Source organism: Pelmatolapia mariae, linkage group LG4 (assembly GCF_036321145.2).
Source record: "Pelmatolapia mariae isolate MD_Pm_ZW linkage group LG4, Pm_UMD_F_2, whole genome shotgun sequence".
In the NCBI taxonomy this organism is placed as follows: Eukaryota; Metazoa; Chordata; class Actinopteri; order Cichliformes; family Cichlidae; genus Pelmatolapia; species Pelmatolapia mariae.
Genome location: NC_086230.1, coordinates 21,895,591 through 22,039,118, shown reverse-complemented (window position 1 = coordinate 22,039,118; position 143,528 = coordinate 21,895,591). Strand labels below are relative to the sequence as shown.

At 39.7% G+C, this 143,528-nt stretch overlaps 8 protein-coding genes across 9 annotated transcripts; 7 read left to right on the top strand and 1 right to left on the bottom strand.

Annotated features, from left to right (window-relative positions):
• The first annotated feature begins 29,166 nt into the window (after window positions 1-29,166).
• Window positions 29,167-35,030, top strand: notum1a (notum, palmitoleoyl-protein carboxylesterase a). Its single transcript, XM_063470656.1, has 11 exons — window positions 29,167-29,495; window positions 31,923-31,975; window positions 32,099-32,194; window positions 32,517-32,577; window positions 32,655-32,713; window positions 32,805-32,907; window positions 33,018-33,209; window positions 33,621-33,718; window positions 33,818-33,965; window positions 34,063-34,110; window positions 34,200-35,030. The coding sequence occupies exons 1-11, from the start codon at window positions 29,167-29,169 to the stop codon at window positions 34,501-34,503; spliced, it is 1,491 nt and encodes a 496-aa protein (XP_063326726.1). The 3' UTR covers window positions 34,504-35,030.
• A 3,828-nt stretch (window positions 35,031-38,858) lies between these two features.
• Window positions 38,859-39,770, top strand: LOC134625437 (myeloid-associated differentiation marker-like protein 2). Its single transcript, XM_063470655.1, has one exon. The coding sequence runs from the start codon at window positions 38,859-38,861 to the stop codon at window positions 39,768-39,770; it is 912 nt and encodes a 303-aa protein (XP_063326725.1).
• A 2,020-nt stretch (window positions 39,771-41,790) lies between these two features.
• On the top strand, window positions 41,791-44,997 carry LOC134625436 (pyrroline-5-carboxylate reductase 1, mitochondrial). The gene is made up of 8 exons (XM_063470654.2): window positions 41,791-41,848; window positions 42,123-42,194; window positions 42,317-42,387; window positions 42,495-42,674; window positions 43,186-43,407; window positions 43,545-43,637; window positions 43,878-44,041; window positions 44,350-44,997. The coding sequence occupies exons 2-8, from the start codon at window positions 42,128-42,130 to the stop codon at window positions 44,519-44,521; spliced, it is 969 nt and encodes a 322-aa protein (XP_063326724.1). The 5' UTR covers window positions 41,791-41,848; window positions 42,123-42,127; the 3' UTR covers window positions 44,522-44,997.
• Window positions 44,998-45,216: 219 nt separating this feature from the next.
• Window positions 45,217-60,489, top strand: LOC134626255 (transcription factor MafG). 2 transcript variants are annotated; one of them, XM_063471896.1, is made up of 3 exons: window positions 45,217-45,376; window positions 56,079-56,151; window positions 56,239-60,489. In XM_063471896.1, the coding sequence occupies exons 2-3, from the start codon at window positions 56,116-56,118 to the stop codon at window positions 56,689-56,691; spliced, it is 489 nt and encodes a 162-aa protein (XP_063327966.1). In that variant the 5' UTR covers window positions 45,217-45,376; window positions 56,079-56,115; the 3' UTR covers window positions 56,692-60,489. The 2 variants fall into 2 exon arrangements, with proteins under 2 accessions (XP_063327966.1, XP_063327967.1); XM_063471897.1 differs by lacking the exon at window positions 45,217-45,376 and adding an exon at window positions 45,416-46,185.
• A 2,145-nt stretch (window positions 60,490-62,634) lies between these two features.
• Window positions 62,635-73,053, top strand: LOC134625434 (ethanolamine-phosphate cytidylyltransferase-like). Its single transcript, XM_063470653.1, has 13 exons — window positions 62,635-62,973; window positions 68,403-68,491; window positions 68,879-69,040; window positions 69,149-69,215; window positions 69,311-69,395; window positions 69,472-69,513; window positions 70,668-70,800; window positions 70,929-71,011; window positions 71,093-71,170; window positions 71,267-71,332; window positions 71,421-71,486; window positions 71,570-71,658; window positions 71,861-73,053. Exons 1-13 carry the CDS (start codon window positions 62,837-62,839, stop codon window positions 71,973-71,975), a joined length of 1,212 nt encoding a protein of 403 aa, XP_063326723.1. The 5' UTR covers window positions 62,635-62,836; the 3' UTR covers window positions 71,976-73,053.
• An 838-nt stretch (window positions 73,054-73,891) lies between these two features.
• On the top strand, window positions 73,892-85,670 carry LOC134625433 (guanine nucleotide-binding protein G(o) subunit alpha-like). Its single transcript, XM_063470652.1, has 10 exons — window positions 73,892-73,930; window positions 75,192-75,327; window positions 75,417-75,508; window positions 75,600-75,692; window positions 76,175-76,335; window positions 80,656-80,784; window positions 83,299-83,428; window positions 83,515-83,586; window positions 84,292-84,379; window positions 85,480-85,670. The coding sequence occupies exons 1-10, from the start codon at window positions 73,892-73,894 to the stop codon at window positions 85,668-85,670; spliced, it is 1,131 nt and encodes a 376-aa protein (XP_063326722.1).
• Window positions 85,671-86,188: 518 nt separating this feature from the next.
• Window positions 86,189-87,252, bottom strand: LOC134625432 (neuropeptide B-like). Its single transcript, XM_063470651.1, has 2 exons — window positions 86,995-87,252; window positions 86,189-86,421 (listed from the first exon to the last, which is right to left on the bottom strand). Exons 1-2 carry the CDS (start codon window positions 87,250-87,252, stop codon window positions 86,293-86,295), a joined length of 387 nt encoding a protein of 128 aa, XP_063326721.1. The 3' UTR covers window positions 86,189-86,292.
• Window positions 87,253-99,300: 12,048 nt separating this feature from the next.
• Window positions 99,301-132,042, top strand: rnf213a (ring finger protein 213a). Its single transcript, XM_063471894.1, has 67 exons — window positions 99,301-99,409; window positions 101,241-101,359; window positions 103,411-103,568; window positions 104,768-105,454; window positions 105,576-105,742; window positions 105,834-106,001; window positions 107,383-107,582; window positions 107,707-107,996; window positions 108,092-108,348; window positions 108,471-108,683; window positions 108,799-108,991; window positions 109,176-109,231; window positions 109,528-109,702; window positions 109,786-109,947; window positions 110,063-110,161; window positions 110,247-110,369; window positions 110,564-110,747; window positions 110,978-111,151; window positions 111,273-111,425; window positions 111,506-112,122; window positions 112,369-112,528; window positions 113,141-113,358; window positions 113,522-113,659; window positions 113,787-113,951; window positions 114,437-115,709; window positions 115,798-115,979; window positions 116,085-116,240; window positions 116,334-119,942; window positions 120,016-120,140; window positions 120,445-120,549; window positions 120,629-120,753; window positions 120,839-120,961; window positions 121,064-121,125; window positions 121,242-121,395; window positions 121,484-121,625; window positions 121,731-121,922; window positions 122,050-122,180; window positions 122,281-122,438; window positions 122,524-122,730; window positions 122,871-123,058; window positions 123,176-123,296; window positions 123,427-123,527; window positions 124,153-124,335; window positions 124,544-124,710; window positions 124,812-124,914; window positions 125,023-125,137; window positions 125,218-125,425; window positions 125,525-125,721; window positions 125,814-125,936; window positions 126,029-126,139; window positions 126,261-126,503; window positions 126,587-126,662; window positions 126,758-126,792; window positions 126,891-126,991; window positions 127,080-127,236; window positions 127,391-127,565; window positions 127,829-127,923; window positions 128,040-128,291; window positions 128,664-128,796; window positions 129,142-129,225; window positions 129,305-129,485; window positions 129,739-129,940; window positions 130,038-130,115; window positions 130,232-130,429; window positions 130,640-130,729; window positions 130,847-131,025; window positions 131,116-132,042. The coding sequence occupies exons 2-67, from the start codon at window positions 101,260-101,262 to the stop codon at window positions 131,270-131,272; spliced, it is 15,654 nt and encodes a 5,217-aa protein (XP_063327964.1). The 5' UTR covers window positions 99,301-99,409; window positions 101,241-101,259; the 3' UTR covers window positions 131,273-132,042.
• Window positions 132,043-143,528: the final 11,486 nt, after the last annotated feature.

Below are 143,528 nucleotides of genomic sequence, written 5' to 3'. Positions count from 1 at the left end.
TGCGTGAAGAAGTATAGGGAAAAAAATCTGAAGTGAATGCAATAGATCATCTTTATCTTACAGTTGGCCTTAATGCAGCCCTTCAGTGTGTCCTGCATGTACAACAAATCATTTTAGCTCTTCAATCTCTCTTTAAGCTAGCTTCTGATTGGCAGCCCCATCACAAACAGAAGTTATAAACCTTCTGTTTAAACCTGATTTGACCACCAAGAGCATATACTGACCTCACTGTCTGAGATTTTGGCCACGTTTAATATGAACATTTTTAACAGTATGGAGTACAGTATACCCTCTTTCAATTCTAAGGTCTTATGTATCAAAACATAATAAAAATCATCTGGTCCTTAGCAGGTCGTAAAATTCTTTCAATTTAACCTTGAATGAAAAATAACATATTGCCCTGTGTCATATTTATTTAGCAAACACTGAACTAAAATTCCGAAGCAGTGTGTGAAAATCTAAGTACACCCTCACTGCTTCTACACTGTAAAATGTAATATTGTGTTTAATTAAAAATATTAAATAGGCTGAACTCAATTTTTATCAATTTGTTATTAGAACTCAATTTAAATAACTTACCAGTACTTTTTATGCAAAAACGCTGATAAACTCGATTAATTTGAGTTGTCCTAACTTAGAAAAACTAAGTAAGCTGGAAGTTTTGCTTCTCTGGGCGGAAGGATGAAAGATGTGTTTTGAAAATGCCACGTGACTACCGTCCTCCTCCCTCGCGGATCAGTCCGCATGTTCACGGTGCATTTGTTATGGAATATGTTGAGCAAACCTGGAGAAGGGTCAGCTCAAGAGACTATTGTTGTCATTGCTGTGGATCTTTACTGACTTGGTGAGTAAATGTTTACTCTTATTCAAACTGATTTTGTGGCTTCTCTTAGTTTAGCACCAGGTTTAAAATCTTGCTAGCTAGTTAGTGTTAGCCTAGCATTGCTGCTGCCGCTGGGCTCATGTTACTTAAAAATTAACACCACAGCCTTAAAAACCTTACATAAAACTATGTCGGTGAAATTTTCTGTTGATCGTTTGAAATAAATAAGTGAGATAAGAGCCCAGACAAAATTCTTTGGGAGATGCAGCCGTTAGGGGTGGGATAGGTGTGGGGGGTGGATAACAGAGCTCTCCGAAAACGTGGAAGCACTTTTGCAAATATGTGATATTTTGATAAATTAAGTAGATATTTGAGCATTACACAGCTACATTCTCGCCTGAAAATATCTTAAAAGGTTATTTTGTGATCCAGAAAGGGTAGTCTGGGGAAAAGGAGGATCGCATTTGTCGGCCATGGTTGTCGGAGCCTGTGTACTTGTAAGCGCGGCAATGGCGGAGGAGCGCGGCTAAAAAACTTATTACTTTTTCTGGGTCACAAAATAAACTTTTAAGATATTTTCAGGCGAGAATGTAGCTGTGTAAAGTTCAAATATCTGCTCGATTTATCAAGACATCACATATTTGCAAAAATGCTCGGAGACGTCCATTTGTTGTTCATGCTTTGTGGCAGCTTTAGAACATCTGTGGCATCTATTAATGCCAAATCTAGCCTTTATTTAACAAAATAAGCAAACTCTATGTTACAGTGATTGCACAGCCATTAAGGATCAAATCAGTTTCTGAAAAATGTTCTGTTTTTTCTCCCTCTGCTTGCTTCTTACTGTCTTTGAGGCTCGGGACCAGCACTCCTGTTGTTGGACAGAAAGACATCAACTCAGTGGTAAGTATTTTGGTTTTCCAATATATTAGCAACTGTCAGTGACATTTATATTAATCAGGCTGAACTTTAATCATACTTTAGATCAGCCTGTTTTACTTATTGTTTTATTTGTGCTTTGGTTTGGGGAAGTTGTTTCTTTACTGATCTTTTCCTGTCTTCTGTTATTAGACTTGAGATATGACTGCACTGTGCTGTTGCTGTGACTCCAGTTAATTCTACAAGACATGCTGTGTAAGTAAACAAACAACAACAGTTTGGTCTGCATTTCTTCAAACTTAGTTTAGAGGGTCTACACTGTATATAGTGAAGTCTGCAAGTTTTCGAACAGCAAAATTTGTTTTGTGCCCAAATCATTTTGCACATCATTAGAATGAAAGTTATTGCCCATGTTTGCATAGCCCTTTTTAAAATGATGCTTTCATGACATTATTGTGTGTTGCGTGGTGGTCACGGCTATCCAGACTGACAATTGGGACATTGAATGTCACCTCTCCGGTGGGGAGGGAGCCTGAGATTGTCTAAATTGGAGTCTGTTTTATACCAAATGCAGAAAAAAATGTTTTAAGAAAGCAATTAAGTTCATGTTCCAAAAATATGATTGTTTGCTTGCAGGACAACAGGAGAGATGAGTCCTCCATCACAGATGGTGTGGTCAGTGAAGATGGTCGCCTGCAGGTTCAAGCTCATTGCATCTCCAACCCACATCCACTGCCACTGTACTTAAGGGAAGTTAAAGACTTTCTTCTGCACCTACATTTGGATCACCTCGATCCATGACAGTCATTCAGGCAGTAATGCCTGGACTGGAAACAAGCCATCCTTAAAATATTACAACATTCCAGCTCATGTGTTGGAATGAAAAACAAATGTGTTGTTTAAATTAGAGACTGCACTTGTGACAGAACAACAAATATTTTATTTTGATTATATAAGTAATGTAAGTACAAAACAAACTTGTGGTAGGCCTAAACTTATTTTCAGAATAATTACATCTGAGACTTTGTTTCATTGTAAGATTATAACAGTGATGGCAATATAATTGTTTGTTGTTCAGCAGAACAGTGTCCAGTATGTTGGCTGTTATACTTTGTTGTGTTTGAAAATAAAAGTTGGGCTCATTTTAACATCATTACAAAAATTGTTGTTAATTATTTTTAATCATATTCAGGTTACCACAAATTGTTTTTTCATTTAGTTGAACTTGAAATGTTTGTCAGTAGGTAAACAATTAGTATTGTACGGTCAGAAATATCAAGTTATTGTTAATACTGCAGACTTGCAATGTATAAGTTGTCCTAACAGTCATCTTAAGTAAGCTTTACTTAGTTTTTTTGAGGCAACGAGTTTCCATAATTTTTTTGAGTTCTGGGAACTAACACGGCTGTACAGTGTACTCAAAATGAGTAAGTTGCCCTAACTTGGTCATCTTACGTAAACTTGATCCAATTTTTTTGAGTTCTGGGAACAAATGAGCTTGTACAGAGTACTCAAAATAAATAAGTTGTCCTAACTTAGTCATTTTTAGCTAAGCTTTACTCAATTTTTTTGAGGCAACGAGTTTCCATAATTTTTTTGAGTTCTGGGAACTAATTAGATTTTACAGTGTATGGGAATTGAGCCACGTGCTAAAAATCACCCGAATCACTGATGCAAGTGTGACCACCTTTTTGCAATTTGCTGGTCTGGAGAATTCACATTTGTGTTAACACCATGCCAAGAAGGAAACACACCAGAAATGATCTTAAAGTGAATCAGTTTGAGATGGGATATAAGGCCATTTCCATACAATTTGAAGTCCATCATTCAACAACGTAAGACATCCAAAGTGTCATATATTCAAAACAGCTGCCAATCCTCTCAGGAGTGGAAGTCCCAGAAAATTCCCCCCCAAGGTCAGAGCTGCAAGAGCTGCATCTCTACAGAGCTACAGGGCTCAGTTAGCATGATAGCAATTATTTAAAGATATTACTGCTAAAAGTGATTCTACAACCTACTGAAACTTTTAGTTTAATGATTTTAAGACCTAGTAAGAACCAGGTGATTTTTGTATAATGCCCTCATATGTAAAACCCCCTGCTTTATTTTACCATGACAAGCATGGCGAGTCCCCTTTAACTTTTCGCTGGCTTACTTACAAAGCTATGGTGTTTTCAAAAATTACCCAGGTGCTTCTTTACAAACTGCTCTAAGTTCCTGACTGCCAATGCAAGTATTGCAATCATCCATCAACTATTTACTCTGCACAAACATGTGGGAAGTCATAAAACCGTGCTTAAATAAAACAACTTCAAAGGTGAAGTGTAATACCATGATGTAATAACCCAAAAATGAAAAACAGACTTTTCCATTTTGTTTGACAAGAAAACTGTTGTATGTGAATGTCTCGTACAAGTTAAAGATTTCCTCTTCATTAGCTCACTAGTTTCTAGCATTAAAGATAAAGCAGAAGGCCCTGTGGTTGGATAGGAACAGCAGATCTGGCATTAAAACTCCACTTAAAGCCATTGTAGTAAACTGCCAGAACGTGAAAGAGACATGCCGGGGGTTGTGTGTGTTTCACTCTCATCTTTCTCTCAGGCAGCTGTAGGTGATGCTCTGCCAGGTATAAGCTGAGGTGTTGGGTTCACCAGTAAATCAGCATGGTCTACGGTGATCAAACGCTTGTTGTATTTCCCACACTTTCATGTAATCTCATAAAAGGCCGAGAGAGCTCTGATGGACACAACCTGCCTGCCAAGCCAGCTGGGCCTCCCATACTCAGCACCAAAGTGGGTATAGTTCAGATGGTTTGGTACTCGTGTTAGACTCATGTTAAGGAGGAGGTGTCCTAAGTAAAATCAGATAGACCATTGTCCATGATTTTCCATTATTACAAAAAGTTTGAAAACCCCTGACTTACTGTTTGGTTTAACCTCCACTAATTGAAGTCACTGTACTTCCGCACCATTTTTAATGGAATTAACTGACAAATAATATGGCCTTCCTTGTGGTAAAGCCCATCCATAAAGTTTGTGCTACTGTTCTACTTAGTAGAGTTGTAGCACAAAGTAGCAGGTAATTGTGCCTGGGCATGGTATCTATATAATTTGTAGATGCTATCCAGGCTAAGCTACCTTAGCACCCCACCCTAATGATTAATTTAGGGCACTGCGATCGTGGCAAATGTTCTACACGGAGTTTTCCAAAATCCAGTGTGATCACTGTAGGTTTTACTGTTTGTTTGGTGAATGCTGATTGGTTAACAGGTTGGCTGAAACAGGAAATTAACCAACAGTGGTATTGGGAGAGATGCAAAAAAAAGAGAAGTACAGATAGTATTTAACGCTCAGTTTCACTTTGTAGTCTTTAACTTTGCCGTTCATGGCTAGCTGATGGAGCAACAACAACTGCTAACACACTACCATTGTGTAACCATAATTTTTCCATAATATGGTAAGTTTTGGCTCCGAAAAACATGGCAGTGGCTAAAACGCTGACATTGAAGCTTCAAAATGTGAAGTCCAGAAACCAATGGGTGACATCACGTGCAGCAATATACGGGTAAAGGTTAGGGAAGACCGTGAGCATTCGTGCCAGTAAAACATGAAAAATAGGTGGCAGAGAGAAGATGTGCAGCGTCTGTGAAAGACTAATAAAAAGTCTGAAACTACTGCAACTCACAACGAAAGACGTGAACATCAAAGTCAAATGACTGACTGTTTGATCTCAAGTTTTTCCTCTCTTTTTAACTTCACTCTGGCCTGTTTACGCTCTGGTCTTCATTATCCTCATTTGCCCTTAAAAATCATTTAAAATCTATCTGGGTCTGACATATGGTGTAATGGGTAATCACAGCTTTTCAGATATAGAATAAGAGAGAACTGTACAGAGTACAAAGCATTTAGCAGCCATCTCCCACCAAACTGGATATCTTATCTAAGGTACGGTGTCACTTTTAATAGAGCAGTTAGGTAGCTTCTCTGTTCTGTTCTCCGCCTCCAGGGACGTTTATGGCTTGCTTTTTGACAAATGGTCAGGAGGGAGATAAAATGCTTACACACAGACTCCATCCTCAAATAAAATAAATCAATAACCATAAAAAGGCAGCTATTAAAGTGTTGGACAGCATCGCATTGGGAATAAAACTAAGATGTTGGCTGCTGTGCAAAGTCAGAAACGGTGCGGGCCGCACACATCACCAATAAATGAATGTTGGGTGCTATTGTGGTCAGAATGTATCAAACATGCTGTTAGGCCAATAAAAAATAAATATACAGCACTGGCAGCTGCGAGACAACTCAATCATAGCTTTCTGAGATTTGGCCAGGTTGGCTTCCTCTCGTGAAACATTTCCCTGCATTCAGTATTACTGAAATTTTATCTGGATATCTGCCTGACTTCATAGCTAGACCGGCTTCATGTTTGTTTATCTGTGCCGTAGTGTGTTTTTAGGCTGTAGGTACTTGTCAGATGTGCGTGTATATGAAGCCTCAAAGAGACAAGGCCACTTGTGCCCATGGCGTGCGGTAGAGCTCGTGACTGTGCCTGTTTAACTCCACTAACAGAGCACCATTCCACAAAGCCCATCACGCAACCCACAGATGTCCCACAGAACAGACAGGACTGTGCCGCAACCAACAAGAAGCAGTAATAACACCCCCCCGCCTCCAATCGGAGCACACATACACACACAAGCATGCACACAAGCAAACAAACACATACTCCGAAACACGGGGGTCTACTGGGCTGAATTTCATCTGCTCTAAGATGAAATGCAGCTTTAAATTTGGTAAAAAACAAAACAAAAACAAAAGCAAATAAGTAAAAACATTTCTTTATAAAACTGTTGTGGTATTTATCTATAAGAACAGTTTGGTGTTCATAATAAAGTCACTTTAATACAATAAAGGTGACTGAAACTTGAGCAGCAGATGACACACCCCCATTACATCATGTAATCTGCAGAACAGGTTTTCACAGCGACTACCTCGTCTGCAGAAAGCCATTAAAACTAACAGCCAAATATCAAGGGTGTGAATATCAACAGAAATGGGTAAAAGGAAATTAAGGAATTATTTATTTATTCAATAATAAATAAATATAACTAAATAAATGTTGAAGAGATCATTAAACAGCAATGTTGAAATTTGAAATAAAGGAGAATATCTCAAAGTTAAGCTAAAAACTGTGCAAAAGTCCTGAAGCACCCTTCATTTCTTTACGAACCCGGAAACCTTGGAAGAAGTTTGCTTCCAAGGATGCAGACTTTCTTTTTTTTAAAGTGGATTTGACCAACAGTTCTTCAGACCTGAAGGTCTTTCAAAGTTTTTTGCTGGACACTGACTAATTTTTCCCCTCACCTAACTCAAGGGATGTGTTGAAGAATAAAGGTGCTAATACAAACTTTTTTAGAATTGTACGAACTATATTTTTGCCTTTTTGACTGTACATAGGATCTATTTAAATCCATTATATTTTGCTTTTCTGTATACTTTGAATAACAATTAGTTGTAATAAACCTACAAACTTAAAACTGTGCTACATATAATACATAAAAACTTTAGTGACTTGCTCAGGCTAATTTATAGATTTAGTGTTCTCCCACCTTATGTTCTTTGGATTAAACACACATGTACCCATTATAAAAGCCAGATATGTGAGCTGTAAAATAAAGTCAGGCCTTTATTTTACTACGTAAGAGCAAATCACTTTAGAGATAGATAGAGATAGAGTTTTCGCATGGGTGGTTTTGGAGAGAACGTTTGTCAGTGATGTATCTCTACAAAGTTCGCCTTTTTATTTGATCCTTATGGGACATTTAGAGCAACACCTCTAAAATGAACAAATCTAGAATCTATAGAACTTGATACTCTGAGGAAAGAAATACATGAATATAAAAATGTTTTTGTTTGTGAAATCACTAAGTCCACCGAGTCAGAGGTTGAAATCAAGCTATTTTTTGTTTTCTTTGCATGCATGCATAGGCTACTTTTCCGAGTTGCCCGGGGCTGACATGCAACTTGGGCCGTGACTTCAAAGCCTCCAAAGAAAATATATAAATACAAAACCATTAGCCGGCTTGTTTTCTTTAGTTCACATTTCAAACACACTGTGGAGTGGATCATGTTTTCAGTCCCCCTCCCAGTAACTTGAATGTTGATGTTGTTTTTGTGATGGTCCTAGGGCAAACTGCGGTGCCACAGCTGGAAAGTCCTCAGCATCCTTGAAAAATGGCTGCACAAACACCCGAGCTTCCCTGCCAGCTGCCCTCTAGGATACAATTTGCATTTGGCCCTCGGCACAGTAGAGCCACAAACATAGGGTTCAGTATCAGTAACAGGTCAAACGCACATGCACGCGAACCCATCGCCGAGGTACCATCACGGAGGAGAGAGAACAGTCGATGCAGCTGAAACACATCACATTGTTTGACACACAATTCCTAAACATGGGCATAGTAGAAGCTGTTTTTATTAGAGATACAAAGGAGATTATAAACTGAGCCACTTGACACAGTGAACTTCACATTTGAGGGTGAACCTCTGTGTAGACAGATTACCACTTCATTAAACAAACGAAGACCTCAAAGAGTAACAAGCCCCTTGGACATGCATACCACAGAGAGAGAGAGAGCGAGAGCGAGAGCGAGAGAGAGCGCAACCCGGATCCTGTAGCCACATGAGACAGCAACAGGCTGTCTGTCCCAGAAGTTATTACAATTCCAAACATTTATTGGAAGGAAATCAAAAAATGTGTGTCTTTTTTGTCTTCCCTTCTTATTTCTGCCCACAAAATTACAATTGAGCAATAAAAATGTTTATATGTTAGGTACATAAATGCTTGGGAATAGGGCTTTGGTATATTTTTAAACCAGCTTGGAGCTGAAATAACATCATAAAAAAGACACATGAATCAGTAAAAATAATGCTCAGAAGGAAAATAAAAACCTTCCTCCTTTTCAAGTAGCTATTATAAAGGCGCAGACAGCTGTCAGGAGAACAATTTGAAATGTGTGACCACAGTGCAAGTTTGACCGGAATAGGCCATAAAAACATAATGAAGCACTGGCTAGAGCAGCATGAAGGCATGCATGACAAAAATCAGTAAAAGTGAAGAAAGATACAACGATTATGGTCTGGTCAGTGACTTTGAAGAGGGGGCAGTTTTGTTAGTGCGAGGCTTCGGACGTCTTAGGCATAATTTAGCTGTACTCTCAGTTAAAAGAAAGAAAGAAAGAGAAAGTATATATGATGTCTCCTTCTTCAAGTCTTTGGAAATGTAAGACCAATGAATGAATTTATTAATTCAATTCAATTCAACTTTATTTAGAGAGCATCAAATCACAACAACAGTCGCCTCAAAGCGCTTTATATTGAAAGGTAGACCCTACAATAATACATACAGAGAAAACCCACCAATCATATGACCCCCTATGAGCCAGCACTTGGGAAGCAGTGGGAAGGAAAAACTCCCTTTTAATAGGAAGAAACCTCCGGCAGAACCAGGCTCAGGGAGGGGGGTGACTGGTTAGGGTGAGAGAAGGAAGACAGGATAAAAGACATGCTGTGGAAGAGAGCCAGAAATTAATAATAGGAATGATTCAATGCACAGAGGTCTATTAACACATAGTGAGTGAGAAAGGTGACTGAAGAAGAAATACTCAATGCATCATGGGAATTCAACATCCAACAATCCAATTATCTAACTTGAAGTGCCCATCATAGTCTCATAATATAAAGACTTGGTTGCAGACACAGACATGGGCATTGTAAGGCCTGTGGGTCACATCTGGCCCTTTGGTTTTCCCTGACCAGTGCAGTTGGGGTCAATGACAAATTAGGATTCAAATGCATCATGCAGTTCATCCCACTTCAGCCACCAAACACTATTACATAAACTCCTCATCAGGGAATAGCTTACTGTTTGCCATTTTGTGGAAAATCATAATACAGTTTCTGTGTTTAAGGATTAGTTTCTATCACCATTAACTAAACACACGAAGAAAAACAGTACTTGACTGGTGCCAAGCAGCAATAGACATCTGAACCATTAAAGTCAATCTCTGATTGACTCGTTAGCAGAGATGCGACCACATCTGAGAAGTCTGAGAAATAATTTCACAGAGCCGACTGACCCAGGGCAGCCTCTGATGGGGAGTTTAACAATGAGTGTTTGATGGACTCTGCTGTACTATTATGCCCTGAGAAAAAAAAAGTATTTGAGAATGTGCCCCTCTTCAGGTGAACAGCAACAAGATGTATTGAGTGCACTGTGGGAAATTTGGACCTTCAGTATAAAAACAAAGGGGATCATTTTGAGTTTTTCTCCTTGGCTCTGGGCAACAGCTGTGATGTCTTTGACACAGCCCAGTTACTCATCTGTGTAAGTAACAAAAGAGTTTGAAATTACGCAGGACATAGCAGTAATACACTCAGTGAAAGGGCCTATGACAGAGAGTGATTTGTTCATGGAGGTAAGTGCATGCTTTGATAGACTGGGGCTGAAATGGAACAGACTGGAATTGTTGATTAAATAGTGATAAAATGTTAGTGTTTCTACAGTGTCTGTTTCACTGTTTTAGTTCAGTTCAGTTTATTTTTGCAACCTTCCACAACAGTCCCAGTTTCTCATATGGCCCCCCTGGAAAAATGAATTTCCTACCCCTGCTCTAAAACCATTTTCACCATACACAGTCATTGAATCAGGAGTAGGGTTGTCAAAAAAAAGGATACTCAGATACAAATCGGTGCTAAGAATTCATGTTGGCTTAGATAACCATCTTCAAAAGTGTTGTCTTCACTTCCTCCAGCTGAGATACAACTTCACACAGCACAGCTGCACACAGGCAGCCCCCCCCTTAGTAGCAGCTGAAGTAGCTGACTTTCACAACACTGAAAAGAAGTTGATAATAAATGGATGGACAGATTATTTATATAGCGCTGAATCACAACAACTGTCGTCTCAACGTGCTTTATATTGTAGGGTAAAGATGCTATAATAATAGAGAGAAAAAACAACAATCAAGTGACCTGCTTTGAACAAGCACTTGGCAACAGTGGGAAGGAAAAAACCCCTTTTAACAGGAATAAACCTCCATCAGAACCAGGCTCAGCGAGGGGCAGATATCTGCTGGGACCAGTTGGGGCTGAGGGAAGGAAAGACGACAGTAAAACTCTATTCATTGATCATTTATTAACTCTTTCATCAACGATGGCACGCCCATTACTGTTAGCCGTTTAACTATTAGCAAGTACCCGAAAGCCACATTAGCCGTTAAATTAGTGGCTAGCAGCTGTCGGTAAAGGCCATTACTAGGGGTGCAACAATACTCATATCGATATTGAACCGTTCGATACAGTGCTTTCGGTTCGGTATGCATATGTATCGAACAATACAAAATTTTTTATTTATTTTATCAACTTTTCTTCTGACGATGCTGTCTGTGTTGAGCGCTCAGTGGATCTGCGTTCGACTACTCCGCCTAGGCTGCACTGTCGAGTGCAGATCCACTGAGCACAGCACAAGCTAGCAAGACAGAAGCTAAGCTCGTTGCAACATGGCAACTGCCTCAACGCTACCCGAAATTGAACCTCCCCCACCCTCATTCAGATCTGGCGTTTGGAACGATCTTGGTTTTCATGTGAAGTATGACCCTGAAGGTAAGCGCGTCATGGACAAAAGTAAAACAGTATGTCGGATGTGCCACGCAATGCTCAATTGGTGGGAACTAGTGCGTTAGCGCAGTTAGCTTGTTAACGTGTTGACGCCGTCCAGCCCCACGCACGGGGCGATCCGCGGTAACTCGTTAACAGAGATTTGCCGCGTTATGGCGTTAATATCATTTTAACGAGATTAACGCTGACAGCACTAGTGGGAACACAACGAATATGACTGCACATTTACACCGACATCATCCTAGTGCAAAGACAAGTGGAAGCAGACAAAAACAACAAGCACGCATGCTACAAACTTTACCCGAGTCATTTAGACAGCCGTTAGCACATGATTCTCCTTATGGGGACCTGATATGTTTAATATGCTGCTGAGAATATACCCCAGAAGAAGCGTATAGTATAGCTTTTATTTTGGAAAGAGCCATTTCTCTGTAATAAACTCTGTTTTCCAAAGATGAGTGATTTCTCCATCAGATTTATTTTTTTTATTATTTTGTTGTTTCAGCAACATTAAATTTAAAAACTGTACTTTTGAGTTAAAATATCTATTTATAATTTTAATAAATGACAAATTAAAAAGGCATGAACATTTTTTTGTATCGAAAAAATATCGAACCGTGACACCAAAGTATCGAACCAAACCGAACCGTGAATTTTGTGTATCGTTGCACTTCTAGCCATTACACACTGAGTGTATTTCTGGGTTTCATCCAGGAGTTAATGCTGTATTACAAATGCTTTCGTGCATGCATTTCAGCATGTCGTGTGGGGCAGTTTGAGTTCTCGTTAGCAGAGATGGGAACACATCTGAGAAGTCTGAGAAATAATTTCACAGAGCCGACTGACCCAGGGCAGCCTCTAGCTGTGTGTCTGAGGTAAAACAGTGTTAGTTTACTATTTCTATATGCAGTAAAGGTGTGCATTATGAGCTATGGTGTATTTGTTGCTAAATCCCGTGGTTTGATTGGTCAGATCTGTTCATTCGCATCCGAAAAATCTGAAAAATTCTAACTTGGTTCCAAAAAAATAAATGCTGCAAATTCATCCAACGAACTGGATGAATTAAGTATTTTCTGAGTTTTAAATTCTAGTCTGGAGCAGCTTAACAGTCCTTTTAGATTATGTCATTAGGCAACAGGAGGTTAGCCAGTTAAAATATCTGATGCTCATGCTAAATTAGAAAACAACTCTAACATGAATATTCTATGCCAAAAAACAGGGAAGGCTTAAAGTCAACACATTTTTCACATACACAAGACAACTAGTGTTCAAGCGTTGCAAGCATTCAGAACAGAGACACTGTTACGTGAATGCGTCTGTATGCACATAGATTTATTCATTAACTATTCCTTTAAAGGTCCTCTAAGGATAAAATATACTTTACAGTAAGTGTCAAACATATCTCTTGTAATCTTCTTCTTGTCATCTGGGATAAGTCAACAGATTTGTTCAAACACCTGTTAGACAGAACTGCATTTTCAAGTGTAATTCTCCTGTTCTGCTGTAGACAAACCTGACCAGACATTTGGACACTGAAAGGGGATTCCATTTGATCCAATAACAGACAAGAAACAGGCAGGCAGTGACACCATTGCAGAGGAAAAACAGACCCATTCTCACTTCAAAGAGCTGGGGGGGGAGGGTGCTTTTAAAAATCACACCGGCAATAAATTACAACAGAAGTTCATCGCTTGTCCACAACATGAAAGGAGTTTTCAAAGTTATGTCTCCTCGAGCAGTCCCCTCTCTCTGACCCGATTCTACCCCTAAAATAAGTTCATATCAGCAAAGAGCTGGTGGCGCTGATGCTGTTAGCGTGGAGATGTTACCATGGGAGCGGTCAAATTATTTACATTTCAAAGGCATAGGATAACATCATATTCTTTTAAAGGCAGTGCTTATAAATCACTAATCTTATTTCTTTGTATGAAGGGTGTTCACACCCTTTACCTTAGATTCAAATGGCTACTTGACTGACTACTTGCAACAATGACATGGGAGTAAATTATAATCCCAGAGACAGCAGCTGAAACCCCTCCCTCCTCACATGACTAATTGAAGTAATTACAGAAAGGAGATGAAAGAGCTGCCCTGCCCTGCCAAATAAACAAGCGCATTACATCAACTCTTCATTTACTCTGACAGGATAAATATAATAACGAACACAATACCAGAGAGGGGTGAAATTACACGCAATGTGCACAGAACCAATATGAGAATGAAAATAAATGAAATAAAAAGAAGGTGAAAGGAAGTCACCATCCAAATCATCATCTGACTGTCAGCAGAGGAAATAGTGAACAGATGAGAAAACAGCACACTCACTGTCATGTCATCTTCAGTGAGTGCAGTAGTAGTCACATGACTCATTTACGTGTTTCTCATGTGTCATGAAGGGATAGGGTGCAGAAGCATGTAGTGGAGGTGAGGTGACAAAGTCTGCAGTTGGTGGTTGCGGCTGAAATTAGCAGAATCATGAGCAGTTGCAGCTCCCTCCTGAGGTAGATGCTTGAAACAGCATAAGCTTCTGGGGACACCTCAAATTGCTGAGGCTCATATCTAGTGTTGAGATCATATGAAAGATTGGGAAATTAGCACAAACTTTGAAAAAAGGGGGAGGGCTTGCAGAAGTGTTTATTAAGGCATTATTTTGTGTATTTTAGGATATGGAGAATTCCCAAGCTTTGTTCCACATGCCTGATTTGCATCTACCCGACACAAATTATTTCTTGAAGTAGGCAATAAAAGAGTCTGTTTCAGTGATTTTTAAGATTAGTTTGCTTTTTAGAGAAAAAGCAGGTCATACATATATATATATATATATATATATATATATATATACATATATATATATATATATATATATATATATATATATATATATATATATATATATGTATATATATATATATATATATATATATACGGTATATATGAATATATATTGCATGGATTTAATGGTGGTGTGATTCCACCTAAGCATTATTAGGTACTTTTACTCTACATCTTTATTTTCTTTTAAAACTATTCTGATTTCCTTTTCCTACATCTTGTACTGCTCGGCTTATTTTGTCCTCTGTGAGAATGATATTCCAAGATATGTGAACTGAATATGATTTGGGTGTGAAATGACATATATAGTAACAACTGCTGTCCATTTTTTTCGTTCCTTTTTATCCCGACACATTCCACAGCTTCTTTTGATTCCCCGCGTCTCATATGTGGCATTCATTCTGCGCTGAAAAAAAAAATAGAGGTAAAGATGACAAAAGCATTCTGCAAATTACAAGGTTTTGTCTTTACTATTTTCAGCTTGAACATGACATTTAGTCCAACAGCATGCTAGTCTTTCAGCTTTTTTCTTCTCTTCTGAACAACAAAAAAAAAGAGTAGAAAAAAATACCACAGCCGACTAGAAGCACTAAGTGAAAAAAAAGAAAGGCTATAATCATAGCTGAAGATGAAGAGCGAGTTAGTTCCCATCAGGAGCTCTCATCTGCTCATCTTCTATTGTCCCTCACATGAGAGTGCGGTTAACTCTGGTCTTGTTTAGCAGAGTATGTCAACAGTCGTTCCAGTAATGACTATATATGCCTTTGTAAGAGTGTTGGGCTTAAAATGGCATTCTCTGAGTTAAACCCCCTCACTCACTCAGGTTGATTTAAATAATACGTGATTATAACAGCTTTGCAACACTATTCTGAAACACTTAAGCATCTACGACGGTGGCTGTTGCGGCACAGCATGTGAGAACGGATATTATCCGTGCATTTTTTCCCCTTTTTTTTCTGTGGTTGTAACTTTTAGTCTGCCATCTGGACACAGATGAAAATGGACTGTCAAACTGACTAAATACTCATCTCAAACATAAAAGGACATCCTAGAAAAAAGGGGGAATCTGCAAAAGGGGGGAAAAAACTGCAGAATACTAAGAAATTCTTTGTGCTCTAACAATTACTGATATATGTGCTGAGTGATGGTGGTTAAATTCTTCATTTGTATTCTTTCATGCATCACATGCTTTGTAAAATATTTCTGTATATGTGGTTCCTGCTAGAAAAGTAGTTAATAGCAGGAGCCACCATCAGATAATAGGAGGATTTACTGACATCAGGATCAAAAATGAATAGAAGAAGACAAAACTCATTAATTCAGTTGCAACAAAACATTTCTGATGGCAGGTCTGAATATTGATACCTCTCTCGTGTCTATGCTACAAACAGAACCCGTCATTTTTTCATGTTTTGGTGGAGAAATTGGAAATTGGTGCAGCAATTTATTAAAATGTGCATACATAAATGAAAATACAGTATAAAAGGCAAAAACAGAGTTTATACAGTCCTATCAAGCTTGAAAGTCAATATTTGATATGATCATCTTTATTATTCAACATAGCCTAAACTCTCTTGAGCAAGCTTTCTTGAAATTTCTTTAAGTAGTCTTCAGGAATTATTCTCGAGGCTTCTTGAAGGACATTCTAAAAGGATGATTGGATTGGATGATTCACGGGTCAGTGCTAAGTGGGTCAACAAAAAAACAACAACAAAACATTCCTGTGAAAATAGTCAGGTATGAAGATTGGACTGGAAATTTCCGAAGATTTTTTTTTAAAATCAGAAGAAAGTCTGCATCCTTGGAAGCAAACTTCGGGCTCATAACATATGCACATTATATTGCGTATTCTTAAATTATCACCTAAGATTGGTACCATAGGAAGGCTTGGGTGCTACATTTTAGTCCAGCTCTTCACAAAGCTTCTCTGATTCAGATTCAAAGAGCTTCAAATATCGTTGTGGTACAGCTTTGATCAGGACGTCATTCCCATGTTTTCTTGGCCTCTGCCATATGGTGCCTTGTCTGTCTATCTTTGTGAGCATGTGCACACACACATGCTAAGATGCCAGAGCATCGTTGTGTTTCCCTTCAGGCTCAGCCTCCTGTTCTCAAGTAGATATCAAAGGAGTGCATTTACAGTTATCTCTGCTTGGCTGCGCCACGGAAGTAATCACTGCAGGTCAGGGGTCAGTGCTCTGGCCCAAGACAGAAACGCAACTTACTGACGCTGACTTCAAAGGAAAGTGATCCTCTGACAGACTGTTGTTTTAGCCGGGGACTCAGGATATCATAATCACAAGGCTGGAAAAGGACAGTAAGGAGAGAGAGAGAGAGCAGAAGAGTGTGTGGAGGGATGAGTGAGGGGGGACTCGCGTCTCTGAAGAGAAGTCGAAGAGAGAAAGGCTCCTTTTGAATACTCAGACCCAACAACATCAAAGTGCAGGTTCAAGTTTGGCCTGCTTAACCTTTGTAAAGCAGAAATGGAGCACAACAAAAAAGAGGAATTTTATTCTGTCCTGTTGTTATTCCTCTGGTTGGCGAAACCCAAAACCATGTTAAACATAATGGAAAATATTTGAGGTCTTCTTTTATTAACCAAGAATGGCTTTGATGTTTGACGTCTTTATTTGTTTTACAAGAAGAAAGGGAAGGGGCAATATGGCATGCAAGCGATCTTCTTTTGGAGGAACACACGAAAAGGAGGAAGAATGAATAATATGGGAGCAAACCAAGCTAGTTCATTCTACATAATCAATTAAACATCATTATCGGCCCTTTCAAGAGCACTGACATCAAAGACCAGTAGGAAATGATCAAAGTGACAGCATTTTGTTTGAGCACTAACCCCTTCCTGCTGATGCTGCTTTGCTACAGTATTGATGATATGACAAAAGTCTGGTTTGCTGAAAGTGTGTGTTTAACATCTTATACCAGTGCTGCAAAGAAGATAGGCTTATAGATGGCGCTGAACTTCCTGCACATAATCAGCATTGTGTTATTTCTTCAAAAACGATCAGGTTACAGGGGGTGCATAACAGAGCTAGGTTGTTGAGCTAGGTTGTTTGTCTCTTGTGCGTCTGTGAGTTCCTCAGCTCACTGCTGAGTATAGCACATTCCAAAGTAATGCATTACTGCAATCACATTACATTTTTCACGTTACTCTACTGAATTTAGTAATCACATTATAATTACAATTAGGTTATTACTTTTGTTACAAAGGTTCTTCGGTAATCTGCATGACAGGAAGACAGAATGAAAAATAAAACATGAAACATGCTGTTTTCTTCCAGAGAACTTCTTGCCGTACAATCAGCTGATTTCAGTTTGTGTGCAGGGAGGAGAAAAAATTGAAAAACAGTCTACAGCTTTTAAGGAGTGTGGATATGGATGTTACCGTGTCCACTGCTAACATGACATCAGCACTTTGCAAGCATCTGCACAGACAACACGTTAGCACAAAGCTAGTAAACGGTGATAGGATCATAGAGAACCGGTTCGCAATGGTTCAGTTTCTTGCAATTGTTAGTACGCTTGCCTATCGAGGTGGTTTTTTGCACTTGTGCTGCAGTCAACTGGTTTTCAACTTTGCGTTATGTTGTTGGCTTTGTGATTTTGCTAAAATACTAAGATAAAGATGGTATGTGTCTCCTCATTAGGATAGGGATTTCCAATCCATAAGACAGCAGCAAGGGCAGCTCTCTCACACTACAGCACCATGCACCATATATATACACACTTCTACACATATATATATATATACACACACACACACATGGACTTGCTTTCAGTAACGACAGCAACAATAAAAACAAAATACAAAAACCAAAAGAGCATGAGTACAAATTACGTATGCTCTTTATGCCCACTGCAACACAAGTCACTGAAGAACATGTCTTTTGCACACACATTGCACAAGTGGTTCTTTTCTCTCCTTCTCTACTGCAGGTACAGTATGTCTGAATGAACTCAACATACAAGAGCCCTCTGTCTGAATGACAAAAATGCCATCACTTTAACACACTGATGATTTTTTTATGTGCGTCATGTGTGGAAAAAGGTTTGGGAACAGGAATTATCATGATGAAAATCGTCTCTGACAGTTCTGACAACAAATGGTTATTTGCAGTTATTTTAGAAACATTAACAGTCAAAGGAAAAGATAAACAACCATATAAAGCCACTCTTATGTCTACTTGTCTGCAAAGCTGGAAAATAAATTGGCTTACGGTTGTTGCCTTTTCACCCGTAACTGTGTAAGTATGTCCAAAACAGCATTCCAGTTATCAAAGGCGCAAACCACAGACCATCTTAAGTGTACGTTTTAAGCAAATCAACACTTGAAAGGCATAGCAGTGGCATGAAAAGCAGCCAGAAAACAGGTAGCAGGGGCAGGAGGGAGTCTTTCCTATACAGAGGGAAGGCAGAGGATGGAGGAGCATTGGAGTGACCTTAAGAAAAGTCAGCAATTCAGGGTGGTCAGCCAAAGAGGTCAGGGAAACAGTGTTGGAACTATTCCACAAAACCCACATCGTCCTTGTCTTATCACTGCATTCTTGGTGGCTTCATTCTTCCTACCAGTAACAACTTTCATGACCAGTGTAAACCATTGTCATTTAGACTGTCATAGGTCCTCCCCCTCTCCTGCAGATTGGAGGTGAAAGAAGAACCCAACAACAACATAATTTGGCTTTTTTGTTTAACCAACAAACTACTGTTGATCTGAATCACTTTCTTTGGTCTTCATCAAAAGATCCTAAGAACAAAAGTTGGATAATATTCTTTTAGAGGACTATGAGGAGAAAGTGGTGTGGGCTAGCTGCCTTTTAACTGTGCTTTTGGAGAAGCTCAAGCTACACTCTTTTTCCACTGGGATGTATGTCCAAAAAGGATCGATCACAATGATAACATGAAGGTGTTTGTAGAAATATTGTTGCCTAAAAAAATATAATCTCTGAAGTATTCTATACAGCAGAACTGAGTGATGCTTTATGGGAGCTGATAATATGGCAGCAAGTCAGATCAGATCGTCCGCTGCGTAAACCTGTCCAAATAACTTTGGTTGGACATGACTTTTCGGGGCCCCTGTGTAAAAAATCTTACACACTGCATTACCGGACCACAGAGGAGACATTTGATCTTAAACCCAAGTGGGGCAGTGTTTTGTTTGAAGCAATTCGCACACATACACATTCACTGACACGCATGCACATACTGCTGAATCATGCCAAAAAGGCTATTTGATCAGCGTCGAGCCCGTGAGCGGTGACGTCCACTGTGACAGTATTCACACGCTCCCCTCTCTTCAGCACAAAAGGGCAGAACAACAATATTATGGTGTCCACCGAGCGCCCACCCCCCAGTAAAAACAGTTCTGTGAGAGGAGGCTTGACCTACCTCTTCTCTCGTACATAAACACAAAGCCGAGTGTATTCTGACAGCTGCTGCCCGCGTGCCCTGTGGAGAACAGAAGGAGAGCTTTGAAGATCTTGACCTTCTGAAACAATAAAACGGCATCATCAAACACTCTCCTGAGACAGGCTGCTGACCCACGGATCCAAATGTCTGCTTGAGGTAATTCATATTAAACTGTAGGGATCACTTTGTGTTTGATTCTTGCAGGGGCACAGACATTGTTGATTTGAAGTGGTCCAATGCCCCTGACTGACAACATGTGGAGTTTACCACTGCTATTTGAATTATAATGCCTTCAATACTTTTATACTATGCTGATACGCTCTCAGACATGAATGGGTTACAGTGTATCCATCTGGACAAGAAGTTAGCTGGTCCCAAGTTGGAATTTCTCATTTTTGAATAATTAAAAACAAATCAGTAACAATAAAAAATGTAATTTCATTTAAATAAAGGTCAGTTAAATAGCATCAGAAAACTTTAAAATGTCATATTAATCTACCTTAATTAAATATTGTATTTATCAGCTGGTTATCCCCATCCTGTCTACAGGGAGCACACCAGTGAGCCCCTACAGTTTGAAACCCACTGGGTTTTACCATCTCAACTCTTAGGACCACTTCCAAAGGGGTGAGCACCCCACTATGGGTTAAATACTTGGACTCTCTGCCATTTGTTTTAGAACTTAAGCCTCTTGGATGAGAGGCAAAGTCTTCTCAAACAAAAAGGAATCCAGTTGTCTTCTTTCTTAGAGTGCTCAATTCCATCTCCATCATAATGCGGACTTTGTATGTAATCCCTTTAGCAACAGAAAAGACATTTTGAAAGACATTAACTCAAACCAGATACTTCCGCACAGCGACAGGTGTATCTGCAGAGTATCTGGAGGATCAACAACCAATTTTCTAGCCAGTTCCATCCATTTGATCAGTTCCACCAGCACTGACTGTGACGCCAGTGCTACATAACTAGATAGCTAACAGCATCTATAAACAGATATATCAAGAATCTGTAAAAAAGAAATAAGACTTTGTACCGGTGGTTTTAATCTCTTTGTAGCTCGAGTTCAAGTGACTAATCGTGAATAATCATCAATTACAAAACCATGTGAGCAGGAGTTGGCTGCATACGGTCCTTGTTGAGAACAAAAGAGCGACTGTGTTTGCTGAAATGTGGTCTCAAAACCAACTATCATCTGATAACACTTTACCTTTGACTGGCTTTTTTAAATTCATCTACATTTTTATTAAATGACTGGCACACAAAAATAGGAAGTCTTGATCTGGACAACTAAATAAAGCCTTAAAAAGTATAACATTACATCCACGGGGTAAGTCAGTAGGCTAGCCAATGGGTTCCCAGACTGCACAAGTTATTATATTATTTGGTGTTTATGCAAGTTAACCTGCAGTTTTAATGTAGGATATTTTAGTACAATGTGTGGGCAAAGTCTTGACCAGTTATAGCCTAAATGTTTGCAAAATGTGGCAGCCAGCAGTGACGATCACTGGCAATACTGTAACTCTGGTGAACTGCACAGTTGTAAACCAACTTGCTACACTTTAAAGTGCAAAATCAATCAAGTGTGATCCATGAAAGTGTTATAATGAATGTCTTGATGCATTCTTAATCATCCAGGAAAGTAAATATCCAAAAGTTGAAGTTGAATCCCACAAAACGCTACGTCCAGATGAACAGATTCAACTTTTGGATATGTTATATGTTTTAATGAATGTTATAATGAATGTATGCAATATGAAAAGCAATGACTATAAACTTAATGGCAAATAATCCTTTTTGCACTGGAAACTAATTGGATGCAAATGCAATTAATAATGTGTTAATTAGTGAAGTGCCGATGAGGGGTATTTGGTTACGTGTGAAAAAGACCAATCAAACTGTTCCCCTTTGGTTCCAGTTTTATTTGAGCTTGTTTAATACGTTGCATTCATATGAACTGTCAATCTTCTCATTTGACTATTAGCAATAAAATGAATAAGAGATATTTCCCATAATCTAACATGTCCTTTAAAGTTCATTAAATGAAGCAGAATTTTTTACAGATTAATATTTTGGTAACAGATTACTAAAAAATATGTTTTTATGATGATACTTGTGGTATCTGTACTGGTAGACAAATCAGATACCATAAAGGGAAACGTGACTTATCTTCAAGGTCAAGAGAAGACTTTTATTTCTCTATGATGGCATCAGAGGAAGCAAAGCTATTTACCACCTCAAGAGACAAGTCAGGTGGTGTTTTTGTAGCACAGCATGAGTCACAAGCTGAAATCATTGAAACACATCAGAAAAAAGATCTGTTTGTGATGAAAAACATCAAGAAATGCATTACTGATCCCAGCTCAAATGTTCCACACACTAATGTTGTAGTTTAATTCTTAAGTCTTACCAAAAAAAGAAACCCCAACCGAAACAAGCCTTTGATCTTCTAACCCTACATTAGCATAACTGGCAAAAGGTGTTGCAGGGCAAAGATGCCAGCTGAGTCCCCTTGCTCATTGTGCGAAGGTCCGAAGGCCTTCTGTCTCTGACCACATGTTAATCTTTACAGGGCACTCAAGGAAGTGGTGTTGACAGGCTAGATTTGAGGTCAAGAGGGGGCCAAGGGTCAAGCACTTCCTGCTGACATGAAAGCACATCCAAGCACACCTTGCTCTCGGTATCTGTCGTCTGCCCCCTCACCATCTGTACCGACATAATCTGGGGCTCATCGTCCAAAACAAAAGCCATGTGTTAATTACCTTTGAAGGTGTAATGACTTCGGGGCCACAGCCGATCTTCATCTGGTTTCAAAGTGAGAGCCGGCGAACAGGTTACGCTTCAGACGAGTTGCAGTTGTCCTTTGCCTACCTGCCCTGCCGTGTTTTCATTTGCTATGGTTTCCCATATCAAATCCAGAGGTGCATAACTGCTTCACTCTCACTTTGGTGCGCTCTTAAACAAGTAAATTAAGGAGAAATTTCTGAAACACGAGAAACAGGACTACACCTGTCCTCCAGATGTGACGGCATTCGCTTTGATGGAATTTCTTCTTGTTTTCCCGATGTTCGCACGCCGCACTTGAGGATTATTACTACTTTTTATGTACTTCCATTATTTTCCAGGTCTGAAGACCTACAGTGAAGAAAAAGGGAATAGTTTTAGAGGAATCACTGAAAGTCTTCACATTTACTGGCTTCCCAAATGTTTTTTTCAGAGAGAGTCCATCTCCTAATTCCAGGAATTTGAATTATGAAAAGATCAAAAATGGACAGAGGCAGTGAATGGTGCTGGTAGCAATCTTCTTGTTAGTCATCACGAAAACAACATGAGTTTTTGTGATGACTGCGTGAGTAGAGCTTGAGTAACACTTTCTTCTTCCCACAAATGACCAACTTGTTTCTGAGAGGGAAGTGGGTGTTGTCTATTCCTGAACAGATACATCACCACGTTCTGAATAAAGGAAGGTGATGTTTTTCTACTATCCAACCCCAGGTGACCTCGAGACCAGAGATGAAATCATTTGCGGGATGACGCACGTATTGCTTTTACAGGAAGTGGTTCTTGACCTCATTCAAATCGTACAATGATACTTACACCTACCAGAGTTTGTAAGAGGATACATGCTCCTGCATCTGAATACATCAAAGGGTAATGGGGACTTGGCAGCCTCATTAGTTATGTTCTGTCTGTGCCACTTCAGCCCCTTGAAGATATGCACCCGTTTTCTCTATTTTCTCTCTGCTGAGAATAAACAAACTCTCTCTCTTTCTAATCCTTTGAAATGCTTTTTTCCCCCTTTCCTTTTGAAAATCCTAAACTCCAGTTTCCAGTCTCAGGATGGTCAGAGGAGCTCGCACACCTTGATCTTCACGACATCTACAGGAGAGTTCCTGTGATGTGGGGAGTAAAGCCAGTCTGCTCCACAGGCCTACAGGTGAACACAGACAGTGGTCCTGTGAAGCTGACGCTGGGCAGAGAGGCAATGCTGCTGGTTTGCCGGCGGAGAAAGAGGGTATAAATATCCACCTCACGCAGCAGTTTCCTCGGTTTCCTCCAAAAGCAAACACTTCAGATTCTACCTTGTAATTTATCACTGCACTCTCTCGCTCTCTCTGCCACCGAGGGAAAATCTCGGTCAGGAAAACGTTGACTTGAATGATCGCGTTGTGAAGCGTTGTTTTTGTTTTTCACGTTTCATTTTGTCTCTTTGCGCTGTCTGCGTGTATAAACTGCACTGGTTTTGCGAGAATCACAAAGTAGTAGTACTACTTCACATTCTTTTTTTTTCTGCCAGGTTGGGAAAAATCTTAAGGGAAGTGCCTCACAGTACAAACAGCGTACTGTTAGCTTGGATTTTAAATACTCGATGTATGCCACACTCAGTAATGTGTGCCTCAGATGTGTGTTTCTTTCATTCTAAAAGTAAGGGTGTAAAGGCGGGGATGATGATTTCAGATTCCTGGGAGAACATTCCCAGGCCTGGAAGAGTCCATGGAAAGTAATCAAGTAGCAGAGTGATGTCATTCTGATGAAAGGCAGCTTGTCAGACAGTTGGCGACTAGGGGTGCTCTTTGGCATCGGCCGCAACCCGCTTTACACCGAAATATGACATCAAAGCAGGTACCAGTCCAGGCCAAGAGGCTGGCACTGATCATTGTCTTCTTTGATTACAGTAGCCTCATCTTCGTGGCGAGAGGATAAAAGAAAACGGCTGCTTGGTGTTAAAAGAGTGTCAGAAATAATGAGCCACGTATCATGTGCTAGTGGTGTCCCAGTGGTTCAGTGGACTGTGTAGCCAGAAGATGGGCTGATTGTCTCAGACACAAAAATCTGGTCCAAAATTACCCTTAAGACTGTTTTTTTTTTTTTTAATCAATGCCCTCCAAACTGGCATTACCGGTTTTTCACAAATCAGATTTATGTTGCATGTCAACAGCTCTTTCTCTTTGATATTTTTAATTCTTCATAAAACCAAGATTAAACAAATAATTATGGGGATTCTCAAGTCTTCCTGCCCGGCTGCTTTAAAGTCTGCATCTTAAAAAAAAACAGCTACAAATGCAGCTCTCACATAACTGAATAACGACCATGTTTTACAACAGGGTGTGGACTTCAAAAGAATTTCCCCATAGAGAATACCAGGTTAAGGGACGGAAAGTGAATAATGTGTTGTGGCTCTACTGTCATGACCTGTAATAAGGGCTTTTCCATGTCCTTTGGCACAACTGTGGCATAAATAAACATTTCCGAGACTAAAGGGACTGATTCTCCTTCTGTCTCGCTCGAGAGGAGAATAGGCGCAGGGGCAGGAGGGCTGCCGCCTCTCTGATGATAATAATAGCAGGTCTCAAATGGTAATTGGTCTGCGTTCCCTCCTTTGTCACTACCAGGTAGCAGGCATTGAAAAGGGTGATTCAGGCACGAGGCATGAGTGGAAAACTCCTGGAGGAAGGCCGCACGCTCGCGCACCGGTACCTCCGACACAACCTGGTCCACCTCAGTCATCCTCCAGCACACATTCCTACACACATGCAGACGCCGAGACGTGGAACACGCATGTGCACCCGCCCTGACAAACGCAAACATCCATCTTGCTTAGTATGAATGAAGTGACAGAAATGTATAGAGGCAACAGCAGCTACTTTGTGACCGTCACTCAGATGAAAGATGAATAACAAGCAGCTGACCTGTCAGTTGAACTATTTGATTACCCCTCGGTGCCAGAGAGACCCCAAACGCAAGCTGTCCTATCTTGAAAGAGTTCATTTTTATCAAACAGGGCATCATCTGTAACCAATAGACCGCCTCCTCTTACAAAATGAGAGCCTGCTCGACAGATGTCTCCTGCCTCTCTTACTCTCTTACTCCCCATTTACATTCACATCTTAGATGGCACCTCTTGACTTAAGTCGAGATCAAGGTTGTTTACCGATTGTCTGGGTAATATCAGGAACATGTGGTGGGGGTACATGAAAGGAACTCCACAGTGTGTTAACACCCAAAAAACCTCTGTACATGTTTGTTTTGGGTTTTAAACAATAGCTTCAACATGAAATTAAGGGGGCCTGCTTCCGGAGGTTTGCCTCAAGGTGACACAGAACAGAAGCCGAGGCTGAAAGCGTTTTCGCAGGGGCGCGATGTCAAAGCCCTCTAGCATTACAGTCATATCAACTTATAAGTGAAGCTGTCGTTAAATCTATATATTTGCATAAAAAAACATCCAATATTAGTCTTCTTTTTAAGTGCATGTCTCTTCAATGACAAGCACCTAAAGGAAATTTCCATATCTGGTGTTATATTACTGGCAGGATGAAAAATTAAGAGTCATTACTACAATATATACAGATCTGCTGAAGGGTCCGTCAGCTTTTCAGCTAATTCGTAACACATGAACAAATTTCTAGTTCTCCTTCTGTCATCTTTTATTAGCAGATTTCTGCACATAAACACATTGTGGCTTAATAGCACTAAGTCATAAGCTTTGCTGTTGTGACCTTGGTGGAATTTAGTACTTTGGTTCAGTCCCACAATGCCCGACCTGCCATCATGTGTTTTATACTGGTGTTGTGTAGTTTGTGTGTGGGAATTTAAAGAAACTCTTCTATGAAATATAAAAGTTTTATAGATGGCGATCTCTCCTTTGTTCTCCTGATGAGGACCTCCACCTGTTTCTGATGATGTGAGCCAGAGCATGTCGCTTTCAAAAGGCTGATCCCTCCTGATCTCTTTGATGTAACCTGACCTAACAGTTCCAACTAGCAGGATTTGATGATCGCGGATGGATCCTCGACAACAGCATGTGCGAATCAAAACTACCCGGCAAGGCGAGATGGACGACGGGAATGTGTGAGCAGAACTGGCAGGCTGTGTAGACAGACGGGGCTATGATGTGTATAAACACTAGGCAGGCAATGGTCACATGATCAATGCTGCCAGCCCAGACTTAAGCAGTAAAACCTGTGGATCTGTGAGGGCACATGCAACTGATCGGAGATGAAAGACAGGCTTTGACTTTCACAGGAGGCCTCGGGTTGGGGTGGGGGCTAAGGGGGCACTTCTGAGGGACTGCCATCAGAACAGCTGGGTCATTTTCAAATGACCTAATTCTAGGATTAATCCATTCAAAATTTGTGTCTATGCTACGCAAAGAGAATGGGAGGCAAGGAAGAAGGGAGAGAGAGAATTACAAGTGAAAGACAGAAGAGCTTAATACTTGGAGTTCAAACAAGGTACTTAGCAGAGAACAAGCCACCGTGCACCAACAGTAGCAGGACTGCCAGGTGTTTTACAGTTTGTCTCCGGCACTCGAGTTTTGTTCAAATTAAATGAGAAAGCCTTTACGTTTGCTCTTTGAATCTACAGATTTCTACCCTCAAAGTGAGAGCATCTGTAGCTCTCACTTCTTCAGTCAGACGATGCTTCACCACCAGGGCATCTCCTCACGTTAGAGAGTGTGTCAGGGGCCGACTTCCATCTGCGAGTGATTTAAGGGTTACATTTTTGAGAATGACGTGTGATAAAACAGGGCGGTATGGGTCAAAGTGACTGGTCTCAGTCTGTGACAGAGCCTCTTCTCCTGGGCCCTACCACATGTTCTAATCTATACAAGCCTCTGTTTGAAGTTCCCAATTAATACCATCCGTCCTGGTGGTGACTTCATATCCATCTTACCTGGCTCAAAACAGTTTGACATTCTTTCGGCACGCTGATTAACCATGGGGCTACAGTGAGCGGGAGGCTCTCTCTGAGAGGATGTCAAGCTGTTTTAGACTGATGGTGTTCTGTGTTTTACGTCTACCTGATCCATCTAACTTGTCCATTTTATTTTAACTTTATTTCAGCAGGGTTTTTTTTTATTTTTAATTGTTCAGAGAGTACTTTCTTACAAGTTACACAAATGAAACTATCTATTGCAAAGTCTATAATGTGAAAAAAGAACTATTTGGCAACACGGAGGTTAAAGTGTGACCACAGTTTGACCAGCCAGTTTCCAAGCAGTTACAGCCCTCTCTCGGCAATGCGTCGTAATAAGTCTTGGAGTTCTGTTTTCTATTTCAGAGCTCTTGCTTTCGTGGATTGTTATGAAAATTGTGATGAGTTGATATGAGGAGATTCTATTAAAAACACAGGCTTATCCTAATCCTGCTCCCACAAAGCTGATACAGCACTAATCAATAAGCTATCTAAGGCTAGAGTTCACATCAGAACTCTTGTGGGCATGACAAAAAGTGGTGTAGCGTCACAAAAATACTATCGGTGAAAATAAATATAAAAGTGTGCATAAGTGTTGTTAAAAATTTTCGCTTGACTTTAGAAATCCCTGTAATGTCCTGTCCTGTAAAACTAAACTGAATTTCCAATGAGCTCAAGTCAAAAAGACAAACGTCACCAAAACACCATCATGAAGTCTCACTTTGATGAATGATCCCTTTTGCCCTGTGGGCTACACTTTAACTTAAATGTGTCCTTAAAATGAGAGGTTGTTCAAGGGAAGCCTACCTCAACTGTAACGAGGCATTCCTGTGTTAAAAAGCTGGCTTCCCATCAGGATGCTCTGCTCGACTTAAAATATACAGTAGAGCAGGAAAGTTTGGAAGAGACTGAAGTGGGAGGGAGGAGGTGAAAAGAGGGGGAGAAAGAGTGATGGTTGCTTTGATCTTTTGGAGGCCCCATCTGGATAAAAAAAGGGGGGGGGGCGGGGGGGGTCTAAGTCCCTTTTTCTAAACCTAAAGCAAAACGTGAGCAACTCAACTCGTCAGAACTGCAATTGATTTTTTTATTTTTTTTATTTTTTAAGAGGTCTGCAGTTTTCTTTCCCAGGTGGGGTGTGGAGTAGCGATAACAGACGGTGCTCTGTGAAAAATGATCAACTTTTACTTTTAAGTTACATTTAAAAGTGTTGAAAAATAATAATAAAAAAATTATAATAGGTAAACTCTTAAAAATAACCTGGCTAAATACTGATGCGACTCTGCCAGTTTATGTTTTGTTTTTTTCAAGCAAGTGTGTAACAAGATGCATATTCTCACTTCATAAATTTGTGGTGGAATGGGAAATGGGCATTTCAAGGCCAATAAAAGCCACCACATCAAATAAAACATTGCGGATCAAAAGAACCAACGCATGGACATTTTTTTCCCTCTATAAATTAAAAGGGGGGGGGGGGGGGAGTCTGCCAGGCTTGATCATGCCCTGAGTCCTGCCCCGCTCCTGTGATTGGCTGGACGCTCACACAAGGGGGGAAAGTTTGAATAAAAAACAAGCGCATGGCACCAGTGTTGTCGTTCAAGCTTGTGCGCTTGGTCCAGAAGGGCTTGAGTTGTACCAGACAGACGAGGAAAGAGTTGTAGGCGCACTCGTGAAAGAAAACAAAAATTAAGCCTGAAAGTATTTCCAGTTATTTCAGCGGGTGGCTACAAGTAGTCTCAGAGGACTTTTGATTTTACCTGACATTTAATTTGTCTCTTTTGGAAGCTGACAAGTGTTTTTTGTTTGTTTGTTTTGTTTTAAATGAGAATTTGGAGAAAGGACGTCAAAAAGATGACACTGATCAGAGTGGTTTCATCAGTGCTGCTGCTGGTACTGATGCAGTCCGGAGCTCTTTGCGCACGGAGGTTTCGGGGTGGCCGCAACCCACAACCGCGACGCTCACCGCCTCCTCCCACATACCGGGCAGACAGGGGTGATACCACCGAGAGCTTCCCTCTGGATTTCACCGCGGTGGAGGAGAACATGGATAACTTCATGACACAAGTGAAGAACCTTGCGCAGTCCCTTTACCCCTGTTCGGCGCAAAAGCTTGACTACGACATGAGGCTGAACTTTTTGGAGAACACATCAGTCACCTGCAACGACGGCAGTCCTGCGGGGTACGTAACAACTGACTATAAACATGTATGAGGTTACTGTCAAGTCAAAAAGAGGCCAGCTGGCCTAGTAGGAGCTGTTATTTTGCCTTAAGAGTGCTTCAGCAGGACTCATCCGTCCTGCTGGTCATTAAAGTAACCCACATGTATCTGGCCTGAGGAGAAAGTGCATCTCCGTTGATTTTCTCAGTATTTGGAGTGCTGAATCGCGTATTTTATTTTCATTTTCGATCAAGAACCATATAAATGTTTTTTAAACATATTAAAAGAATATATACAAATAAAAAGAGAATAAATGATTAAAACAATGTCCTGATGCCTCAGTCAGAGTAAAAGATAGACAGCTGCTTTGCGTCAGTGAAGCGTGAAATTTGCGGAGAGCCACATGGCCTATGCTTCATTTCCTTTGCTTCAAATTAGAATGCAGGTTTTGCGCTGCAGAGTTTCGATTTAACTTTTTAGACCCCCGCCCATCTCTGTCCGTCTTTCTCTGATGAGTACTCGGATGGTTGACCTGTTCGACTTTCAGGGTGAATGCTGTAAAATATCCATAAAAATATAGTAGATTTTTAACTACATTTTTATAGAAGGTTAGATTAGATCTTTTTCAGTTGTTTATATTGTTAATAATATTGTGAAGCAAAAAAATTCATTGTGAAAAAAAACCAGAACTCTACTAAAGAGGAATAAATCGTGCTGCTAAAACAGTAAACGCCAAATATAGTCCCTCCTAGAAAAGGCATACAGACTCTGTTTTCAATGTAGTTACAAGAAGACAAATTGTGGGTTTAAGTTCAGCGGCACAGATCGGTGTATAGCTGTAGAAGGTTTAATGTCTCATGTCTGTCCGCACATTATGCTGCATCACAAGAGAATGCTGAAACGTTATACACAACTACACGCATACTCATTATTCACTGCTGTAAAGCATGTTGTGCAGTCGTGAATAATTTGGTTGTCGTTCTGATTTGTTTGCCGCAGTGCTTGGGAACTGATCAGAGAGGACGTTGGTGACTGAAAGGTGTTTGTGATATATGTGACTGAGCAGAGTGAGCTGTGCATTACACGGCGGCTCCTGGCTGTGTAAAGCGTGGGGACGAGCGCACGCAGGGAACAGTTACAGGCACAAGGCATTTCATTCACTGTGGCTGTTATCAGCTGGGATGCTAATCCATCAATTGTTATAGCTACACGGATATTCATAAGTATGTAACGTAAAAGGGAAAAAAGTTACTAGAGCAAGTTACTAGGAAGTGAGTGGGTTTTTCATCTCTTGGAAACTTGTTTAAATAGGTGGATTGACACAACACCTCCCCTTTGTTTGTTCAGCTTGTCAATTCTGGCTTCAGTATGTTTGATGGAAATAAGAGTGAGCTGACTACATCGCTGAATAATAATAGTTAAAACATTAAGCGCAGCCAAAGTGTGATTCAGTGTCTGAGTTAGCAGCTCAGAGCTTCAGCCAAGTCTGTTTGCCTTAAAGTCACTGAAATGTGTTTGGCAATCTTTTGAGTTGAGTCACTGGTAAAATAAAGCAGATATTCAGTGAAATGGGGGGAAAAAGGCATCAACATCACAGAAGCACATTCAGAAGCCTCTTGTTTCTGCAGCGAAAGCTACTTTACACACCCAAAATATTTAATTTTCCTTGTGTTTCTGTGTTTTTGTTGAATAAAAGATGAGGATGTTTTGGTTAAGACTGCACCCTAAACCATGGGTGCATTGCCCTCTTCTGGACTGACAACAGACAGCACATATCTCCAATATTCCAAGATAGGTTTCCTACAATCTTAGAGCAGCTATAGCTCAGAGTCACGTTGTCTAAGTGCATTCTAAGGGCGTTAAATTGGGCTTATGCGGGTTTGTTGGCACCTACTGCACCTGAGCAAAAGAGTTTTACTTCCTATCATGCCATTACTTTGGATGGCAGCCTTGGTTTTATCAACATTTTATGACATTGTGCTCAGAGTGAAGAGATGATGGTACATTGCTTATTATGGAAAAATACCATCTACTGGAATCTACAGTGGAACCAGGATATGGGAGAGGATGATGTTTATCTCCTTTTCGATCACTGTATCAGTGTTTGAAGTGCAGCGTGTACACACAGCATCATTGCTTTCATCCGTGGCACCTTTATGAGATTAGCATCAAGTTCGGGGCATCCTTGTTTGTATTACTGATGATGCGATGTGTGTATTTTACGCTTGGGTGCAAGCACTGATGTAGAAACAATGGCCACATTATCTTTCAGTGTCTATTTCTTTCTCCATAAGAACGTCTCAAACTTGTGGGCCAAGACGTTCATGCAGGCAGCCTAAAACAAAACTTGAGGAATTTAGAATCATATACACACATTGTTTAAACTCAACCATGCCTATTATCGTGTGCTCAGTTTGTTTTTTTTACTTCATTCTTTGGTTCTTGTAGGTACTACCTAAAAGAATCTCGAGGCAGCAGGCGGTGGTTGATATTTTTAGAAGGTTGGTATTTTGGACTAAACTGATTCACCTCAACACATTTCTCATTTCACGTCCAGTTATACCAAAAAAAATCACATGTGAAATGATCATTCCTATTTTTTTTATTGGTATATCTGCCTGCAGGTGGCTGGTACTGCTTCAACAAGGAAAACTGTGACAGCCGATATGAGACAATGAGAAGGTTAATGAGCTCCTCCAAGTGGCCCCAGACTAAAACAGGTGAGCCTTTCCATCAGCCCCACTGTTGCTCCACCTGTGGCTCCTGACCACAAGGTGAAAAGCATACCTGCTTTTAATGCCTCAGCAATTAAAAGGATGGGATGCATCTGTGCTCATTTACAGTGTTATTGAAACTGACACCCGGTCATAATGTTGCTGTGGTGTAGGGCTACCTGGCGCCCACCACTAAAGGAAGAGAGACGCCTCTCTCTCTTGTTGCACTGTAATAACTGTAATCCATGTGGTAATGATGATGAGTAAGAAGAGGATGTGTCTCAGGGAGCCAGAATGGCTAATGATACACGTCGGTCTGTCTCTGCAGGCACAGGGATCCTGTCTCCACTCCCTGAGGAAAACCCTCATTGGTGGAATGCCAACATGGTGTAAGTTGCCTTTTGTGCTCATTGATGCCCAATTTTTAAACACAAGTGGCATTTTAAATGTTATGTTTGTTGTGTAGGTTTGTGCCCTACTGCTCCAGTGATGTTTGGAGCGGTGCTACAGCCAAAACAGATCAAAGTAAGAGACACCACTAAAGTCTCAAAATCTTGACATGTATTTGCCCTGAAAGAAGAGTAGTTCAGTTTCCTTGTCTCTCTGTTGTACACAGGTGGTTATGCCTTCATGGGCTCACTCATTATTCAGGAGGTTGTGAAGGACCTGCTGAAAAAAGGTCTGGAAAATGCCAAAGTCCTCCTTTTAGCAGGAAGCAGGTGTGTTTACATATAAACCTTTTTCCCAGGGTTTTATATTGAAAACTTCTGCACGTCATTCTTACTGATGTATGTGTACTGATGAAAATATATATTGTTTTTGTGTGAAGTGCGGGAGGTACCGGCGTTCTTCTGAATGTTGACCGTGTGGCAGAGCTGCTGGAGGGACTGGGCCACACTGCGATACAAGTGCGAGGCCTTTCTGATTCTGGCTGGTTCCTGGACAATAAGCAGTACCACTGCACTGACTGTGTGGACACTACCAGCTGTGCCCCCACTGAGACCATCAAGAGAGGCATCAAGTATGGGATTTCTTTCAGTTTAGTTTTATTTATGTCATACCAATATTTATCTCAAGATACAGATTCCTATGAAATTATAGATAGAAGTCCCAACAAGACAATAATAGCAAGCACTGCTGGCTGTGGCTGGCTTGGGGGAACAAACAAAGAATGCAACAAAGCACAATCTCTAGGAAAGAGACGATGACATGCATTAGTCACATATAAAGGCGCTGGGAGTGAAAAAGCACATCATGCACGAGCCCAAGCAGTCTGAGCCTCAAGCAGCCGAGCTAAGGAATATTTCAGTGTCACCTCATGCATTTAACTACAAGCATTATTAAAAAGAAAAGCATTAAGTCTAGTCATTAAACTGAGATCACCAGGTTGCTACTATGACAATCATATCCTATCTGTGTCTGTTTCTATTAGGTACTGGGGAGGGATGGTACCAGAGCGGTGCAAACAAGCCCATGAAGGAGAAGAGTGGAACTGCTTTTTTGGATACAGAGTCTTCCCATCTATAAAAAGTGGGTTTATGATCTATGTGGATACAAGTAAATGTGCATTGTGATGTGATCTACACATAATCACATTGTCTGGCTGATTTTTTCATTTTCCCTGAGCAGGCCCTGTCTTTGTGGTCCAGTGGCTGTTTGATGAGGCTCAGTTGACAGTAGACAACATTCAGCTGACAGGTCAGCCTGTGCAGGAGGGCCAGTGGCGCTACATCCAAAACTTGGGCACTGAGCTGAGGAACACACTCAAAGATGTCCCGTAAGGCCATGCATCTGGATTTCAGGTGGAAAATTTACAAAGAATTACTGCAAAGACTTTTACTGATTACTTTTTTTTCTGTTGTTTTTTTCTTTAGGGCTATGTTTGCTCCAGCATGTTTATCGCATGAAGTTATCACCAGAAAGTGGGTATTATTCATTTTCAAAAGGCCTCGTCCTCGCTGTACGATTTTCTACCTGTGTGCTGACAGCGCCCTCTTGTGTTGTGTTCTAGCTATTGGATTGATGTGCAGGTTAAAGGCACCTCCTTGCCCAGAGCGCTGCACTGCTGGGACCGCAGCCTCCACGACAACAGGAACAACAAGGCTCCGCCTAAAGGCTGTCCTGTGCATCTGATTGACAGCTGCCCGTGGCCACACTGCAACCCCACCTGCCCCACCATCCGAGATCAGTTCACAGGGCAGGAGATGAATGTCATTCAGTTCCTCATGCACATGGGCTTTGATGTGCAGAAGATGGCCCAGCAGCAGGGAATGGACCCCAGCAAGCTACTGGGCATGCTCAGCAGCGGCAGCTAAAGGGACACAAACAAACAGGCATTATCTCAACGTTAAACTAAGCAGAGTTGGCTGGCTGGTCTCTCTGGCCAGTCTCCCAAGCCTGATACCTCCAACTACCCCTCCATCTTCACAACCCATTCTACCTATAATGAATTTCCTCTGACCTCCTGTTTACTTTACTCCAAACCTCAGTCAGTGCAGGGACTTTGACCTTGTCCCACAATCCCTTTTCTCCCATCTGGTGACAAGTACTGTGGCAACATACCACAATGACAAGGCACAACTCTTTGCGACTCACCATTTAAATTATATTTTGTTTGTACAAGAAAATATCATGAATGTAATCCAGTTTTAAGGATGCTCACTGATGTTTTGTTTTTATGTTTGTCCTTCCATATAGTTTAAATTTAGTCATTGCCACAGTGACATAGGGATGCTGTTTTTGTTAAGTAGCCAATATGAGACTGTTATCAGTGCAATTGGGCCCTAGCATTTTTCTGTAATTGGAACTCTCATTGCAAAAATAACTGACATCAAGGCAGATATAGGAAAATATGATAAGTGCGCTAAGTGCTGAATCAGAAAGGAGATATTTTTTTAATTTACCTCTAAAAAAAATAAAAGCATAAACAATAGCGAGAGAAAGACAACTGACACTGATGCTCTAATAAACTCATAGCAAAAGACTGTCAGTTAGAATTACCCTGTTTGAACTAAACAGGCACAGGTTATTACCGCTAATGAAAGTAATGCAATAAGACATAATGTTCCTATAGCTGTAACTCCCTTGATAGCGTCTAAACCAAACTGGTATATTTTAAGATGTCAGAATGTCCCCTTTAGTCGTTTTACAATGCTAACTGTGGTGCTAAAGTGGATCTGGTTTAATGTCTATACATAGTTATACAAAAACCACAGTGCCATCACATCTAAGCTATACCTCTTACGCACAGGCCACATCATCATGACAAGACAGTTCAAAAACTCATGTTAGGTCACCTCAGTAGATCAGCAATCCTCAAATCAATGCAATGAACATTTAAAGGGAGACGAATATTGTATATTGTATTTTTTGAGTATATGTATAGGCTCTATCAAGTGTTCACTATTGTAACTCCCTTCTTATTATTATCTCATAGAGATCACTTTTTAATATAATGACAATGTTGTATGTAATGATGTCTTTATAAATGATGTTTTTAAAGGGCCTCTATTTCGCATCACACCAGAAAAGGAAAAGTATTACTAATTGTAATTTTATTCTGTAACATATTTTTTAACAGGAAAAAAAAACTCAAGCTACATTGGTAATTTACATATTTATTTTGTTATGTAAATCATATTTATAAGTGCTATTTTCACAGAGAAGTGATTCTTTGTAAATTGTAAATACATTGCTGTTTTTCTCTTTGTGTTGACTGCATGTCTTTGTATCAGACCAGAAGAAAAGACACATAACATAATATACTACAAGATAAATATTTTTTGCAGTCTTGTGATTATTACTTCTATAAGGTCTACTAAAACGGTATTATTAATGTGTAGAAGATGTGGCATTACTATACTAAAGTATACTTAAAGTCAGTGACTGGTCACCTTCAAGAAATGTGGTTATCACCTAAAATAAGAGAAATATTTCAGAGTAAGTGAAGTGATCTGGTGGATAAACAAGAAAATTTCATTATAAGTTCTGCAGACCAAAAGGTCCTACAAGCTAACCAAGTCTCTTTTGAGACACCTGAATAAAAGGTGTGCAAATGATGCAAAACTAAGCCGCCTTGCATAATAAACTCTGCACCATGTGGCTCTTCTCTTGCTGTGTATTTGAGCCTAGTGCAGTGTGTTTATGCTACCTGCACTGCACACATCACAATTTAGCTTTTGTTCACACATACACTCACAGTGTGATGGTATCTACCACGCAAGGGCCTGACTTAAACATCAGGAGTAGTCTGGAGCCTTACTTACAGTTCAGCAGTTCATGGGCAGGACAACCTGGGCATCAAACCACTAATTCACTTTTGCTCCTGAGCCACAGCTATCTTTACACATGCTTATCAGCATCTAAATGTTCTCTCCAAATTATTTAAGCATAAAACCCTTCCTCAGAATAACCCCAACTTGTCCTCCCATGGCACGTCCATCACAGACAAAAAACTTATTTTGAGAAAAATAAATCCACACCCTACTGGAAGTAATTAAAGCTAGCAATCTTAGAAAGGCGTACCGCTTTGATCTTTCAGAATGAAGACCAACAGAGAACTTTGTATAACTCACATCCTAAATGGAAGAAAAATTTGACAATTAAATAATACGTTAAATAATATATTCACAAACACAGTAACACATGTAGGTTTTAAAGTAGATAGGTAAAAATGAACATTATTGTACAGGACTTAATATACACTATTGCAAAATACCAGTATAATACTGTACTTTAGAAAGTTTATTGATAAAAAAAAGCATAATAATGATGCTTTTTGTTTTACTGTTTTACATTGCTGCTAAAAATTTGGTAGTTTTACCGTATTAATACAGAAATACATAGTAACTGCTGCCAGTACAGAACTTTAATTTGAAATTTGTGCTGATAACCCAGAGATGGGTTTGTTTGTTTGTTTTGGGCTAAGAAGTATTACTGTTCTTAGCCCTGTGATAGATAGGTAACCCTCTTGCCTTATGATGGCGGGAACAGGCCCGACCCCCTGTCACCCTGAATTAGATAAGATAAAATGGATAGATAGTACTGTTCTCTATATTATCTGTATAACAGCTCATTCCCTAACAGTTCAACTGCTGTAAACTGCCCAAACAAAGATGATAAAGCCTCTTTAAAATTCCACACCAAATGACATATTCATTTTTAAAATGCAGTGTTTAAGGCAATTTTGAGTAACTTCCTCCAGAGCTAAAAAAATGCTGCTTTGAACTTGAAACTGAAAATAACTCATTTTATAAGTAGTTTGCAGTTATATATGCAGTAAGCAGTTATGAGCATTTAAGTTTGCTTTTGTTTTTTGCAATATTCTAATTAAAGAAATGCATATACATGCATATACATTTCTAAAATTGTTTTTAATAGTGATTTTATGTAAGAATATCCTTGCAATGTTTAAGTTTTAAAAAATTAGGATACTTATATAAGAAGGTTAAAATATTTTAAGTAATTGCCACTTCATTTCTACCTCCCTTTCATATGCATAGGTCAAATCTGCCATCGCTTGTGTATAATCATCCCTCTGAACCTGTGTGTAATTTATGCCTCTAATGGGAGTCTTAGCCCTCCTCCCTGTCATTACACAGTGTGTAAATGCCAGTTTCTGACTGTGGGAGCTCTGACTCAGCCACTCTGGGTGCTCCCTAGAAATAAGATTCCCAAACTGCCTGCCACATGCAGCCTCCCACCCCTCTGTGGAATATAGACCCCCTATTTATAGCGCTGGCGAGGCCTGTAACTCTGGGCTCGGCACAAACTTTCATTTAAACAACCACCGCTAGCAATCCACCAAGTGCACACTGACAGAGACAGGAGGAGCAGGGTGTGCTTGCGTGAATAAGAAAGAGTGGGAGATCAAGTCTGAGAGGCAAGAGAAGACAGAAAGCAGCGAGACAAAGAGCAAGAGACATAGCCGACAGTTTGAGTGATTCTGGTGGACAGTTTAGGGAAGAAAAAGAGAAAAGAGAAGAATTTATAAGGACTGAGTTCATGAGGAGTTGAAGTTGACTGACAGGACAACAAATTTGTCCACCTGTTTGGCACTGAGGGATTTTGCTGGAAGATTGATCTTTGGATATCAATTTTCAGAGAGGGCTGATTGGAGAAGACGTTACTTCACTTTGATCTTTTGATAAACTGGAAAAAGTAGTGAGGGAAGAAGCCAGCAAGCAAGGCAAGCAGGAGAAAACCAAGATTTCAAAGGACATACACTGCAGCTTTTGAGTAAGACTCGATCATATTATTATTATTACATGAAACACATTTTGAAATCATTAGAAATCAACTGTTATTATTATGCACAGAAATTAGACTCTTTTTACAAACTTGTGCAACCAAGAAGAAAGAAACCTATCAAAAAGATAGCTTATTATCAAAGTTGACTGAAAGTCTTTTCTCATTTTAAGCTATTGAACAAACTTCTACATAACAATGTACACATGTAACCTGAGCTTAAGCACACTGCTGTAATTACAAAGCAAGGTCAGGAAAGAAATTACAGACATTTGTAATTAAGGACCATCTATAACAGGAAACCAAAAAAAGGGTGAGGTCTGCGTGAAAAAGACAGAGGAGGCCGCAAGGACACCAACACGGGCAACGGGACATTAAGAATCTCACCAGCAACAACAGCTGCTTTAGAGGGACAACAGGCACCATGGATTCTCAAGGAGGACATTACCTCAACAAAGAAGCTGTGCTGTCCCCTTTAGGAATAGCCCGAATGTTCCAGCTACTGTTTGGCTGCACCATAATGGCCCTTGTGTCCCACAGCGCAGGCTACAGTGCCAATTATGGAATCTTCTGTATGTTTGTGTGGTGCTTCTGCTTTGCTGTCACACTGGTTGTTTTCACCTTGGACATTACACGGCTCCACACTTGTATGCCGATTTCCTGGGATAACTTCACTGTGGCCTTTGCCATGCTGGCAACCCTCATGTACATCACTGCCTCTGTGGTCTACCCCGTTTACTTCCTTCAGACAGAGGTTCCCGATGAGGAGTGGGAAGTCCAAATATACCGCATTGCTGTTACAGTCTGCTCTGCAGTCTGTTGCTTCCCCTACGCAACTGAGGTGTTCTTAACACGAGCCAAACCAGGGGCTGTGGTTGGATACATGGCCACTGTGTCTGGTCTGCTCAAGGTGGTCCAAGGTTTTGTGGCCTGCATCATTTTTGGGGCCCTGGCTAATGACAGTGAGTACAACCAATACATTGCCACCCAGTACTGCGTGGTGGTGTACAGCCTGTGCTTCTCTGTCACTGTGATAGTGGTCATACTGACGGTTTCTGGTAGGACCTCTGCCCTGCGGTTCCCATTTGATCGGTTTGTGGTCATCTACACCTTCTTTGCTGTGATCCTCTATCTCAGTACTGCACTGATTTGGCCCATCTTCAGCTTCGACAGGAAGTATGGCAACACTACTCGTCCCGAGGACTGCCCACGAGGAGAATGTCCATGGGATAGCAAGCTGGTTGTGGCCGTCTTTACTAACGTCAACTTAGTGTTGTATTTTGTAGATCTTGTTTACTCCCAGAGGATTCGCTTTATCTCTAGTTCTGCTGTCTGAAACCACCACCAACACCCACCAACAAGTTCAAGGTCATATCCAGTTTGTTCTCCATACCCAGGTCTATGTGAAAGACTCAGTGCCTTAAATCCACAGTGTTATGTTGCCAGTGTATAACACTTTTTTTAATTAGCAGTATTATCTAGTTTTTATGTTACAGTATTCATCTAGTCCTGAACTTCTTCCTACCGTAGAGAACATGCACCATGGAGAAAATCTCAGCAACTCTGTCCACAGACAACTCTGGGAAATATATCCATCTCTCTAATACAGGCATCCATCTTATCTGGGATGGACCTAAAGAAGTGTCAGACCAGTGTTATGTCATTCAACCTTTCAGAGGCTTGGCAATTTATTTAATACTATTTATATAACAATAAACAGGGTGGAAATATATTTCCTAGATATGTTTAGTATCTGTTAGGTCAACAGTTTGCACTGAACATAGAATATGGTTTGGGCTTTCTAGTCACTTTGCTGTATTTTTTTCCCCAGTTTAGATTATATTCCCCACATATGTTGAAGTTTATAAGGTTTTTTTTTAATTTACTGAATGTCAATTTTTTTGAAGGCAAATGTTTAGATTTGTTATTTTGTTGAAATATTATATGTTGACCACAAGCACGAGTGTTAACATTCTTTTTCCCATGTTTGTACTCTGTTCTGTGTTTAATAAAATGTGTATGTTTTCGTTTGGCCTTCTTTCACTTCTTTGCATAAAGTAGGACTTAAATACACAGTGTTTTTCATGTTCTAGGGTAATTTGCTGCTACCAGTGAAACTATTTGCACAATTTCATGTTTTTTCTTTATACTTGGTAATTTAGCATCGACTGGGATTCGCCAATACGTAACATTTTTTCTCTTTTTAAAAAATAAAGGTTTTCCAATGTGTTGATTGTTCATAAAATGCAGAAAGAAAAAAAAAGATCAAGCAGCATATGCTAGCTTGTTTAGCCTACATGTGGCCTACAATTTTAGAGAAGCTAATGAGTTAAATAAAATGTTTATAAAAATTAATGCCTAATAATGTAGGTTTTAAAGTATAATGTAGTTTAGAATGTTTAGCTTTTTTTTTTTTTTTTTTTTAAAAGCATTATAATGTTGCTTTTTGTTTTACTGATTTACTTTAATGCTAAAAATCTGCTAGTTTAACCACATTAATACAGAAAATACATGGCAGTGCTGATAACCCATCTATCTATCTATCTATCTATCTATATGCCCTGTATATCTATATGCCCTGTGATGGTTGGGATATCCACCCACCCCTCTATAAAAAATAAACAAGGTAAAAGTGAACATTATTTTATTGTATGTTAATATACCATGTCGCAAAATAACTTTAAAAACAAAACAACAACAAAACCCCTCTATGTTATCGGCACAAATTTCGAGTCATACAGACAGGAAATACCGTTATTGTCGAATTAAAGTTAATGTTCTCAAATATGCTGTACCCTGTTATACTATATGCTTAAAATGAGGTAGTTTTACTGTTATTTCACCATGTTAATACAGAAAACACTTGCTAATTGCTGCCAGTAAGTCACTTTAATTCGACAAAAAGCTATGACCTGTCTGTATGACACAACTTTAATCATTACAACCACAATTAGCACAGTAACTACTTGCTAGTGTTGAATAGCTAACAGATATAAACAGGTTTACCGACCATATAATGAAGAAACTTAAGAGAAAAAAACTGAAACGCCTAACTCGGAGTTACTACTTACATCCGTCTGTTAACTATGTTGCACTTTATCTGCTCAGAATATGTATGTTATGTCTGAGCGCCTCCATCTCGACATGTCTTTCCAAGCTTTTCGCCGGTAGATGCCAGTAAAGCGACTGCGTCTCCTAACCAGCTTTTCCTCTCAGCAGCACAGCCTGATGCAATTTAAACCCCGCCTCAAAGTTAACGCTGCTGCCACTGCGATTGGTTGAAAATGTTACGCGTAAGCTAAGAGTGAAAGCTCACTGGCTCGCAAGCCTCGTCAATCAAATTCGTTTCTGGTCGCTGTTGCAGAAGCTACAGCGCTAATAACCTGGGCCACGTTGACAGAGTCGTAATTTCAGGTATTTATGAAGAGCTGGTATTGGTCTATCTGTCTGTCAGCTTAGAGATTCTTCTGTTTGTTCATAAATGTAATGAATGTTAGCGTCATGGCTGCTGCCATCATGTGTCCAGGATTCGCCTTGCCCTCCCTCAGTGAATAATACGGAAGTAAGATTATGTTTGCGCTGCGTGTCGGAGCTGTAAAAAGGGCACACGACTCATCCTTTCTTGGTTCATATGTCACTTGTAAGACAAAACGTTAAATTTAATGTTTTAAATTGTGTGTACCTACAGGCAGAATGAGCGTGGGTTTTATAGGAGCGGGCCAGCTGGCCCACGCTCTGGTGAGAGGCTTCACGGCAGCAGGTGAATTTCGAAACATACCTTTAACCATATGTGCATTAATTTCATTTCATTTGTATTCTTGATGTATGTAGATTGCAATCAGGCACCGAAATGATTTCTGGATATTTTTTCCCCTCTTCAAGGCGTGATTGCCACGCACAAAATCACAGCCAGTTCTCCAGACACAGATCTCCCCACAGTGCAGCAACTACGGGTGCGTAGTCTGTTATATTAGTGCTGCATTCCATTAGTGACTCTGTGTAATTATGAATATGTATCTTACCTGTCTGAAGAACTACTAAAAGAAGTCCATTTGTACAGAAATTGGGTGTAAATTTCACTACCAGCAACAAGGAGACAGTGAGCAGGACTGATGTTCTCTTCCTGGCTGTGAAGCCCCACATCATTCCTTTTGTCCTCGATGAGATTGGACCAGATATCGAAGACCGTCACCTTATTGTGTCCTGTGCTGCAGGGGTCAGAATCAGTTCCATAGAAAAGGCAAGTCATAGCCTGTCATGTTTACATGTTGTGTGTTTTTTGGTGGGAAAATTACAAACTAAACACATTTAAGCCCCCCCCCCCCTTCCTATTCAAGCTGCTTGTTACACTAGTTTGAATAAGTCAATTGGTGTAAATATAGTAATTATCTACTAGTATTTGTAGTGACATGGTATAGTGCATCGTAGGAGTTGGTGTGTACCCTGCTTGTATGAACACTAGATCACTTAATTATAGTACTACTTTTAAAACATTACGGTAATGCAAATCATAATCCAGATGATTATGAGTTTAACACACTTAAGATATACTATGAGAGGGTTTAGACGCATAACTTAAAGTCTTATAAACTCTATTGATTCATATTTTTCAGTGCTCACATCGCCTATACATACATCGAATCTGTTTTTGCTTGCTGTATCCATCCATTATAAGAAACTTTAAACCGGTACTTTCATTCATGATCCCTTCAAATGAAGTCACTGAATTAGCGCATTGCTCCTTTTTGTAGAAGCTGCAGCAGTATCGCACTTCTCCAAAGGTCATACGTTGCATGACCAACACTCCAGTGGTAGTCCGTGAAGGGGCCACTGTCTATGCTACAGGAAGCTATGCAGATGTGGAGGATGGAAAGCTCCTGGAGCAGCTGATGGCCAGTGTCGGCTACTGCACCGAGGTGGAAGAGGACCTGATTGATGCAGTCACTGGCCTAAGCGGCAGCGGCCCTGCTTATGTGAGTCAGTTCTACTTATCAGTGTGTTTTGCAAATCTGCCATAGCTGCAGCATTTGTGAAAAACGTGCCCTCCGGCTTGTTGCCCTCTTTTGCCTCTCTTTCCATCATAGTAACGTTGATGATTGTGACCTTGCAGGCTTTCACAGCTGTAGATGCGCTTGCTGATGGTGGTGTGAAAATGGGCCTGAACAGGAGATTGGCTGTACGCCTCGGAGCCCAAGCACTGCTGGTATGTCCGTTATAGATGGAGTATATACTTTTTTCTAGGTTTTGATCCTGGTTTGATGTTGCTGTGTTTCTATAATACCCCCTAGTGCCTATGAGTTGGGTTTAAAGGAATACTGTTCAATTATGTGTGACCTGCAGCTTGTCCTGTCCCATTGTGCTTTTGACACAGTCTGAATGTTCATTATCACATGGCGTATTTTATGCAATCAATCAGTGGCGCTTCCTTTGTGTTTCTTCAAAGGGGGCTGCTCGGATGCTGTTAGACTCGGAGCAGCACCCTGGGCAGCTCAAGGACAATGTGTGTTCACCAGGGGGCGCCACGATCCACGCCCTACATGTTATGGAGAGTGGTGGCTTCCGCAGCCTGCTCATCAATGCTGTGGAGGCTTCTTGCGTTAGGACGAGGTAGGTTGGCGAGAGAGGTGTTCAACAAACAGACAAACACTTTTGTTGTTCCTGTCATAAGACACAAAAGAAAAGCAATTCACTCAGTTGCTCAAAGGGTGACTATGTTTTTTTAAAGTTTATTATTCAGACAGCAGATGGAGCTATGTATGTACAAATCATTTTAAATTGTGGCTTCTCTGGTTACATATCACCTAGTGTTGAAGTTATTACTACACTGATTTATTATGCTGTGATTAATATGTATTATCCATTCTAACTTGTATATTTATCTTCTTTTGTTCCTACTTTTTTATATTTCAAAAAAGGGAACTTCAGTATTTGGCTGACCAGGAGAAGATTTCCCCTGCTGCCATAAAGAAGACAACTCTGGACCAAGTGCTGCAGCAACCGGGAGTCACTCCAGATGCTGTTGGAGTCAGATCTCGTGGGATCAGTATGTTCAACAGCAGCACCAGCTCCAGGACCAAAAAGAAATAAAATAACCTGCCAGGTGGAGAAACTGCAAACTTGAATACAACTTGTCATATCACTGATGATCCGGCTATATGCTACAACCACTACTGCCGGGTAGTTGTTGACTTAAGTAAGTAAATTACCTAAAATATGAGGTGAGACTTAACAAGAAAAAGATTTCAAGCTTCCTTTGGTAAGAAAATCTCCATTTCCGTTACCATGAAATGCTTTTTTTCTTTTTTTTATATCCCTGTTCCTGGTATTTTAGTTGACTCATGGAATAAAAATGCTCCTATCGGTTTCTTCTCTGGCTTTCTAAACCTTGTTTCTGATGATCGTGTTTCATGCCAAAGAGGTTCACTTCACAACTGTTTTTTTTTCCTCGAGGTGATATCCCATTGCAGCTTGTATTGTACTGTGTACCAAAATCATGTTTTGCAATACTACAGATATTGATAAAATGCTCTATTTTGTACTCCAAATGAGTGTATTTTCAAAATAGTTTATTATTAAATGTAGACATTTAACTAATTCTGTGGTTGTGATTTATTTGTGCCAGTGCTCACAGTGCCAGCAGTGCTGATTCTAAGTCACAACAGGAAGTATAAGTAACAATGTAACAAAGGAAGCTGTATTCTTAGTTATCATTTTCCCCCCTTGCGAGCAAAGAAAATCTTTCATGAATGGAGGCACGTGACCAAACACGATGACGTCTGGCTTCGGTACAAGAGAAAGGAATCAACAAGGAGACCACGAGCAGGCGTTTGGAAGCGCCGTCGCTTCTGTTAGTGGAGCCGAAATTCAGCTGTGCCTCGGATGTTAGGTTTCAGAAGAGCACTTTAACAGCTACAACTTCGGAGGGGGTCGTTTTGAAGTCAGGTGGGCCCGTAAAGCAAACAGAGCTGCTGCTGCTGCTGTTGTTATGCTGAGTGTGCATGCCTTCGCCTCGCCGCTGTCAAGCTGGCCGAGGCTAGCTTAGTGGGTTAGCATAGCTAGCCTCCTGGTAAAGTTAGCCTTTCTCACATCAGAAACATTTCAAACTAAAGTGCCCTGATTATCCAAGTGGTCAGCACACGTTTTGACACAGCTCGGGGGTTTATTTTGAAAGTTTCCACATAAAATGCTCGGTTGTAACCGAGAACATTAGTGCTCCTACTACGGTGAGATGGCAGCTAATCTTTTACACACGCGCGCGCGAGCTGTGAATTAAACGTGTCAATGTGATTTTCATGTAGTAGAGAGCGGAGGGGGGGCTGCCAGCCAGCCATTTCGCGCTTGAGGGGTAACTCCCCCTCCCTGAGCTGTGGATTCGCTCTCGCTGCTGTATTGCTACAAATAGTAGAAAGACTGAGCACACGGGGATTTCCTCGCTTGCTTGTTTTGTAGGCGGGGAGTTGTTTGCCACTTTTTTTTTTTTCACGAGCAGGCGCTGAGAGGCTGGAGACGAGAAGAGTCGTGGAATGTCAAAAACCGTGCGACCCTGTGTTAGGTCGCTTCTTTTTCCTTTCTTTTGCGTTTAAATAAATAGTTTGCGAGGGACGCGTTGGTGTCCGCTGTGCCGCTACGCTTTCTTTTGGTGGTTTGTCAACTCATGCGCTTCTTGCTGCTCAAACCTGCTGCTTCATCACCTCGTTGTGGAGGAAAAAAAGGAGCAAGCGCGAGCCGAGCCAGCGGTTTAGCGAGACCAGGTTGGTTGTGTTATTCTCTCGTGACATTTCTGTCATAGACGCGGTTGTGATTGTCAGATCTGAGAAATGTGTTGTTTTTATTCTGCGCGGATCTTTGTGTTTTTTTCTTTTCTTTTTAATCAATGCATTGATTTTAATCTTCCAGGAAATGCTCTCAGACCAATCGTTTCGAATTGAATTGCTTCACCTGAAGTGACAATTCATTTAACCACTAGTTAAATTGTAACAATGGCAGAGCCAAATCAAACCAGCCGCCCTTGGCTTTAATGCCACAGCCAAGCAGTTAACAACACAGCATTGTTTTATTGTCAGAGCCTGCAAACAAGTAGCGGTATTTTATATCATGCTGAATCATCACAATGATGTATTTAGACGTTCTCAGAATCCACCCCGAAATATGGCACCACCGGACAAAGGTCTGCTCGCTTGATAAGGGTCGATGTTTATCACCAAGCCACCGTTATTAGGGAGATGGATCGAAATGGTGCTGATCTTTCCTGCAAGTCAGTCAAGCCATGAGCATCAAGTGATGACCATCATGCATTTATCAATAGCCTCATCTACATTCAGCTGATAATGTGCATTTTTATGGCAGCACTGTCATGATGTACATCAACAAACAGGCTGCGAGTATATTTAGACTAAGTGCTTAGGTGTCAACTGCGATGTCAGATCCATTTAAAAAAAAAATGCACGATAAGCAGATATTATGCGTGTGTTGCTATTATATAGCCCTGCAATGAGTGGATGCTTAAACTAGGTCAGGTGTAATTATGTGATGTATAGGAAGTTAAAAAAAAATACACCACCCAAATCAGGGTAGTGTTTGAAACATCTCTATAAAATGGTAAATGTGGCATTCTGTAAATGCCCTTTCGTCTTTGTTGCTGAGCAGTGATTAAATGCCATAGAGAACCAGCTTTTTTCTGTTATCATTTAATGCAGCGTAACACGTCATTTCTCTAATTTTGGGTTGGCAGATGCCTTTGTTTCCCTATGTGTGACATGATGAAATTTGCTGCCTATTAGAGTGCACACTTATGGAGGGCGCAGGTAATGAATTATCCATGGAGAGTGTGTGCAATTTGAAAAGTCACCTTGGAAACTGTTGAGCCCATATAGGCAGGGCTAAACAGATAGAAGTTGCCCATTCTTGCTCAGATACCCAACTTATTTCATCATCTCTGTTCATGCGAGCAGGGCATTGAAGTGTGTTTAGCAGACAGGCCAGCCCCACATCAGAAGCCCGGCTTTGCAATAAAGTGTAATGCTCATCTATGCCTTTCTCTGCAGGTAACAAGAACAGATGATGGTCCATATAAGAGTCCAGTGGGGCTGGCAGTGGCGTGTGGATGGAGGCAGGGAGTGGCGTAGATCAGTGCTTAGATTTATCTTTTCTTTCACTGAGGTAGTAAAGATAAAGCAAGGCTGGATACCATAGAGGTGAACTGAGTGCACAACTTATACCCAGTGGTGTTGCTCAGAATGGGCAGGCAGTAGAGGGTGGAAGAGGATATGTGAGGTTGACGAAACATGAGGCAAGACTTTACACTGCATAGAGTACAGTCTGGCCACCAACACCTCTGTATAGCCAACACAGCTGTGCCTTGGGAGTAGTTACGCCTATTCAGGACAATTTATAGCCTCCAGAAAGGAACACAAATGTGGGATTTGTCCACAAAAGTGCTGCTTAAGCTGCACAGGGCAATGGGAATGCCCGGAAGGAAGGGAGAAAAAGATCAATATATTCTCCCCCCCTTTTTGCAATAGGGAGGGAATGTTGGTGATGAAACCTCTTGCAAGTGTAGTGCGGATTATGATTGCTTAGCATTGCGATATGCCCGCTCCACTTCTCAAAGTAGTACTTTCATCCAGTCAGAGTGTGTTTGATGAATTTCTGTTTGGAACTTGACTTACACTTGGCATGTTCATTACTGCTCTCTGTTTGTTCATAATTTAGAATAGTCAATATTAGACAGAACATGGTGAGCATGCACACAGAGCTGTGCGCTGGCCGCTGGTTTTTCATGTAACCTACTTTTATCTTGGCTAATACGTGTGTGGGACACATCAGTTGTAAACTGACATTAACAACAAGCGATTTTAGTCATACCCGCGTAAGAAGCTAAGTCAAATTAAATTGGTGAGTCACTCTGCATCACTTTTATTGGATTTTCAAGAGTTTTAGGATATGTTCCAGTTGGATGTGTGTGTGTGTGTGTGTGTGTGTGTGTGTGTGTGTGTGTGTGTGTGTGTGTGCGTGCTCCCTTCATTTGTATTTGAGGAACTTAACATTCTTTGCAAATGACTAATAGGTTCCTAAAAACGTGTACCTCATAAAATTACGCTAAATTATGCTCTACATACAGCAGAATTTAAAATTAACAGTCTGACAGTCTTTACCTGTGTTAAGCTGACAAAATGTTACTAATCTTACTTACAAATTGGAGGTCGTTATTTCTCCAATCACTCTGTGATTGTGAACACAGTTACAAATGAAAAGTGACAAAAAGAAAATCAATGCAAGCTGTCCTTGGGCAGCCTCTTTTGCTAAATACAGCAGTCATTTATTTACTTCATGTCTTTTCAGATATTTATTCATTTTTATTTAGCTCAAGCTCCTGTCCTACGCAGAGAAATCATATTTCACCATTTGTGGACAAATACGCTGGGTGCTTAGAGGATCAATTTAGCGACCTTTGCGGTATATAATAATCTTTTCAGCCATAAGATAATTTAGAAATCTTCTTCCTCCCCTTTCTCTATTGTTAAAATTGATAATTTCTTTAAGTATCACAAGCTTTAGTTTATGTGAGAATATGTGAGGAATGTCTAAGGAGGATTACAGTAAGGATTACAGTAAGGAACAGTACTAGTTGTATGCGTGTTTACTCTTTTAAGTTTTCATGTCTCGAAATATGTTGATTTTTTTAATGGTGAAATTATGTTTTGTTTTTGTTTTCTTTGTGGGGCAATCATTAGCTGTGAGACGCCATCAAATATCCTGTAGACAGGGCTCATCAATCACTTACCAAAATTTGAAAAGAGCAGAGGCAGTCTTATTAATAGAAATTAGCATCTTTGATATTTCCAGGTAATAACTCTGCTCTCTCACTGCATTTGAATCAAAGCTCTCCACAGGAGAAAATGCACTGATCCGTGTTTGTTTTCTTTCCTTCTTTTTTTTGATGATGCTGCTGAGATCTGTTTATTTTGATGTTTGTTTTTTTTGTTTTTGGTTTTTTTATTGGAGAAGACTGTTTTAAATCATATCAGTGCATCGGTAGTAAGTAAAATAGCTCACATATTTGATATTCTTTTACTTGAAATACATTGAAACGTATTGACCTGCTCTATCAATTCTGTGAGCAGCACAAAACTGTGGTTGTGTTAGGTCAATGCAATATGCATTTAATATAAATTCAACCAGTGTAGTGAACCTCCTAGATATTTTGCCAGTGTGTGGGTTGCCTGCAACCCTTACTTCCTCTGCCAGTGCAAGGCTGAAGTATCAAGAGCTATTCTCTTCCTGTTTAATCAAGTCCTCCAGGCAGATACTGTGAAAGGCCAGTGAAGTCTCCTCTTCTGTCCTACTGGTTATACCAACAGAGCGGCTTCAGTAGATAGCAGCTGCTGAACATGGAAATAGATTTTTTTTAATGTATCAAAACATTGGTTAGTACAAACAAGTCCCTTTAAATAAACCTCCCATTATCAGTGACTTAAGAAAATATACAATCCCTTAAGGGCAGTGATTCATGCTTTCACTTTAAGAGACATGAACTGGATGCAAAAATCTGACATAAATGTGCCACATGTTATTCTTCATAGTATAGCCTGCTAGCTTCTACATACGACTTTTTTTCTCGCTCTTTTTTTTTTCCAAGGGAACTAGGTTACATAAAATCAGTTTATTTGTATTCATCAAACTCTCCTTTCTTTGCCTAGAGTCTGCCTGGTTATCAGAAATGAGAAACGATAAGTGCCTGTGACTTTAATATCAGACAGGAAAAAATTTATTGGCAAATGTCTTTACTTTGTTGGCACAAATTTTACAAACATAGGAGAAAGAAATTCCACATATTTGACTATGGAAATGCAGTATTACCTTGAAGCCATTGTGCTGTATTAACATTTTTTTTTCTTTTTTTTCCCACATAAAATTTGGTCCTACTAAGAATCTAATTGGAGGGAACATAACAGATTTTTCCCTTCTTTAGATATACAGCAGGTACCAATTCTTTCTTACGTCTTTTTTTTCTCTCACATCTTTAATAACAGTATGTGTGAAAACTAAACCTCCAAAGCAGAGTCACTTAATCCTTATCCAATAATTTAGTGACTTAATCATTTAGTCATTTATATCATTGTGGATTTATTTAATTTTTTTGTGTGGTTTGATGTTTTTTGGTTATCAGTGCTTCATTTTTTAATAAAGGTCAAATTCAGGATGCTTCTGTTTATCTAATATGACAGTATTTGCCAACCAGAGCAGTGTGAGGATGATGTACAGACATGGTCACGAATTAACATCCCCCCATGCACCAAATGTAGGTGGATTTTCTATTTTGGTGAGTAAATCTTAGTGGACAGTCCCCCACGGTGGCATTTTTCATTCTTTTTTTTTTCTTTTTCTTTTTTCTCCAAACCAAAATTAAAGCGATGCTTAGGGTCTCTCCTGTGTTTTGGGATCACTCATATGCTTCTGTCTTCCTCCCTCTCTGTCAAAGTTTGACACTTACACACACACACACACACGCACGCTTTTTTTCCCTCACCAGTATTCCACAAAGACCTGACCCTGACATTTTTGTATAACCCTAACTATCTAACCAATCGTCTAATCATAACTCAGACTAAGGCTGGGCTTTGGAGTCTTTTTTGAACAGGAGCCTAAATTCTTAGATTCATGCAAAAGACGAAGCATTAGAAAGCGATTACATTATTGAGGAGATTGATGTGAAAAGTTTAGAATTTTTTTTACTATTCATGCTTGACTTGATTAGCCCCTGATAAATAAATGTTTGTCACTTGACGCTGCATCTCAACAAAATATTTAGAAACACGTATAGAATATATGAACGAAGGTCGATTTATTATTTTAGCAGATTAAAAGCGCGCTTGGCCAGTTAAAGTAAATTTCAGACACTGTTAACAGACTTTTGCAGGTGGAGTTTAACCCTACGCTCTAGGGGTCAGTTATTACGGGAAGCTGGCAATTTTGGTTAGTTGCTATTTCAGCATTGCCCAGAACCTCTGCTGGTCAAAAGCACTGGCTTAGTATTTCCCCTCTACTACAAGCATATCACATTTCCCTCTGAAAGCTGCTGAATGATTTCCCCTCTCCCTCTTTTTGTCACTCTTATTTCACGCTCTGAATACTTAGTAGTTAATAGCTTCCCTCCCCTCTTCCCGTCGTACCTTTCTCAGACGCACTCGCACACTGTTTTCTGCACACACAAGTTCATACCACTCTTCCAGTATCTCTTCCAGAGCTATCAGAGGAGTCTGATTTTTAATTTGCAGTTAAATGGCGCCCGACACATGCAGCTTGCTTGATAATTGACTTAGCTCAGCTGACGGGAGGAATGATTAGATCTGAATATCTAGGCGATCTTTTCAACTCTCTTAGAAGTGAGGGAGTAAGAGCAGAGGCTCTGATTAGGCATAAAGTCTTGAGATTGGCTGTACAGCGTGAAAATGTTGGCTCACTGCATTAAATATGTCAACCTGGAAAGAGTAAGTGGAAAATAATAAAGCCCAATCATAAGAAAGGACTGACATTTCTTTTATTTTTCAGGCACTTACCATGTGCTTTTCAGTTTCTTTGTCATTGCCATCATTCTGTTTCCTGGAAGGTCTGTGACAATGGACTGAGAGGCTATAGGTCTTATACATTATTGATCAGGGAAACTGAATAGGTGATCGTACTGACTTTACAGCCAGCACTCTCCTTTTGTTGTTTAGCTAATCATCAAAGATATGCAGAATTTGCAAAGACAATGAATTGAAAATGGTGCTAAACATTCTATCACCCTTCTGTCGGGCCTAATTTACATCTGGGCCACAGCTCTAGTTATTCAGTCTTGTACAAACTGTGCAAATTTTCTTTACAAGTCTACACTGGTTTCAGAAAGGAAAAGAAATTAAATTGGGCATATGATCAAAATGAGCCACATCGTGGTCTCTTGGAGTGAAAATTGTTGAAATGTATTGTTTGGTGTGAGATGAAATTCAGCTGTTAGTTTCACAGAGCTCTGTTGCCATTGTTGGATGCTGCTTGTGTTTTTTTTTTTTTTCCCCCTGAACACAGTCTTTCATCAGCATGCACCTCCACCGTCTACTTTTATTCACTTCATTAGCAAGCTGCCAGTGCCCAGTGCTCGGACGCTTCTTTTCAAGAATTGATCATGACAAGTTAAATTTGTATGTGCTTGTGTGGTTTTGGTGATCTGTCACTGTGCGGATGCATGTGCATGTGATTAGTTGCGTGATGTGCCATCCACTGTCCTGTCTCAGCAAACCCTGTACCCTGTTAGTCCTTCCCCAGCCGTGTTTAGTATTCAGAGAGCAGGCGCTGTCGTAATCTGGATTCCGAGGCAGGTTGCTGGGGTTTTTTGTTTGCTCTTATGGCCCTGATAATCTTGTTACACTGCTGTCAAGTGGAGCTGGCCCTCCCTGCAGCCCTGAACCACCATGTGTGCCACCTCCGGTACCAGAAATACACCCCCACCCCCTCCCCATCCCCAACAGCCCACCGCCATTTTGAGACAGCCGTTGATGGAAGAGCCTTGGATGTATCCTTGAAGAATCACCTCCTGAGCATCTTTATTCAGCCTCCCACCCCCGCCCCGTCTCCCACCCCCACCTTAGGCGGCGAACGACAGTAATAAATATTCATCAGGGGATGCAGTGTGTCGAAGCTGTAGCCTCGACTCCCCCTCAACAAAGAGTCCCCTGGCTAATGGTGTCCATCCTTGGCATCTCCCCTGGAGAGATCCTGCAGAGGGGACGAGATCATTAAAGGATGCCACAGGCTGAGGGCCGGACCTATCATGTCACATCAGCATTTATCGCACTCGAGTTGTTGGAGTTTTTTTTTGTTTGTTTTTGTTTTTCTTGTAAACCCCCTTTCCCTTCTTCAGAGTCAACCTAAGCCGACCCTACCTCTGCAAGCTGCACTGCATTGCTTCAGATGAACAAAGACCGCATTTGAAGGTTGGATGGGTTGCTCTCGTTGTGTTAGTTCAACTTCACAACTTCCTAATTGGCACCTTGGTTTTGGTCCTTGCTGAGATCAGGATTTTTTTTTTTTCTCTCAACCTGTTCTTCTCAAGCTCCTCTAAATTTGTCGACCCTGCATTTTACATAAGGCTTCTCTCTGTTTTTCTGTCTCTCTTTTTCTTTCTCTCTCTTTGTGTCTCTCTCTCGCTCTCTGTCTTTCTCTCTGTCTCTTTCTTTTTCTCTCTCACACATTCTCTTTCTCTCTGTGACCACACTCAGCGTTTTCTATTTCCTGTGGGTGTGATGTCTCTCCTCCACAAGCAATCAGCTCTGATTTGTCAGCGTTCTTCCAGGCGATTCATAAAAATTCAGCAAGCATCTACAAAAGACGTCTATGTCCCTGCACTTGCTCCCTACCTCCGATGCCCCCGCACTCCAAGCTGCAGCTTTCGCCTCCCGCTCCTTCGGCTAGAAACACAAAAGACGTGAAATCATTAATAGGAGCTAATATATTAGTGCAAGGAAGACATCAGTGTCTTTTGTTTTTAAATTGTGACTATCTCTCCATATAATTTTGTCAAATGCAAGGGCATTCTCCAACAGATCAGTGCACCAAGTCTGAAATTTCCCTGTCATTCTTTATGGGAAATTATAGGTGTGTTTTCCTTTCTTTGCCTGTGTTTCTGTGTTTGTGTGAGCATGCCTCTTTGTCTCTGTGAGGTATGACAAGCCTGGTAGTGGAAGGGAGCAGCTGTGCATTGGACCTTGTCTGTGTTGTTCTGCCATGCCCTGTCATTGGTAGCCGTCTGTTGGCAGCAGCCTGTGCTGGAGGCTTGCAGCCTGGGTGAAGTCTTTCCACAGTGTCATATGGTGAGCTTTCAATGTGCCAAACCATGCCTACTATGTTACCCTACACAGATGTGTGACAGAATACGCCCCCTCAACTTGGACAGTGTGCCATCTCTCTGCATTTTCAAGATTCCAACTGGTTTTTGAACAATGTTGGGTCTAGGCTACTGAGGGGAAAATGATAGGCTTAATATGAAATTTGGAAGATGCAACCTTTTTTTTTTCCTAGTCTCATCCCAGTAGCTATTAGTGTAGTACTTTCCTGTCTATTTGTCCATTATCTGTGCATCATCAGGCAGACCATTATCCCATTATGTTTTGCATCTGTGGTCCAAATGCTTACTGGAAATGAGTCACCACAAAGGCCAGTGAAAGGTACGTGTTACTATCAGACAGCTATTCATAGCCAGCCCATCAGGGATGAAAGTATCACATTTGAAAAGTCCTGTGCAGAGCGTGAAAAGCTTTTTATATGGGCGTCTGCAGCGCAGAGAAACATTTCTGTTTTTATAAGAAGCCAGAGGACTTTTTTTTTTTTTTTTTTTTTTGAAGTGAAAGCATCAAGAATTCAAGTCACAGTCTGACCTCATGTTATGTCCCCAGCCTGTGTGATAGTGTCGTATTCAGGTCATTTTTAACAAGCGGCTGTCTCTCCCTGTTTGGCTCAGGTGACCGGTCCACCTGTAGCACCCTTTTGTTGCCATGGAAATATCCTGGCCATCTTAGTGCACTTTGGAGCTCCGACTCATCTGTTTTTCTTTTCTTCCCTCACTGAGCTTCTGTGCAGACGACATGAATTTCCCTGATGACTAGCTTAATGTGCACGCATGCTGCAAACTTCTGCACACGCTGACAGTAATTCTTTTTTACATTCTTTTGTTCAGATGCTTTCTTTCCTGTTTTGATGTGTTAAAAAAAAGTTCTAAGAGCTAGCATTTGTTTATGTGCTCAGTATAAACACACACTGCTGGGCTGTGTAAATCAGCTTACCGAGGCAATGTGCTGGCTGGGCTGGGCTGACTGTGGTGGGTGTCTGTGTTGCTGACACAGCATTTACTGTGTGTGGTGTAAAGCACTCAGGGCCACAGCTGTGTGTGTCTGTGTGTGTGTATGTGAGGACATACTTATCCTGTGACAGAGCTCACACGATGGAATTCACCTGACTTTCTGTCTGTCTTAATACCAGTAGGCTGGACTTCTCACCGACGCAGCTTCTCTTGGTGGTTCCCTCAGTGCAGACATGACAGAAGAAACTGCAGTGCAGCCCTGTTGTTCTGGAGGGCTCTGCAGTAGTTACAGTGGGTTGCTTTCTCATTGATTTATAGGATTATAGTTGGACACAGGCCAAATCTAGACAGGTGTGACTGTCTAGACTGGATAGCTTAAAATCTGCCCCATATACTTTTGTGAATGTGTGGTGGTTGAGGATGGATGCACTGTAGAAAGGCCCAAATCTGTTCTGTTTTGAAATGTGCCTATGATACTTCAAGTTTGTACTTGTGTTGTTTTGGGTTTTGCTTTCCAAGAAATAATTTTGAATTGCTGCCAACCAATTAAATGTCATCTGGAAATGCATACCGCAAAGTTATTTGTTCTTGTTATAAGTGCATGAACAGTCCAGGTACCAGTTTTTCCAATTACTTAGAAGGAAGTCTGAAGTCCTTGACCCACTTTGTATTTTGTGTATTTAGTCATGTGGTTTCTTTTTTTGTTTTTGCTGTTGTTGTTATCAGAAAATACTTCAATGTGTATTTGGCAGAAAAAAAATTAAGTTTCTTTTCTAGTACTCTTGTTTCATATGTTGTCTTTTCTTTTCACAGATCAACCGGTAGTACAGGTGGACGCTGCTCTCGTGGCATGACTACCACAAACAAGGGAAACAAGGCCTTAAAGGTAACCTGTGTGGCCAAATGTCTATGTGTATATATAATATTTTATTTTTTAATAAAAGGATCAGCATTAACTAATTTCCACGCACAGGTGAAGCGGGAGCCGGGGGAAAATGGCACCAGCCTAACAGATGACGAGCTGGTGACCATGTCGGTGCGGGAGCTGAACCAGCATTTACGGGGGATGTCAAAGGAAGAAATCCTGCAGCTGAAACAGCGGCGACGTACCCTGAAGAACCGGGGCTATGCCGCAAGCTGCCGAGTAAAGCGTGTCACCCAGAAAGAGGAGCTCGAAAAACAAAAGGCTCAGCTGCAGCAGGAAGTGGACAAGCTGGCTACAGAGAATGCCAGCATGAAGGTGGAGCTGGATGCTCTGCGTTCAAAGTACGAGGCCCTCCAGAGCTTTGCCAGGACTGTGGCCCGCAACCCTGTCACCTCAGCAAGGGGACCTATGGCTTCTGTCATAGGTCCCCTCATCCCCGGTAAAGTAGCTGCCACCAGCGTCATCACCATCGTCAAATCCAAAACGGAGGCTAGGTCGTAGTAGCAGAAAGGGCAGAAGAAAGATGTTTAAGGCTAAACTAGTCAGTGCATTGTAACATGGCACAGGAATGCCTGTGTGAGTTCTCAGTTTTAACCGTGGAGCTAACACTAAAAATATGCTTTCCAAATTCACTCTTACAGAACGACACACCAGTCTGGTTTTTTTTGTTTTTTGTTTTTTTAACAGGCCTGTCAGCAGGGTAATAAAAATCAAACTCTAGAATTTAGGACGATACAGTTGTCCCATAAACAAAGGAGAAATATTGCAATATTGAAACATTTAGAAAGTGGAAAATTGAAGAAGACTGCATCAAGTTTGCTTGTTTTGATTGAGATTTTTATGTCAGTTTTCCTAAAATCTGGCTCTTAAGTCTCTTCCGTCCTAAGAACTAGCATCGATACAGTTTCACAGGTGGTCAAAACCAGTAAGAAAATAAATTGGATCCATTATTCCTCACAAGATCCACAGTACAGAGTGGGAGGAGGAAAAGCCAGCACATATCTCACTAAGAAGCCCTTTGCTTGTTATTATGCACTGACTTAAATTGGGATAACTGACTTCTGGTCTTAATGCTACAGATGTCTTTGAAACAACCTGACAAACCCCAAACTCATAAATTAGTCCAATTTGTGATTCTGTTGGTCGTCTGTTGAGAATATAAGCATGAAATGATGCTCCCAAATATAGCATTCATTTCTGTTTATGGATCTGCGACAGGCTTCCGTGAACTTGTCATTTTCAAAATGACTGGTAGATGCAATAATAATATATATGTATGCACTGAAAATACAAAGAGGTCTTGCATATTTAGGTGGAAACGTTAAAAAAGATCAGCAGCACTTAATGATGTTGTTCCAGAGCTGAGTGCCATTCCAATATGACAAGATTCTTCTACAATATCTGAAAACCTGAATGTTATTACAGTAATATCCTCATGTTTTGTGGGGACGGTGAAATCCACAAACATTTTGAAACATAATTTTTGCTCATAGAGGTAATATGTTGATTTTGTTTAAAAGATATATATTGCGTTTTTTTGTAATTACTTGTTGACAGGGCCGTCAGATATTTCCAAAAGAAAATCTTTACACGAGCTTTACTGTTTGAATTGTTAAGGTGTAGAAAACTTTGTCTAAAGTTGACTTCTTGGTTTTTATTACTAGGTAGATTACCTTCCATTGTTTATAGAAATACAGAAAAAGAAAATGTAAAAAAAAAAAATCCTGTGACATCTTTTTTGCAATTGTACCGAAAGTGGCTTACTATTAAAGTCTGATAGCTTTTTCTAGTGACTAGGCGCGTACTGTGGGGTAGCGCGTGATGTGATGTGTAAGTGACAAGTTGGCAGTGTCGTTCACTGTATAGATGTCAATGCTGTGCTATTTAAAACAAATCTGTAGAGCTAAACTAGATGGTGTAAACAAGGTCAATTGTCTTTGTGCGTATTGGCATCTGTGATATCCTCCGCTTCCTTGGTGTTAGTTACAAATCATATTGTCATTACGAGTTTACCACATTGAGCCACGAATGACAGAATTTGATGAAATGGCATTAGTGAACATGAAGTCAAAAGACTTTTTGAAGCGTAAAGTGATAACTGAATAATGGTTGCATCTAGTGCTGGATGCCCTCTAAAAACATCCTCTGTAACCGGGAAGTAAAGGATTTTATTATTATTATTCCAGCAACATCATTGGTGTAAATTACATTGCAGGCATAGAGTGCCCTTAAAAGCTATCTTTTAGAATTTACCTGTGGGCGTGCGGTTATCCTGCAAATGTTGTTGACAAACCTTGCACCTTGTCACGCTAGTAAAAATAAGATTTTGCTGCAAGGTTAACCTCAAAGAGGTATAGCATCACTCTTCTAAATCTACCCACTGGTCTTCAGATTGTCTGATTAAAAGCAGAAGGGTTTGGCTGAAGGTTTGTATGCACTAAGCTCCTGCTTGTTTTGCTCAGGACAAAACAGGTCACTTAAAATGAACAAACAATTCTAGATGAGAGGCAAGAAGGTGGGGATGGCAGCTCTGTTCTTTTTCTGTTTTTTTTTTTTCTCCTTTTTTTCTAATAAGCATGTCATAAAGGGCTTCAATCCACACTCAGAAAGAGGCACAGTACGACTATGTAGAATTACAATCAACAGCTGCCAGCGAGAGCTCCTTCTGTGCCAAGTGTTGCATCACTCTGCTGGTCCTCTAAAAGGAATTTAACACTGAAGCAGGTCTACACCTCAAGGTGAAAGTAGATGTTTAATGACATTAACAGAATGCACTTCATCCAGATCTCCCTCTCCTGCTGGTCAGAACGTCTTAAAGTGTCGGCTGAGGTGTTAATCTGCAGCCGCTCTCAGACGATACGCCTCAGTGAAACTCCATGCCGGAGGTCTGAGTGCTGGTAATACTGTCCGTATCCTAGCCTCACTTTGTCAACATGCTTAGCTATCTGCATTGACTGGTTAACTGTGGGATAAAATATATATTACCTGACTCTTGACATAGCCCAGTATCAATGTTGGCGTCCTTATTGCTGTGGCAGTCTTGTGGAGTGAATCTTTTTTCGTGTCAAGTGTCTTTAAGGTGTTCGAGTGGCACTGTTGACCAATCTCTCGATCTCCTCTGGGGATGATTCTCTTTCTCTCACATACAGCTGTATAGTATGTAGCTACAGTAGGTATTAATGACCATTGTGAAAAAGTGACCCTTAATATGCAACTCAGTGGAAAGGTGTGAAAGAGTAGATGTAAGAGTAATCAATATTGTCAGAGTTTAGGTCTGTTCTTTAATCATTCTTGATGTTTTGTAGATTTTTATTTATTTATGTTTTATTCGCATCCCTCTGTGGGAGAGCAACTGGCCCTTGGTTAAAGCCGCTAACAAAGCTGTCAATGTTTTTAAAGGAATCGTGACAGCTGCACTCAAGCCTTACTCAGTTACTCTGGTCTTCAATCACCTGAATACAAATCCATTAATTAAACTTGGATCTTAACTGAAATGAACTGCTATTATTTAGATATTTATGCACTAAATAATGTTGATGCTATGATGGATTCTGCCACAAGGGCCACTTGCAATATTTTTTTTTCCCTCTGTGTGTGTGTGTGTGTGTGTGCGCGCGCGCGTGTGTACGGTTGAAGTTCCTCTGCTGCTACACCAGTCGTTAATGCTCATTGTTTTGCTGTAGCATCATCCACAACATTTCTGTTCTCATTATGTGTCGTGTGTGTGAATTTGAAATTGATCTTAACACTGTAATTTGTTCTGCAGATTTCCTTTTTAATTAGTTTTGACTTTTTCTTGTTTTGTTTTTTGTTTGTTTGTTTGTTTTTTGTATTGTTTGAGCAACATGTTAGAGGATAAATAGCAGCACTTGTGTGGCAGTTGATTTTTAATAGCTCTCAAGACATTGGCTTTTTTCATGAAGTTATGCTTTGTAAATGGTTGACTGTGCAGGTTTTTTTCCCTCTTCTCTATGGAGTGGGTCTGTGTTTCAAAGGTATACAAATCTGACTAAAGCGAGTAATACAAAGTTAATAATCTGTTTTGTTATTTTTCTGTATGGGTTGTAATAAAATATTGCAGTACTTTGTATGAAAACAGACAATAGTTAATTGTAACTATTTATAAATTAAATTATTGTACTTTTTGCAATCTGTAGATAAGTACTATGTATTCATATATACAGTAACAACTGTGGATTTAAATGTGATTCTCTGAGGTGTCTAAGTTATTGATGTATATATTGTATGTTTGTTGATACAGCTTACTTTATTTTCTATAAGACCAATAAAATGTTTTGGAAAAGGGTTTTCAGCACTACTACTCTGTCATTTAAGATGTGTAAAAAGTGTCGAAATTAGGTTTTGTCATTTTCTGTGGCGTCATTGACCCAGTTTGATACTTTTAAAAATAAACTGGCGGGGAAGGCTTTTTGCCATCCAGGGTGGGTTTTAGAAGACAGCGATCATTTAGATGGCACAATTTCTTTTTCTGTGATCCAAAAAAAGCCGTTGGGCGACCCACTTTGGCTAACCTCAGTGGACATATTTTTGGCCCGACACGAGTAAAACATTAGAGTCATGAAGGATGTCTAGGTGTGCTTGTCCTAGATTAGGAGGAGTAGTGAGTTAGTCATCTCAGCTCCCTATGGAGCTTCTAAATCCCCCCACCCCTACCCCTCGTCTCAGTGCACCTCATCAAACATCAGCCTCCTCAGCAGCGCTTCAACCCCAGCACAGTCAAAATGCATCTCATGAGAGAACATTCAAAGACAAAGAGACAGATGGCTGAAGACAAACTACATCTTGCCATACCATCCTGCAGGGCATGTGTAAACCCCAGTGCCTGTATTGTTCTTTAGTTCTTTTAAATGGAGGAGGCTTCTACAGGTCTGCATGACCTGTGCATTAAAACAGGTTCCTCTCCCCTCCTTGGATGCCTGCCCCAGACAAGCATACGGCCTCTGAAGAGTTGATTAATTTGGCAGGATGGGCTAAGGTGAGCTGGTGGGCAATCTAGGACAGCATTCTTCATCTTTACCCACTTCTGCAGCAGGTGCCTGCCCCAGTTCTTAGACCGCAACCTGCTGTACAATTAATGTTGCCAATGCCATCAGTGAGGCCATTGATGTAACACATATGCACTGCCAAAGCTGAGCAAGGGGCTCTTCTCTACAAAGACCACCATGACACAATACATGTATATGTCCTTACCCCCCCCCCCCCCCCCCCTCGTTCTAATCAGTGTTATTCAAATGAAGATTGTTATGGTGGTGCATGTGAGTTAACTGCAAAAATCTCCCTAACCATTAAGACTTATCAGAGTTGGTGCAATCCCAGCTATAAGACAAATACTTAACACCCTTTCCTACTCTGATTGAAACATTCAAATCAGCTAAAGATGGAAGCCAGGGTATTGAATATAATGAGTAAAACTGTCTTTCAGGAGCATGCACCTGTTCAGAAATATGTGGGCTTGGGTTTCCCTCTGCTGGCACATCAGTGTAAAGGCTTTATATGATTTAACTGGGTTTTCCCCGTAAGATGACAGCACTTCTAAACAGGAGGATTTCCCCCACAGCGGAGTGTTTACCAGGCATATAAAGTGTTATGCAATGTTTTACAAAACAAATTTAACTGAGAAAATGGGAGTATGCTATAGACTTTGAGCACGTTGTCTTGTAGCCTCGTTACTACTGTGGTGCGGGGTAGGTGGTTAGTTTCTGTTATAAACCACCTCTGTGTATATTAGGAGCACTTACAATCTAATGCATCGTTTCTGTAGTAAATCTTTAGCCATCCACCCAGGCATACATCTGTAGGTACTGCTGTGAAAATCTGCTGACAGTGCTGAGACCTTTATTGATATACTGCCCCTGCTAAATGAGCTTGGACAAGTATATAATAAGGAAAATGAATTAGTTTAAATTTGAGTAAAGTACAGATTTATTAATTCAGATGGTCTTTTATTTTCAATAAAATTGGCTGCTATAGCTAATTTAAAAATATATATATTTTTTCGAATTTTAATGGGGGAAAAATAAAATATTAGAGTGTCTACAAAAATCTTTTAATCCTTATCTTTATTATTATTGTTGTTGTTATTTATGCAGAGATAATTGTGAGCAAAACACAGTTTGCTGGGGATATAGAGCAAAGCTTATCACGACCTCTCCGCTCATCAAAGACGCACAGGCTGCTATTTTATATTGGAATCCAGATCTCGTCACCTGACGGTGGAAAACGCCGCTATTATGTAACAATATGTCGGACGCGGCACCATCGTACGATGCGACCTCTGTCAAGTGAGCCTCAATAAACGCGGAGCTGTGGGCCAGATTTTTCAAAATAAAACCAACGCGCAACGATGTGACACACCGGGTTTTATTAACGGTGTTCCGTTCCTTTCTGGTTCATCCGCGTTTTTGACCAACTTGACGCAAAGGTCGTAGTGCGTCTCTGCGTCGCCGGTAGAGGAGGCATTGGCGCAACGCACTACTGCTGCTGTCTCCGCCTCTGCTGATACAGACACCGGCTGTCCTGCTGAAACGGGACACGCACGAACCGACACGGTCCGGTAACCGCCTCATTTGACGAGAGTCCGTCTCACCCTCCGGGCTGCACATTCAGCACAGTCAGCACATCCACAATGATCAAGAACGGGCATCACCACAACCACCACCAAGTGAACACAGCAGCCGGGAAAGACGCAGGCACGACCCCCGGCGCTGCAGCTTGCAGTCCGGAGAAGAGAAGGCGAAGAATCCGGGTGTGGTGCGATGGCTGGTGAGTTCTTAAATGCGTGATGAAGATACCACGGCATTATGATTATGCTCACTATTTGCATCGAACACGTTTCATTGGATGTGGCAGCATTATACCTGCTGCTGGCACAGGCCTGCTGCAGGTTACAGGACGCTCACACCGCTGCTGCTTCATTCTTCACTGGTATCAGCATGCACACAACTTCTTGAGTGGGGATGCTGCTTAAAGTGTATATCCTGTCAGTCACCTCATCATACCCAGTTTTGGTGCTCTTCTCAGTAAGGACATTATTAGAACATCAGCACAGATGTGATCTTTGCAGCTGCCTTTGCTCATAACCATTTAACCGTGACCAGAGTTTGTAGAGTAGTTCACTTTATGCTGGATTTTGAAGAAGTCATGTGAGAACCAAGAGGACAAACCAAATTAGTTAATTGATTACTATTTTATCTACTTGCAGTTTACTGCAACTTCCTATCAGTATTAAGTGTATTTACTGGTCTTGTAGCAGTGACCAGTTGGTACTGATCTTACTTTCATTTTAAAGATTATTTTTTTCTATGGAGTAGAAAAAGAAATTGTGTGTGTAAAGTATTAAATGACAAAAAGAGGCAAGTGAAGAGTTTCTCTGAGAAACCTGAAGAGTATTACGCTTATTACAATCACGTGTGCCTTAGGTTGGGTAAGAGGCAATTAAAAGAGAAACATCCCAGGACACTTATCCTTGTCTTGACTCAGAATAACTGTAACGCCTCCTTAATGACAGCTGTAAAACGGGGTGTCTGCTTCGGTGTGATGTAATGCAATAACAAAAAATCACATCTGATTTATGATATCATTATTTGTGCATTCTTTGATGTAATACAGGTAATGGATTCATATGATCACAGATATGAATCGTAGCTCTTGTCTTGCAGAACAGCAAACATGTACATGACAGCACAAAATTAGATTTTTGCTTGCTCTGCTTCTTTAGCTCTAATGTCACACTTTTAAATACGATATATACAGTACGCCGCTGCTCTCCCCCTGCTCGCAAACACACAAACAACAGTCAGACTGAGAAGTAAAACAGTAACTCCGGTTTTAAATCATTTAATTAAGCTGGTGGTGTTAAAATATCCAAGTAAAGTAAAGAGCAGCTGAGCTCTGATAATCACCGTTAATTGTCGTAACCAGTCATGCAACGAGCACAGTGGTGTTCTGAAGCATGAAAATGTTATTTTAGAAGCACTCATGGTTGCTGGTCAGCCTTATAGTATTTCAGACATGTCACCTTGGCACTTTTGGGTGAGCCCACAGTGAAGCTAAGCTCCCCTTCAGAGCATGTGTTGGGAATATCTGTTTGTATTAGAGGGGTTATAGACTTATCCATGTCCATCCCAGAAACAATGGATGCAGATGGAATTTTGTTTGTGGTTCTCATGGAATTTGAAAAACTCAACAACAGCCCAGCCTTTTCCCTTCCATTGACCTCCGTGTGAAAAAAACATGGCTGTTCGCACCAAGGTCCATAGCTTAAGAATAAACAGGGAGCATATTGAACTCTATATTGAAGTCGGATTTCTTAGAAAATTTGATGAAATGTTTAAAAAGAGCTGCAAACATTAGCTGATGAAGTAAGAAATTTCTCATGTTAGCTGTTGTCACCTCCGCAAATGTATGAAAATATAATGAAAAAAAGCCATATGACAAAAGTGTTTGTTTGTAGTTATAATGGGCATTTTTCACTACACAAATAGCACTGAGGAAAAAAAAGCTTGCTGTCAAATGTCTCCACTGGTAGAAAGACCGAACTTTGATGGTGTCATGCTGCGGCGGCAAAATAGATGTTTTGAGTTTCTGTGTATGAAGGCAAGGATTATGGTGGCTTTCTCTTGTAGAAATCCTGCCATTTTTGTGTAGCTGTTTGATGGCATGTTGCAGAATATTTGGGATGCCGGAATATTAACCGGTGGGGTGAGCATGCACAGAGAGCCAATGCCAACAGAGCTCTTGTCATTAACCCCCTTAACCCCTCCAGCCCACACCTGCTCAGGCCATCCACAGCTTGTGTGGCCGTGCCTCTCACTGAGCACATTGTTCCCTGAAGGCTGACTGTACAGTACATCGCCATGTTCCTACTGATATCCTGCTGTGTCAGCAGCTTGTGAGGAAAAAGTCCAAGGAAAGTGCACATTCAGTTCAACTGCTGAGATATTTCTGACCCTGCACCGTCTTCTTCTCCCTTTTGTTTTTCTCTGTTCTTATTTGTCACTGTGAAAGAAGGTGACCGGGGCTAAAGATCAATTGTCAAACAGGCATCATCAAGGAAGAGTGTAAAGTCTATTTCCACTATCTGCTGAGGTACAAGGAAGACTATAAAGTGGTTATTCAAAGCCTTTGTAAAGTAGTGGTGTGTTCATTCATCCCAGGATTATCTGAGACTGTTGGTCCTGAGAGATAACCACTGAATTTTTAATCAGTCAGCCTCATAAATTGTAATCAGAAATTTACATACACTCGACATGGGCATGGATGTCAATTTTGTTAATTTTGGGCTTTTAATGATTTCTTTGAACTTTTCTTTTTCCAGCATGTAATGATTGTACACCATACATCTTTAATTATATTTTGGGCGCACAAGATTAAATTTATTTCACACTTTCTATGCATGTATGCACGCACACAGGTTCAAATATATACATAAAGCCCCACTAATATTTGGTTAAATGTCCCTCAGCAAGTCACATGTTAACCACATGCTTCTGGTAGCCATCAACAAGTTTCTTCCATAATCGTGGTTGGATATTTGAGTACTCTCCTTGACAGAATTTGCCGAGTTCATTTAAATTGATTGGTTTCTTGGCACAGATCTGCCTTTTAAGTCTAGTCCACAAATTTTCAATAGAGTTGAAGTCTGGGCTTTGGTAAGGCCATTTCAGAAGCTGAATGATAGCCTACTTTATTCTAAAACAAGTTTTGATGTGTTTAGAATCATTATCCCACTGGAACACTAACTTGTCCAAGTTTCAACCATCTAGCTGCTGAGTTCAGATAAAGTTAAATAATTTGGAGGTTGTTTTTTTCATTATTTTATTCAGTTTGTGCAATGTACCAGTACCACTGGCTGCAAAACACCCCCTGAGCATGATGCTACCACCTCCATGCTTGAAATTTGGTACAGTGGTACTCATCTTTACTCGTCTAAAGTTACCCCGTCATTGTAGCCAAATAGTTCAATTTTTGTCTTGTCTGCTCATAAACCTTTTCTCCAGAAGACATTTGGAGAAGTGAATTAGTCATCATTGCAGCTGCTCACATAGAAACATGCCTACGTGAGCAGCTGCAAATTTAGTTGAATTTGAATTTTTTCAAAAGAAACTGCCTGTTCTAGTGAAACATGTTCACTAACGAGATGTTAATAGGTCTTGACTTGTCAAGTTAAAAGACATTATAGAACCTTCAGTACCACTAATAAGTTATTTGACTGTATTTATACTTTTGACCCTGTGTGGACCCAACTTGTTTTTTCTGAAGTCATTAAAAATGTATGCTGTATTTTTCTACCCTGGAAAAAAGAACTGTTCAAAGAAATTATTAACAGCCCAAAATTAACATTCGTGTCCATATGAGTGAGTGTATGTAACACTGTTTATTCAGGTATTATACTTCTAATATCTCCTCTCATACACTGTGGCATTAGAGTCAATTTAAACCAAATAAAGATGATGATCTTTACAGATCCACTATTTTCTACACTTTTGTACAGAGATGTTTGTTATTCATACTGAGAAGCTTAGGTGCAGTTTGGGTGTCTCCTAACAGAGTACACTAATTAATATTTCATCATCCTCCAGTGATACGCTTGATGATCCACTCCTCCTAAAAAATACAAGAGGAATATGGTCACATGTTGGCCATCTAGATAGTTTAGCACCTGTAAAAGCATTATTCCTGTCACTGTCTCAGTTTTCATCTCATATCATTCACCTCCAAATGCTCCCGTGTCACTTTCTCACGGCCAGTTCTGTTCCTTCAGCGCCTGCACACGTTGATCCTGTTTCTGCAGATTGGTAGCACATGACACAAACACAAAATGAATTCCTGATGAGTTTTTTTTTTAGTGTGTTTGGTTTTAGTGAGCGGTGATCACGATTAAAATTCTGGTTACTTTTTAAAATTTCTTGTCAATGCTCAGTGCAGTGCAGGCTATTTGTAGCCTAGCTGTGTAGACTGACATCACAGAACAACACAGGATCTGTTTCTGCCCTGGTGGAGCTGTTTTCTTATTGATTTTTTTTAGGATGCTATTCATAGTGCTGTTCTGGGATTTCCTCATGAGAATGCAAATGTGTAATACAATAGTGTAAAAAGTTTATATAAAATACAATAATGTTATTTTTGTTCTTTTGTCCGTCAAGATAATCCCACACTGCTTCAATAATGTTGCAATCTGGTAATGGGAATGCCAATCTATAACTGATAGTCTTTTATTGTGGAGTTTTTTGGGGGGATCACCGTCATGCAGAAACATTTAAAAGCTGCCAAACTAATTATTGCTAACTATTACTTAAGACCCCTTTGGCTCAGTAGAAGCTAAACATAAAAAAATGAGGAGCGGCTCATTTAACGTACTTTAATCTTAATCCACCTCAGTTCATTTTCAGTGTTACCTGCAGTTCCCTTCATCAGAGTACATGCTTACTCTGTTGTTTATATCAGCGCCAACATATCGCATTCAGAGTAGATCAGAAAGAAAAACAGGATGTCAACTGTTGGCAGTAGTGATAGCAATGGAGGACTAATGCCCATCTGTTCTCGATCACTATGCTAGATTACTGTGTTACAATCTTAGTGTCCAATATGTGTTAATCTAATTATGTACAGATGGCATCCTACAAAGGGAGGAGAGAAGAGGAAGCGAAACCACACACCCACTGACATTTTGTTTGTAATTTTTGAGATTTTGATTAAATAAGAGTTTGGTTGATACCAACTGATTTGTAATAAAAGAACCTTGTAAATGTATAAATACATACTGGTATTTTTAAATGTTATAATCCATGAATTAAAACTCCTTTTATTTATTCACTCCCTTGCATACAAGGGAGTGAATGCTCTTTATTTCACTTTAATCCGGAGGGCATAAAGACGATCTGACATCCAAGTTTTCAAAAGAGCCAAAAAAAGATTCAAAAGATTGTCAACATTGTTGTTTTCAAAATTAAAACATATCACCCAGCTTTTATCTGGTTCACCAAAAAGTTCTTGGCTTACTTGTTATGACGAGGAATAATAAAAGAAATACGGTATTTTGAAGAGGAGTTATGCAACGAACAGCTGCCAGATCTTCTTGCTCTAATTCAAGCTTGATGCTTTACTTCATCCCTCTAGACACTGTACCTGACTACAAGGGTGCAGCTTTTGTGAATAATCATACTCTTCCTTCGTGTGTTTTTCCTTTACAGCTATGACATGGTACATTACGGCCACTCCAACCAGCTGCGGCAGGCCAAGGCCATGGGAGATTACCTCATTGTTGGAGTACACACAGACAGTAAGGCTCAAAACAAGACCTTAATGTGCATGTGTAACAGAAACCCTCTGTCTGCATTTGTTATGCATAGTCTAGCTTATACTGTGCATTCTGCTATTTCTCCTTACCATAGCACCTGCAGGGCTTGTATATCTTCTTCAGTCCTGTCATTACCAGTCAGGCACCAGCTGCATCCACTGCACTTGGAAAGAGTTGTTGTGACAGTAGCAGGGCGCCTTAGCTGTGCACCACCCTCCTGTGGTGCACTGGGGCACTCTGACATTGTGATAACACAGAATGCCTTGACGGTCAGGGCCGGCACAGACAGCAGCAACCTTTCTTTCAGCTTAAGAAGAAATGCATCCGTTACGAGTGTCTCAATCACTCCACTTATTTTTTGTTTGCAAGGTGAGATTTCAAAGCACAAGGGTCCACCAGTCTTCACTCAGGAAGAAAGATATAAGATGGTGCGGGCCATAAAATGGGTGGACGAGGTCGTGGAAGGAGCTCCTTATGTCACCACCCTCGAGACCCTCGACAAGTACAACTGTGACTTCTGTGTGCACGGAGGTATGGAATATCAGCACCCCACGTCCTTATTTAGACACGCAGCTGGAGTCGTAGGCAGCTGTATTTCTCTAAGGTTTGGAGAAGAACTCATATATGCTGTTGTTTCAGATGATATAACATTAACTGTGGATGGAAAAGATACATATGAAGAGGTGAAGAAGTCAGGACGGTACAGGTGAGTTTATCTCCAAATAAGCATAGCCAGGGTGGGATGTGTGTGTTTTTTTTGTTTGTTTTTTTAAAGTTACATACTGTGCTGTGATGTTACAGGGAGTGCAAGCGAACCCAGGGAGTTTCAACAACAGACTTAGTTGGCAGGATGCTGCTGATGACCAAAGCCCACCACAGCAACATTGTGAGTATCACCAGATTCTCTCTGTATGAGCTCAGATCAGAATACAAAGCTAAACGTCTCCTATCCTCTGTTTCAGGACAGTTCAGACTATCAGGAGCACACAGACAACTTTGGAAAAGTAAGTCAATTTTCTACTTCTGGCTTCATTTGATGGTTTGATTATGAGCCACTTCATATCAAAACCTCAGCTCAAAGTCAAGCCTTTCAACTGGGTGTGTTTGACCAAAGATTGCTGGCTCTTTGACTTCCTCTTACTTAACTGTTTTGTTATTTAAGTAGCAAACTTTGGTGTTTGGACCAGATGTCAGACATAATTAAATAAAGGTCTTTGACTTAGGACCCACTTTGTAATCAAGTGGAAGGCCTTTCCAGTCAATACTGAATGCCACTTCTGTTCTTTGGATGGGGAAAGTAACTCAGAGCCAGCATGCTGTGGCTCTAAACAGCTTAAAAGAAGTAGAGGGTCTCTCCACATTTAAGAGTGGAAGAGTAATGCTGTGAATTTGGCGAGGAATGAATAAATGCATTCTGGATTTGTAGGCCTGCTATTGACCAAAGGTGACAATGACCACTTACACCACTGGGTGGCAGTGATGCAGCACAAGTTTAATTCTGGTCTCATATGTAGGGGCAATACTCAATTCAATTCAATTTTATTTATATAGCAGTTGCCTCAAGATACTTTATGCTGTAAGGTAAAGACCCTACCATGTTATAGAAAAAAAATTCCCCAAATCTGACTTGTCCTGTCAGCAAGGTAATGGCGAGAATGAAGAAGCCCCTTTTAACAGGATGCGATCTGTTCTGAGGAAATGCTCAGGGCGTCACGGGAAGTCCCACAGTAGGCTCAGCATAAAGCAGCATCTACCTGTAAGCGTCATCAAAAGAGCAAGTTTTAAGCCTAATTGTAAAAGTAGACACAGTGTCTGTCTTCCAAATCCAAACTGGGAGCTAATGCCTGTTAGCTGAAGGCACAGCCTCCAGTCTAAATTCTATGAGCTACAAGTCAGCCTGCAGTCTGGGACCAGATTTCTGCATTGGGATAATAAGATTCTATGATGTCTTTAAGGTGTGTAGGTTCCGTATCATTCAGGATTTTGTATGTGAAAATTTCAATTCTGGAGTTTTAATGGTGGTAGAAGAAAAGGTAGTATAAGAGAAATACGATCTCTCCTTCGAGTCCCGGTTAATACTACTAACTATACTGAAGTAAATCTGTTGTATTCCTACTTGTCACATTACACTTCTTTTGCTTTTTTCTTGATTGACCAGAAGGGCCATAGTCCCTGGACAGGGGTGTCCCAATTCCTTCAGACATCTCAGAAAATCATCCAGTTTGCCTCAGGCCAGGAGCCTCAACCTGGAGACACTATAATCTATGTGGCGGGAGCCTTTGATCTCTTCCGTATCCTTTGTTAACCTCACAAGAATTGCTAGATTTTATTATACACCAACCTTGTTTTTCACTTTAAATCATAAAACAGTTGCTACGCAATAGTATTTGGAATGCATTCCTGACTAGTCTCCTACCAGACATTGGCCATGTGGACTTTCTGGAAGCTGTGCATAAGCTTGCAGAAAAGCCTTACATTATAGTGGGGCTACACTTTGATCAGGTGAGTATTTTTATATCTTTGTGAGACATTTACTGCCTCTTTCTTTTGAGATTTCTCAATTTGTGCGTTCATATCTTTCAGGAGGTGAATCGCTACAAAGGGAAAAACTACCCCATCATGAATGTCCACGAGAGGACTCTCAGCGTCCTGGCTTGTCGAGTAAGTTCTGTTTAAACTTTATCAATCAGCACAGAACAATGAAAGCTCATTAATTATAAATCCATGAATTATATTCATTTTTTTTTGTTTCTACAGTATGTGTCAGAAGTGGTGATCGGTGCACCGTTTGCTGTCACGAAAGATTTGCTGGATCATTTTAAGGTACGTGCATACGCTATAATTAACTTTTATCACTGCATAGGTAACAGGAAGAAATAATACAGTGAAACATGTGACTTAATTTCCACAGGTGGATCTCGTTTGCCATGGAAAGACAGAAATATATCCCGACAAAGATGGATCTGACCCTTATGCTGTAAGACTCCCACAAATATGCTGCGATTTTTTTATGAAAACACATATATAAGTGTTTACTTACAGTTTTTCCTTAATACTCAGGAGCCCAGAAGAAAAGGAATCCTGCGCACTGTTGACAGTGGGAACAGCCTCACTACGGACGCCATCGTGCAAAGGATAATCAAAAACAGGTAAAACAGTCAAATGTAGTAAATTTATCGTACATCTTGAAGCAATCATGGTATCTTTTAACCTGGAGTTAGTTAACATTTACAGTTACATTAGTTACATTAACGAGCAGTCGAACAGGTGTACCTAATAAAGTGGCCAATGAGTGTATATTTGTTTGAAACTAGGCTTACTATATATTACTTACACTTTCCCTTGACTCAGGTTGCTATTTGAGGCGAGGAACCAGAAGAAAGAGGCCAAAGAGATTGCAGTGATCCAAGCCATGAAGCGACAAGAGGAGGAAAAGACTAAAGAAAGAGCACAGGCTGTGCTGTAGGCACCTCCAGCTAACAGTGACATATTCAACTAATATAAACTCATGTACATTATAATGTGCTATGACACCCTCCACACGTGATCCTGGCTAACATCAGTAGTCTTTACAGCAGCCCCTTCTTTAACGAGGGTGGCGTAACCTGCTGTGGGATCATCAGGTATTAATATAGTGTGTTACGAGGGTTTGTTAACATGTTCTGCATATGCAATTATATGTTTGTGTCAGTCAACAATCGCACATGCAAATGACAAGATATATTCAAAGTTTGGAGGAAGATGTCACTATATATTCAAATGTCTATTTTATGTCATTTTTAATTCTCAAAATACTTTTTTCCTATTTAAAAAAAAGGCATTTTATCTTATTTCTTGGGCATATGCAGTGTGAGATCTTGCGCTGTCTTGCGATGTGATTTGATTTGTCATTTCAGCGGGGCTGATGCTGCTGTTTAGCCCAGCAATGGGCTAGCCCCACAACTAATCTATTACACTGTGTGTGTCTGTGTGTATTATAAAGTGACTGCAGGCTCATGGAGGACGCTGAAAAACCCTGGAGAATCAGGGGATAAATCTCATTGCTTCTCTTTTCTGTACATACCAGATTCTGTTTCAGACAACACTGACTACTCCGGAAATTAAAGAAACATTTTTAATTTAGTTTTTTGTTCCTTTTCTTTTTTAAAACTTAAAAAATGCACATAATTGAGATCTGAACTGAACATCTGGACTTTTGAGTGCAGTAGCTCTTTTTTTAACCAACACGCCACACATTTATTCTAATATACTGTTTAAACCTTTAGCTTTCACAGTATAACTAGAAGACTAGGGCAGATGCTCAGAGTTGTTGAGTTGATCGTGCAGTCTCAATTTAACGTCTGTCTCTATATCAAACAGGATTAAATTATATATTTTTTTGTAGATGTATATTTTACTCACCTCCTCTCCATTAATTACTGTATAGATGTTTTCGCATCGTTTCAGAAACATAATGATATGTCTGTATGTGTGTTTGGAATGTATTAAGTATAGGCTATAATCTGTATGTTACATATGCTGCAGAACCGATTAGGCTGCAGTATATTATTGCTGATAATAAGAATTTATTCTGAAAAGCTGTTCGCTGTCTTCTTTGTCTTTCATGCACACTGTGTGGTTTGTCTTCGCCTCTAATGTGATTCCTTAGTTTAAGACGCGGATGATGAAGACGCACATTAGTCACATTATAAAAAGGGTAGAGTCATGTTTTGGACACAGAAGTGACCTTTGATTAGAGAGACAGAAGGAGATAATCTGATCTTAATTTTGCCACATCTGAGTCACACAGAGTCCGCTAAATGTCAAACCATTAATTTGAGATTATTAATAGCAGCTGATTAGCGCACTGCAATGTGCTGTAAGCTTTCAAAAACATGTTGTTGAAGAAGAAAGTTTGATAAAGTATGAACACATATTTAAACTGGAGGCATGAAGCTGAAATAAGAACATGTTCTAATTTTGATCATTACTAATTACCATGTTTTAAAGCAGGAGTGGACAATTCATTTTTTCAAAGAGCCACATGAGAAACTGGGACTGCTGCGAAGGTTCACAACAATAAGTCAAATCTGCTTAATTTTATCTTTGTATAATCTTATAAGCCAAACACTCGCTTCTCATGTGGCCCCTTGGGAAAACGAACAGCCCACCTCAGGCTTAAAGGAATACACCGCATACAGGTCAGTACCTAGCTTATTTAGTTGGGTGTAGCTCGTGACGCTCTAAGAAAAAGCTAGCATGAACGCGGCGTGCATTCTGAAAGACAGACGCACGCACGTGGCCCTAATTAAAGCCAATTAGCCATTCCGTTTGTTTTTATCACCCCAACGAAAATTAACTTCGGTTTAACACCATCCCAGACTGACCAGCAACAACGCAGAGATGTTTTCATGTCTAAATGTACTGCCAGCCTCACTGCAGGTGAGTCATCGTTTCATTTAAACAACTCCAGACCTCTTAAAAATGGAATATACAGTCATCGGTTTGACCCATTTAGACATTTGGCGGCTGTGAAATTACTTTTTTTCTGCTCCTCTTCTGTTAGCTGAACTGCGATTACTTATCCTAAAGTGACCCAAAACAAACACACACACAAAACACAAAAACATTAGAGGGAAAACGAGTCATTCTTTAATTGCAGGGTATTTCCTCTCCTAGTTTTGGATTTACAATAACCCATGCACTAAACACTAAAACATGTTTGTTGTATTAATTACACACGTCCTAAGACATGTAAACGTGGTTGTTGAAAAAGTTCTCAAAATTTTAATTTGTTTTTCATTTTAAAATACGAGCTAACTCTTGAGAACGACCCCCCCCCCAAAAAAAGTCCTAACTTGATAACTAAAATGATTGTAAAATATAACGATTAAAATATAGAAACTTTTGTTTTGAATTTTTGAAATGTTTCTTAAAACTGTTAAAAACGTGTTGCCCAATATCACCAAACAAAGCCTGCCTATCGATCTCTGTCTGTGACAACCCTGTTGACATAAATATAAAACAAACATTACAAAAATATCTTTATGAAACATAAAATATTATTAAACAATATTTCTTTTAATAATAAATATATAATCCTATATATTCCACCTCTGTAATATTCTTCGTCAATATTCTTGATATTTATAATTGAGCAATTTGTATATATTAGTGCTATTTCTTAAATTTGTAAATTCTTTAACTTTGTAACTTGTTGCTTAATTAGTTTAGTCTGTTACTGTCTTGGAGCAACTGTAACCCACATAATTTCCTGAGGGATTGATAAAGTATTCTGATTCTGAAATAAATATAAGTGTGATATATATATATATATATATATATATATATATATATATATATATATATATATATATATATATATATATATACATAAATAAATAAAAATATAATTGATTTTTTTTAGTTTATTATTCACTATATCAGTTTGCATAATGTGAAATAAAATAATACCCATTTTCTTATTTCACAAAGGTTTGAATAGTGTATTTGAGGAAGGAAAATGAAAGAAATAAAAAGAAAAGTGACTGTTGAAAAGTTGGGCAGTATAAGTTTTCTTATCTAAAATTGAATAATTGAAGACATGAAGTATGAACAGTATGTAAGTGTTGAAGTGAAAGGTGTATCTTATACATTATAATTTGTATATTGTTTTTTTTTTTCTCTCTCTCTCTCTCATTAGCTGTGCCTGGGAATGTGCCTTCACAAGGATGTTGCAGAGGAGCATAAAAAGGCAAAACTCCAAAGCTCTAAAATAGAACGGGACCTTCACAAACATGCGAGCATGGAGAACAATGTGGTCAAAATCCTTATGCTCGGTATTTATTCATATATGTATCAGTTATATATTTTTAGTTAAGTTTTAGCAAATTAAAATTAAATTAATCCTTCGATTTGTATGTGTCAGGTGCTCCAGAGACTGGAAAGAGTACAATTGTCAAACAGATAAAGATAATCCATAATCATGGATTCTCCAAACAAGAGCTTAGAAGTTTCAAGGTAAAAATGAGTTATCTGTCCTGCCTAAAGGCCAAAACAACTTTGTAGGTGGCAGATAAATGACAAAATGTCTTTGACATGTTTCACTCAGCCTGCAGTACTGGACAATCTTCTGACCTCTATGAAGACTGTTCTGCAAGGCATGGGGACACTGAGGATAAACCTTGCTAACAAGCAGAATAAGGTGAGATTAAGAGGTCTTGGTAGTCCATTTTAATTGCAACTCCTCTTCACTGCACTAGATGACAGTCTCTATCCATACACAACACAGCATCAGTACAGGGGACTCATCATTATAACCCAATCTTTAACATAGAATGAAATGATGCAAATAAGTATATATGTATAGTATCAAAGCACATAAAACAGTCTGAGTTCATGATGCAATTAGATGAGCCTGTGAGCACAATCAAGATGGCAAGAATGGATTTTAACGCCATCTATACATAGGCGTTCCAAGATATCATCATATAAAATATCCTGCCACTGTTCATGTATAACTGCCAGATAAGCCTATTTAGTATTAAATAGATCGAACAAGAACAAGGTAGAAGACTCTGGAGTCCAGGCGTTACAGATCGGAGGCAAAAGATTGTATTTACTCTAATGCCAAAATAAATCTTGTCTGCTTTTTTTTTTTCCTTTTAACAATATTGTCCCGATCAGGATCATGCTCACTCCATCCTGTCCTGCAGCCAGTGTTTAGGGGACGATCAGGAGCTCCTTCCTTTTATGGCTCATGCTTTCTGTGCACTTTGGTCTGACCAAGGAGTCCGAGCAGCTGCAGCCCGAGGATACGAGTTTGAGCTGAACGACTCTGCTCTCTAGTGAGTAGATTGACATTAAGTGACTTTATGTTGCACAACACGACCAATTATGATTGATGGTGGCAAATGTCATGGGAAATTGCCCAGTAAGAAGCATAGCGTCACATCTTGCCAATACAGAGCTACGGTAAAGAGAGCGCTGAGAATAACTCGTGCTCAGGAAATGATTTCTGTGACATTTGTGTAATAGGCTTAATTGGACCACATTTAAAAAACTGTTTGCAGATATCCAGGGAGATGAAAATTAGAGTGGTGCAGATAAAACAAACACAATTAACGACTGAGTTTTCTTGTTTGAGAATCCAAAGATGTGTATAAAGTTGTAGTTTCACTATCTTGGAGTATGATTCAGTGGTGACATAACTTTTCTGGATTTGATAAACTGTGTGTGTTTTTAGATATTAGATTACAGCCAGTATGTTTTCAAAACATTTTTTTTATTTTTATAATTATTATTGAAGTGGTCCGAGCGTGTTTTTTCCCTATTGTTGTCCTCACGTTGTGCAAATGTAGATGCTCAGTTTAAAAAAAGGGAGCTGTGGCAGCTACACTGCAGCCTGTAAAATGTCATGAATCCTACATGACTACTCAGCATAGATGATTTGTGTGTTGTGTCATCAGGTGAAGTGGGAATTGTTAATGTGAGTGTCGAATATGTTTTAATAAATGGCATTATTGTTTTTCCCTGTAAGTGCAGTTATGAGACCCCCCTCTCACATGTGTGATATTTTATTTAGTAAATATCTGATATTCCCCTGGGCAGCTTGCTAAATCCTGATTATTATATAAAGGCGGTTTGTTTTGCAGTCATTGTTGAAATCGTTCTTAATGCATCACTGTGACCCAATAAACAAATCAAATTGTAATTCATGTTTGATTTGAAGGTTCATGACATACGTTTTTGCATTATTGTTGACTACTAGTATTAAAACATGTCTCTTTCAATTATGACTCACAGTTCATCTAGACATGTACTGTGACTACTTCAGTTTGTTTATTTCTCTTACAGAAAACACTACGTACAGATAAACTGATTTAACTTTCTGGGATTTCCTTACTTGGATAGTTGAGCATAGATCAAGATGCCTTTAATGACCTCTCCTTCAGACTGAATTAATAGTGGAGTGTAAGTTGGTCATTCATGTCTCTTGAATTTTGTGACTTATTGGCATAAATTGCAGGTTACTCTTATTTAAAGACCATAAGACTGTGTACTGTGGTCAGTGTTGGTTACATGGTCTTTTAAATTGAAATTTCTTTAGTAATTTTTATCTTTGAATGTAGAACAAATGGACTGAATAGAAGCTGTTATCTCAGAGGGAAAGGCGAGCAGATCTGTCGAGATAGTTTCTTTCATGTGGCCAGTCTCAGAGATTTGTGACGGCTGCATTATCAGAACTCGGACTTGAGAGCTGGAGGATAACGTGAAACCCGGCTGCCTCTTTGTCTATGTTTTTGCACTGCTGGACCCTGCATTGATTTCTTCCTCCAGAAATGTTGGATTGGACTATTGTGATACACTTGACCCCCCCCCAGGACTTGAATGTGTAAAATGACTTCTGACATCAGCTTTGGCGTCAACTGAACTGTTCATGTTGCTAAATTGAAATTTGCTGTTACTACAAAGTAACTATTGACGTAACTGCTTTTTAGAAAACAGATTCTAATCAGCACTACTTTATATCAGCTTGAACTTGTTGCTGTTAAAGGAGGTAAAATTTTGCTTTTTCGTAGGCACAGAATTATAAATGGTGCACATTAAGAGCAAAACATTTTTTAAGCTTGTGTGATTGACTTTTCTGTAATATTATACCATTCTTGGTGTTCCCCTTTGATTACTTTAAAGCAAGCTGATCACTTTTAAGCAATATTATTTGATCATCTTGCCACTAAACTACAATTTTGTCTTAAAAAATGTTGCTTAGAAAATAAAGAATGCAATGATTTGCAAGTCTGTAAAACTGCTATGTAAATGATATATAACCCTTTTAAATGTGAATAAGTGGGGACCCTGTGGTTGGTTTAACAATTAGCATGTATAGTGAGAGAGCACAAGGCCGAGTCACTTGGACCTCTGTGAAAGCAGCATTAATTCTGAAGAGTCGCCAGGTTTTGGGAACAAATGGTTATTTTAACATGAAGTAACTAAAAACTGCGTTCTTCGCAAATTCTAAGCAGCATGGCTCCAGAGTAAGAGCAGGGTGATAAAATAGCCTGCCTGTTGTCCAGGCCTGTTTGGAGCATTATGAAATGGTAAGAAAAACAGTCTAACAAATCAAGTGAACTGATGAGGACCTCAGAATGGAGAAATGTGCTTTTAAAAATTGCAGCAGTTTCTTTCCATGGTTCAGAATTTTGATAAAGTCTGTGAGGTTTGTCCATTAGTTAGACTTTCACAAGGTTTCCAGAAGAGCTTCAAAGTGTTAGAGCAAGACCTTTAGGAACATGCATGAATTAAAATCAAGGTGTCTAAAACCCTTATTTTTAGCTCCTGGTGTATATAAGTGTTGGCATGTTTATTTTGTTTGTGTGTCAGGAGCGTCAAAGTGCAGAAAGTAGAGTCATCAGAATCCCTGATGTTTTTCTGTTAGTTCCTAGGGTGTCTTACTTTGGAAGATGACTTTGTGAACACTTTTACTTTCACATATGTTGACCCTATAAAGTAACTGCTGGGGAGGGGTGTGCGCATCTACAGTATGACGCATGTGAGAGAGCTGCAGCCATAAATATCCATGCCTGGTTTACTGAGACGCACCTCCATCTGCATTCTAGTTGGGCTTGTTTTTAAACTTCATCTGTGCTCCAAAGTTTTCTTTGTTACTTGTGCTGACTTTGGATATGCGAGTATCCCAGCATGAAATTTAAAATAATCATGAACTGACTTTTCTTTACTTGTCTAAATCAGTTTGAACAAATATAATGTTACAGGTATGTGGTATAACAATGGTTTAGTTTGGTAAATACTTGACAGCTGAATATAGTTGCTGTGTTGGAATAATAATCTAAATGGAACAGTAAATTGTTTGTACCTATAGTTAATGATAAAAAAACAAGTTACCATATGTCTAAGAAGCTTGGAAAGAAAAGCGTCTGAACTTCTTTAAGTTGCTTGAAGACGTTTCACCTCTCATCCGAGAAGCTTCTTCAGTTCTAAGCGTCAAATGTTGGAGAGTCCCAGATTTAAACCCTGTGGGAGTATCCCCCCCAAAGAGGGACAAAAGGAACCCCTGATGATCCTCTACCTAATCACATGAGCCAAGGTGTGAAAACGGGTGTGGGTCACAATCAGCCAGGGTTTCGGGTGAGCTCATTGTGAAACCTAGCCCCACCCTATCATGTGATTTCCTGAGGTCAGATGGCCCAGGGTGTGAGTGGGCGAGTGACCTGGATGACTGAGAACCTTCACAGACAAGTTACCATATGCCATAATAACATGGCCTGTCTAGAAACACAAATCAGCATTTTAAAAGGCTAAAAACGCTAGCTGCCAATACCTTAAACTGTCTGTACAATGGGAAGTTTCTATTGATGTTTTAGTGACGTATGACTACTAACCACATGACGTTAAGTTGCCCCCATTTTGGTCACATGACAAGCTGAAGAAGTGAAGAAGGGCCCAATTACACAGGATATAGAGTGGTCCACGACCATCTGGCAACCATGGGTCATGGGGAGAAAAATGAGACTCCCATTAGCTGTGAGTGATTGCTGGAGACTTAATAGCAGTCACTAGGAAAATGATTGCTAAAGCTTGATCGCATATCCGCCCACCCACCGGCAACCACCTGTTGCTTGGAAAAACAAACTATATTCCCCAGCTGATGGAGAAAATATTTTTGTGATTGCTTTTGTTGCTAACACTTTGTTGTACTTTAAAAGGAAGTAATGGACTTGTCTAGAAACACTGTCCAGCTACTCTGAGCTGTAGTACAACACAAACAGGAAATGGAAACAGTTTGTCTTCAAAGTAAAAGCTGCACCTTAACAACTACTTCCCAAGTGGTAGTAAAGTTTCTGCAGACAAAATGAAAACTATAGGCAGCTGTGTCAGTCTAAGATTTTGGTGCAGCAGCTTTTTTGCAACCAGTTTTACCCAGTGATAGCAAGCAGCCTCTAGAAACCATTGCCAAAGCAGTTGGGGAATATGCATTTTTCACCTGCAGTTGGTGGTTGTATCATGTCCAGTCACACCTACATGTACAATGTAGGTGTGATCTCATACAAACTAAATGACAAACTAAATTTTGGCAAAAAACAGTGACTTGTAGTCTGAAGTCCAAGTCATGTTTCCTTCTCCTTTGTTCTTTTCCCTTCCTCCAGTTTCTTTGAGAACATGAGTCGAATCGTCGCACCAAACTACGTTCCCACAGATGCAGATGTTCTGAGAGTCAGATTGAGGACCTGTGGAATCATTGAGACACAGTTTCAAGTTGATGAAACTATGTTTCGGTAAGACACAAAGTCCAAATACAACAGTGCAAAGATTAAATAACTGTACCTGTAATACCTTTTCTTTTCGTTTTTTTTGTTTGTTTAATATTTTATTTTTTGAATAAGCAGTGCTTTAGAGTGGACCACTGATAGCCTGAAAAAATCTGAGAAAAAAATCTGAATCACATTTACCATTTACTGTTTGCCACTCAATCTCCCCTGTGCTCAGTGAATATTAAAACTATTTTACCTCACTATACTTTCAAGAGACGGTTGAACTCTTTACATCTTGCATATTTGCATAAACGATTAAACCTTTGATATCACAGAATGAACTCTTTTATTCCCTTAACACTCTTCCAACACAAACAAAATGAGGAAATCTGGATTAAAAATCGCCCATCAAACTTAAAAGCCTTATGAATCAAATCCCTGCTCTCACACGCTGCAATATGCTGCTGTGTACAAATATAGACCAAAACCACACATGCAGCTGAAACAACACTCACGGACTATTTAAAAGACACGGGCTGTAGGTTGTTTAGAAGATAACCTTTTATGTAGTTATAAAAGGACTCTAGGTATTGATGCATAACTACAAAAGACTAATCTGATGACTTATGATAGGAATGTTGTAGTTGCACATAAAAGGGAATAAAATATACAAGTGGTGCTTTAAAGAAAGCTGTGATTTGTTGTTGTAGATTGTGCACAAATGCATTATTGGACAGCTGAGTAATGACTGAGTCAAGGAAATGGGCATCGAGAGTGCCATAAAATGCAACAAAGGCATCCAGAATTAAAGTGGTGGAAATTACTGGGTCATAGTTTTTATGAAACTGCCTGAAGGCTGCTAGTTTCACAGATTTTTAACACAAAACCAATGTAACTTTAGCACACTGTGTTAAATAGTGATAGATTATCTACTTGTGACTGTTTCTTAAGTTATTTGTTGAAAAGTTAAGAAATGAATCAATATTTCCTGCATATCAGTTTGAGGTTATCGAGATGCACTCTGTCCAACCTCATGAGCAATTCTGAGTGAAGGCAGGTGGCTTCCTGGGAATGAATCAGTTATGAAATATGGAGGACTATACTCTATATTCCACTCGATATTCCAAAAGTATTAGCAGAAATATAGAGAAAGTTATCTATGAATCATTCCCAACTTTCTTTCCCATAACTCTTGTTTTTCAGAATAACCAGGCATTCATGATGCCTCCTGCCTACTTTCCCTTCACTGTGATTCTATTCGGTGTGTGGGTCACAAACAGAATCATACCAAGACTTGAATATGAATATTTTATATACTGTAGCTGCTTCAAGGACTGCAGTGTCACCCTTCAGATTATTTCCCGTTCTTCTTGATAAAATATGAATAATATGAAGTTACTAAATTATAGTTTGTAAACTTTAAATTTGATATCTGAATGCACAAAATGAAAACTGAAATATTGTTTAGATTCAATTCTCTGAACTTGTTAATCGCACAGTGCTTTTGTGTTTTCAACCAGTCTACGAGGTGACATTGGTTCTACTAGCTGCTTCTAGCTTTTTACTCAAAATGCAGTTGCAATGGACACAGGAAAAAATCTCACCAAATTAAGGAAGCATATTGCTTTTTGTAGCAGGTGATATGATATCACTGTTGTTCAGTGGTTACATTTATATTTATTTCATTAAATTTATTTGTTTTCTTGTCTTGTGTTCTGTCTTTAAATTGATCTTAAATGCTTTTTTGTTTTATAATGAATGTTTTGTTGCTCTGCAAATATGGCTAAAGCAGACTGAGTCAGTCCCATCTCTTTTGCTGAACTCAGTGTTTAAGTTGTCTATATCTAGTTCTGATCCTGTTCTTGTACTTGATGGGGAAAAGCCATAAAGAGCCCTCTTTCCATTATAAATGATGGCTTTTCTGTCCTCACTACATAAACTACTGCTGTCAAATGCCACGGTTAAAACTTATTGCTTGTTAACGCTGACTCTTGACCAATGGGGTAAATGCTTCATTGTCTATGACATGAAGACGGCAATCATAGCACCCCAAAATGGGAACTCATTACCTGTGTCACCAAGACCCTTCGCTTCACTTGGTGCAGAGTCTTGTTGAGATAAATTGCTCCAATAATTTAAATGGGTGAAATGTTATTTCTGAGTGTCGAGCACGCTGCTGTATGAATTGGGTGCTTATCCAGAGCTGCACAATGAGGCAAGTCAGCTGCTGGTTTGATTTGTAGTGAGACACTTCCTAACCTAAAAAAATGAAATAAAACTACTTATCCAGATTGTTGCCTATGCTTTTCCTAATTAACTTATTTGCATAATAGCATTCCTTCTAAATAAATTGTATCATTTCTAAATATGAAATGTTCTCAGGCAAGTTTATTTCAGAGCACTAAGGCCTTAGCAATTTAATTTTGAGCTATAAAATATGTAAAAGGTAGTGATTACTCTATTTCCCAACTTGTTTTCTTTTTCTTTCTTTCTTTTTTTTTTTTAAATAAAGCTTGAAGTTTTTTTTCTTGTTGACAGGCTGTATGATGTCAGAGGCCAGCAAAGTGAGAGGAGGAAGTGGCTAAGCTGCTTTGAAGGTATTCAAGCTGTGGTGTTTGTTGTGGCCCTCAACAGCTATGATATGACACTACTGGAGGATCCTTCTGTGGTATGTTGTTACAAACTGTGATTAGAAATCTCTACAGCCAGTGGATTTTGCTCAGTTGGAGTTAAAATTGCCTCTCTCCTGATTAGAATCGGCTGCAAGAAAGTCTTGAACTTTTTTCATCAATCTGCATCCACACAGTTTTCCAGCAAACCACCATGGTAAGTTTTTGCAGTTTGAGTTTCTTTAACCCTTTATTGGATCATGTTCTTCCTACCATTAACTGATTAAAGGGTTCAAATGTTATATTTGAAAGTTGGATATTAGAGTTGTGCCATGTCTTAAACTTTGTGGGAATGACTGAAGCACTTTTTTTGTTCATTTCTAGTATACATATTAGGCATACAAAGTCTGAGATGCAGGATATTTCATTTAGTTAAAGAAGCTGCGAGGACTGTTTGAGAGATGCTGCGTTTAGTTTTCTTTCATACTGAGAATGTCAGATTGTTTTTATGAGCACAAATCAGCCATCAGCACCTGAACTTAATACAATTGAAGGATTTAATTTTCTTTCAATTTGAATCATTTCTGCATGATTGTGTGTTAAAACTAAACAACCAATTATAGTGTTATATGAGAAATGTGAAGAAAATCTATTTGGATGGTTACAATTATGACTTCATACTGACTGTAGCTGATTTGGATGGATCTGAACTTACATGTATTGGCATACTGGTTTTTGCATAACAGTGATTTTAATGCTGCTGAATGTTCAGATTTTTTTTTTGATTTAAAATGGACCTGTAGTGTACGAACAGTTGCTTTTGTAGATATTTGAGACTGAGAGTCATGTTGTTGAAAATCCCAGTGAAGAGGTTTCAGCAGGAATAATTTTATTATTAACACTCTTTATTTCTCTCCTACAGATTCTGTTCATGAACAAAACTGACCTTTTCCGGGAAAAGATCCTAAAATCTGGAAGACACTTGAGACTTTACCATTCTAGCTTTAAAGGTACATTATAGATACCCTCCACCCACTTTTCTTTTCTTTTCTAAATGTCTTTTTAAGACGTATGAAGGAATTAACAAACCTTTATGAGATTTTTTTTTTTTGTGAACTACTTAACAATTCCAAGAGAATTAATTTGCAACACAACACACCCACACTCTCAACCGCTAATATTCAGCTGCTTGCTAATGCCAATATCTAACATCCAATCACATGGTAGCATTTTTATTGCATTTAGCATGTGTACATGGTTAAGACTTTGTGCTGAAGTTCAAACTGAGCATCAGAATCAAGAAGAAAGTTGATTTGAAGTGACAGAGTATTTCAGAAACTGCTGATCTTCTGAGATTTTAACACACAATTTTTAAGAATAGTCTGAAAAGAGAAACGATCCCGTAAGCATCAGTTCTCTGGGTAATGTCAGAGGAGAATGGGCAGACTGCTTCAAACTGCTAGGAAGGAAAAGTACTTCAAATAACTGTTATTTAGCAAAGATGTGCAGAGGAGCATCTCTGAATGCACAACATGCTTGTACATGGGGTCATCAAAATTGGACAATTGAAGGTTGGAAACGATGCCTGATCTGTGTCTCGATTTCTGCTGCAAAATTGAGATGGTAGGGTCAGCATTTGGCATAAAAAAACATGAAAGCCTTTCATGTTCAGGCTGGTATAATGGTGTGGGGAATATTTTCTTGGCACACTTTGGCCCCTTGGTACTAATTATGTACTGTTTAAGTGCAACAGCCTACCTGGGTATTGTCACTAAATGTCCACAGTGTATCAGTCCTCTGATGGCTGCTTCCAGTAGGATAATGTGTCAAACTGGTTTCTTGAACATGACACTGAGTTTACTGTATTCAAATGGCCAGGTCTCAATCCAATAGAGCACCTTTGGGATGAGGTCGAACAGGAGACTAACATCATGGATGTGTAGCTGACAAATTTGCAGCAACTGTGTGATGCTGTCATGGCCACATTTCAGGTCATTTAAAGGAAGCTCTTAGTGCATTTGGGGATTGTGAAGAAAAACAAAAAAATGCCTGGTTTGAAATGTACTGATTAACCTTGCGCATTTAATTTTTTTTTCTCCCGCTATCATAGGTGCTGATGGTGATGTGGATGCTGCAGCCCACCATATCACTGCAATGTTCTCAGCATGTAACAGCAACCCTGACAGGCCTGTGTACCACCACTTCACCACTGCCATAGACGCCACAAGCGTACAGGTCGCATTTCATGTGATCGTTGATCAGATTATGAGGGGGAACCTAGAGGCTGTTCAGCTTGTTTAAGTCTTCTGGAGACTCTTTACATTGTTTTAAGTCATTCATTTCTGTAATTTCTTTGTAAATTTTCATGTGTGCTTTTGTCTTTTAGAACTTCAAAATCTGATGAAGTAACACTATTTAATTCTTTTTCCTTTCTGACTTTATAACATTTTAAATAAACATATGCTTTTTAAGCATGTCTGATCATTTTATAATTTGGCTCTTTTCTTCTTACCCTGTCTTTTCCTGTTAAAAACCCCAAAATATACGTGCAGCAACATTTCGTTAACAGAAGGTTAACTGCCACTTTGGAAATGTTTCATTTTAAATGTTGACATTTAGTACCACTAACTTGTCATTGCAGTGCTTGAGCTAAGGTATTTCGGCTTGCAATTTTGGGTGCAAGCAACAAATCACACTGTAATACCTCAGCAGACTGAACAAGGATGAAATACTTTATTCAAGAAAACTCATAAACATAAATACATTTCTTTCCAAGCTTAAAAATTTAGAGCAGGTTTATTCTGGTCAAATGGTTCGTAAGAGTAGCGTCTCTAGTGCAACACTTATTAAAATGTCCAGTTTTAAAATGTCAGTCCTTCAAGAAGTATGCTTGGTCATCTATCCCAGCTGTTGGCTTTGCTGCTTAGTCTGCTTCACAATCTGAGGAGTCCAGAGAGAGGAAGACGTCTGCTTTGCACCGAAATGAAGCCTTGATGTCCTGGATGCGTTCACAGCTCTGCAGGTTTGGTGTAATATCTTTTATACAAACGGGCTGTTTGGAGAGAAAAAGACAAATGGTACTGCATGAGAGAGCATCCGAAATCAATAACCTTATATATTCTGGAAACCTGAGTCAGTTGACATAAGATTTTTTATATTTTTAAGGGAGTATGAAATTTGTTATACATACATATTGAGGTATTTTGCACATAACATTTACACAAAATTTAAAGTGGGGAAAAAAGTACTTAAAAGTTGTTGCTCTAAATAATAAAACAATTTGGAAAATTGTAGATTACAGACTAGTACAGGTAAGCTTTAAATTTTTATATTTTGTTATAAAACGAGAATAACGTTTTTTTTTTTTTGTTTTTTTAGCACAAATAATAAGTTAATAGTTTAGACTATTATTTGTACTTTTTTTTTTTTTATATATATAGTGCTGAATGGACAGCTCCTTCCTTACTGAAGTGACGGTAACAGATTATCATAAAAACAATACTACCAAAAGTTTACGATCCTAACTTTTCATTTTTTTCCACTAGATTTTATTTATGGCGTGCTATCCTTAGTCGAAAAGAAAATTTGATTTTTAAAATTTTTTTGTTAAAAAGCGACCACTCACCATCGTCTTCAAGATGGAACTGGACGCCGGGATCTCAGAGAACACGTTGTTTGTTGCGGACTCGTCAGTGTCTGCATGGTGCGGCTCCTCTCTCCTCACGAAAGCTGATCTCCGGATACCGGACAGCAAACCGGACGCCCTGCCTACGGAGTAGTAGGTTGGGCCGGCCACCTGCTTGTACCATGCCTCCGTTGGACTGCAAGCGACCAGCACTGAGATGACTACAATGGGGAGCGCGAGTTTAGAAGACCTCTTCATGACGAGCACTGACGCTTGGATGTGCGCACCTCTACTCTAGAGCAACTAGTCCTCTTGGAACTGACCGCTCACTGCTTGTGTCCTCGTTTTCCGAGTCTACTTATAGCGACCCGTGATTATGCAGCTAGTTTTCGTCACGGAAAGCTGCGCGATCATTGAGATACTATAGGGTAGATTGCGCTTTTGGATGGGGTGTGTTTGATGCGTGTATTTCCAGGGTGACGCAAATTCTTGGTTTATTTCCGTAGGTTTTAATCCAACGGATTTAACAAAACATGGTAAATTACAGGAATTTTTAAAAACATTGTCCCTCCTCTTACACAGGTTGCAAAATAACTGGGCAGTTGACCATGGTAATGTCCAAATGTATGACCTTTTATTTCAACATTAGTTAATTCCGTAGGTGTTTATATGTCAGTATGGAAATCCCTCTCATTGTGTTATGGCGATGGAAAGTAGTCATACAAATTGCTGCTGTGCAGAACAAAATACAAAGCCTGTGGTCTGTTATAAATACAGAGTTAAATGTGTTGCCTGTTGTGTATCTTTGCATATAAACAATTCATGGGGCGCAGTCTGAGAACTCATCAACTCATCATGGCTAGTTTGATCTTAAAGACTTTTGGTCGCATTTTCCCAAATGGTCACATTTCAGTTTTTGCAAAGATTTAATCGATATACCAGATCATCCAGACTGACTACTGTTGTTTCTTAACTGAAGCCCCTGTGTAACAAGTCACCTATGATAAAGGCTGAAACTGAATTATGTGTCATCACAGGAACTCAAAATAAACAACAGACTTATTAAAAAGACATCAGATAAAAAGAAAGATGATCAATTTGGATTTTCTTAGACATGAGGAATACACTGACGAGCCCAGCAAGATGAAAAAAGATTCAAAGAAAATATAAGATGTCTCAAGTGAATAATGAAAAAGAACACTTGAGAATAATGATGGTCATTTTCAAAATCTCCACTCAAGAGAGGCCTGCAGAAGTGTAAATACAGATGATTCACCTACAGTGAACAACAGGTGACAAATCAGTCTTTGCTGGAAAACATCTAGAAAAAGAAAAGTCTGCTCAGGTTTGAAACATCATTCTTTGAGTGGATGAAGCCAAGATCATCTTAAGGAAAGGACGGGCTTATCATGCAAAACATACCACATCATCTGTTAAACATGCTGGATATGACTTGATGACAAAGTTTGAACTGATCGATCAGTGTTTTGCTAATTATCATTACAATTTATATATTTCTATATAAGCTGTGCTTATGTGGGTTGAATTTATATACTTTATGTGACCTTTAAATATATAACTATCCATGTATTTGACAATAAGGAAGATGATTATCATGAGAATAGGATGCCAATTATAACATATACAGGGTGTTCCCTGCCTCTTGCCTTACAGTAGCTGGGATAGGCACCAGTTCCCCCGTGACCCTGAACTGGATGGATAATGATTAAATAATGGTTATTATTGTTGTTAATAAATCATTTGAACATATTTTTCATTCCATTCTCTCTCTGTTTTTCTCAAGCTGGTTACTAACAAAAGTGACACACGCATTATTTCCTGTCAAGCGTTATGCATTACATATACTCACCTTCCCCATTATCCCCCTGTGCTAATGTCTGAAACAACGTGTTTTTATTACTGCAGTATTAAAGGTAAAGCATTAAAAATGTGTGTAGTGATCATTTGAAAGAAGATAAATGAAAAAGCGGCTTTATGCTAGGCTACAGATGGTAAAGATCCACAACGCAGCTGCAAAACAACCCAAAAACATCTAAAGACAAATAGATTGCTCTTAAGTGGCTGAATCAATAACCTGATCACAAGCATGTTATTCATTTACTGAAGACAGAACAGAAGGCAGAAAGACTCACAAAGGAGCAACAAGTGAATGCAACTGCAGCAAAGACCTGGCAGAGCATCTGAAGAGAGGAAACACAGTAGACAGCCTGAGTAATTCTAGTAAAGCTCTTATGAAGTCCCTATGATCCTGAAATGCAGATAAAGCTGGTTATCTAATAATGTCAACCTCTCAGTTCACAGCTAATGCAACTGTGAGATTTTAGTCTTACACCACCCCTTCACCTCCACACTTTATTTTTCATAATCACCCAATCCAAAAAGGCAAATAAATGAAACACACATAAACCGAAACAGTGTCTTATTGACAACGGCACAATGTGCACATTGTTAAACAAAAAATGATTAAAAAACACAGCTCCCGAGTGCTACCTCTGCTCTAACTCTGCTTTCACCACAACAAAGCAGCATCAGACTGTCACGCACATGCACAGGGGATGGGGTTTCTCGGTACTGCTCTTAGTTAAACGGGAAGAGATAACGTGTTTCTTGAAACTGCGGTTTAGATGACCTGATTTTAAGTCTTTTTTTTCTTTACAGGAAGCAGTGCGTACAGTATCTAGAGTACAAAATCAGTAAAGATGAAAAAAAAGGGAGATGTTCGTTTTGAGAACAAAACATCAGATGCAAACTTGCAAATGTCTCTTCTTGTGAGCATTCAAGTATGTATGAAGAACACAGACACTTGACATGGATGTTAATGTTGCTGCTTCTGACAGGTAAATGCAGCACTTGTATTTTCTTTAATGTTTTACAAGAATGATTTTAATTATTACAGCTATCGAGTGAATCTGTCTCTTTTAGGTGTTCTCTGCAATATGTGGAAAGTGAAGCATCAGCAGCGTCTTATTTGTGCAGTCAAAGGCTCCTCAGTCATTTTTCTTTGTTCATTTCACAATCCTGACAACCAAACAGTGACGAGGGTCCTGTGGGGTCACGTACAGCCTGCTACTTTAAAGGCTCACTTAATTTCTAGCAGTTTACGAACTCTTTTCACAAGATTCCAGTACATCGGAAACACATATCACGATTGTTCTTTGAAAGTACACCAGGTGGAGTGTAGGGATGTAGGGAGATACTTTGTCAGATTTAACACCATGTCTAATAGACCTCATGAAGAAAATGCCCCAGTACTGAAGGTTGTTGGTAAGTTTTTGTTGCTGCTGTTGGTTTTTTTTAAAATAAATAAAAGCTTTTAACAGTTAAGATTAAAGTGCCGCTTTGCTCTTTCAGATTTGACTATTTCTATGTCAAAACCTTCTGTAAAGGAAGCAATACGGGAAGGCGACTCTGTAAATCTCACCTGCATGAACAGTTGTGATGGTGGTAAGATTTCATCTGCGTACACCTGGTTTAAGAATGGAGAGCCCCTACACGAAGGAGCAGCGCTTTATTTAAGAAACTTGTCCCCCACAAGCTCTGGAAACTACACTTGTTCTCTAAAAACACACTCAGGATCAACTTCAAGAGTCCTGCGTATAGATGTTGAATGTGAGTACAAGACACAAGATCAGTACTTCAAGGTAAAAATAAATAATTTATAATGCAGAAATAGTAATGAGTAATGATCTCCTACATTCTGCCTTTTAGCATCTTAAATCTCTGAACTGTTCATAGCATTGAGTAACCTGATAATGGGAAATGTCTAAGAATTATTAGTGAGAAGTAGATCAGTGAATTACACTATTTATACTTTTATATAGTCATTGAGCTATTACGTCACAGAAATGCAGGGGGGCTTTTAATGACTGTTTAATTGGTATGATATTTCTGCTCAAGCTACTGGGACTTATTTTAAGAATAAAAAATACGCAAACTAGCTTTAATGTGCACACTAAAATACATTAATTCTGATGTAAATATTCTCATGCAATATTTATTTAGTCTTAATTAAAACTTCAGTCTTTTCTTATTATAAGCTAAACTGCTATTGTTACCTAAACATAACAGATCTAAGCTGGATGTGAACCCCGGTCTCTAGCGTGAGAGCCGTGGACTTTATATGCTGCCATCAGTTCTACTGCTGACTCATATGGAGTTGAGTAATGTGCAATTACGTCCAAGGATAATTTTTGGATAATTACACAGTTTTTGTGACTTTGTCACTGCACACCAGCACAGTGGGTTTTAAATTAAACAGCCAAGATGTGATCAAAGTCCAGATATTCAGCTTTAAATTAAGGATCTGGAGGTTAGTGTACTCCTAGTGCTTGGATAATTGGGAAGTTTGCTTCTTATGCGGTCCTTTGCATATTTCTAAATTTTCACACTGACAACTGACAACGATAACGCCCAAATAATAAAATTAATTTTCAGATGGCCCTAGGAACACCACAGTGCTTGTCCAACCACCTTTGGGGGCAGACCCTGGCAGCGACTTTACCCTGATTTGCAGCAGTCATGCAAACCCCCCCGTGGAGAATTATACGTGGTTCAGAATAGCTGCAGGTGATTCTGTAAATGTTGGACATCAGCCAGTGTTCCACCCTAGGGACAGTGACCAGTATTTATGCCGTGTCACCAACAAACACGGAAGTCAAAACTCTTCTGTTGTCACTTTAAACATTAAAAGTAAGTAGGTTTGAGTGGCTGGTGGATGCATTCTGACTCGTATCAATAACCATTAAAAGTTTGCTTGGCTCTGGCATTACTGATTTAAAACAATGAATTTGTTTTACAGAGAATTGGCCAATGTTTTGGGGATACATACTTGTCATTGTAACAGTTGCCGTAGTTCTGATTGTGACCACTTTTATTGCTGTTAGAAGGTGAGTGTTACCTAATTTTGAAATTTCACTAATTTTGTAACACATCGCCTAAATTCTGTTAATCTTTCAGACTTAACAAAAAGCAAATGAGGTCACCGGTGGAAAGTGCTGAGAAAGAATCGCAGGTGCTACTATTACTGCTGGACAATCATTAATTAATAACAGAAGTTCAAATTTAGAGTTCAGTAGAAAAAATGAAGATTGTTGTTAATTGTGCGTTGCTTCTTTGTGACTTTATCTAGAACACAGATCGTGTCAGCAGGCTCTCAATGTGTGATGATAACCAACCACAACATCAGGATCAGAGTGAAGGAGAAACCACTGAAGTCGTCTACGCGGCTCTTTACTTCCACAACAAAAGAAAGCCAAACGCGTGAGATATTTCAACAATATAAGATAAAAATATATTATTTATTGTACTGGAGGAACATGCTGATAGAATATATTACCTGCAGGGAGCAGCAGAAGAACACCCAAAGTGATGATGTCATTTACAGCACAGTGTGCAGGTAAGACTCAGACAGTATACCACTACTACTACTAATAATAATGATAGTAATAATAATATGGGAAATTATGTATCTGTCAGGAGCTATGGACACTTCATTCTGTTACATGCTGTCATGTCTGTATCATTACTTAGACCAGTTTGTGCAGCTTTGAACCACCCACAGAACCGACAGGAGGCAGCTGGCCCAATATATGCCTCGCCTAAAAGAAAGCAGCCTCCATATACTGAAGAGGGAGCCTGTTTGTTAAAGGGGTCAAAGTTCTAGTGACTTCACACTGGGTGAACTTGTGAGGAGAGGAACAGTGGCCTGCCCACACTCCCATACTGCCCATTCATGTCCCAAGATTTGATGTTGGGGTTTGAGAATTTCTGCTTGATTCCAGCTGCGTTTGAATTCTTTGTCATTTTGTATTATTTATTATTTTAGTATGTTGTGAGTACTGTATTTTATTTGTGCATTCCCCCCATTTTTCACTAATGTTAATGCTATGCATTCTCTTGCCAAGTGTTAGCATTAACTTCGGTGTTAGTCTTGTTTGTTCTCTTTTCTGTTTTACTGGTTTTCCTGCTTCCTATCTGTCCTCACCTGATTTCCTGTTGTGTAATCCCTAATCAACCCTCGGTGTGTATGTATATTCCTTTTCTGTGTTGTGTCGGTCTTGTTCAGTTACGTTCCTGATGGTTACTCTGTACTGTTGTAGTCTCCTCTGTGCCTTTTGGATGTTGCTATTTGGAGTTCCTTTTTAAACTATTTTGTATTGGATTTATTTCCTCCATTAAAACTCACTTTCTGTTGAACATTATGTCTCCTGCGATTGGGTCTTCAATTACTCAAACAACACAATTTTAGATCGGAGGTAGCAGGTCACAGGGGGAATTTAGAAAGTAAGAGAAGGAGATGATAGAAAGAAGAAGAAGGTGTTTGCATATTACTGTAATGAACTCCAGTGGATAATAGCAATGAGAGGCAGTACTGTAATGTCAATATTACATTAGTATGTGATGTATAATGCAAAGAAAACAGACAAATGAAGTAGGAAAGAAAAGGAAAGAGCAGTGTGTGAATGCTTTTTTAAAAGAACTACAAATTGTTCTTGTTGTCTCTGATTTGACTTAAAGAGACAACAGTGGCAAATTCTCAGATGTCCTTAAACTTCAAGAACTCAGCCACTCACCTCGCCATCAATTATAGAAATTCTCTGCAGTTCAGATCGGTTTGTCACCGTGGACATGATCAGTCAGTGCATTCATCTATCAGTGGACTGACCTCCTTACCCAGGGTAGGAGGCAGGGTCAGAAATAAGTAACCTAATGTTACCCATGCCTATGGACTGTGGTAGGAAGTCAGAAAGACCCACACAGACACAGAGAGAACATAGAAACTCCACACAGAAAAGCCTCAGTGTGGATTTAAAACACGGATCTGTGCACCATGCCACTGCTTGCCTTTACAAGTCATGCATTATAAGATAATGTGAATAAAACACTGTAATGGCACATTACATGCATCAACATCAAACCTAGCAATAATGGCTGTACATGTGTGTCGTTTCCCATTTTTCCCACAGAGGGGTTCATATTATAAATTTGCTGTGAAATCTGTTCATTGTTGTGTGATATGGGTGTTAGCTGTTAATCAGTGGTGGGCAGTAAAACGTCTGGTGACATGCATGAGATTCAAGAGAATGAATCATTATGTTCCAGCAGCACTGGGTTAGAAAAGAAGAGCAGAGAAAAGAAACAAACATACCACAGCGCCTCTGATGCTGCTATATGGTTTCATATACTCTCTTCTAAACCTTATATGTTGACTGCATCTGTGGTTTGCATGACCAGATGGCACCTACCATGTAGAAAGTAGCGCATAGCAGAGAAAGAAGATAAAGGACACAGTCACTTTTTCTCTGTCCGTTCGTGATAACTTTGAGTGATTCTAAACTTTATGCTTGTGTAACTTAAAAAAGCTCCAACATGTGCACTGAACACAGCAGCCTAAAATTGACACTAACGCTGTTCTTTGGAGGTAAGTACAACATTTATTTCTTATTTTAAGGAAATTTCGAAATGTTTAAGCAATAGAAAATTAAGATTAATGCTTCTGTTCCAGGTGTTCTCTGCAGTAAGTGGAACGTAGACTATCAACAGCCTCATATGTGTGTAGTGAAAGGATCATCTGTTGTCATTCTTTGTTCATTTTCCTATCCTGACAAACACATAGTACAGGAAGTCATGTGGGGACGCAATAAAAATATTTTTGCAGGTCCGTTCATTTATCACAGTGGCTCAAATAATAGCTCTTCACGATTTCAGTATGTTGGTAACAAACGGAATAACTGTTCACTGCAAATACACCAAGTGGAGCACAGTGATAAAGGAAAATATGCCTTTAGATTTATAACCAACTCCACAGAGGGCCAATGGACTGGTAAAAGTGGGTCAACACTAAAAATCGTTGGTAAGATTTAATTTTTTTCTTTTTAAAGAATTTCGACTCCCCTTTGCTGTTTAATCTGACAAGGTCGAAACATAAGTTATTCATTTCTCTCATAGATTTTAACATTTCCATGACGAAACTCAAAAGACACGAATCAATCCAGGAAGGCGACTCTGTGAATCTTACTTGCACAGACAGATGTGATGTTGGCAACTTCTCATCTGTCTTCACCTGGTTTAAGAATGGAGAATACCTGCAGGAGGGTCGAGTGCTGCAATTAAGAAATGTTTCCTTCACAAACTCTGGAAACTACACTTGTTCTCTAAAAACAGGCATAGGAACAACTTCAGGAGTCCTGCATGTTGATGTTGAATGTGAGTATTGTATAGCGATGTTTTAAACCTTACATACTGCTTAGGCCAAATTTGACCCATTTTGACATTTGACCTGAGCAACAATACCAGAGATGTGATTCTTTCAGCCTGAAATTGGATGACTTTTGCAAAAATGACCCAAACTATTACAAAATTGAAAGTTTTTCTACAGTGTTTCTACAGTAACAGTGTTATGAGAACTGTTACTGTTCACATCACATTTGCCCAGGTTCCCACAGAGACAGGTGCCTGCTGGCTTTTGAATTGTAATGGACTCGTTAAACAGTGAAATAGTGAAACAGCATAGGAGTGATCAAATATGATGTGCATGATAAGATAATTCAGAGGGTCATAGATGTTGCGGCAGATAAAATCTTTGAAATTTACAGAATAAAATGCTTTATAAATGTAAGGTTAAAGTTTGAATTGTAGTTAAAAGCACTTTAAATCATTGACTAAATGTTGCAAAATCTAACAGATACACAGTCCTTACTCTCTAAAACTTCAATTAAGAATGAATGATTCATTTACTAATGCCAAGTGGCTGTTTGTGCATTCAAATAGCCATATTGTGAAGGCATATGAGCAGTATGTAAGAGTTAAGCATGGGAAGATTGTTGTTTACTGCAACACATTAAATATTTTCTCACAATTTAGATACCAAAACAATGAATGTGATTTATGTAAGATGATTTCACTAATGACTTTATTTTAGATGGCCCCAGGAACACATCAGTTTCTGTCACACCATCAACAGAGACCCTGATCTGCCACAGCCATGCAAACCCAGCAGTGGAGAACTATACCTGGTTTAAAATATATAATGATCACATTTCAGCAGCAGGACACCAACGCGAACTACATTTGAAGAAGGATTTTCAGGGCGATCACAACTATTTCTGCATGGCTACAAACAAATACGGGAGTCACAACTCCTCTACAGTGCTGTTAAGGGGCAAAGGTAAATAGACTTATGTGCCAAACACTGTGGCTTGTGCAGACGCAACTTTGCAAAGATGAGTCTGCCCTTGGAAACCCTTCCAAACAAACCGTACTTGTTCAGTGTTTTTTACTTTAACGTGCAACATCCATGTTTCCTCAGTATACTGGTGGACAGGCACCAGAGATCAGATTGCTATCTGTACTTCTATTGCTGCACTCCTCATCGTGGTCACTGTTGTTGCCATCAGAAGGTAAAGTGTATTTATATTTGTAAGAGCTCACACATGCAACAATAAAGTGATGGAAATCTCTTCTTTCAGACAGTGCACAAAAAGGACACAGTCACAAGAAAATGAAAATGAGGTAAACATGCAGATGGCGCTACTATTAAGCTTACTGATTGTGTTGTTTTTTTTCTTAATGCAGAGGTTAGCTCATTATGAGGTTGCCTAATAAGTTAGTTTATTGAAGAAAGCCATGTATGGTTTACCCAAGTTATTCGCAAGTTATTTTGTGTTGTCTGACTGAGTACAATTCACCAAGCAGGAAACTTATATATGTCTTCTTTGATGTCTTATTAATTATTGTATCTAGAATACGGACTACTGCAACTATCCTGTGGTTGACATGAGCCAGTCACAAGAGGAAGAAGTCATGCACTCAACGATCGTTTTTAAAAGCAAAACAAAAGCATGCGTGTGAGCTATCCCTGCAGCTTCAACATATTATTCAACTTGTGCTGCATTTTTCACTGATCCACTTTGTCATCAGCAGGGAGCAAAAGATGGACTCAACTAATGATGATTGTACCATTTACAGCACACTGTACAGGTAAAGTTCAACAAGAACAAATTTCATAAATAACAGTTCAGCTCCAGACAATAGTGTAAGGCACAAATTGGACAACAGAAAACACAATGAATGAATGAATGAATCAATCAATCAATCAAACAAACAAACAAGGTGAACAATGTAGATTAACTGGCAAAATGAGTCTGCTGCCATGCTTCTTGTATGCTGTGTCTGTGTCAGTGGAAACCCCCACCCAAGTCTTTAAGCACCCTGAACACAAGCTTTTGTACTGCTGTCTGTTTAGCGGTTTCTACTTATCGATGCTTGATTCGTTTATTTACTATTTTTTCACTACATTATTTCTAAATGTATTTTTCGTTTTTTTTTATTTTAGGGCCACAGGATTTTAGAGCACTGTTTTATTTTTTGTACACAAGTTGCTCCTTTATCTTCAAATGTGACAGTCCATACTCTCGAATGTGTAATCTAAGTGCAGTAATGGACCTGCCCAAAATGAAAGCGATATACCAAAGTGCAGCTATTTGGCTGAAACACCAATTTTGGGTGTTTAAGTCAGATACTTGAACTCAACTTCAATTTTGTCCAGACTCGAGAAAGCTAAACAGCATTTCCTGTTTCGATTCTTATCCCTTGCCTTTCATTGATGAGCTGCTGGAAAGACTAGGAAAGGCCAGATACATCACAACCTTAGATTTGTGTAAATATTACTGGCAAGTGCCTTTAGATCCATCCTGTAAAGAATACACAGCCTTTTCGATTCCAGGAATAGGTTTATTTCATTGTATTGTTTTACCCTTTTGGTCTCCATGGGGCACCCTTAACTTTTTAAAGGTTAATGGATATTATCTAAAGGTTGTGATGGCAAAGATACAGTGAGCTGGTTGACTTTAACCAAACATTTTGCTTGCACATTGGTCCACAAAGGAGTGTTTAGCACTCATTTTACATCATTTAAGACCCACTATAGGGGAGTTATGGAAAAACTTAGAGCTTCCTAACAACTCGAGATACTTTTTTCCCCCCCTGATGAGCAGCCACAGTACAGTGTGAAATACTACTACACATAATTGGGTTATTCTGCCCTCTGTTGAAAATATAAGAGCATAGCATGAGCTTGGGTTCAGATTTTTGTCTAATATGACTCAAAGACATTCAAAATAAATCTCTCTTCAGTAGGTGAGTGGGTGTCCTGTGAGAGCTATGGAGAGGCACAGCTCATAACAGGACTAAAGGTCATTCCACAGGCAGCACAGGACACTCAGTGTAACAATAAACATATGCAGTTTGAGCATGTTGGCCTTTACTGAGAATTTACTGTAACATGATGGTGTAGATCAGTTTCATTTTTCACTGCATATTCCTTTCTTATCAGCTTATAAATGTTACAAACTAAACAGCTCTGTTTTTTATGACTTTAAATATTTGTTTTCAGCCATCATCCAGTGCCTGCAGGAGCCCGCATGTAGACTTCAAATGTCAGCGGAACAAACCGGCTGTGCTGAGGGCCACTTATTCTGATGTATGAAAAGATCTGCTGCTCCAGTGTTTCTGCTTTCATGAGTATTTTGCTGTTAAACAAATAAATAAATTTGTCAAATGTGACAGATTGCAGAATTCCATTCAGTTTGGAATGTTCTTTATGAAGTTTCCTAAAAGATTTAAGGCCAGCCTTTTTTCCCTCTCCTTTTCTTAACAGTCTCAAACTTTTACATATTATGGGCACATTTCCAGGAGTTTGTAACTGCAGCATGCTTATTTCCTCCTGCTGGTCACAGAGCATGGTCTATTGAGCAGTTTGTCCTTGCCTAAAGGCAATAGGAAAGTACAATGTAATGACAAACAAACACCATCACATGGCAAGTGACCGCATGGGACCAACCCCATTTTAACTGTTTTTCCTGTACAATTATTGTGTAATATAATCTGTTTTTGTACATTTCAGATGCTGAAATATAAACTGCAGCAAACAAATGAACTTTATTTTTTAATCACAACCTGTGAAAAATAAATAAATAATATTTTTAAGATGTTTAATATGTTGCATCCACAGGTTGTGCCATAAGATACTTTTTCATAAACTTCATTTATGCTAAGAAAAAAATAAGGTGAGTTTAAATCACTTTACAGCACATGCATCCATGCACTAAAGTACCCCTAGAAGAGGTCGTTTGTCTCCAGTAGAGTTCAACTTATGCTTTCATTACCTATGAATGAAAACCAGCTTAGTCAGACATACCCTCTAGGCAAAAGAAACCCCAATTTTATTAGTGATTATAAAAGTAAACTTAGCTCACGCCCATTTCTGACAAAACGAAACTTCAGTAGATACGGAAACGAGGGGACAGCAAGTCTTGGACGTGTCTTTGACGGCTGCGTAGTGGGACCAGTAGAGATGATTGGCAGGCTTTCTCCTTTTTGCAGGACAGAAGAGAAGGTAGGAAGGCAGCTCAGGTCGGCTGTTATTTATTTATTGTTATGAGCATTGGGTACTGTCACAACGTCAGAATTTCCGTTGTGAGACAGTAGGAATTAACTCATCCTAATAACAGAATTAGCTATCAGTCTGCGTTGCCTTGAGCCAGGTCTGAGTCTGGCTCCAGCTGGGTTACGGGGTAATGAAGTTTGGTTGACGTTTGTTCTTTCTAATAGTATCTCCGTTTATTATGGAGAGTGAATCAGAGCTAACTGCCCAAGCTAATGTTAGCTGCGCAGCTCATTAGGCTGGCTGCTTCGGGGAAGCTAGTTAGCATAGTCGCTACTTAATTTTAGCATTAACGCTCTGTGTAGTGTGACTAAGAGCCTTCCCTGCTGCTGCCAAGCGTGTCGTGATTCTGCAGTTTTATTTTGTCAGTGACTTCGTGGCCATTTAGTTCGCTTTCTCTCTGTTTTGTTGTTGTCAAACGCACTGGCACGCAAGAAGTGACGTAAAACGCGTGCGTTTCTTTACACAGCGAACATGTGATTGGCCGAACTTTTAAATCAAAGATCTTTTCGCTTCAAGAAGAGTCACTCCTTAAGTTCTTGAAAAAGGTCGTCCCGCCTTTATCTGTGAAAGTATGAAAGCTCATCTCCAGAATGAAATAGTCACTTGTTATTTGCAGTATTTTCAGCAATATAGAGATATGATTTAAACACACGCGGTGGTGTTTACTGTATTTGTTCTGTTTTATTAAGAAATACAGAAATCATTTAAAGTCTAAATCAAATCGCAAAAGACCTAACCGACCTTGATGCTGATTGTTCATTTCCTTTCCTTGCATATACTAAATTGATTATATTCCTGCAAACCTACTAATTATTGACATCAGTCTCACAAAAAGGCATTATTGGTTGGGCTCTAAAATCAAACTGGTTTGAACCAGTTATATTTCACAATGTATTTATTTGTATTTGGGTCAGATATCTTAAACCTTAATCGCCTTTCTCAGTGGATTGAAAACGCCCAAAGCAATTGTTGGATTAAAGTGTAACCAGAAGTCCGATGAAGACCATGCGTTTGACAAAGAGGGAGAGGGATTGCCAGATGAATTATGCAGAAATGAAAGCGAGCTATCCATCGCCGGATTGAATGAATTGATCCCAGCAGATATAAGCATTACCAAGTTTTGACTCTTCATTCATGACATTAAAACTCAATTGAAATCAAAGAATAATGGCATAATATTAACATGGGTGGTTTACGAATTTATGTTATTTTGAGTTATTCAGTCATTCACGTAATATCGCCTTTACATTTCCAGCTAATAAGTAATGTGAAGTATTGTGAAGTATTTATTGAAAGTATGAGGAAAAGGAAGGAGGAAAGCCACCTTCTCCGTTTCTACTCTTTGTGAAATGTTCTACATCATGTTTGAACTATTTATGGCATATAAAGAATGACTTATTTCCTCATTAGAACTACTTTTGGTCAGTGTTAACTGAATTTTTCTTTTAAGGAATTGCTATTAAAGTGTGCTGTGAGGGTTCCCAGTTTTTTTTTTCCCCTCTTTGGTTAATGTCACTTTTTTATTGGATGCTTGTTCGCGGGCCATGAATGTGGGCGTTCAGTTGACTCGCTGACACTCTTGTAAAATGACTTCCAATTCAGTCTCTCACAGGCCAGCTTCTTGGGTATGACTGATCAAAGTTCAGAGGAGATAAAGACATTGTGACTGTGTTGTTGTTGCGTAGCTGAACACAGTTTCATGTGACATCGTCTGCCAAAATAGAAAGTGAAAGAAATTCTTGAGATGGTCTTGAAGTGAAAATAGTTTCTTTCTTTGCAGTGATCACTGAAGCCTGAAGATGAAGTGCTCACGTTGTGCCCATAACATTGTAGAGAAAAAAGCCAAATTCTGCAGTAACTGTGGCCTAAATCTGTCTGTTCAACCTGCAAATGCACAAGGTAAGTAGATGAGGTCAGAAATGTGGTTTCATTTTATATAGTTGTTTATAATATTTGATGAAGTCCAAGTGACAACTTTGTTGTTCCTGTTAATTCGGCATAATGTACTGTATGATTTAAATTGCACTGTATTTGATTAACACTGTGGATGCTTTTTTCAGGGCCTGTCAACAAATAAAATTATAGTTTGAACATGCAGCTCTGCAGACATAATGAAATGACACTTTTCTCCAAATAAAGATTAAAAATCTGTATAGGAGGAATTTAATCCTGTAAAGTTATGTGGTGATATGGGCTGTTCATCTGCACATGACTTATATTGCACATTTTGTCCTGACATGAGGATTTATATTAGTCATGTTGCACATGTCACAGCAAAATTAGGTACGGCTCGCATAACGTGGAGGAAAAAAAAGAGATTGTAGATACGTTTGTGTTATCAGTTCACACTAAGCCTTTAGTCAAGGAAAACTAAGACTAAAGGCCATTATTATATCCTAAAAATCAATCAGCTGCTTGCTTCCTTTTGCTCTTCCATCATCCAGTATTTGGAAAATGTAGATTCCTTGCATGTAAAATCTATTTCTCATTCCTGTTTTTTTTAATTTTTTAACTAAAAAACCCCCAAACTTCTAAATTGTGACATAAGGCCTTCTTGGCCTTGAATTGGAGAAAATGTTCCATGCTCTTGTGTCATCACGTGTTACTGTAATGCCCTGTTTCCCAGCAGGGATAAACCAGTTTCATCTCTCTGAGGTAAACAAAAGTGCAGCGGCCAGACTAGTAATGGATTCTAACAAGTGAGCTCATATTATTCATACTCTTTACACTGCCAAAAAATAAACCTTAGACTCAAATGTTAGAACAGGCTTTTTCCAGCAGCACGCTGTGTAATAAATACAAAGAAAACGGCGGCCGTTACAACTTATGTCTAAAAATGTATCGTTTCGTGCATCGGTTAAAACACTCGACTCCAGGTACACGACACCCAGCTGGAAACACTTCACACAAGTCGAGCTGCCCGAGATTCACAGAATTTACAGAAAATGTTAAATTTTTGTGATTTATATCGTTATTGGATGATAGATGTCTTATATCGGGATATGAGATTTTGGTCATATTGCACAGCCCTAGCTCTCAGTAGACTTTGTGATTCATTTTCAAGTTCTTGTACTCACCTACAGAGCACTTAACAGAAAGGCTCCAGACTTTTCATCCCAGCTTCTTACTAAACATACTGCTGCTTGCAGCCTTCGATCACAGGCTCAGAATTTGCTAGTTTCTCTTCATACAGATTGAACACTAGAGGCTTTCAGGTGCCTTTTGTGTCCCACTACAACTGCATTTAGCAGACTCTGTGGACTCTTTTAGAAAATAGTTCAAAGCTTTTTTTCGTTTAACCAGACTTTCTATTAAGATTGTACATATTTCAACTGTTTTCAAACTACGTGCTTATTTTATTCTGTGCTTTACCTTGATTTTTGTATTCCTGTTAACAACACTTGAATTTTCAGTTATATTTTATATTTTTCTGTTTAGTTTATTTTTGTTTTATAGGGTAAATAGGCTGTGATATAACCGCATGTCCACATAGGTGTAAGATTACCAATCGTGACAGCGTGGTGGCCTACTTTCTAAGGGTCAGAAAATGCAAATTTGTGCCTTGTGACTTACTGAACAAGCTCAGGTGTTTTTCTTTATAGTTAAAAGAAAATTTGCCTACGTGGGTCAAAGTGAAAACATAAAAGTGCCACCTTTTGCGGTTTAATGTATTCATTTAGGTACTGAAATGAAAATGTTCTGTCGTTTTAACTATTTATTGAACATGCATATTGACTCTTTCAGAGTTTATGCTTCTCTAAATCTTTGACTGACAAAGTGATGAGCCAGAATGAAAAGCAGGACTATATACTCTGTATTATCACAGTGGTTTTCACACATCTTTAGAAATTAGCTCATTTTATTTTATTTTTTTAAACTTATAATTTATAATTTGTTATTTTTATTTAATTAAGTTATTTATTTTTATTAACCCCTCATCTTTAACATAGATGCAGGAGATCAACCAAAGTCTTTGGTAGCAGATGGGGATGGTCCAACTGAGAAGCCAGATTCACAGAAAAACACCGCACCGGTGGACAGTAAAGAATCCAGTAAATCCCCCAAACGGCCAAATGATGAGGTCATCAGCAACAACCCAAAGAAAAAGGTGAGCGTGTCACAATCTTGCCAGGCCTGTTTTTTTTTTTTTGTTTTTTTTTAGTCTGGGGGAACAACATATTTTGTACAGTAGGTGAATGGCTTTGCTTATTGTTGAGTGAGTTTATGCCACAACCCAGTGTAAGGTTTATGCCAAATTCATTTTTTCTATAATAATTAATCCACCGGTATATAATGAAAATGATATTTTTTATTGATTGAGCCATTTAATTGTCATTAGCAATGTTGCACGTACATGTTACATACTGTTAAATAGGACCCCTTCCAACCATACATACATTGCACAAACATGACTTGGTAAGACTGGTCAGAGAGAGGTAGGATGGTAAGAAAGACAATGAAATGCACAATACATGAGGGAAAAGGAGGGAAAAAAAGAACTCCACCCAGACTGAGCTCCTGATAGGAGAGCAGTTTGAGAACAGAAAAAACGCCTCTGCACAATAAAGCACATGAATCTTCACACCTTACAACATAAAAAGCACATGACTTGCGTCGGGAAGGGATATGGGGTATGCAAGAGAGCTATTGTAGACAGCAGCCATCCGGTCCTGCAGCTGAACCCTGGTGTTGGAGACAGACTCGCCTGTTTGCATCGGGTGGAAGTAAGCATTGTGGGCATGCGCACACAGACGTGTGTGTGTGTGTGTGTGTGTGTGTGTGTGTGTGTGTGTGTGTGTGTGTGTGTGTGTGTGTATCTGGTGTCCAACTCGAAAGAGAGTGCCCTTTCACCTAGTTTTAAGCAAACGCAAAAGTTTAAAGCAATAAATAACAATCTTATTTTTAATTTTAAACATGTTTTTGAAACATTTGTGCTAGTTTGTTTTTTTTATTAAACTTGTTAAGCACTGCAGGTCAGTGTTTTAATTAAAAGTTTTTACATTGCAAGAATTATTTTAAAAAGTGTAAAGCCAGATTTCTTGTGACCTGGAACTATTTAATTGAACATGTTTAAGAAAAAAACTAAATTATAATTATAATAACTTCATTGTTTGATATAGTTTAACTCTTTAATGCTTAGTGTCTTATTTAAGTCTCAAAAACTCACCAAAACTTTGACTTCGCTCCAAATGGGTTGAGTGAGTTAAAAAGTGTAATCGCGTTAATCCTACACATTAGGTCAGCCATTAGGACAGCCCTATTTGTGATATTTTTTAAACAGATCTGTTTTTTTCTTTGTCTACATAGAAAAAAAAGAAAAAGAAGAACAAAAAGAAAAAAGATGGCACCGTGTCATCAGATCAAGATCTGTCACACATTTCTCTGGGAGATAAGCAGGGGAAGGAGACACAGGGAGAAAGAGACTCTTCTGACAGTGACAGCTCAGACAATGCAATGGACACAACACCAGACTCACTCCAAGATAGACTTTCCCCATTAGAAAGCCAGCCTAGTTCCTTAACAGCTAATGATATTGTTGCCACTGCTGAAGATGCACAAGCCAATCAGAGTGAAACGTCTGATGCCCCAGTACAGGCAAATACAGTGGAGCGGTCTGAGGCGGCGACAAGTAGCATGAACGAGATGGAGAGCAATGCACAAACATCTCCTGACAATCAGCCACAGAAGACAGGACCAGTTGACACTCCAGCTGAACGTCCTGCCTCAGAGGACAACAAGAGTACAACCTCTCAGTCAGCTTCAAGTAAAGGGACCAAGGCCACTACGGCTAAAGATCCAAAGGAAAAAATCACGAAGAACCAGAAAGAAGCAGACAATGCTAAAAAACCTAAACAGGACCAGAATGCTAATGTGGCTGCAAATGCAAAGCAGTCAAAGGAAAACGCGCAGAAGGGAAAAAATCAGCAGGAACAGAAACAGAAGCAGCCTGTAGCACCTCACCAACAAAAGGTTTTTGGACCTCATACTGGAAAGGTATCACTGACCAATGCAGAATATGTGAAAATAATTGTTATTGACCAACAATAACATTTATGAGAGAGACCTCAGTCCCATAATCTTGAGATGTATTTATCCAACATATTTAATGCTACAGGCTGACACCGGCTCCAGTGTGGACCCAGTGGAGAAGATGGAGATTCAGCAGTCAGGGAGCGGGCAGGACTCGACTCCAGCTCAGCCTTCAAATGATAACAAAGAATCTAAAGATGGTGGTGATAACAGCAAAAGTTCAAAAGCTCAAACAGCTCCGCCCCCAAAAAGGTGATAAAATCCTCTCAGTAAACTGTATACTTTGCCTTTAAATCATCTTTGCAAATTTTTTTTATCCAACAAATTTACTTTTGCTTTTCAGATTGACGAGGAACACAAATATTGCAGCACATGACAGACTCACGATTTACTTCCACGCTGTTCTCTCGAAAGATTTCAAATTTGATCCTGGAGAAGATCGTATATTCATCAGGGCTGGGTCATGCATTGGAAAATGGGAAGACAATGCAGCTGAACTGTTTGTGACCAGGTACTTTAACAAGCTCTAAACACTAGGCTGTAGTCTGAATAGGTTATTTGACATCAGTAATCTCTGAATTGGTGCCTATGCAAGCAGTAAGCCACAACATTAAAACCAACTGGTAAGGCAAAGACTCCACTCAACCTTGGAAGATAGTCTTTACAGATCAGTCCTCAGCAGTATTAAGAAGTGAGACGTCTATAGATTTGACTTGTTTTTCCCACAGATGCTTGATTAAATTTTGATCTGAAGAATTTGGAGACCAAGTTATGCCTTTAACTGTTTATTCCCCAGATCGTTGCTGAAAAGTGTGTGTAGTTTGGATGCATTGAACTGCTGAAAAATGCCTCTGCCAACAGTTATAAGAGGGAGTGTACATTTTCTAAAAAAAGTTTAGATAGATGCCAAGGTAATGGCCACCAGAAGCCAAAGATTCCCAGAAGACCCCTGTCTTGTTTTTGCCTTTGTCCCATAGCATGCCCTCCTCTCCTTCTCATTTAATTTACAGACACACACTGTGCCAACCATGTGATGCAAAACAAAATCTGATTCATCAGATTTCAGTGGACTACTGTTACTGCGTGGCCCATTTTTCTTGTTCAAGTGCCCACTCTAAGTGCTTTTGCCAAAGGAAGGGTGGGCATCAAGGACAGTGACCAGTCCACTTAAGAAAAAACAATAAAAACACACTTAACTGATTCTTAAAAGATTGTTTTACAAACTGTGTAAACATTTAAAGGTACCAGGAACTTTCAGAAACAATGCCCTAGTGAATCACAGTGAACCATGATGCACTGTGTTTTTATGCTTTACTGTCATAGCAAACATGAAGGTTTTTTAACAATCTTTATTTCTAGTAATTTTTGCTGGGACTGGACCACATGCTTCAGCCTATGTATACCAAGCTTGAGCCTTGGATACTCATTACCCTGTTGTTGGTTCACCACTTTCATTTCCTTGGCCGTTCTGTTAGGCAGTAGCCACTGCATACCAGCAGCACTCTAAGCTGAATGTTTTGCTGTAAACCAATCGTTTCTTGTTATTCTGTTTTTTTTGGTTTGTTTTTTCCCCTGTTTTCAGAACATCAGCCACAGAAATTGTTGACTTCCTGTCTAATGCATGTCACCCTGTAATATGTATGTTTGGAAAGAAATAATATTCACGTCACCTATCAGTGGTTCTATTGTTGTGGCTCATAAGAGTATATTTACTTATTCTTTTATTTTGAAATTCTAACTGTGAAGCATCTATGAGCCTAAACGCTTGTGTGACTTCTTGTAGTGTGGAAAAATAGCTGTAGCTTGTGATGTGTGCATGGACAAGCATAAGTTTTGTTATATCCTGTATGACTGACTAGACAAAATGTACTACACATTTCTTTTTCATGCAGGGATCTTGGAGAGCATGGGTTTCTGGTTGAAGGCAGCCTGCCAGCTAGCAAAAAAGCTGTGTCTGAGTCAATACCATACAAATATGTTGTCTACAGGAATAAAAAAGAGACATATGACTATGAATACATATACAAAATGGATTCTACACACACTACCAACAGATGTTTGTTTGTGAAACCCAACCTTATCAATGATGATGGTAAATATAACTTTCATGTAGCTAGCTTTGTTTTTATTGGCTAATGGCTTCACTGTATTTTGTTGTATTTGCCTTACAGTTAAATGTGTGTTTTATCTTTTTTTTTTTTTTTCTTTTTTTTAAGGGGACTGGCATCAATATGATGACATCATTTGTGCCGAGCCTTCGAAAAGCATGCTCAAACGTATTAAGGATGCATTATGGCCTGATCAAAGAAAGAATCTGATTCAAGGCAGAGAAATTGCAGGAAACATAATGTTGGAAACCATATTTGACCTCCTGAGGAGCTGGACTGCTACCAATTTACGAAGTTTTATGATCCAGCTCAATCAGTTCATGCAGGTTTATGGGGAACCCTTTGTGTATGAAGAAAAAGAAAAGAAATGGTACTCCCTACAATATGGGGAAGAAGATGTAAGTTCACAATCTCTGTGTACAAGGTCTGAAAAAACACATGTATTGTATGGCCACTGCAACTTACCCTACTTTTGGCTGTTATACATTCTTAGGTAAAGAGGTTGCTTAAAGAATTCATGCTAGCAGATGTAATTCCTCAACTGCTAAAGGATGGAGATCGTAAGAGCCATTACATTCAGGACCCCTTAAGAGCTGCGGCAGTCATGGTTTATGTATGGAGACAGTATCGAATCAGACTCGAGAATTCTGAGCTCAATCAGCTTTGTACTGCGCTGTGTTTACCCAAACTAGAGAAGGATAACTTCCTTCAGTACTGGGCAGAATTTTCTCAAGATGTGTCTATTCTCAGGTACTTACCTAATCTTTTTCAATAATCTTGGTATCATACGTTCTGCTAATTTAAAAGTATTAACTTTACTGCCCCCATTTACTTTAATTTTCTGTTCATATGTTCAAATAATTTTCTCATAGTTTGCCAGAAACGTTGGTGAATCTGATAAACAATGTGAAAAGATGGGGGATGCCTCGATGGATTATGGTACTGCCACTTCTCCACCTCCTTAAAGGCACTTCAAAGCCTTTTGAAGCACCAACATCTGGAAACTTGAAGTATGGCCCATCTTGGGCAGGTTTGGGAGGCCTTGATTTAAGCACCTCGGCATACATGAACAGTCAAGACAAGAGGTGTGATTCCCTGTTCCTTTGCCGACATACTGTTGCACATCTTCCAGAACATTTACATTTATCTGGAACTAATGGTTCTCTGTTACTGGGTAATCTTTGTTTGCTTATGTTTCAGGGCGCTAGTAAAGGTGATGAAAAATCACAGCCACTTAATGGAGGTGGACGCGCTCTTAGTTCGATCCTGCTTGTACCTGATGTCACTTGATGAACTGATAGAGTGTAGTACTGAACTTAAGGCTGAGCTTCTGGACGTGCTTCATGTCTTCTTCAATAAGGCTCCTCAGGAAATCACCTTCAGCACCATGCAGGTAAGTGGAATTAAAGAAACAGGGATGTAAAATAATCACTTTGTGTAGATTCTGGACCTCATAGCTTTTTTTTTTCTTTTTTTTTGGTGGAATATGCCCAGGTGACAACTGTCCATGACAATTGAGCAATTTTTTATCACCCAGGTTAATAAAATAATTAGTATTGATGGTTTTCTGTTTTTAGGCTGTATCTGACACACTCTCACATATCCTGGTGCTTCTCATTGAGGAAAAATACAGGTAATTTACAGTTTATAATTAAAAAGTATGGACATGAAGTCTGTAGACACTTGTTGGAATTGTAAAAAATGTCTGCCTCTTAAATGGATTTACATGTTGTTCTGTATTGCAAAGCTTGTAATTTAGTGTAGGCTTAAGTTTATGGTTATGATATAAGTTATGACATAGGCAATGTGAATGTTCCTCTGAATGCTGTTTATATCAGGTGTTGTGTGTTCTGTAACTAAGTGTGTCCATGTAGAGGGAAATATATGGAAGTACTGATGTTCTAAACTTTGTGTTTTTGTTTATCATAGTTACTTTACAGAGTCTTACAGGAGAGAGTGCCTGGCAACAGCAGTGAAACTGTTAGAGAAAATCTGCAGAGGAGTCAAACCATCTTCAGTTACCCAGAACTATCCTGATATTCCTGTGGCATGCATGAATCTGGTTGCGTCAGTGTCAAACTTTGTTCAATGTAACAAGCAACAGGTATGCAACGTGCACACATCTTATAACTCATGGTTTTAGTTTGGCAGACAGTAGACCTTCATAATCTAATGATTCACATTTAGGAGACCCAAGAAGGAGATGAAAAGCAACAGTATGTGAAAGGCATGGTAACCACACAGGCGATGACCATAATGAGAGGATGGATCAGTCGGTCCTTTAAACAGGGTTTGCTCACCAGGAGTCTGTTATCATTACGCCAACTTAAGGCAACAGAGGAGATTGAAGTGAGCAGTTTTGTTTATGGTCTAAAAAGAAAAAACTAAATATAAAGAAAAATACTCTAACCCCATTGTTGTAGAGAGTGCAGAAAAAAAAGTTTCAGCTGGTTGTGTTTTACAGATGTGGAATAACGTAATCTCCATCCACTTCAAAGATGAAGAATGCACAAAAGAGTGGAGGCAAACACTCACCATGGATTTTGAGGGCAAATATAAACAGGTAGGTGAGATACATTTTGGAGATTGGGCAGTTAGGGATTTGTTTCTTTAAGATTCAACAGATTTATGTGAAAATGTGCTTTTAGGAATCTGCCCTGGATCAAGTTGAATACTACTGCATCAACATAGAGGACCTTAGTGATTCCCATCCACACGTTGCAGCTAGTATTGAAAGGTGTGCTCTTGAGGCTGTTACATATTTGTGCCAGGTATGAAGTCTTCTTATTTTCTTTTAAAACTTAGATGTATTGGTGATTTTCACTATTGACTATATTTAAAAACAATATCAATCCCATGAGTTAAATATGAGACGACAAAAAACACAATTTCTTTATGTCACAATAAAATTGATTCAAATCTGAATCAAGACAGAATTCAATTTTTGATTCTATGTTATATGCAGACCAAGAATGAGGACAAACTGTTTGGGAGGTTTAAGTTCAACTCAAAATTTGGGAAACTCATGTCTGCCATTATCCAAAAATCCTGGCCAAGGGATAGTCAAGGAAGATACCACCAAGATGAAGAAGTTGTCCTTCGGCACCTACTCTCCTGGACTGCTGCCAAAGACATTTTTCAGCTCCACGGTATTGTCTAAGAATAACACTGAAGCGTTAAACATTGCACAGACCAAACAGAAACCGATAAATGCCACTTTTGTAATAATAATAATAATAATGATAATCATAATGTATTAAAAAAACAGAAAGCACCCCACAGTAGGTAACCAGGCCTCGGTTTACGAGTTGGTGCCAAAAGTTAAAATCGCTGCTGTGGTTTAAGATAAAACATTCACCTGGTAATTTTGCCACTGCAGGAGCAGATGAAAAGCTGATTGAGGAGCTCTCTCAAGATGCAAAGGACAGAATTGCAATAGGGATATCCTCATTTACAGCCATGAAAAATCAACTAGTTCAGGGAAACATTAAGATCAGCCTGCTGAAGATCATTTTGGAAAGGCGAGATGCCTTCTTAGAACTGCTGAAGATCGGTAAGAATTGTACATTTTTCAGCAAAGATGTCTTGAGTTGTATTTAGATTTTAATAGTTTACTCTGACCTAATAGTAATTATAAAATTGAGTTGTTTGTGTTTTTGACTTGATACTAACAGACTGCCTCTCTGAGAATGGGCAATACAAGGATCATGACAAAATGAAGAGGCTGTTGAAGTGCCGAGAAGATGAAGTAAAAGCTGTATATCATGAAAAGGAGCTTGTTGATGTTCTCTTAACTAAGAGCCATCAACTTGAGGAACACATGACAGGTATGTTGACTGAGTTTGTGTCACTAGTCAGTTTGTCTGTTGCAACAAATTATTAACATCTATATCCAATTACATAATAGTTGATGTTGCTGAACTGGAAAGAAACCAACAAGTCAACATTATGACCACACCTTTGGACTATTTCATGGAGGTTCATCAGTTTGACCAGATGCCCTCCCCAATAACTGGTATTGTCACCTTCTTCAATCTGGACGAAGAAATTAGAAACATGGCAGAGGATTTATACACATTCAGCGACAGTATTGTCTTCAAAATGTGTTGGGACAAACAAGCCAAGTTCCTGGCCACTGAAGAAATGGAAGACAATCCTGATGAGCATCGGGTAGCGGACATTAGGGCAACACTACAAATGATACATGATGACATTTTCATAGATTGCTACAACCATTATGAAGATCTCTACACTCGCCTGAAGGACGGCACTATAAGGCTTGAAGAGGTTAACCAGTTTTTTAAAGCTTTCAAGGGCAAGTATGAAGATCTTGCAAAAGACCTTGACATCATGTGCAGAATGAATAAATCAAGGGACAAACAATGGATCAACAGCAGGGTTCAACAGATCGAGCAGTACCACGAACTTCATCTCGCTGTGACTTCAGCTCAAGTAATCATGAAAGTCAAAGAGACACTTGGTCTTCAAGGTGACTTCAGAGTTCTGGAGACACTCACAGAAGTTGTAAGTGGCTTTGTGTATGAAAAATTATCAATCTAAAAAGCTATTTTGCGTTCCACACAAGCTTTGAGTTATTGTATTTAATGATGGATATCAATAATAGATGGAACATAACAGCACAATTCTTTGTTTTACTTCATTTTAAACAGTTTAGTACTTTTTAATTTAAGGCTCCCTGTGAAGAGTGTCTCTGATCATATTTCCATGGTTAGAACGTAACTCTAGTTTTCCTGTCTCCCCACCGCTCAGAACCATATAGACTTTCAGAAAGAGCCACTCAGCCGGATTGACAATGAGCTGATGCAGGCAAAGACTGTTCTAGTGGACATAACCGAGCCCCGCAGGCTGTGTCTGCAGGAACTGGAACTAAGGGGACACTTTGTGACATGGGTGAAGGATGCCCTTGAAGGTAAGTGTAGTTATGCATTTTCTTGTTAATGTCTATCCATTGCACACTACTACAGCTATGCTGCAATATCCATTGGAGCATGGCTGAGGTCTACCAAGCTGAACATTTTTTTTTAATTTCCTTTGTAACTACTTACATCAGCAACTATGGGAGTGTCTACTGCAAGAAATAAATTAATGGACTGCACATATGCTTCATTTTCTTATGGCAATGACTCCATCTTACACTTTGTAATGCTACGTACAGTTAGAAACCTCTCGAAATTAGACTGGTTCTCTAAAGTCACCAAGGAAAAAATTGGTTGCACAACACCAAGGTTACCAGGATTGTGTTGCAGGAAGCAGGTATGCAGGTTAGACAACCCTATATGCTCACATTTACATCCATACCAGTTTAAGATCACCAGTTAACCTACCATGCATGTTCATGGCCTGTGGCAGGAGGCTGGAAGACCCAGAGAATATTCACACAATCACTGGGAGAACATGCAAACTCAACATAGAAAGGCTCCAGCCTACGAGCAGCTTCAAATTCAGAACAGTCCTGATATAAATCAATGTCACCAACCACTAACCACCACCATATTTCTGTCTATTTAAATGTATTTTGCAGATATCAATGAGTTAAAAGTGTTTGTTGACCTGGCTTCTATCTCTGCGGGAGAGAATGATATGGACGTGGATCGTGTTGCGTGCTTCCATGATGCAGTTCTTGGCTACTCTTCATTGCTTTATGAGCTCAAACCAGACTCTGGTTTTAAAGCCTTCAGAGAAGTGCTCAAGAAGCTCTGGAGGGCTTTGGAGAATGACAGCAACCTACCCAAAAAACTGGTAAGATCCCTCCAAACACTTAAAGCAAAAATATGATCAGGATGGCCATGAAGGCTTTGATATGAATGTTAGTGTCTTACAGTGGGGTTATTGGGGTAAAGGCTAATCTCATGAAAGGGAAACTGAAACACAGCACAATTATGAAGAGTATCTTTTCTTACAGCGGGACAGTGCACGTCATTTGGACTGGTTGAAGACTGTGAAGGACAGTCATGGATCAGTGGAACTGTCATCCCTCTCCTTAGCATCAACCATCAATAACAAGGGTATCTACCTGATCAATGCACAAAATGTAAAAAAGGTAAATAATGCAATGAAAGTTGATTGCATCCCTAGATCAGTACAGCACACATGTTAGACAAAGATGTGAGACAAAGAGTCTCCAAAAATATGCATGAGAATTTCTTTTTTCTTCTTCCCTGATCTAGTTGAGTCTTGACACTGCCCTGAAGCTGCAGATTCCAGAGGAGCATGATGATGGTCAGCAGATGCGCTGCTATTCCCTTGAGGACTTGAGGGAGCTGCAGAATAAACTCATGCTCATGTCTGGGAAAGGGGATCAAGGGCAATGTGAAGTTGATTATTTTGCAGAGGTACGTTGCAATATTTTCCTTTTCGGTATCTGAGATTCCAAGAATTTAGATAATTCAAATAATATATTTTGTAAATAGTATTTTAAATTGATAAAATTATCTACATCATCAATAATGCTCAATAATCCATAATGTCAAAAGCTAATGTCAAAAGATGATATAGACCTATTAAAATTAGGTCCTACAATTTACAGTACATGTGAAGATATGTCCAAAAAATCCAGATAACTCTCTTAAGATTTATTTGATAAAAATGTGGTGATGTATAGGTCAATTTTGGGATGTACTACCATTTCAAACCTTTAGTGCATTACATTCTAAATTTATAAAAAGAAGAAGAGCTATTTACTACACCATAAATGCACAGCTATATGATCATAGACTCATGCTTGACAGAGAAACTGATTCAACAATGAAACTGGTGTAACTTTGTATGCTTTTTGAACTTATTTATTTGCAGCTGACTCTGAGTTTCTGTTTTTCAGGTTTTTGCCAGTGTTCAAAGACTAGCTGAGGCATTCATTGCTCTTTACACTGCTGGGAATCCACTGTTCAGGCACTGGGAAGTGCAAATCAACTGTTGTTCAAAAAGTCAGGCACCCAGTATTTTGATGGATTTCAACTTGAACAGTGTTATCAGTGTCATTGTGGAGGGCAGCATAGAAGATAAGCTTCCTGAACTTTGCAAGAAAATGGAGAAATGTCTTGACTTTTGGATGGATTTTGTAGACAAACAGAGATCCCAGCATTACTATCTTAACTACTACACAGCTGAACAGATTGTCTACTTATGCAACAAGCTGACATTGCAAAATGTTACCAATGTAGAAGACCAGGTTCTCATGATGCTCTCTTTCATCAAGCCAAACTGCACTTACTCAGATTTGAGGGAAGTTTGGCATGAACTTCAGTATGAAATCCTCAAAAAACCAGAAGAGCAAAATGAGGACATTGAGTTTCAGACCTTTGTTGTGGTGCAAAGCAGTGAGGGGGAAGACCCAGACTTCACCAGCCAATTGGGTCCTCTGGGAAGTCTTGTAGAACAAGCAAAGGGTTTACCAAAATTTGATCACATATGGAATGCTTATATGAAAGACATGAGAAATTTTCTCCCCAACATTCTTGATATAAAAAATCTTGGAAGACTGTTGGATATCCTGGCCAACAAACACAACGAGAGTCAAGAAGAAGACATTTCTGACGATGACACAGGGAATTTCATAAACAGGCATGTTCCCAGAGGTCTGGCTGTTGGAAACCCAAACCTCATTGTTTGCCCACATGATGAGGTGTTGTCATCTTGCATTTCCATTTACATGAGCAGTGAAAATGAGACACTTCCCACGTATGATGAAGTCCTCTTATGCAACTCCACGACACCATACGAACAGGTGGAGCTATTCCTCAGACGCTGTCTCAGCACAGGCTACAGAGGACAGAAGATATACTGTTTACTGTATGGAGATCTCCTCCCTTATGATGTGAGCTCTAAAGCTGAGAACTTTTTTCAGCGAATGAAAATGCAGAGTAGGAAAGATTATAGACTTGTTATCATTTGCAGCTCAGAAAGAGAACATACCTACCTTCCATCAGCCTTCAGCCAGTACAGATTGCACATGGTTCCACAGGAACCTTTGGCAAGAATCCAGAGTTACCTGCAAAAGCACTATGCCGTCCCAGCAGATGAGTGCAGCGCCGCAGCTGCGTTTAAGGACAGACTCTGTGTTGGTGTCATTTCAGCCACACGGGCTGGTGTTGGTATGTATAGGTGCTATTTACTATTACTAATGGTTAAAATGTTATATATCAAAATTCACACGTGCCATGTGATCTTTTGAAATTGCAGGAAAATCGCTTTACATCAGGAGGCTGTATGAAAAGCTGAAGAGATCAACCAAAAAATCATCAATGATCAAATGCATTCGCCTGATTGAACCTAATGTTGATGAGAATGTCATCCTTCAATCACTGTTGGACGCCCCTAGAAGGAAAGAACTGACTGTGTTCCATTTTGACGTCACATCATCGGTAATGGGCAATCAATGGATTGTTTAACGTAATGTAACCTTTTCAATATGACATGTCTTTGCAGCTTACATAAAATGTGAAATGACTGTGTTTGTTTTGGAAAAGGTCCAGAAAGGCCTGCACGAGTTCCTCTTCAAACTGTTGATTTTGCGATACTTGCTGGACTCAGAGGGAAAGATGTGGAAGTGCAATAACAAGCAACTGTACCTTGTAGAGATTTTGGAGCCCACTGTGAAGTCGTGCAGAAATGTTTCACTTCAGGTACGTTTTTATGAACACAAACATTCATGATTTGTTATCTGATTTCAAGCTGTTCTTTACCTTGAGTTGTGTTTTTCTTTTCTTTTTGTATAGACTCAAAAAATCAAAAGCTCATTCATTGATGTGTTCCCAAATATTTTCTGCCGGCCACCCAAAGAGGTATTAATGCTAGAGATGAGGAAGCAAGAAGATCCCACCATTGTGAGCAATGATGACCCACTGATGGATGATGAAGAATTCAGGAGCGAGGCTTTTCAGAGACCATACCAGTATCTCACGCGGTTTCATAACCACATCAATCTAGATGTATTCACTTATAATGGTGTTGAGGGGACACATGTTGAATGTCTTCAGATGCTTCTCATGTTTTGCGGCATAATGGATCCATCCTGGGCTGAACTAAGAAATTTTGCATGGTTCCTCAACCTTCAGCTGAAAGACTGTGAGACGTCTGTTTTTTGTGATGTCACTTTCACTGGGGACACGCTAACTGGATTCAAAACCTTTGTGGTAGATTTCATGATTCTGATGGCAAAGGATTTTGCCTCTCCATCACTCAGCATTTCTGACCAGAGTCCTGGCAGGCTGAAAATCGATCTGGCTGGTGTCAGAGATGAAGACCTGGCTCCTTTTCTTATCAGGAAAAGATGGGAAACAGAACCACATCCATACATATTCTTTAATGATGACCATGTGTCCATGACCTTTATTGGTTTCCATCTTCAGCTCAATGAGCAGAACTTTGTCGATGCCATTGACCCAACCTCTAACAGGGTGATTAAAAGAAATGTTATGACAAGGGCATTGTATGAAGGCCTAAGGCTGCAAAGAGTCCCTTTCAACATTGACTTTGATCGCCTTCCAAGAGCAGAGAAAATAGAGCGAATCTGTAGTGTTCTTGGTATCCAGTGGCCTCTTGATCCAGATGAAACTTATGAGCTTACAACTGACAACATATTGAAGATGCTTGCAATCCACATGCGGTTCAGATGCGGCATCCCTGTCATTATCATGGGAGAAACGGGGTGTGGTAAAACAAGGCTCATCAAATTCCTTTGTGAACTCCGGAGGAGTGGAGTGGCCACTGAGAACATGAAACTTGTCAAGGTGCATGGAGGGACAACTTCAGAGATGATCTACACCAAAGTGAGAGAAGCAGAAGACATTGCTTCGATCAACAAACTCGACTATGGGTTCGACTCCGTTCTGTTTTTTGATGAGGCCAACACTACAGAGGCCATCAGCAGTATTAAGGAGGTCCTCTGTGATAAGACTGTAAAGGGGGAAAGTCTGACAGCCAACACTGGGTTGCAGATTATTGCTGCATGCAATCCTTACCGAAAACACACAGATGAGATGATTCAAAGGTTGGAATCTGCAGGCCTTGGGTATCGAGTTCGAGCTGAAGAGACGGATGAAAAACTTGGATCTATTCCTCTCCGCCAGTTGGTGTATAGAGTTCAAGCACTGCCACCAAGCATGATTCCCCTGGTATGGGACTTCGGGCAGTTAAATGATCACACAGAGAAAATATACATCCAGCAGATTGTACAAAGAGTTGCTGAAAAAAAAGCCATTGATGAATGTTATATCAAGTGGATCACTGATGTACTTTCATCTTCACAGAAGTACATGCGTGCGAGAAATGATGAATGCAGCTTCGTCAGCCTGAGAGATGTTGAACGTTGCATGCAAGCTTTTGTTTGGTTCCATGACAACCACGAAATGTTTTTTGCAGAGCTTAAAAAAATTGAGAATGAGAGAAATGTTGAGCAGGATGAAAGGCATCAAAAAGGGCCTGAGAACCGAGACCCTGTTCTCTGGTCTCTAGTCATGGCCATTGGAGTGTGCTATCATGCCTGTTTAGAAAATAAGGATAAATACAGGCAGAAAATCAGCAAAAGTCTTCCAACATTATACAATCCATCAAAGGTGATGCAGGAAATCTCACTCATGCAGGATTTACTTTTGAGTGGTGTGCCAATGGGGGATACAATTGCAAGAAATAGTGCCCTGAAAGAGAACGTCTTCATGATGGTTCTCTGCATTGAACTGAGAATCCCTCTCTTCCTCGTGGGCAAACCTGGAAGTTCAAAATCTCTGTCTAAAACTCTGGTGGCAGATGCAATGCAGGGACAAGCTGCTCATTCTGATCTGTACAAAAAGCTCAAACAGATCCACTTGGTGTCCTTCCAGTGTAGCCCTCACTCAACACCAGAAGGCATCATTAATACATTTAAGCAATGTGGACGCTTTCAGGAAGGAAAAAACCTGGATGAGTATATCTCAGTTGTGGTTCTTGATGAGATCGGGCTTGCAGAGGACTCTCCAAAAATGCCACTGAAAACTCTTCATCCATTGCTGGAGGAGGGATGCATTGATGATGAGCCACTACCACACAAAAAGGTTGGATTTATTGGAATCTCCAACTGGGCGCTGGACCCTGCAAAGATGAACCGAGGCATTTTTGTGTCCCGTGGGGACCCTGACCAGAGGGAACTTATTGAAAGCGCTAAAGGAATCTGCTCCTCTGATGCAGTGGTTCTGGAGAAGGTCAGGGATTTCTTCCAACCCTTTGCAAGAGCCTACTTGAAAATCTGCCGCAAACAAGGCAAAGGTTTTTTTGGCTTACGTGACTACTACAGCTTGATAAAGATGATCTTTGCAGTTGCCAAGGCTTCTCAGCGAAAGCCCACACCAGAGGAAACTGTCAAAGCAGTGCTGAGAAATTTCAGTGGCAAGGATAATGTAGATCCAGTTACTGTCTTCACCAAGAGACTGGGGATTACACCAAACCTAGAGAACATCAGTACCATTGAGTTTGTGAGAGAAAACATTGAAGCAGTTGGACAGGAAGAAGAATGTCGATACCTCCTGGTGCTAACTAAAAACTATGCAGCCCTGCAGATCCTGCAGCAATCCTTCTTTTCAGAAAGTGGTCAACCAGAAATTATCTTTGGTTCCAGCTTCCCAAAAGACCAAGAGTATACCCAAATCTGTCGCAACATCAACAGAGTAAAGATATGCATGGAAACAGGACAAACGGTTGTGCTCTTAAACTTGCAGAACCTCTATGAAAGTCTCTATGATGCCCTCAACCAATACTATGTCTGCTTGGGAGGGCAGAAATATGTGGACCTTGGACTGGGAACCCATCGTGTAAAATGCAGGGTTCACAAAGACTTCCGCCTAATCGTCATTGAGGAAAAAGAAGTGGTCTACAAACAGTTCCCAATACCTCTCATTAACAGGCTGGAGAAGCACTACCTGGACATCCAGACTGTTCTGAAAGCCGAGCAGAAGAGGATGGTGGAGGAACTGGAGAAATGGGTCCAGCTTTTTGTAACTCTCAGCAGCCAACATGCAGCGGCAGCTCAGACATACAAGTACAAACCCCCAGACGTATTCATTGGCTACCACTCAGACACATGTGCTTCTGTAGTTCTCCAAGTAATAGAGAACCAGAAGGACAGTTTAGAAATCTCAGATTCTGACAGGAGAATGCTCGACGAGGCTAAACTCATACTGCTCAAATGTGCTACACCAGACTCTGTGGTGAGGTTGGACAGTACAGCCCTTCCAAAAGTGGAAAGTGAATATCTAGCCAGGATGTACTTTGAAGAGCAGAATAACAGCTGTTTGGCTGACTACATACTTGCTCACACAAGGCAGGAGGCCCATTCTTGTTCCTTCTTCACAGAGGTAACTAAAGGTGACAATTTTATATACACACAAACACAAAAACATACGGTCTAATTGTAATTTTACACTATAGGTGACAACATTCTCCAGACTTTTGACTGCTTTTGACCTCGAACCATTGGAGAGGATGTTGCACAGTGTTGAGCTTCTCTCACTCCAGCAGTTTGACACGGAGCACTCCTTCTTGAAGAAGATAAGGTTTGTTTATCTAGGGAATGTATAATTTTACTCTTTTTACATTCACACAGTAAAGTACAATAGAAACAAAGTTGTGAAACACATATACTAGTAAGAACAGTCATGGACTAGTTGTCATATCTAGTAATGTAAACATATTACTAACTAATGAGACTTATCCCTCAGTCACTGCATTTACAGATTATAGTGATTGTTTTAATCTATCGACACATTTTGAACATTTTTAGAATATGCTTAGAAGCAAATATTGCATGAGAATAACTGGATGTTACAGTGTACAAAGCATGCCCTTGTCTTCTTGTAGGAACTTCCTCACAGCTGAGAATAAAAGCAGCAGCAACAGGGTCCTCATCATCCAGAGTGATTTTGATGAAGCCAGTCTCAGCGCCAACCTCATTGCATCTGCAAAGTAGGTCCAACACTTCCTTTTCGTGGGCTTTTAGCTACCGTGTGGTTTGGCCATATTAACGTTTGTCGTTCATTTCCAGGTATTCGTCGATTAATGAAATCAATAAGATAACCCAGGAGAACACAGGTAGAAAGGTGTTTGTGTACTTCATCACCAGACTGCCAAGAATGGAAGGAGGGACTTCTTACATTGGCTTTCATGGCGGTGAGGCTTATACAACATGGGCTATATTTTTTATTTATGTCGTGTAAAGAGTGGACAATAAGCTGAGACATGTTAATATTCACAGGCCCCTGGAGATCAGTTCATATTGATGACCTCAGACGCTCTAAAGACATTGTTTCCGACATCAAAACTTTGCAAAATATGACAATCAGTCAAATGTTTGAAACAAAGGCACCTCAGCCTGAAGGTTAGTTAATGATAAATCATTTATATAAAATTATGTTGTTGTCTCCATATATATTCATCACTTTACAGTATTGTGTATTAAATTACAAAATTTTTGTTAAAGCCATGGAGACTGATGACATGTACACTGAGAGTGAACAGGAGGAAACTGTGCAGGAGGAAAATGTAAGTCTATAAATCTCTGCATGGTCATCATATTGTTTTCTTACATGAATGACATGTTATTTTATTGGGGATTAATCTTAACACTAGATTTTAATTAGTGTGTTCTTCTTCTGCAGACCTGGGAAAGTGTTGTGGACACTACAGCACTGCTGAGGAGCTGTGTGCAGAGTGCAGTAGCCATGCTGAGGGACCAGGTGGAAAGTGGCCTCCGCAGTACTCTGAGAGTAGAGATCCTTCTGGCACTCCTGAGTGATAATGATGAAATAACAGGTAGTAACAAAACTTTTTTCAGTACTTGTTGTTGCTTTTTTGGTTTTTTGCTTTTGCTAATGCTAATTATTCTATCTGAATTTGTCAGGTGAATTTCTACAAGTGGTGAAGCGGCATCTTCACTCATTGTTGGTGACTCATGATGGCAACACTTTCTCATCCATCAAGAGCAACTGGGTCCTCAAGGAGGCCTCAAACATCGATGCCTTGCAAGAAGGAGGCACCTTTAGGTGAGTGGTTCGGTCTTGTGTAATATGCAGTTTAATATACAGTATTTATTTTCTTATATTTATTTGAAAACCAATGTAAACTCCTTTATTCTCCATTCATGACAGGCACACCTTATGGAAGCGTGTTCAGGCTGTGGTCGTCCCCCTCTTGGCGCATCTAGTTTCACTCATAGACCGTGACCAAAACATGGACCTCCTGCTTGATACCCGCTGTGATGAATCTGTTAAGAAGCTGTGGTTAGATATCTTTGGCAATGAAAAGCTGCTGGAAATCTCACACCTAACACTAGACCATGCGTAAGTGTTGTTAATAATGTAATTATTGTGCATGTAATAATGTGTAATAATTGTTTTGTTTAAAAAAGGTGCATTCTTGTACCTAAAGATTTCTGATGTTCACTTTGCTTTTTTAAACTGCTTACAGTTCTGAGACGAGAACGATCCTTGTACAGCACTACATTGCCCAAGATAAGAACATGAGCTGCAGCATGCCATTCAGCTGGAGGATTAAGGACTACCTGGAAGAGCTCTGGGTTCATGCACTTCAACATGAAGGTAGTAGTTTGTTTTAGCCACTTTATAATTTATATAGTGATGTTGTGTTTTTGGTTTATTAGTTTGTTTTGTTTTTACATTAAATTCATATGTCTTCCAGGGCAAACTCAGAAAGAGTTTGTTAAGTTCTTTTGGAAGACCCCGCTCGGCCGCTACATAGCAAAAGCAGACCCAGAGATGCAGGTTGAGTTTTTCCAGCGCTACCTTCAGGATTTCATCTCCATGACAATGAATGTCACTTCTCAGGAAGATCTCCAGGTTTTTTGTTTTGTTTTGTTTTTATTTGATGGTGGTGAGATTGTGTGTGACAGTATAGACTAATGCATGTTATTTATTTTTCTAGCTCCTGTGTGGTGCTTTGAATTCTTGTGTCAACGAACTGCGGTTGCAGCTCAGTGACACTGAAGCAGTGACATCTCTTCCGTGGGTCCATGCTGCATATCATGAGTTCAAAAACCGGCTCCAGAACCTCTGCAGAGTGATGTGCATTGTACCTCAGTTGACCCAAAACCTCCTGATGAATCCTAATGCCAGAAACGGAATTGAACTGGTAATCCTTATTTACATAGTGTTTTTATTTTCTGTTTCTTTGAAGGATTTTGAATTTCTCATCAACAGTCTTCTATTTTTTTAAATTTTGTTTTGGGTTTTGTAATTATTTCTTTTTGGTTTTGTTCTCCTGTCTCCAAGGTACTCGATGTGTATGCTGGGTTTGCGTGTGTGGAGTACCTGGAGCCCATAGACTTGAACACAGATGCCCAAAGACAAGCCTGGCTCAGGCAGGTGAAAAAAATCCAGGTTGCTATTGAGTTAATCTGCTCAGAGGACAGCGTGAGACGTTATGGAGAGAGAAGCAAGATAATCGCCAAGAGAGTCCAGTAAGTAAAGCTTAAAGAAAAAATGTCTAAATATCCAAATGATCACAAGTCTGAGGTTTTTAGTTTGTCTTTAGGTAACCACAAACAAATAAAGGTTATTTGTTTTATGTCTTTTAGAGCTGGATGGAATCGGATATTTTCTCTGTCTCTGTTTGTGGAGCACATGTTGCTGGGAATAGAGGAGCTGGAGAAGAAACTGTCTCCTTTAGTTTTGGAGAACACCGGGCGGCTTGGCCAGGTGCGTCTGGGTTCTTTGTATTAACAAACATTTTCACAGTACAGATAATTACCATAAAGCGTTCTTCACGATAACCACAATCTTTTCTTCACCCATAATAAACATGTATCGTCTCTGCTCTCCATTCAAGATACTGGAAAAAAACTCAGACCTCAAAACTCAGGAGACGTTCGAGGCAGTAATTCGTTTGCTCAAAATCTGCAAAGATGGAGCCATCGAACGCATCTTCAGGTAAACATTGATCTTTATACATGTTGCATGTTAACAGAATCTCTCATCCTGTACTTTAGCGCTTCTGGGCACATTTAGCATTGTATTTGGTTGCTTTAAGAAGGTTGTAGAAGGTACGAATGAACTGAAATGAAACTTAAATAGCCAAAAATAAGCATTTTTTTTCTTGCTGGGAGCTAAGATACTATTTTTAACAATTTATTGTTATATTGACCTATTTTAGCATCTAGGGCAGGGGTCCCCAATCCCAGTCCATGAGGGCCGGTGTCCCTGCAGGTTTTAGATGTGTCCTTGATCCATCACAGCTGATTTAAATGGATAAATTACCTTCTCAACATGTCTTGAAGTTCTCCAGAGGCCTGGTAATGAACTAATCATGTGATTCAGGTGTATTGACCCAGGGTGAGATTTAAAACCTGCAGGGACACCGGCCCTCGTGGACTAGGATTGGGGACCCCTGATCTAGGGGCTTAGAATATAGAAGGAAGCACTGCAGGAGGAGGGCTGTCTCATTTCAGTTTCATATCATAGCTTTAAATAGTAATATTTCACTACTGAACATCAGAATTTATAATTGTTTATAAATGTTATAATTGTTTTGGTTTTTTTGGGGTTTTTTTCCCAGGTTTGGTCTTACACTGTGCCCAGTGTGTATGGGAGACCCCCAGGACCCGCTCTGCCTGCCATGTGAACACATCTACTGTGTAGCCTGTATCAAAACGTGGTTGGTGCCCGGACAGATGTACTGTCCTTTCTGCATGCAGCCAGTTAACGATGACTTCCCCTTGGTTCCCTCAGATGATATAAGGTTGGTAACTATATGTGAATAAGGCCAACCTCTCATGTGTAATGAACAAAGATATCATTCAATTCTTCCCACACAATACAAAATTTTTTGGTCTGCCTTTTGCTGCTGTTTAGTTGTGTTGCGTTTAAGTACCTTGTTTTTGATTAGATGTGTTTTGTGATGTGCTTTAAGACATCTGTGTGACTTTTGTAAATCTTCTTTCATGTAGGATTCCCATCAAACAACACACCCAGTTCAGGAACAAGTGCAATGCTTTCTTCATAGACCTGGTGTCAACTGTGTGTTTCAAGGACAACTCTCCACCCTGCTCAGCTGTCATTCTTCATTTGCTGTCATTTCTCATGGTGGAGACCAGCGCTGTCCCAATTCTGAGAGGTACTCTATTACTTTCTTTCCACCATTTATGTGAAACACATCCATGTGCGACTGTACAACTATATGTTTTGTTAGTTCTAAATAGATTTATGTATTTTTAGGCAAAAAGCAGATTTTGACAAAGGCGCTTTCTCCGTTTGACGACTCTGTGGATAAAAATCCGGTGGTGCGGTCAGTAGTGCTCAAACTTCTTCTGAAGTACAGGTGAGGTCCTTTTTTCTTTCCTCCCTTTTTTTTGGTTATTGCATGAGGTCTTATTATGTCTGCACAGTGCAGTTTCTAATTTGTGTTGAACCTTGACTGTTTTTGAAGCTTTGATGATGTTAAAAAGTACCTGCAGCAGCATCTGACAGCAGTTGAGCAGAGCAACATCTTGGAGGAGATGGATAAAACTGAGCTCTACACCTTGTACATTAACTGCTTGGAGGTAAGCGTTAACACACAAGCTGCATGTGGATTTGATTTTGGATTTTATTAAAATGCCTTTTTAAATGTTTATTTTTCTAGGATTCCATGTTTGAAAGGATGCAGTTTAGGTCCACTGCAGACCAGCAGGCATGTCTGCAGGATGAAAGTGCCTTCTTGACGGATTTCTTGCAGTCTCGTGATCAGCTTTCTGAAACGGCCACTGTAGAGTACCTGCAGCAGGTGGCCAGAGTGCGTATGGACCTGGATATGGCAGTGAGCATGTTTGTGGAAAAACTGAGAGCTCCAGGTGCTTATTTTTAACAAGTTACACACTCTTATTGTTTGTCATACTCCTGCCATGTGTCAGGAATGTTCTCCTTTTTACAAAAACATTATTCTTTACCAGGATCCCGAGAAGTTGGCCAAAATGGAAGCACAGCTTTCCTGACCAGTGTGATGGACTTGTGTAGGCGGAGTAGAAATGACTGGTATCGGGTCTATTTGATCCGTAAGATGTGCAGTCAGTTTGGAGTAGAGTTTGTCAAGAAGCTCCTCAAATCGGATCAAATGAGTTGGATCTTTCCTAAGGAAGTTCAGCAAAAGGTTCGCTTAGCAACCGTTTGATTTTCAGCTTATAAAGAAGATAAACTCAAAGTTTTATTCTAAATAATTCATTTTCATTTCACGCTACCCAGGATGAAGAAGTCACACCAATAGATCAGTATCTCGTGTGTGGGGAAGATTACAAGACCATCAGAAATGCTGTTGCAAAAGTAGTTATGGAAGCCAAACTGGATGGACTGGATGAGGCTTGCGAGGTAATGTTGCATCGCTTTCTTGGTGGAAATTCAGAATCAGGATTCTGAATTTGTGTGCATAATGATGTGGGTCTTTTGCTTTGTCTTTATAGCGGTGCAAATGCCCACCACAGTGGAAAACAGTTTATCTTCTCCTGGCACTGTATCGAGAAGTCACCACTCTCTACAGAGAAACCAATGCAAGCTTCCATCCCAAGCCTGAAGTAGGTTTTCTAATTCAGTTAGGCTAAATAAAATAACATCATCTTATCTTATTTTAAGTTATAGTTTTCAGTTTGTCTTCATTCAGTATTTAATTATTTGTGTGTATATTTTTACCAATAGCAAGTGGAGGCCCTGATGAATTACATCGAGAAATCAAAATTCCTTACCAGCCCGCAGGTGAAGGCCTTTGCCCTGTCGCTGGTAACCAACCAGATTGGGCCCTTGGCTCTTCGCTGCGGGGTCTCTGGTGCGCAGTGTGTGTCGGTGGACTTGGCTGTTCACTTAGCTGCTGTCTTGCTCTGTGGAAACCAGGGGATCTTGGCTCCACTGAAGCAGCTAGCTATGACACCTGCAAACATGCAGGTATGTATAATAGCTGTTGTATGTGATCAAAACCTGGGTATATTTTTCAAAAATAAATATAATGGATGGATCTGTTGGTACAGGCGGCTTTCTTGCCCACCATGCCGGAGGACATGTTAGCAGTGGCTCAACAAGCTATGGGTCAATTACAGTGGTATCGTAAGTATTATTAAAAAGACAAAAAACCTCTAATGTGATGATATGAGGTGACACGCTAAACACCTTTGTTGTATTGTTTTATACTTTTAACACAGACTGTCCAAATGGTCACCCCTGCACCATTGGTGAGGTATGTTAGCTTCAGTTGGATTCATAATCCATTTTTAAAAAGTCTATTTTTGCTGGTATCCATTTCATATTTATTTGAAACTCTTTCTATTCCTCTAGTGTGGCCAGCCCATGCAAACAAGTCATTGTGTAGATTGTGGTGCAGTGATTGGAGGGAATAACCACGCACCTGTGCCAGGATTTCACATTGTGCAAGTCCAGTAAGTGGCCTACAGAATTCAAGTGGAAAGAGGAAAGTAGCAAAATAAACATATTCATCAGTATTTATTGTTCATTGTCTGCTGACAGGGGTGACCGCACTCAAACAGGCCACGTCCTCGGCGACCCTGGACGTAGAGACAATCCAGACATGCTGGACACCAAGAGCATTTCTCCCGTTCCCTTCACCATCATTCGCATGCTCACTCACATGGCCATGCTGCTTGGTTCCTGCAGCCACCCACAGGTAACACAAACAGAACGGAGTTTTCGAAAGTGCTGTTTTTCAGCAACAACAAATTATCCAAGTGATCTCCATCAAGATAATGTTATAAGCCTGTTTATAATCCATTGTTTGTAGTAAGAAAGGTGGAGAGTCATCCGCTTTTTTTTCCTTCTAGTCTATTTCTGCCATTATCAAACCTCCAGTCCGAGACGCAGGAGAGTTTCTACTCGCTCATCTGAGAAAGGACATGAAACACCTCATCAGAAGTCTGGGTAAGGGGACAGACGACACAATCAGCACTGTTCACCTGGTCATCAACAGCCTCCTGGAGACACACCAGCAGCAAAGATGTAAGTAAAAACTACACTAATACTGCAGCTCTCTACAAATATAACATACCAGTGAAGTCCTGTGTGAATAATTATGGAAGAACAATCCGATTGGACTTTGAATAGTTGTCCAGTATAGAAGAGAGAAAGTGTGCCGTCTAGAGGCCACAAATTTAAGCTTTTAAGTCAATACATGGATTTCTGGCTTAAAGATATCTATAGATTTGTAAAGACTGAGAATAGTCATAGTAAAAGGTTTTTAATAGGCTTGACTCTCCTTTCAGGGCCTGTTCAGTATGACAATCTTCTCTCAACCAAAGAAGCACGAAACGGCTGGGAAATTGAAATGAGCGCTGCCATTATCACACCACATCTGAAGGTACTCAAAGTTTTACTCTTTTTTTTTTTTTTTTCTCTTCTCAGAACAGTACAAATTGCCTCATATGTTTATGCAAGGTCTATGCATAACATAACATGTCACCTGCTCTTCCACAGCACTTGGATAGACAGCTAAAGGAAGTGAACACATTTATCCGGGCTGACTCTCGTATCTCTGCCAGTCCAATCATGAAGCTCATATTTGGAGATCCTCAGCTCTTCTTGGCTTCACTTCCTCCAAAATCTCTGATCCATGTTTCTGCCGTGTGGAGCTGCAGGGAGAAAGTGTCTCTGTTGAGCCTCACCCACATCGTGGAGCAAAATGATGGCAAAGACACCTTGCCGGTCCTCTGGAGATTCCTCCATAGGGTGAGAAAATGACAACATAAAATGCATTCTAATGTTGAAGAAAGGAAAAAAAAATCTGTCAGTGATCCTCATCGACTGCATTGGGTTTAATCTGTTTCGGAGCTTTTAATCCATATCCGTCAGTATAGCTTCTGTACTTTTTGTAACTGCGTTATTTGTTTTTGTTTCCATGGATCCTGTATTTATTTTCTTTCTTTCTTTTTTTTGCCAAAAAAAGGTTATATTGAAAAAATGTATATAACATATACAAATAAGCAGCTCTTACAAGACAAAGTTCAACCACAGTTTCCCAAAGAGTACGTAACAGGAATTTATCTGAAGACAATACTACTATCATTATTATTATTAATATTACTGATTATTTATTTTTAGGAAGCAGAAATCCGACTGGTGAAGCACCTTCCTGAAATCCTGGCACTCCAGAGGGATCTAGTGAAGAAGTTTCTGAACATCACTGAGCTAACGGAAGGCAGCATCGCTGAATTTCTCCGCAATCAGAAAGCAGGTATTGACTTAACTGTCTACATCAGTGCTTCTCAGCCTTTTTAACTACGTGACTCATGCACAAGAGATACAAAGTTCCATGCAACTCCTAATTACCTCTGTTCTCGGAAATGTCATTGTTAAATAGCTGGCAGAATGTGATTTAAGAACCTGCCTGCCAAGGAGTGAGTTGTTTTAACCTGGACGGAGACAATGATTGATTATTCATAAAGAGGAAAATCTCTTCCACACGTGAACGCCGCTGATGTTGATGTTCTAATTTTCTGTACCGTGTGAACTGCGGGTCTCCTGCGCGGCTGACATCTTTACACTAGGGATTAATTATTTGATTTCTTTTTGTATGCAGTTTCACTCGAAACCTGGTACGAAAAACACATCAGAATCTTCCTGGCAACCTGGAATCAGCTCAGAGTATCGCTGGCAACCAATGGTAAGCAACCAGCAGGACTGTTACACCAGCGCTGACCTGTCCAACGTCTCGTTCTAACGTCATTTTAAAATGTTTTCAGGTGAGATTAAGATCCCGGCTGAGTTCTGCCAGAATGACCTGGACCTCAACAGTGACTTCAGGGTGCTGTTGCCACGGCGACACGGCCCAGGCCTGTGCTCTACAGCTCTTGTCAGCTACCTAATAGCGCTGCACAATGACATTATATACTGTGTGGACAAGCACACTGGAGAGGAGACCAGGTGGGGGCGCTCATGCCACATTTTTCTCACTTGCGTATGCTTTGGCTTTCAGAAGACTGTGTCTGAACTTGTTCTACACTTCATGCGGCATGTTTGCAAAAATTATAAGATATATATATGGATTAAAATAACATTATGATATCTCAAGTATAGCTGGAAAGAGCTGAAGACTGAAAAGAGTGTCAGAGTAGTAGAATCCCAAAATATAGAGACACTGTCTCCTGGGTAATCTTTCTATTTATTCCTCTCTCAGCTACAAAGTAAGCCCTGCAGATCTGACTGACCTGCATGTGATTCGTTATGAGCTGGAGAGGGATGTGATGCCGCTGGTTCTGTCCAACACCCAGTACAGCATCGAGCGGGGCCAGGAGACCCTTCACGAGTATGACTTGCCTAAGATCGAGCAGCAGATCATCTCACGCTTCCTGCTGGGCAAGCCTCTCATCACTCTCAATGTGAGCCAATGAGAATCAGGAGCAAAGCAGCTTTGTTGACAACTCAAAGCACAGTTTGTTAAAGCACAGTTTCCCCCTCTTTGTCCTTCATCCACAGGGCCTTCCTACACTAGTGAATAGACACGATCGCAACTACGAGATTATCCTCAAGGACATAAAAGAAAAAGTCAAACAAGTAAGTTGTGATAGGTAGTAACATGCTGGGATTTATCATTTATTTATCAGAGATTACAAATTGTGTATACTGTACATGCTTCTGATGATAACAGCCATTATGATGTATGCCAACAGGAGCCTCTTCAGACTCTCACTCTCTTTGCTGTGGCTGGAGAGCTCCACTCCTACAGTGAGGTGTGTGACGCTTTGTCAATGCTGGAAGTGGCCCTTGGTTTCCTTGCAATGACTGGGGGAGAGCCTCATATGCAGCTGTCCTCCTACCTGGACGAGGTGCTGCAGATGGGAAACCAGATGGCTCAGCACATCCTCAAGGTTGGCCTATCTGAGACGCCGGCTATTTTATACTGTTGCTCTTTCTTTCTGACTACTATGTGGATACTGTTTATACAGAACAGAAATGTGCCAAGTGTGCTTTAAGAAACTTAATTTTGTTGCTAGTTAGGAGCATTGAGTTTAAGATCTGGTAAGATCTTAATTACTTTATGTTCTCTATGCCTCACGTTCACATTGTTTTGCCCACAGGCCTTTGGCATGTGTTGCCTAAAACACTGTGTGGCACTGTGGCAGCTGCTGGCCTCACTTAAATCAGAAAACATGCTGCGCCTCAAGAGGGTAAGCATCACAGACACAGAGGTGTATTATTCTATGCATAGATGTGATCTAGTACAGATGTTTCAATAGTTATTATTGTCAATATGCCTATACATGTGTTTTTTATGTGTTCATCAGGATCCGTTTGTAGGAGTTTCAGAGAAGTACAAACAGGCCCTGGGTGAGGACGAGCACAGGCTGCTCATTGGTTTCTTCTCTAAAAACAGCGCTGACACTTTCCTCCTGGAGATGCACGAGTTCCTGGTGCTGTTCCTCAAAAAGCCAAATGCAACTGATACCTTCAGGCCTGACTGGGGGTAAAAATTCACATTTATTCATTGTGTTGTCATTTGCATTACTCTAGCAGTGGCAGATTTGATTCAAATTGCTTGTTTCATCTTTTAAAGCTTGAAAGACACACTGGTGTCTTACATGGAGCGCAAAGACATGGACATTCCCGCCGATGTGGAAGAGCTCTTCCCAGAAGAGATCCTCCTGTCCCATTATGTCGAAGCATGGAAGTTTATCGTAGCCTTCAAGCAGGAGCGCGGACAGAGACAATGAGAACAAGATTTAAGCTTTATTCCTTTTTTTCATTCTGTATGCGATGTTATGAAAATCCCTCAGATCAAGTTTACATCTTGAAATGACAGTATTCATTTGTCATGTAATTACACGTATACAGAGAAGACGTGCCTTTGACAGAGCACTAGCTTCATAGAATAAGACACATTTTACAGCTTTCTATATGATAATGTGAACTTTTTTTCCCCTTAATGATCTCTTCTTGGATTGTATCACTTTGTATTTTCTTTGATGTTTTCTCTGCAGCTGCAGTTGAAGTCTGCTTACCTGCACTTTACATTTAATGTGAATTTAAAAAAAAAAAAGTTAATTTACTCAGGTGAAAAAAGTGGATTAAATTGCAGAAGGTAAAATCAGACTTATCTAAATCACTTTTTCAGGAACAAGCTGACATTTTTACAGAAGTCACATTTTGTCATTTAATTTTCTGGGCTTCTTTTGTAACCTTTGCTTCGTATACAGAACATCTACTTGCCTTTCTTTCACTTTAAGCTTGTCATCATGCTGTCCACTTTTTCCATTCATTTTCTTTGAGTTGTTATTACTAATTAGTATATTTACTGAGTTCAATTCACTTTTTCTATTGTTTCCATTCTCCACTTAGTAATTTTTGTATGTGGGATCTGTAATATAAACAGCTTCCAGCAAACCTTTAATGATGCCTACGTTTGATTTTTATGTTTCTTTTGTTTACACTAAGGTTGTAGGCCAAAAACATACACGTGTCAAATATAACCTCCTTTTCAACACACTGTCTCAGTTCTTACTGACTCTAGCTTCCTAACTCGTATTGTTATTTGTTATACAGTACTGTGCAGAAGTTTTGAGCCACCCTTCAACTCTTTCTGTTTTGCTTGAAAATGAGAAATGGATACAATTTCATGAAATATGTGCAAAAATACATGGAAATACAGCATATAAGAAAAAAAAAGCAGATTTTGTACAAGCTTGAATGTCAATATTTGGTATGACCACTTTTATTCTTCAGCACAGCCTGAACTCTCGTAGGTAAGCTTTCTTGTAATTTCTTTAATTAGTCTTCAGGAATAGTTTTTCAGGCTTTTTGAAGTATATTCAAAGCTCATTTTTGGATGTTATTTGCCTTTTGTTCTCTATCACTTGCCGCTTCAATAATGTTGAGGACCTGGTTCTGGAGAGGCCAATCCATGACTAATTGTGTTCCACTGTGTGCTTTTCAATGCTTTTACTGCAGAGGCTTAAACAAATAAACAAAAAAAAAGTTTGTCTAAAAATGTTCAGATACAAGAACTGGGCTGAAAGTGACGGGAGGGCAACTGATCTCCAAAGAAAAACTTCTGTTGTCTCCTAATTTCTTAGTGTCCTCTGCTCATAGGCAGTTCTGATTAACTATGCCAGTTTGTATTGTGGTTCCTTATACCTTGTAATTCCCATTATTACTGAGTGTAAATAATAGATTTTCAACAGTACTGCCAGTGAAGTTCACATGTTAATTACTCCCTATTTACACTTTACGTCACTGCTTAAAACCAACATGATGATGTAGTGTTCAGGAAATGTCTGCCTACCAAGGGTTTTATGACTTTTTGACCCTCTGTTGGTGGGGAGCTCAATGTGTTTCTGATCAGCCTGATGGCAATGATAAGGACAAGACAGCCGCAAGAATGCCGCTGACAAGCTCCTTGATTCAATTTCCCCTATGTCAAAGTAGTGTTTAGCATAACAATGACAAATGGAAGCATTTGCCTGTTAAAGTAAACCATGTCAGCGACCACCCTCTGGAAGTCGTCAGTCAGTAAATGATATCTGCAGTACTCGTTACCAGAGTTTTTACCATTTTCGCTCTAAAAGCACATTTTTTTCTATTTAGTTCCACAATGATGCATCTATTGAGCTACAAAATCTAATCAACAAATAGACTTAATAAAACAGATGAGGCTATAATCGCAGCCGTGCATTTCATTTCATGTTGACAGCCAGAGCTTTTCAGCGCTATCTAGGCACATTCAGTGCTGCTCATTAGCAAACTCATAATGTGGAAGTAGTGTACACGGGGTCAATAAACGCACCCACAAATGGGTCACAGGCAGGATTTGTGCAAACGCACTGTAGAACAAGCTTCACTGAGCAAGTTCAATCTGTTCCACTTCCACTTCTGTAGGCTTCAAGTCCACCATGCCAGTGATACAAAGGGAGGGACACAAAGCGGCCAAATTATTTCCCCTGCTCCCTGTTTGGTTTTTTTTGTCCTTGTTTCTTGATGAGGAGGAATTGGGGGCAAAATTACTGCGCATAATGGTTCACATCTAATGACATTCATGGTTGATGGACATTTGGGATTGGGACATGAGCATTTTTTTATGTGGAGGATATTGTGATCAACAAAGCTGGATAATTATGTGCAGAAATTACCTGTTTTGATTTGCAAATGCAGAATGTTGGAGAGCTCGAGAGCAGTTTTGTAGGGCAGCGCATTTACAGACCTTTTAGTGTTAATATAATACAGAAGTGTTCGGCAGGCTTTCTAAGAAGAATGGCTTCGTCCGAGCCAAACATAAATTGCAGCATATCCTCTCCCTAAACTGCCAGGCCGATGGAGACCTTTTGTAAATCAGTGAGTAGTTATGCTGGATCATCAATGAGTTTGTTGCTTATGTCATAGTTGTCCAATTTTAAAGCAGAATACCATTAAAAAATAGACTATAAGTGAGTATAGTTAGAACAATAAAATTATGTGGAATTTGACATTTCTCCACCTGGCTGTTTTACACAAATAGTTTCACAAAATAAAAGCTGAAAAACGTAAAACTAGGTCATCAATGTCAATTTATTCTGTGTTATTTGTTATGAATTAATCTCGGGCAGTCATCACACCTTTAGAGATGCCTTCTAAACTTCATAATCTAGTTTAAATATTGTGGAATATGCCTGCGCCTCAATCCGCGGAGGAGCCACTTAACCCTTTGCAAAACAGCCTCAGATATTCATCAAGTTTTCACCTTGGGGATCCAATATCATTCATAAGCTCTGACGCCAGGCAGGCGCTTGGAGCCAAGAGAGAGCTAAGATTTTAATGGCTGTGGTATGAAATCAGTACCCTGAAATACCCCTGAGACCTCAGACAGCACACCAACAGGCTACTGTATTTTCTATGGGGCATTATGCTTTACTGGCGGTCTGGGGAAATGTTTTCTTTAAATTTACCCTTCAGGGTGCTGCTGTTATTGCATTATTATCAAATTAGTGTATTTTAATTACTACGTCATACGAAATGTATGCGCCAGAAGGTCACAATGGGGTGAGTGCAGGGGCAGTGTCCAAATTCTCAGGTTGTACTGTGCAATGGCAAGATGAAGAACAGAGAAAGCGGGGAAAAAAATACAACTTGCTGAGCACATCTGTGAATTATATTAGCTAATTGTGTGCACTTCTCTTTGCACTCAACACTTGGGTTGTCCTCCAAGCACAAGGAAGAAATTAGGAGCGCGGCTGCCATGTTGTTCTATTAAATACGTGAAGAGAAAATACAATTACTAGTTAAGTGGGAACATACCACTTGGGATTATGTGAGGCACTGAATTTTTACCTTTTTAGATTTTTATTTTTTGCATGCATGGACAAGTTTCCCAGACACAGTGTGTCATGAGTTTAAATCATGAATATGGCTGTCAAATACAAAATTAAGGATTTTCCCTAAATTGAAAATGTGTGTGGGTTTTTCTTTGTTTTGTTGTATAATTAAATTCTGTGCAACAGTCTCCCTAAGCTGACAAATCTTAACTTTTACCTGCTTCATTGTTAAAGCTTGAATTTCAATACTTAGCTAGCTGCTACGGGCACACAGGGAAGGCTTTACATTCCGTAACAATAATACAGATTGAATCAGATTGTTGTGGTAAGAGGAGAAGGTTTTTGGGAAGCTCAGAGATATATGCACCTTTTCCCAAATAATAAACAAATGCATGGTCATGAGTTGGGTATCGAGGTACATTTACAGTGTGAGAAGCTTTCATTAACTGTTGTTTTAGGAAAGATACTGTGTACAGGCAAAGACAGAGGACACACGCTAGAATTACTCATCTGTGGGAGACAAACTGGAAATATGGGAATATGGAATCTTTTCTTTCTACTTTGACTTCTTGGAAGCCAGAGAGATCATCTTGCTATGTATGCTCCATAAGAAGATGACATTATCCAGTATTGCAGCTGCTCCTTATTCTTAGTCTTCCTAAGAGTAATGTTTCCAGAAATACGAACTCACTCACCCTGGCTTAATTCCATATCACACAAGGAAGTAAAAGATGCCCCTGGAGAGTTTGGCTAAGGGGATTCCAACCTTCCACCCGGCTATCCTCAATTTAGCAGCTTGCACTGGGTTGCTCAGAATTGAATTTGAATTATAAGTTGAGACAGGATACTAATTCGATTAATACTCATCGACATGATGATATTTTAAGGCATTTACTGCAAAAAGTCTCCGACACAAAAGATGAATTAATCAAAGGAAATGGATCACTCTTAAATGTACACAAAAGTTCATCTGCAGCTATTCTGCAGATGAACAGGCGGCCGCTGCTCATTCTGAATCTCTCCAGCAGATCTTCAGTCATTCCCGGCATACTTGAGCTAGTTTGAAGAACGATCACTTCACTTCTCCTTGACACGCTGAGTAATAAAATAGATTACAGGCGGTGTTTAGAGCCACCTACCTTTCTGGCCTTTGGCAACCTTTTCTCCGCAAATCTGAGTGAAGGATTTAGCAGAGCTTTTAGATTCCCACCCAGGTTCTCTTTTTGGCTTTCCATTCAGATTGTGTATGCGATTGTCCCTGAAAGCTTTGACTATGTTTGCTTCTCAGTAATGGATAACTATTCTTTAAAAAGAAAAAAGTGTAAAATGTCACGGGGCTGTTATTATGTAAGATTTCCAGAAATTTAACAGTGTAGACTTTTCATTCTTGCAGGGGTTTGGATTGTGTTGCATAAATCAAACAAGTATCCATTTACATCAAGGCTGTGAAATGCCTGAAACTTTTACACCAGAAAGTTCTCCCTTGAAAGAGAGAAAATAGTTGCTGCTGCTGCTACATAACAGAGTGTTATATAATACAATTAAATATGATTCCCACTCTCTCTTTCTCTTCTTTGTTCCCTTGCATTTTTCCCTGCTGTTCGCTGTCTTTCACACTCTTTCTTGTTTTTTTTTTTTAGGTTTTTTTTAGGCTTCTTCCATCTTCTTTCATTCATTCTCTTTTCTCTGATGTTGATGTGCTTTGTCATCTGACTGCCTTTGGCTGTGTATAGATAATGACTGTGCAAGAGGTTTTTGTTTAGCATGGGTACAACAGGATTAGAGTGATTAGTACTGGTGCCAGTGTTGTAACAAGCCCAGGAAGCATTTCACGGTGTAAAGAGGTGCTGACAGTTATTCTGTACAAGATTAGAGAAGTTGGATTATGGCTTGTTTTTCTACACCTGGCGATGAGAGACTAGAAGAAAAGAGTGAAGGTTACAAAGCCAGTACCCCGAGGAAAAGAGCTGTCCTGAGTAAAGTAATCCCCAGCTCCCCAGCTGTCCCTGGCTTATTCATTCTTATGAGCTGTATTAGCTGTAGGCCGTAATAGGCCGTCTCAGATGTGGAAATGAATTTCTACCTTGACCTTTCACCTCGGTAGCCCCTGATACCTCTGGTGGCCCAAAGAGCGGGATGGTTCCTCTGCCTCCATTAAGCTCTCCTGTGGTCACGGACCAAGCCGGTGTTCAGTTTCACAGCACCTCTCTTCTTGGCCCCAGCACAAATACACAACACCCTCTCCGATTGCACTTGATAATATTTATCCTCAATTATAATTCCACAGATATGGATTCTCGAGTGGAGTACAGTGGCAGCAGACAAAGCAGAGTGGCCTTGAGCCCCACAGCTAGGTTTTGCTAATGTGGGCTCCATGTACTCCAGACAATCCATGCTCTCTCTGGTAGTGGGGCAAAATAAGCAATGTAGCCATTAAGAGCTCTAGCGCAATGAAGAATCACTCAGCTGTATATTTGTCCTTGCGATGAGTGCATGCATTGCTCTAGTGAAACGTGAAACCACCTGGAACACACACTGGTGTCGCATGTGAGGAGTGGTCATAGTTTAAATAAATCAGTCGGGCTTCTTGTTAGCTATGGCCTTGTCTTCAGGAACCCCCAGAATAGGCGATGTGAAAAATGCATGCATTATAAATCGATCAAACACATCCACCGAATGGCATTTACATACTCAGAAAACGCATGTAGGCAAAAGGGTTGTTTATAGACATCAGTATGTCCAATATCTGCTTTCTCTCTGTGGTATCAACTAATGCTTGAAGAAGATGCCGGGTGCCTAAACTACCCTAGAAAACAGCACTGCTTTTTTTTTTTTTATCAAGTTTCCTGCAAAATAGTAAGAAAATAAATAAAAATAGTGAGCTGAAAGTTGCTAGAAAGCTACTTTCAGAACAGAGTCACTTGCTAGCACTAATGGTACATTGCTAACATTAAAAAAAAAACAACAACATATGGATTGAAAAAATTTCTGCTGAATCTGCTTAATTTTCTTAACTGATCAAAAGCTCTTTACTACATAACGTCAGACGATTATGGAGGATACTCATAACTTGGTGTTTAATTTAAGTGAAAGGCTAATATCTGTACATGGAGAGCAATGTTTAAGTTGGCTAGCCAGGCAGTAAATACATCCCACAACTTCTGTATAGACCTCATTGCCTCGAGCTGCGGGAACCTGTTACGTCTGCAGATCATTCATCTCATTTCTGGTCAGCTAGCATCCAGCATAAGCTGGAGCCCTTATTGAGGATCGGCCTGTGATTTATTGGTTGTTTTGGCTATTAGAGATGGCAACAGAGTATTGAAGATTTTGTAGCAGGGGAAGTAAATGGAAATAATGAGGGGAAGGAACAACTGCCAGCCACTGCTTTTTTAACTCGCTCACACATAGAGAAATCTGTGTGTAATGTTGTTGTTATTGGCAGAACCCATTTTAGGCAAGTCAGCACCACCCTGTGATGCCCAGGAACGACATGCATGTCATTTCCTGCCAGGAGCAGTCATTTCGTTCATTACTGCTGCTCACTGGCAGCCAGTTTGTGTTCAGTTTCTGATTTCCAAATTGAAACATGTATATTTTTCTTTTGTCGACGGCAGTTATATTTCCAGGCGAATCAAGGCTGCGGTTCAAGACGTTTTGGGGTCTTAGAAAAGTTTCAGTTTATAATGAAATGTATAAAATGCTTGAATCAGACCGTTTATAAATATTCCACCGAAGTGCTCTTGGCTTTGAAAAATAGCCTGTTTACTCTACCTTTTAATGCCCCGTGGGATGGATTTCCAAACTGTATACATAGAACTTGTACAGCCAGTCTTGAGTAATTACATGGTATCTTGAATTACACGATATTTAGCTGGTGATAACAGGAAGGTCACATGTAATTAAATGTTATTAATGAGCATACTGACTAAAATGAATGTAGCTTGAACTTTTAGTATCTAAAGCAAATCAGCTCCGACTTCTTTTCTGGATGTGATTCATTGGCCTGATGAGGCCACTGTCTGCTTGGATTACATCCAGCCATCTGATACTCGCTTCTGGGTGTGTGACACACAGCAACAGTTTGGTTAATTTGATATTTCACTTTAAATAGTTTCATTTTCTTGAGAAAATAAACATTTTTAGAGCACTCAGTGGCAATTTACACATTTTAATGTCTCTGGCTTTCAACTTTTTTATACCAGAGTCATTTATAAAACTTTTAATTGTCCAGAACACAACAAAGTAACTGAAATGCAGATCAAACACGGAATCTGAGGGCGGGTTTGTAAGCTAAACAACACACATACTGTATATGAAAAATGAAATGAACTGTCACAGAGTGAGAGCCTTGACGTTTCTAAGAGCCGAGAGGTTCGTCCTCACAGCTGAGCATCAGTATTCTGCATCCATCTGACTGTTGGCTTTGTTGATAACACAGCTGCTGTGGGCCGTGTGCCAACTGAGGACTAATGGCTGAATTAATGGCCACAAGCAGCTGGGCCCATCAAACAGACAGGATTACATAAGAGTATATGTGTTTGGACTGTGTATGACTATATGTGTTGCAGAGCAAACGGAAGGACTGTGAAACAGCAGAACAGCCCCGAGGTGTCAGGATACACTTAGAGAGGGGAGGAAGGCTCATGCTAGCCTATTGACCTTAGCATCTTTTTTGTGGAGACTCCTTCTTAGCTAAGTCTGGCAGCTGTTCTGCATGGGGATAACAAGAGTGGGCTCATAAAAACAGCAGATATCATACACTAACTTTGGACACATTCAGTCTCGTACAGTGGTGTTCCAGTTCTTCAGACAAACCAAAAATCACTTTATCAGTTGGAAGTTTAAGTGTAAACAGTTAAATGTCTGTAGGCAGAGGATGAGCACAGGAGGAGAAGCAGGTGATAACCTGGGATGCCCTCCAGCCCCCGCAGATATCACATAGCAGTTTCCTAACTGCAAGATAACCAAGGTCAGCCCAGTTTGTGGAAGACAAATTGTTCAAGTGTTTGTTGAAGCAAAAATAAGTAACTTCAAATAAGCATTAAATGGGGACAAACATTTTTAAAACTATAGCTTGTACATAGAAGATGAATGCAATGTCATGCTTTGATTTTGAACTCTTTAAAGACTGAAAGTGAACATATTTGGAGATAATACGGCTAAAATGTCTCCAAAACGAACTGTCATAACAAACATATTCAGAGGTACAGTTCAGTATCTCCACTCAGCATGGTTACAACTCCCTATGTCATAAATTAGCTTCAAAACCTAAAACAATTTAAACCGATGCGTCATAAAAGCACTCACTGTAAGCACTGACTGTAAACATATTTGTTTCTACTTTAAAGTCCTTCAGGTCAAAGAAGGCTGGCTTGCTTTTCCAGTGAATCTCAAGTAGTCGTTTAGTCTTAACCAGACATTACCTGCTCTTCCTCCTGATCCACAGCTGCCCCTGTTTAGCCATTTTGTTAAAACAAGTTGGATTCACAGTCAAAAGCTGAACAGTTTCTCATTTTAAGAACATTTAGACACGTCGGTAAAGTTTTTTCAAATCTTTTGGGTCAAACTGAGGGCTTAGTGGGTCTCTAAGTCAGGCTTACTTTGTCAGACCTTGACACCAGAGCAAAGTCTGGCCAACCATATAAATCTCTGACATACATTATGCAGATGATGTCTAGAATAACATTAATAAATCTGGTAATGGGCAGGATGGAAGGGAAGGAGGAGGCTTGGGGGGGGTTAAAAGTGAAACAAAACTCAAATAAGTATTTCATTTCCTTTTGAACTTGTGGAGAAGCCTCAGCGTGGCCCTGCTTTACATCACTGTGTGATGACTTTACCACACAGCCTTCATCCCCCTTTAGAATCATCCATCTCTAAGTTTTTAGTGCAGATAAGCAGGCAATGAGGTATCAGAGTTCACACCAGAGCGGTGTTTAGCATACCGGCTGCTTTGCTGAAGAGCAAGGCAGTACTGTATATTAATCTATAATAGAGAGAGAAGGGCAGAGATGGAGGCAGCGTCTTCATGTGTGCATATGTCAGCCATAACATTCTTTGCTGATATTCTGTTGACCTATTTCAAATAAATATGTCATTTGTCTTCTTGGATCAGAGGAGCTCCTGGAGATTTATGCTTCTCCTTACTTATACCCCTTAATCTATGATAACAATTTATCTCTAGATTTCTCATTGCTGACATGACCCATTCCTCCCAGCAGATTACATAAACCAACTAATATGAAAACAAACAAGTGGTTCTTATATATCTGTTTGATGGAGTAGCGATCTGGCCAGAGTGCACCCTGGCTCTCAAATAGATGGATGGTTGTGGGATCCTGATGTGATCAAGAAAAAAAAGATGTGGCTGTTTAATTAATATCTTCTTTCAAGGCTCATTTCTAGCTTTAAACAATTAGGACACATGTTCTAAATAGGAACAATATTTTCTAATATTATTTACACCTACAGTAAATGACTGAGCTGATGTAGTAGAGCCAAATGTATGCCTCATTTAAATGTTCAAGCCTGCATATCGAGCAATAATAATACACTGGCTCCTCTACAGTGTAACTTGCGCTCAAGCATCATGTACAGCACTGCTTTGTGCCCAGCATTGTAAACACAGTGTTATCCCAAAATGATGGCTCACAGTCTAATAAACAAGCTTCTAGTAACAATCAGAGCTTTTTGCCCAGTAATCACCGGAGATGTGGAAAGGTTGTTGATACTAATGGTGTACGGCAGGGCCCTCCAAACCGCTGCTGATAGACTGTTTGCTTGAACAGTGCTCCTGCGATTGAAAGGCGATGATGGCCAAAAGGAAGTTGTCAGTCAGAGTCAGCCGTTGCTGCCGGTGCCAACAGGTGTGATTCCATGTCTTTTACTGCATCGTGGAAATGCACAACTTAAACAGCTGCATCTGCATGGAGATGATGTGTGTTTGTGTTTATACCGATGCTTGGATGGTGGATTAATCGCAAAGGGAGGAAGCCTTGTATCCAATACTCCCTCGCTTTCAAAGCTGTGACCCTTGAGGATTTCAGTCATAGATTGAACCAGGTCTGATAAATTTTACCCCTGAAGGTGTAAATATGCAATCAGAGATTTGCGAGAGGAAATGGTTTGTGTTTGCACATCACAGTATGTTGAGAAAGTATTTGTACACTACGTTTTGCATATTTTTCACACTTAAATTTTATTATTAGTGTAAGATAAAACAAGAAAACACAAAATGCCATTTTTAGACGATGATTTAATTAAGTTAATAAAGTAACTGGTTGTGCCACACTTGGCAGTAAGCAGTGCAAACATTTACGATATCTGGCAACAAGTCTTTCACATCGCTGCGGAGGAATTTTGGCACCCTCTTCTTTGCAGATTTGTTTTAATTCAGCCACATTGGAAGGTTTTCAAGCCTTAGCGGCCTGCTTAAAGTCATACCGAAGCATCTCACTTTGATATAAGTCCAGATTTTGACTAGACCACATTTTGTTTTTTTGACTGGTGGATTTTCTGGTGTGTTTTGGATTCTTGTCCTGCTGCAAAACCCAAGTGCACTTGATATTCTTGAGCAGCAAAGCAGTTCCAGACCATCACCCTACCACCACCATGTTTGAATGCTGCTATGATGTTCTTTTTGTGAAATGCTTATTTATGCAGGCACAAAGTGGTTTGCTTGAGCTTCAGACTGATAGATGCTCCTTTATGAAAAGCAGCTGGTTTTTCCCAGGGTCAGGTAGGGTTTTTTTTTTTTTTCCAGTTAATACATTAAATAATCTTTTAAAAACTAAATATAGTATTTACTGGGGTTACCTTTGTCTAATACTCAAATTCTAACATCCAATTTTTTTTTGATGATTTAAACATGTAAGTGTGAAAAATATGCAAAAAACAAAAAACCCCACCAAAAACAAAACGAAGATATAAAAAAAATTAAAAATACAACTCTGTATGTAAAAAATCTACCTCTAAAAGTCCATTTGTGTTGCTGCTGTTAGGCAAGCCAACTCCACTTCCTACATGCCTGCCATAACATCTTGGTTTACAGCAGACTGTTGTACTATGGCTGAAGCTTGTGGTTTTTGAGTGGGCAGCTTTAATATGTCCTGGCAAAACTCATAGACATTAACTTGAGCCTTACTAGGTAGCACATTGTGTCCACTGTTGTATCAAAGTAAAGCGGTATGCATGACCGCGTTCAGTGACTAAAACTCTGGATTTAAAAGTCAACCAATAAGTAAATGTTATTTATACGATGTCTTAGTGTAGTTCAGAATTAACAAAACTCTGAGACTAATATACACAAGAAATAAAGGTGGATCTAGTGTGGACGACACAGTAAAACTTACTTTCCTGTTATAGCAGTTCGGCCCTTTTTGGGTTGGAAGTTTCCACTTTTTTTAAATTCACCCATTGGTCTCTGGTGTGATTTTGGATGCCTGTCTGATCCTGGAGACGTCAACCTTTATATAACCTTTATATTAAAAAAAACAGCTATGAGATGATGGCATGCCTACTGACCCTGTATGTGACAACATGAGCTAATCTGTACTTTGGGAGCCTCCCTGTGCCATGTCCTTTATGGTTTGGCAAGAACTAGTTGTAGGCAGTGTCACAGAATGACCTTGGGCCTTTGAAAAAAAAGTTCTGTAACGACTAAGCCAAGCTCTACCGCTTTGTC

Coding starts and splice junctions, on each gene's coding strand:
- LOC134625436 (XM_063470654.2), top strand. CDS start 42,128: ATGAGCGTGGGTTTTATAGGAGCGGGCCAGCTGGCCCACGCTCTGGTG. Junction 42,675..43,185: donor GAATCAGTTCCATAGAAAAG/GCAAGTCATAGC, acceptor TCCTTTTTGTAG/AAGCTGCAGCAGTATCGCAC. Junction 43,638..43,877: donor TCGGAGCCCAAGCACTGCTG/GTATGTCCGTTA, acceptor GTTTCTTCAAAG/GGGGCTGCTCGGATGCTGTT.
- LOC134625434 (XM_063470653.1), top strand. CDS start 62,837: ATGATCAAGAACGGGCATCACCACAACCACCACCAAGTGAACACAGCA. Junction 69,216..69,310: donor AAGAAGTCAGGACGGTACAG/GTGAGTTTATCT, acceptor GTGATGTTACAG/GGAGTGCAAGCGAACCCAGG. Junction 71,659..71,860: donor CAAAGGATAATCAAAAACAG/GTAAAACAGTCA, acceptor CCCTTGACTCAG/GTTGCTATTTGAGGCGAGGA.
- notum1a (XM_063470656.1), top strand. CDS start 29,167: ATGACACTGATCAGAGTGGTTTCATCAGTGCTGCTGCTGGTACTGATG. Junction 33,210..33,620: donor ACCATCAAGAGAGGCATCAA/GTATGGGATTTC, acceptor TGTTTCTATTAG/GTACTGGGGAGGGATGGTAC. Junction 33,719..33,817: donor AGTCTTCCCATCTATAAAAA/GTGGGTTTATGA, acceptor TTCCCTGAGCAG/GCCCTGTCTTTGTGGTCCAG.
- rnf213a (XM_063471894.1), top strand. CDS start 101,260: ATGAAGTGCTCACGTTGTGCCCATAACATTGTAGAGAAAAAAGCCAAA. Junction 112,123..112,368: donor TGGAGACACTCACAGAAGTT/GTAAGTGGCTTT, acceptor CCCACCGCTCAG/AACCATATAGACTTTCAGAA. Junction 120,141..120,444: donor TCCTTCTTGAAGAAGATAAG/GTTTGTTTATCT, acceptor GTCTTCTTGTAG/GAACTTCCTCACAGCTGAGA.
- LOC134625437 (XM_063470655.1), top strand. CDS start 38,859: ATGGATTCTCAAGGAGGACATTACCTCAACAAAGAAGCTGTGCTGTCC.
- LOC134625432 (XM_063470651.1), bottom strand. CDS start 87,252: ATGAAGAGGTCTTCTAAACTCGCGCTCCCCATTGTAGTCATCTCAGTG. Junction 86,422..86,994: donor GTTCCATCTTGAAGACGATG/GTGAGTGGTCGC, acceptor CTCTCCAAACAG/CCCGTTTGTATAAAAGATAT.
- LOC134626255 (XM_063471896.1), top strand. CDS start 56,116: ATGACTACCACAAACAAGGGAAACAAGGCCTTAAAG. Junction 56,152..56,238: donor AGGGAAACAAGGCCTTAAAG/GTAACCTGTGTG, acceptor TTCCACGCACAG/GTGAAGCGGGAGCCGGGGGA.
- LOC134625433 (XM_063470652.1), top strand. CDS start 73,892: ATGTTTTCATGTCTAAATGTACTGCCAGCCTCACTGCAG. Junction 76,336..80,655: donor CTGAACGACTCTGCTCTCTA/GTGAGTAGATTG, acceptor CCCTTCCTCCAG/TTTCTTTGAGAACATGAGTC. Junction 84,380..85,479: donor TTACCATTCTAGCTTTAAAG/GTACATTATAGA, acceptor CCGCTATCATAG/GTGCTGATGGTGATGTGGAT.